Source organism: Gossypium raimondii, chromosome 3 (assembly GCF_025698545.1).
Source record: "Gossypium raimondii isolate GPD5lz chromosome 3, ASM2569854v1, whole genome shotgun sequence".
NCBI lineage: Eukaryota > Viridiplantae > Streptophyta > Magnoliopsida > Malvales > Malvaceae > Gossypium > Gossypium raimondii.
The window spans coordinates 53,594,718-53,710,054 of NC_068567.1; the positions used below are offsets into that span (position 1 = coordinate 53,594,718).

Below are 115,337 nucleotides of genomic sequence, written 5' to 3' on the forward strand. Positions count from 1 at the left end.
TTGAAGCTTGACCCGGCCAAATGTACATTTGGGGCTACCTCAGGAAAACTGCTAGGTTTTATTGTTAGTGAAAGAGGTATCGAGGTTGATCCAGATAAGGTAAAAGCTATACAAGAATTGACTCCCCCGCGTACACAAAAGGAAGTCAGAGGTTTTTTAGGAAGGTTGAATTACATTGCTCGATTCATTGCTCAACTTACCAATCAGTGTGACCCAATTTTTCGACTCCTTCGAAAACGTAATCCGGGAGAATGGAACGAGGAGTGCCAAGTGGCCTTCGACAAGATAAAACAGTATCTATCTAATCCTCATGTGCTAGTACCACCGACCCCTGGAAAACCCTTAATATTGTACCTGACCGTGTTTGAGAACTCAATGGGTTGCGTACTGGGACAACATGATGAGTCGGGGAAAAGAGAGAAGGCAATTTACTACCTCAGCAAGAAGTTCACAGAATATGAGGCAAAATACCCTTCAATTGAGAAGTTTTGTTGTGCATTGATTTGGACGGGCATGTATCATACGACATGGTTAATTTCAAAACTGGATCCAATAAAGTACATGATGGAGTCACCTGCACTCTCAGGAAGAATGGCATGATGGCAGATCTTACTGACTGAGTATGACATCGTGTATGTGAGCCAAAAATTGATAAAGGGAAGAGTAACAGCTGACTTCTTGGCAAGTCGAACAGCGGAAGAATACGAGCCTTTGAGATTTGATTTCCCAGATGAAGGCTTGATGTGCATTTTCGAAGGTAAATCATCAAAAGATCAATCATAAAAGATGAGTTTTGATAGTGCATCGAATGCATTTGGGGCATGGGATCGGAGCAGTCTTAGTGTCACCAGAAGGGGATCATTACCCGCTCACTGCTAGATTGAACTTCTTCTGTACCAATAATATAGCGGAATATGAAGCTTGCATTATGGGGCTTCGTGCAGCTATCGAGAGGAAAATCAAAATCTTAGAAGTGCACGGGGACTCAGCATTAGTCATCTATCAAATCCGTAGAGATTAGGAAGTGAGGGATTCGAAATTAGTCAAATATCGCGATCTCGTTACAGAATTGGTCAAAGAGTTCTATGAAGTGACTTTTAACTACTTTCCACGGGAAGAGAACCAATTGGCTGATGCCCTAGCCACATTGGCTTCGATGTTTAAAGTAAACAGGGAAACTGAGATAATGCCCATCCAAATGAGTATATATGAGACCCCCGCACATTGTTTTAGTATTGAGGAGGAGTCAGATGGACGATCATGGTTCCATGATATCTTGGAGTATATCGAGAATCAAAGATACCCCGAGTAAGCAAATGTGAATGACAAAAGAACAATCAGGAAATTGGCGATTGGATTTGTTCTTGACGGAGATATTCTATACAAAAGAGGAAAAGATCAAGTGCTCCTGAGGTGCGTAGACGCTGTTGAAGCTAGAAAGATACTTGAAGAGGTTCATGAAGGAATTTGTGGAACACATGCCAGTGGTTTCACCATGGCCAGGCAGATTATGTGACTTGGTTATTATTGGCTGACGATGGAAAGGGATTGCATTGGTTACACACGAAAGTGCCACAAATGTCAAATTTATGGCGACAAAATTCATGTAGCTCCATCACCCCTTCATGTCATGACTTCTCCGCGGCATTTTTCTATGTGGGGCATGGATGTTATAGGGCCAATTTCCCCGAAAGCTTCCAATGGACATCAATTCATCTTTGTGGTTATAGACTACTTCACAGAATGGGTAGAAGCCACTTCGTTTGCTAATGTGACAAAGGCTACAGTCTGTAGGTTCTTAAAAAAATAAGATCATATGTCGACATGGTCTGCCTAAAAGAATCATCTCAGATAATGCTTTAAATTTGAACAGCAAGATGATGAAAGAAGTATGTGAGCAATTTCAGATAAAGCATCATAATTCTTCGCCCTATCACCCGAAGATGAACGGAGCAGTAGAAGCGGCTAATAAGAACATTAAGAGGATTCTCGGGAAGATGACTGAGATATATAAAGACTGGCACGAGAAGCTACCATTCGCTTTGTACGCATATCGCACCTCTGTACGGACGTCTACAGGGGCAACTCCTTTTTCTCTGGTCTACGGGATGGAGGCCGTTCTGCCTATCGAAGTAGAGATCCCATCCCTGCGCGTCTTGATGGAGACAAGGTTAGAGGAATCAGAGTGGGTTCGAGCTCGATATGATCAGCTAAACCTTATTGAAGGGAAACGCTTGAAGGCAATTTGTCATGAACAGATGTACCAGAAGAAGAATGACTACGACCCATGATAAAAAGGTGCGGCCAAGAGAATTTCGCGAAGGCGGGCTCATTTTAAGAAAGATCCTCCCGATACAAAAGGACTTTCGAGGAAAATGGTCACCAAATTGAGATGGGCCATACGTTGTAAAAAAGGCATTCTCAGGAGGGGCTGTGATTCTCACTGAGATGGACGGGAAAGAATTACCTAATCCAATGAACTCAGATGTTGTGAAGAAATATTATGCCTAAAAAAAACAAAAACAAAAAAACAAAAAAAACAAAACAAAAAAACAAACAAAAAAAAATCAAGATGAAAACCCGAAAAGGGCGTCTTGATAAACAAAAAAATTTAGGATGAAAACCCAAAAGGGCGTCCTAACAATGTGGCCTCGGACTTAAGGAGCAAGGCGACTTGAACAGAGAGTCGAATGGCGAGGTTACAATATTTGAAGCATTCTCAGAAGCTCAAAATCTTCTACACAAGAAGCCGTGCTCGAAAAGATCCAGGATGAAGAAACGTGGAAAGTTCATACATTGGATATCTAGAGCATTTCTGGCCATTGAATTCGCTTTCTTTTCTTTATGACAATTTATTTGTTAAACTTTCCTTGTCAATTTCCTTCGTTTGTTGCTTTTAAAAAAATGAATGTGAGGTATTTCTTTCATGCCTACTTTGCCTTTTATATGCATATCGTGTTTGATTCATTTAAATGATAAATAGTAAGATGACATACTCTAAACAAAAGGAATGTTGAGCATTACCTGAATGAGAACTGGATAAATACAAGGACCCTAAAGCAAGAAAAAGTTCAACAGGGGGCAAGAGGGTGATATACGAAGAAATGTGGGTTACTCACCAAACTTGAGGATGAGTACAAAACTAGAGAGAAAAGTCAAGAATTGAGGAAATGAATGTGGACTCTCACAAAAATCAAAAGTGGGGCACGTGACAAACAGCCCACGGTGCATTGCATGATCATGTAGACACAAAAGCATTTAGGACAAACATGTGCATATCATAATAACATCATACATGCCATATATAGGTATACCAGTAGGCAAGGAATACTAGGAGAAAACTGCACAGAATCAATGAAGAAGAAGGCTTTTAGTTTTACGGATGTTTTTGAAACCTGTTTCTTTCAAGAAATATTTTTCACTTTGTTTTTTTTAAAATCAACTCATATCTGAGAGATGAGTTGAGCCTCGGGTCACTGTTGAGGTATTTTTAATTTATGTCTTTTTAAAAATCAACTCATAATCTGAGATGAGTTGAGCCTCGAGTCCTGTTGAGGTATTTTTAATTTATGTCTTTTTTCAACTCATAATCTGAGAGGTGAGTTGAGCCTCGGGTCACTGTTGAGGTATTTTAATTTATGTCCTTTTTTAAATCAACTCATAATATAGAGGTGAGTTGAGCCTCAGTCCTGTTGAGGTATTTTTAATTTATGTTTTTTCAACTCATAATCTGAGGTGAGTTGAGCCTCGGTCCTGTTGAGGTATTTTTAATTTATGTCTTTTTTAAAAAATCAACTCATAATCTGAGGTGAGTTGAGCCTCGGGTCCTGTTGAGGTATTTTTAATTTATGTTTTTTAAATCAACTCATAATCTGAGGTGAGTTGAGCCTCGGGTCCTGTTGAGGTATTTTTAATTTATGTCTTTTTTTAAATCAACTCATAATCTGAGAGTGAGTTGAGCCTCGGGTCCTGTTGAGGTATTTTTAATTTATGTCTTTTTAAATCAACTCATATCTGAGAGGTGAGTTGAGCCTCGGGTCCTGTTGAGGTATTTTAATTTCTATTTTTTCAAAAATCAACTTATATTGCGAGAGTGAGTTGAGCCTCGGGTCACTGTTGAGGTATTTTTTTAATTTACATTTTTCATAAAAAAATCAACTCATATTGCGAGAGGTGAGTTGAGCCTCAGACCATGCCGAGGTATTTCTTTTAAATTTCTGTTTTTCAAAAATCAATTCATACTGCGAGGGGTGAGTTGATCCTCGGGTCGTAGGCCGAGGTATTTCTTTTCAATTTATGTTTTTCAAAAATCAACTCATAATACAGAGGTGAGTTGAGTCTCGGGTCATGCCGAGGTATTTCGTTTAAATTTCTGTTGTTCAAAAATCAACTCATATTGCGAGAAGTGAGTTGAACCTCGGGTCACATGCTGAGGTATTTTTCAATTTCTGTTTTTCAAAAAAATCAACTCATATTGCTAGAGGTGAGTTGAGCCTCGGGTCGCATGCCGAGGTATTCTTTTCAATTTCTGTTTTTTCAAAAATCAACTCATATTGCGAGAGGTGAGTTGAGCCTCGAGTCATGTTGAGGTATTTTTTAATTTTTGCTTTTCAAAAATCAACTCATATTGCGAGAGGTGAGTTGAGCCTCGAGTCACGTCGATGTATTTTTCAATTTCTGTTTTCTAAAAATCAACTCATATTGCGAGAGGTGAGTTGAGCCTCGGGTTGCACGCTGAGGTGTTTTAAGTTTCTGTTTTTTCAAAAATCAACTCATGGCTCGAGAGATGAATTCAGCTTCGGGTCGCGCGTCGAGCTATTTTCAATCTCTATTTTTTTTAAAAAAAGGGGTTTTGGACAATCGAACAAAATTCAGTGCTTTTAAGTCTTTGCTCTATCACTGTTTCACAGCGACGAGGAAAGAGGGGCAGCTGTAATCACTGAATTTTGTCCGGTACGTTCTTCGTGTTTTTATTTTATTTTATTTATTTTATCTTATTTTATTTTATATATATTAAAAAAATTATGATTTTTTTGGGCTTGCCTAATGTGGGCCTAATGATTGGGCCCAATGGGTGGGCATGTAGGGTTGGATGATTGGGTTTTAAATAATTTAAGTTTGGACTTGTTTGGGCTTTGGCCCATTGTTTTGTTTTGTTTTTTATATTTTAAAAATATTAATAAAGCAATAATAAATCAGAAAAAATACAAAAATTATAAATTACATTCGGACCCCTAAAATTTCTAAAAATTACATTTTAGCATCATATTTTTCTAAAATTACATTTTTACCCTGAAAACTTTACACCCTTTACAATTTGGTCCTCCTGGACATGTCAAATCTGCCAGTCGGCAGCCAAGCGTGCTCCACCCACCTCTAGCTACTCCAGCAGCCTCCCTAGGCCAATGATGCTCCCTTACCGCCTGAAAACAAAGGAAAGAAGACAAAATTGAAGGATTTAAAAGAAGAAGATGAGAGGAAGAGAGGGGGGTTCGGTTTTGGCAGCAAAGAAAAGAAAAAAATTAAAAAAATAGCAGCAAAAACAGTCAAGAAACAGCAGCCAAAAGCCTCCTCTCGCAACCACCGTCGTCGCACCTTCACCGTGACACCTCCACCACCGTCGCATCTACACAAATAAGGAAAGCAACAAGCAAAATATAAAAACAGCAAGCACAGAAAAAACAGCAACCAAAAAGAAAAGGAAAAGAGAAAAGAAGAGAAGAAGAAAGAATGAGAGAAGAGGAGACGCTGGCGACCATCGCACCGTGTGGAGGAAGTGGCGACGGTGAGGAAGAGCAAGGAGGCTGGGGTTCGGCTTGGAGAAGAAAAAGAAGAAAAAAGAGAAGAAAAGGAAAAAGTGAAAGAAAAAAGAAATAAAATAATAAATTAAAAGGAGTAATCGGGTCGACCCGACCCGGATCCGACCCAAACAGCAGCACCCAGCAGCATCAGTAGTAGCCCACCAGTAGCCCCAAACCCCCAAAAAAAAAGAAAGAAGAAAAAAGCAGAAAAAAGAAGCAGGCCAACTGCCCAGCCCAAGTGCAGCCCAGCAGCAGATCAAGCAGGCCAACCCAGGAGCCAAGCCCAACAGCGCCTAGCAGGCCAACCCAGTCCAGCAGTGCAGCCCCCAGGCCTAGTACAAACAGCCCAGCCCAGTCCAGAAAAAAGGGGAAGAAAAAGAAAAAGAAAAAAAAGAAGAAAAAACAAAAAAAGGCCCGAATTGCGTAGCCCGTTGGATCAAGCTCATAACTTTTGGCTTTTGGTAATCCTTTTACCCTCGTTTTAAATTAATCTGTATATTTAATTATTGTTTCATTTCAATTTAATTAGTATTTTTAAATAGCATATTTAGAAATATTATCACATTTATTTTACTTGCATTTTTAAAATTAAAAAATATTTTAATGCACAAGGCAACGAACCAATTTAATATTAAGTCATCGAATTCATCGCTATGTTGGGTGAATATCGATGGCTCGTGTTAAATACGGGCCGCCCTTTTTAAAAAAAAAATGAAGATATTCAAAAATTCTCATGTTATTAAAAATAGAAAAGGTTTCTCGTGTTTTAATAGAATCACGATTAAATATTAAGTCGAATCGATTTGACACTAAATCGACGATTTCATCGCCATGTCGGGGTGAATATCATCGATTCGTGTTAAATACGGTACGTTTTAAAAAAATCGTGTTTTCAAAAGTTTTCATGTTTCCAAAATTTCTCGTGTCTCAAAAAATAATAATGAAATTTACCGTGTTTCAAAAAATATATTCGTGTTTTTTAAAAATAATTTCCGTATTTTTAAAAATTTCCGTGTTTTAAAAAATCTTCGTGTCTTCAAGAATCCTCGTGTTTCAAAAAATTTCATGTTTTCAAAAATTTCCGTGTTTTTTAAAAATTTCCGTGTTTTCAAAAATTTTCGTATTTTTAAGAATTTTCGTATCTCTAAAATTCTCGTATTTTAAAAATTTTTCGCGTTTTCAAAAAACTAATTGTTTCAAAAATCTTCGTGTTTTTAAAAATTCTCGTATTTTGATCTGATCGCGATTAACTATTAAATTGAACTTCTATTTTTTGAAAATTAGGACAACGCGTGTTTAATGAGATACAAATTTTGGGCGTCGCGAGGGTGCTAATACCTTCCTCGCGCGTAACCGACTCCCGAACCCTAATTTTCTCTGGATTTTAACATAAACCTAAAATTACCTCTTTTTAGAAAAGTTTAAAAATAAATTTTTCTACTAAAAAGAGAATTTTAAATGTGTCCGATCACAGCTAGAAAAAAGATCGGTGGCGACTCCCTTTTCAAATAAAATCGAACTCCGTTTTTATATTTTGAATGATTACTTTGACTAGCACCCGCGCCTCAAATTTTTAGGTCGCTACATTGTATACTGGTGCCGGATAATGACAGCCTAAAATGTGAAAAAAATATTTTTTTACATAAAGGTGGTATCAGCCATTACTAGGCCACAAATTTTTTTTTTAATTTTTTCATATACTGGTGCTGGCCAATGTTAGCCAAAAATGTAAATTTTTTTTACATAAAGGTGGTGCCGGCCATTGGTAGGCTACCTCGAATTTTTTTTTAATTTTTTTGTATACTAACGTTGGCAAATGACAGCCCAAAATGTAATATATATATATATATAAAGGTGGTGGCAACTATTGGCAGTCCATCATTAAAAAAAATTTAAAATTTTTTCGTATACTGGTGTCGACAAATGATAGCTCAAAATGTAAAAAAAAAAATTACATAAAGGTGGTGCAGGCCATTGGCAGGCTACCACCAAAAAAATATTCAAATTTTTCTGTATACTGGGGTTGGCCAATGATAACCCAAAATGTAAAAAAAAAAATTATATAAAGGTGGTGTCGGCCATTGGCAGGCCACCACCAAAAAAAAAATTTCAAATTTTTAGTTTCTTTATTACTACCAATGATGACCAAAATGTAAAATATATATTTTTTTTCCATAAAGGTGGTGTCAGCCATTGTCAAGCCACCAACAAATTTTTTTTTTTAAATTTTTCGTATATTGGTGCCGGCAAATAACAGCCCCAAATGTTTTTTTTTACACAAAGGTAGTGCCGGCCATTGGCAGGCCACCACCAAAAAAAAAAAAAATTTTTTAAATTTTTTCATATACTGGTGCCGGCAAATGACAGCCCAAAATGTAATTTTTTTTACATAAAGGTGATGTCGGCCATTGGCAAAAAAATTATTTTTTCGTATATTGGTGCTGACGAATGACATGACAAAATGTAAACTTTTTTTTTTACATAAAGGTGGTGCCGGCCATTGGCAGGCCACCACCAAAAGAAGAAAATTTTTTAAAATTTTTTCGTATATGGGTGTCGGCTAATGACATCCCAAAATGTAAAAAAAAATTCCATAAAGGTGGTGCTGGCCATTGGCGGGCCACCACCAAATTTTTTTTTAATTTTTTCGTATACTGGTGCCAGCAAATGACAGCCAAAAATGTAAAAAAAAATTTACATAAAGGTGGTGCCGGCTATTTGCAGGCCACCACCAAACAAATTTTTTCTTTTGAATTTTTTCGTATACTGGTGCCAGCAAATGACAGCCCAAAATGTAAAAAAAAATTACATAAAGGTGGTGCCGGCCATTGGCAGGCCACCACCAAAAATATATTTTTTTAAATTGTTTCTTATACTGGTGTTGGCCAATGACAGCCCAAAATGTAAAAAAAAAATTACATAAAGGTCGTGTCGGCCATTGGTAGGCCACCAAAAAAATAATTTTTTTTAAAATTTTTTCGTATACTAGTGCCGGCTAATGACAGCCCAAAATGTAAAATTATTATTTTTACATAAAGTTGGCCGGCCATTGATAGGCCAGTACCCAAAAATTATAAAATATAAAATACTTCAAATACGATTATCACATGAAAAAAATGTACGAATAGAACACAAATTAATTGATCTAATGTTAGCTTAAGTAGGTAAAAAATGTATATCTTATTTATTTTAATTTTAAAAAAAGATATTTAATAGAATTAATTAAGTTGATATTTGTGAAAAATAGTTTATATATATTCTAAAGTTTTGTAAAACAAATACTTAATTAATACACTATTTTGATATTAATTAATGGTGTAATATTCGTATAATAATTACAAATATATGTTTAAAATCATGAATAATATAAATCCTAATCCTCAAGCCCAAAATATATATATGTTGTTAAATAAGGGGGCGGGGAAGAGTCCAAGAATTAGCGAAAGCCCGAAATGTTAGCAAAAAGAAAACACAAAGCCCAAAGAAAAAGAAAATCAAATGGCCCATGCAGGTTTCGAACCTGCGACCTTCGCGTTATTAGCACGACGCTCTAACCAACTGAGCTAATAGGCCTGTTGATATCAACACGTTGTAATTAATATATTTAGCAGTTACAAAACCGTCAAGCAATTTGGATCGGAAATTGTGTATGGACATGGTGTATTTAAATAATGTTTGGATATACATTAATCCAAAGGCTTTATTTAGTAAAGAGAAGTAAATTTTATAGCTTAAATTATTCACATTTGCTTAAAAAGTAGGTTAGAGAAATACATCTTAAAAACAATATCGGTATTTCCTTTTTAGAAAAGTATCCCTATTCTCTATTCTCTTATTCTCCTATTTATCCCTATTTATATTTATATATTTTAAATTTTATAAAAACATTTTTAACATTTATTTTTTTGAATTATAATTTTTTATATTTTTAAGCAATATATTAATATAATATTTTTAAAAATGTGATGCGGCGTGTTCTAACAATGCCACATGAATGATAAACAGTTGGTCAATGATAGCCAACATGGATCAATAGTGGTCAACATTGGTCAATGGTTGGCCAAGGACGACCAACCATAGACAACATCCAGTCAATGGAGAGCCAATGTTTTTATTTTAAATAAATTGAATTGTCACATTATACATTTTAATTGATTGGATGTGTTAACATGATACATTTTGATAAGCAGATAATTGATTTTTTTTAACAATGTTGTAAAAAAAAAGGCTGAACCGAAAAAGAAAAATAATAGCTTAACTAGTAATCTGGAAAAAAGGGTTAAATACCAAAATAAAAAAGCAAACATAGGGCAAAATTTAGCATTAGGGGTGTGCATAATTCGGGTAAAACCGAAAAAATTCGGTTAACCGATCGAATTCGGTTAATCGGTCGGTTAACCGAATTTTTTCGGTCGGAGGTCGGTTAATTTTTTTATGATTTTTCGGTTAACGGTTAATTCGGTTCGAAACCGGTCGGTTAACCGAAAATTTTTGATTAACTGAAAAAATTAATAAATAAAATTATCCAACCCAGCCCAAACTCAATTACCCAACCCAATTACCCAACCCAATAAAACTAAAACTAAAGTTTACCCAATTACCCAATCTAATAAAACTAAAACTAAAACTAAAAGACAACCCAATTTACTAAAGTCTAAAACCCAACTTACTTTAATAATTTATAAATTTTTTAAATTTTAAAAATAAAAAATAAAAAAATTCGGGTAATTCGAGTATTTTTCGGTAATTCGGTTAATTCGGGTAATTCGGGTAATTTAGGTAATTTTTAACCAAAAATAAAAAATACATAATTATTAACCGAAAAAATTTCGATTCGGTTAATTTTTTTTTAAAAAAATCGGTTCGATTAACGGTTAAAATTTTTGGAAAGTCAATTAATTCGGTTATAGTAATTTCGGGTTCGGGTCGATTAACCGAATGAACACCCCTATTTAGCATTAAGCCTCATTTAATGCCTTAAATTCAGTAATCAAGTTGAATTTTCTTTTTGAGAAGATTCAAGTCTATTTTTCGCCGCAAGTTTTCCATCCAAAGAAACTGACTACCTCAGGCTCTCTCATTATCCATATTCACATATAGGGTTGAAGCAAAAGAAAATCTTCTTTTTCTTCCTTTTTGAGTTGTTAAAAAGAATATGGGGAGTATTCCAGATTATGTTTTGAGGTGGAGTGGGCAAAGAAGCCGGTTGTGGGATTTGGCACCGCATCGGAGATAGTTGAAGGATCAGATTTTTTTACTGTCACAAAACAAGCTGTTCTTCAAGCAATCAAACTGGGTTATAGGCACTTCGATACAGCTTCTCTGTATGGGTCAGAGCAGCCTTTGGGTGAAGCAATCGTTGAAGCACTCTCGCTTGGCTTAATCAAATCTCGAAACGAGCTCTTCATCACTTCCAAGCTGTGGTGCACCCAAGCTTATGGAGATCTTGTTCTTCCTGCTCTCAAGACAAGCTTACAGTAAAATCAAATATTTGTTTCCCCTTTTTTGTTTTTTCTATCTTTTGTTGAGCTGAAGACAGGGAATGGTTGTTGAAGTGCAGGAATCTGAAGTTGGACTATCTAGATCTTTATCTCATTCATTGGCCTATATGCTTAAAACAAAGGAAGGAAGGGGTGTCAGGGGGTAAGGAATATGATCTATTCCCTATGGATTTCAGTTCCGTATGGGCCGCCATGGAAGATTGCCAGAGGCTTGGGCTCACCAAATCTATCGGTCTTAGCAATTTTACATGCAAAAAGGTGGCCGATGTTTTGTCAATCGCAAAGATCCCTCCGGTTGTTAATCAAGTAACTCGCTCTTTCTCTCTCTGACACAGTTAGCCTTCAATTTTGTTTGAGTTTTGAAGCATTTGTGGAATTGACCCCTCTGTGGCAACAAAAGAAGCTGAAAGACTTCTGCCATGGAAATGGGATCCTTTTGCAAGCTTACTCTCCATTGGGAGCCGTAGGAACCAAGTGGGGCAGCAATAGAGTTATGGAGTGTGAGGTGCTCAAGGAAATCGCCAAAGTAAAAGGGAAGACCGTGGCTCAGGTGCGTTTTTCATCCAGAAAACAGAAGCAAAACTAGCTTCGTCTTTTTTGTTTTAGGAAATTTAGATGAAAGTTGAGTACTAAAATACTAAACCAAAAACCAGGTATGTCTAAGATGGGCGTATGAGGAAGGGGTGATTCTAATAGTGAAGAGTTTCAACGCAGAGAGAATGAAGCAAAACCTTGAGATAATGGATTGGTCATTGAGTGAGGACGAGCTGAAAATGATCCAACACATCCCACAAAGCCGAGGCATCCAGGCAGAAGCTTTCGTCTCCGAAAACGGTCCTTTCAAGACACTGGAGGAACTTTGGGATGGAGAAATTTGATTTGGTATACAATATTTCCACACAATTGTCTCCACTCTCCTGTCTTCCATTTCCCTGTTAGTTTTACTTTCACCTTCCACTTTCTGTACTCTGATTACTCGGAGTTCTCTTATCTTTTATGAAATCCCAATAGGACCGATCCATATATTTATACAACAGAGGAGTTAATGAATCAGTAAAGAAATCAACTAACAATCAACCTAACAGAATCTTGATTAACACACTAACTGAAGATTTAACAGATTACAAACTCACTTAACTAACCTTAACTGCTAACTAACTAACTACTAATTGAACGACTCAACTTGAACCTTGAAGCTGCAGCACCATACTTCAGTTAGCTGCCTTCATACCTGGCAGTTTTGATGTTGAACATGTTGTTGTTGCTCATATTTGCTAGCAACACCAAGACTAAATTTGAATTTATGGAAAAACGGTGCAGAGGCTTGGTAAGGACATTTGCAATCTGGTCTTGTGCTGGAACATGACCACCCATCAATTTGCCTCTTGCTCTCACTTTCTCTCGAACAAAAAAGGCTTTTTTTTATTTAAATAACTCAAATAATTTAATTAAGTACCAAAATGACCCACCTTTTTAATTAAACACCAAAATGATCTGAAATCTACAATAAAAGTTGGAGCCAAATTATATGGCGCCACCAACTTGCTACGTCAGCAGGGAGCATTAAAAATTTAATTTTTTGGTGGAGCCATGTAAAATGGCACCACCTGTATAAATACTATAAAAATACTACAAGTTCTGAAAAAATGGGGGACTTTAAAACAATTTTTCATTTTCTGGTGGAGCCAACTTAAATGGCCCCACCACACCCTTCTTTTATTTTTATTTTTTTAGTTTTTTATTAACTTTTGTCTTTTTCTTTAAATTTTTTTCTTTTTTTAAGTTTTATATTTTTTCTTATTTTATTTTATTTATTTATTGTTATTAATTTTAAAAATTTGAAATGTATATTTGAAATGTTTTATAATATATATTTTAAAAATTTTAAATATTATTTTAAATTATTTTTAAAATTTTGAATATTATTTTTAAAATATTAAATATATATTTTAATAATATAAAATATTTAAATATTTTAAAGATATGACCTTTCAAATTTATTATTAGTTTTTAATATTTTAAATATTATTTAATTTGTTTTATAATATTTTAAATTATGATTTTTAAATTATTTTAAAGATATTTGGCTTTTTAATAAAATAACCCAAAAATTTAATTATTTATCAAAATTACCCATTTTTTAATTTGGCTCTACCAACTTTTACTGTGTAGATTTCAGGTCACTTTCGTGTTTAATTAAAAATGAGTTATTTTGATAATGAATTAAATTTTTGTGTTATTTTTATAAAAAAGCCAAGATATTCAAACCATTTTTAAATTCTATTTAAAAGTTAAAAATAATATTTTATTTAAAAAGTGAAATTTGAATTAATTAAAATAAGAAATATTTGTTAAAAAAGATTTATTTGTTAAAAATAAATTTATTTAAAAATATATATATTAAAAAGTAAAATTTAAATTAAAAGTTAAAATATATATTATAAGATCACATCATGTCAGTAATGTGACTAGACATGAGATTGATGAGATTAAATATTAAATAAAAAATCAATCTTAAATAAGGGAGGTTTGATCCCCTTTAGAAGAAAGAAAAAGAGAAAAAAAAAGTTAAAGTTAGTTAATTTTTTTATATTTTATAGTTATTGTAATATAATAATTATTTATATTGTATTTATGTGTTTTTTTATATCATGCAGATATCAAAATGTCTTCTGGAGATATAGATCACACTTCATTGAGGATCGACGAAACACTAAAATTCATTATGAATTAAATAAAAAATCGTTTTAGTTTCTCTTTTTTTCTTGCTAAGCACGACTTTGCTCAACGTGTTTTGATTTATGATTGTGATCTCTATTTAGTTATTATTATTCCTTTTAACTACTTTCTTGCATGAAATTAATATGTATGTGTTGGTTATAATTTTTAATTTTAGGACACATTTATAAATTTATATATTAATTTTTAATTTTAGTGCACATTCATAAATTTATCTACTTAATATATATTTTAATAGATAAAGACAAAAAGATTTTCTTAATAGATTTAAAATGTTTAAAACTTAAAGAAATTAAATATATTAAAAATGTTATGTATAGCTAATTTTAATATATTTAATATATTTTAAAAAATTAAATATATTAAAATGTTAAGTATAACCAAAATTAAAATTATAATATATTCAATATATTTTTAAAAATATATTTTAAAATGTTAATATATTTAATAATTTTTTAATAGGAAAAGAGAAAATAATTTTTAATATATTTAAAATTTTAAAAAACGTAAAAAATTAAATATATTAATTTTTAAATATGTTAAAAGAAAATGTTGAGTATAACCAATTTAAAATTTTAATAACTGAATATATTTAAATATATTAAAATTTTGAACATATTAAAAAATTAAGTCTATATATTATATGTAAGATAAAAGTTCTCGTATGTAAGATAAATTTTCGAGTTTGAATATGCCTAGTTTATATTATATGTAAAACTCTATATATTATTATAGATATGAATTCAATATAAAATAAGTTTTTTTTTATTTTTGTATTTACCCATACAACCTATAGTTTTTAGGATATTATTATTATTTTTATGTACTTTTTGTTGTTATATAGTTGCATTTAGATTTAATGCTTAACTATGATTAATATTTTATGACAAATCTTCATTCTATTATTAATATATTATTACTTATTTAATTTAACTTAAATAAAAAATACTTAGATGGCTACATTCGTATAGTATAAGTGTGATGTTTTTGTTTTCTCAACCTTTCAATTTTAGTCTTCAATATATAATTTTATGTTTAAATTATATAGATAATTGATTTATCATATTTTTATAAAAAAAATTACCATACAGGATGGTTATCGGGTTTTGAGGTCGCGGTTTCATTTTCTCAAGTACGATCCGGATGAGCGGATCATGTCATACTTACAGATGGCGGGATTTGGGGACGTCGCATTGATCCGGAGGTTTGACCTGAGGTCGAACTTAATATCGCCTTGGTTAAGCGGTGGTGTACGAAGACCCACACCTTCATTATGCCGTGCAGGGAGTGCACTATCACATTGGAAGACGTCGCTACGCAACTTGGGTTACGAGTTGACGGTGTTGTGGTCATGGGTCGAAGCAATGTGTTGGAACCTTCAGTACTATGCCACAGATTGCTTGGACGGTCCCCTAATGATAGGGAACGTAATTTCACATGCTTGACATTGAAATGGTTAAGAGTAAATTTTAAGGAGTTATCGAGCACTGCCACTGAGTACGAGGTGATGTGTGCTGCGCGAGCCTATATTATGCAGTTGATCGGGGGGTATTTATGCCAAACAACACGTCTAATAGGGTCCACTTAAAGTACTTGCCTCTATTGGAGGATTTTTCTCATGCTGGTAGTTACAGTTGGAGATCGGCAGTGTTGACCGCATTGTACTATGAGCTTTGCCGAGCAACAAAACATGGGGTTAGTAACATGGCTGGTTGTCTGGTTCTGCTGCAGTCTTGGGCTTTATACAGGATGCCGTTTCTAGCTGCTGTTAGGCACCAACCATATTCGTGGCCAGTTATAAATAGGTAAAAACAAAATTATACTTAACATTTAACGGCTCATAAGTGTGGATAATATTTTCCAAAGTTTAACTGCTAACGTGTTTGTTTCAGTTTCAGATGGGTCACGTCTCTGGGAATTGATGCGATCCAAACGTTAATCATTTACCGCCAAATGATAAAGGCGTATGCCGGAGAGAAAGTAATATATATTTATATGGTTTAAGTAACGTTGATTTAACTTATCCACTTGCAGTATGTGATGTGACTTGACTCATTATGTTATATTGTGTAGTTCTTGTGGATGCCGTATTCTGCAATGAACATTGCACCCATTATTCCTCAGTGGGTTCACGCTGAAGCCCATATGTGGTGCATTAACATGTCGGTGCTCAACTTTTCAACCATTGAGTGGTACAACGGTGATCGAGTTATGCGACAATTTGGGTGTAGACAATTTGTGCCGGTCGAGCCAAAACAATTTGATGAAGTCCTCGGTAAGACCATGAAGGGGAAACATACAACAGATTAGAGTGTGGAACATCAATCTTTTGTAGCACTATGGAATGTCCGGTACGACAGGCGGCCTGAGATGCACTCGTGCATGTTTGACTTTAGTCCATCGACTGAATACATGCAGTGGTACATGACTCGATAGGGTGTTTATTTATATGGTGGACAACTTATGATAGTACCGGGTCATGGTTACAGACGTGGAAATCAACCTATGGGGGAGCTAGAGGATCAACATATGGTGGAGCCCAACTCGGAGAACCAACCTTTGAACACATCGAACCAATGGGTTGACGCTTTTTGTGATGAGTCGCAGAGCAGTTCATATCATTCGGACATTGCCGATTCAAATTCATATCACCTAGACATAGGCGGTTCAAGTTCATATCACCCAGACATAGGTTGTTCGAGATCATTTCACCCAGAGCAACCATCGATATCATTTGATATGTTTGGTAATAACATGTACTCCACCCCGCCTCAGGCCACCTTCGATCCAGCTGCCGATCTTCCTGATGTGTACATTACACCTCAACGTCCACCCCGTCAATGAAGGCCTATGAATCACTATACCCCGAACGACGATACCACTCTCAGTTCTTTCCAATTTTAAGTTATGTAAATTTCAAGTGTTATGTAATATTTCTTGTATTAGTTTAGGATTCCACAACTTATATATTAGTCTTTTTTTATATAATTTATAATATCTTTTAAAGTATTTAAAGTTGCAACTGTTAATTTTAAGTAAAAAATTAACACTAAATAATACATACTTTATTTCTAAAAGATCATAAAATGCAAACATCAGGTACAACATTTAATTTCTTTCAGACCGTGAAGATTGACCAGTGTAGACGTTTCCATGGGGACATTTGCTCCAATTGTGGCCAACTGTTCTATATATGGTGCAACATTTTGGATCGACTTGTTCTCTTATATCCATGTCGTTCCGAATCTTCATTGTTGTCGGTCTACCTTTGATTCTTCTATGTAGTGACCGATCTGGTAACATCTCGAACATAGGCGGTTACACTTTCCATGTTGATACATCCCTTAATACGGGGAACTCGTTACCCCAAATACGCAACGTACTTTTAAGTGTGTACATATTGTTGATATATTGTTCGACATTCAAACTATAGGTAGCACACACTGTAACCACATGTGCACACAGATAACGTAGTGTTTGGAACATCCCGCACTCACATCGCCTGTTTCAAAGATCAACTCTGTAAAACCGTGGCAAGATCCCCGACCGACGACCGGTATACTCTGTCACTCGAAAAGTTTCCAAATTTTGGGAATATAGTTCTGCATTCATCGACCTAGCCCTTTGAGCGTTTTCTTTCATGGCATCCCTAATTTTTTCGACGTACACGTGTCCTGCCTCTAACTGTTTTGCTTGTTTCAACCCCATTTTTGGCATTAAGATTGCTAGCCAATAAAATGTGGCTGAAAAAACCGCTGAAATTGGCAAGTGACGCGTACGCCTCAAGACGGAGTTAATGGCCTCAACGAGGTTAGTTGTCATTTGACTATACCAGTACCCCTCGTCAAAATATTGATCCCATTGCCACGGCTCTATGCTACCTAACCACTGTCTGAGAGAAAGATTGGACCCCGCCATATCAGTATCTAACCTCGCCAACTTATGTCTGAAACAGTGTGCTTCCAGCTCGTATCCTACGTATATATTCCAATTTTAAGTTATGCTACTATTCAAATTAGGAAATGGACTCGAAATAATTACAAATATGAATTTAAATACGATATTTTTACCCATGTTCACAATTCGTTTGCGCCAGTCTTTATTCTTGTACTGATTGTGGAAGTTGACAGCGATGTGACGAATACAATAGACGGGCCTCCATGGAACCTCAGATTGTCGAATATCAGCAACAAGACCCTTCGATCTGTCGGAGATAATGCAAATGTTGTCTTGCCTGACAACATGTCTCCGTAAGTTCTGAATGAAATACGCCCACGATTTAGAGTTCTCAGTCTCTACGATGGCAAAAGTGATCGATAGTACATTTTCGTTACCGTCTTGTGCAACCACAATCAGAAGTATTTGCTTGTATTTTCCATAAAGCCATGTTCCATCAACTTGCACTAGTGGTTTGCAGTAGGGAAAGGCTCTAACACATGGATCGAAAGTCCAGAACAGTCGACGAAACATTCTTCTCTCCAGTTCAACTTGTCTATTAGGGCCTCATAAGGCAACGTTGCAAGTCCACGATAGTTCCTGGGATGTACTCCACCATTGCTAAAATCCAACCCTGAAGTTCATTGTATGACTCATCCCAGTCGCTGTACAATTGTTGCATAGCCATTTGTTTCACCAACCACGCTTTCCTATACGAAACTTTGTACTAAAATCGAGCTTGCATGTTTGCAATCAATTTTGACACAGGGATGATTGTGCTATCTTTCACTAGTGGCATGATGCAGTTGCAAATATTTTTGGCATCTAATTTCCGGTGGTCTTGAGACATACGTGCGACACTACATGTATGACGCCCTTCTAATTTTCGTATTTGCCACTGTTGAGTCCTCTGTATAAATGCAGCTCGAACTCGCCAACCACACCCATCGCTGGCTCTCCAACATTCCCCAACATATAATGTCGGTGTAGATTTGACAACCTTGTAATCAATCGACAACTTCATATTGTATTGTTTGATGGTAAACACGCAGTCCGCCTTGTTCTCGAACTGTTGCTCAACGAATAACTCCTCGAACTGTGAAGTTATCGTCAATCTATGAGCAAGTACTATATTGGCGTACTCAAGAAACTCGAATGCATACGCTGCATCTGGATCTACGTTCAACATGTCGCCCCCAGGTTCATTTCGTAAAATAATGCCACGACTTGGGTTACTAAATGAAAGGTCGTGAACATCTTCAACCTCTTCCGGGCCTTCATCATTGATGTCGTCCGGAACCTTATCAACATTGGGGTCATTAAAATCTTCAACGTCTTGATTAGAATCTTCACCATTATTGGTCATTTCTCTGACATTTGCCTATGTGCTTATTATCACCTCTGGATGTATTTGTAAATGGGGACTGGGGGTAGGGTTGTTTTACAAACTCCCACCATAATTAGAATTTTTAGGCATCTGTGATGTCGCTTCACATTCTAATTGGTCTGTCCATCCAACATTAAGATCAAAGTCAAATTCGTGATGTTGACTTATTGAACTAACATTCTCAACAGGCTCTAAGTTTGCTAACTCGGCAAATAATTCAATTGGTTGGAGGTTCTCACTCCCAGTCGGCCACCATATTTCCATCATAGTGCCTAAGTCATCATCATCTAACAGCTACATCTCACAAAATTTGAACGGATCTTTAGAGACTGGAAACTTGAAAAATAAATTGGACATCGCCCTTCTACAACAGATAGCTATTTTCGCACTGATCTTCCTTTTCATTTCTGCTAGCTCCACATTTTTTTTGAATCACAAACCTACTCTTTGCCGACCTTGAAATACACAACCAACATCACTTTCTATAATTTCACCATAAAAAAATAACATACACCAAAAACACCTCATTATTCATCTTGAATAGATTTTTTTAACTCTCCTAGTGAAGACAATAATTTCACCATTATATATATGGTAGAGAACCAAGAGGTGGAGCCATAAAGAATGGCTTCACCAGAAATTGAAAAATTATTTTTAAAGTCCCTCAATTTTTCAGAATTTTTAAATTATGATTTTAATTATTTTAAAGACATTTAAACCTTTTAAAAGATTTTTATAAAAATTTTATTTAAAATTTTAAATGTTTAAATATTATTAAAATATATTTAATATTTAGAAATAATATTTAAAATTAAAAAATAATTTCAAATATATATTTTAAAATTTATAAGAAATAATTTCAAAATATATATTTAAAATTTAAAATATATTTTTAAAATATATTTAAAATTTAAAATTTAGAAAAATTAATTTAAAAATATATTTTTAAAATTTATAAGACATAATTTGAAAAATAATATTTAAAATTTAAAAATAATTTAAAATTAATATTTAAAATTTTAAAAATATATATTATAAAACATTTCAAATATACATTTCAAATTTTTTTAAATTAATAACAATAAATAAATAAAATAAGAAAAATGTAAAACTTAAAAAAAGAAATAAATTTAAAGAAAAAGACAAAATTTAATAAAAAAGTAAAAAATAAAAAATAAAAGAAGGGTGTCAGGTCTGGTCTGGTGGCGCCATTTAAGTTGGCTACACCAGAAAATGGAAAATTGTTTTGAAGTCCCCTATTTTTCCAGAACTTGTAGTATTTCCATGGTATTTATACAGGGACGCTATTTTACATGGCTCTACCAAAAAATTTATTTTTTAATGCTCTCTGCTGACGTGGCAAGTTGGTGGCGCCATATAATTTGGCTCCACCAACTTTTACAGTAGATTTCAGGTCATTTTGGTGTTTAATTAAAAAAGTGGGTCATTTTGGTACTTAATTAAATTATTTGGGTTATTTAAATAAAAAAGCCAACAAAAAACTGGTCCAATTCAACATGTTTGAATTTGGAATGCAGTACAAGGTTGGCTGACACTGCTACTGCTCCTGAATTATCACATCAGATAGTAGCTTGACCATCAATACTAACTTGTAATTCAGCCAACAAGGACTCAAGTCAGATGATTTCAGTTGTAGCATGAGCTAAGCCCCTATACTCAGCTTCTGTAGTGAAACAAGAGATAACTTGCTGCTTCCTTGAACCCCACGACACCAAATTACTTCCTAGAAAGACACAAAAACTTGTTGTGGACCTCCTGTCATCCAGATCAGTTCCCTAACTAGCATCAGAGTATCCCTCTTGAGATAAATGAGAGGTAACCTTGAAGGTGATACCATAACAAGAGCGCCTTGTAGATACCTTAAGATCCTTTTAACTGCCTTAAAATGCTGGTGAAGTGGCTTATGCATAAATTGACACACTTTGTTGACAGCAAAGACAATATTTGGTCGAGTAATAGGTTTTTTTTTATAAAACTAATCCCAAAAATTAATTAATTAATTACCTAAATGACCTATTTTTTTTGATAAAATACGAAAATAACATAAAATCTACAGTAAAAATTATAGGAGCCAAAATATTTGGAGCCACCAACATGCCACATCAACAATTGGTATAAAAAATTATTTTTTAGTGGAGCCATATAGAATGGCGTTTTCTGTATAAATACTAAGAAAATAATACGATTTTTGAAAAAATGGGGGGTTTTAAACAAATTTACATTTTCCTGATAGAGCCAAATAATTTCGTCTCACCTGATTGCAACACCCTTTTCCTTGTTTTTTTTATTTGTTTTTCATTTTTTCCTTTTTCTGATTTTTTTATTTGTTATTTGTTTTTCTTTATTTACTTTTTCAGTTTTTTATTTATTTGCTTGTCCTTTATTTATTTATTTGTTTTTCTTTATTTTTCTTTCTTTCTTTCTTTATTTATTTGTTTATTATTTTTATTTGTTTTATAATATTTTATGTATATTTGTATATTTACTGTAGATTTTAGGTTATTTACATATTTTATAAAAATAGGTCATTTATGTAATTAATTAATTTTTTGGGTTAGTTTTATAAAAAACTTTAAATAATTTATGTAATATGAAATCAAGAAAATTAAAGGGATATTTTTAATATAAATAAAAACGGAGGACCAAAAATAAAAAATGAGAAAAAGGTGAAAGTTGAATTTATTGAAAAAAACAAAAAAGATTTATTTGTTAAAAAACTTTGACTTTTAAAAATATATATATTAAAAATTTAAAATATATATTATAATTGATCACATCGTGTCAATAACGTCACGATGTCAATTAAGTTTATAATGCCTAATAATTGTTAGTTAAAAAAAAAAAAGAAGAGGAGAAGAAGAATGTCCCTATTTAAGAAGGTGGGTTTTTTGTTTCCCTTCAAATATTTTGTAGAAGAAGAGAAAGAAGAAAAGAGGAAAAAAACTAGCAAGGTATTTATAGTTTGTATTTTGTATTTTATATTTTATAGTTATTGAATATAATAATTAACTATATTTAATTTATGTATTTTTTTTAAAATTATGCAGATATTAAAATGTCTTCTGGAGCAAATACGGATCACACTTCATTGAGGATCAACGAAATAGTAAAATTAATTATAAATTAAATAAAAAATTCATTTTACTTTCTCATTTTTTCTTGCTAAGCGCTACTTTACTCAACGTGTTTTGATTGCATGAAATTGATCTCTATTTAGTTGTTATTAACCCATTTTAACTCATTTTTGCATGAAATTGATCTCTACGTTTTAATAATAACTTTTTTAATTTATGACACATTCATAAATTTATATATTAATTTTTTTTAATATGACGACCTTTCTGCTTAATTTTGCATTGTTGCTATGCTTGGTTCCATTTATGGGGTACAAAAAAGATACATCTGTCTTCCACTAATTTGACACCACCTAAATAAAAACTAAAAATCGCATTAACACGAGAAAACTAGGAATATATATTAATTTGGCTTCAACTAATCTATATATCATATTATAAGCGTTCAAATTAGATTTAATCAAGCTCGAAATTATTAAAGTTACGATTAAATTTATCTTTAACGAGTGAATAAAAATAGAACAAATGAAATTTATCTTTAATAAAAAAAACAAAGGATAAATAAATAAAAAGCTGAGAAAGTAAATAAAGAAAAACAAATAAAAACGAAAAGGACAAACAAATAAAAAATATGAAAAAGGTAAAATGAAAAACAAAAAAAAAGGAAAAAGGTGTTGGAATATGCAACAAATAGGGTGTTGAAAAAAGTAATAGAAAAAGGTAAATTTACTTAAAACATCTCATTTTTTCAAAAATCGTAATATTTCTTTAATATTTATACAGGTGGTGCCATCCTACATGGCTCCACCAAAAAATTGAATTTTTTATTTTGATTACTGATGTGGCATATTGGTGGCGCCAAAGTATTGATGGCGCCAAACATTTTGGCTCTATCAACTTTTACTGTAAATTTTAGGTCATTTTCGTATTTTATCAAAAATTAATTAATTATTTAATTTTTTAGAGTTAATTTTATAAAAAACCTACAATGCTCCTGTAGTCAGAATCATTTTCAACAAGATAATATTAATGAATTTCAATAATTTTATTATTAAAAAATACTTGAATTAATCCACAGGTTATGGTTTGTTCATGTTTTGGTCAAATTTGTTACATGTAAACTTTATATTAACTTAAGATTGTGAATATGTAAAATTAAAATTTTTTGTCATTACATTATAAGTATAAATTCAAGTGTATTCATATCTAACGTATATGGCTTAAAATTGTCTTGACATTAAAGTTTCATATCAATGAAAAAACTATATTTTAAAAATATTTATAATAAAAGGAATTAGGGGTATGCGTTGGGCCAATTCTGTCAGCTTAATTTTTATTGCAATAATTGAATAAACTAAATTTTAAATTATAATCGAAAAACCAAATCGAATTTCATTGATTTGATTCAATTTAGTTTTATCGATTTTTTTTTTTTTTTTACCTTTTAGATTTTTTAAAAATAAATTATTTATGTATATACATCAAAGTTAATAAATTATAATTAAATTAATTATAAAATTGGAATTGTAATTATTAATTTGGGGTTGAGTTTTATTTTTATGTTTCAGTTATTTTACATTGTGTTGAGTATATGTAAAAATATTTTTAAATGTTTAAAAGAATCGGTTTTATTCGGTTTAAATTGTTAAAATCGAAACTGAATCAAATTACCCATTTAAATCGAAATAGGTAAAAGAATAAATCGAAAATGAATTTAATAAAAAATTATCTTAATCTTAAATATAAATAAAAGATTAAAGAAGTGATAGTTTTTCCTGGTAATTTTTTTTTTAGTTTCCAAGAAAATAACTTGCCTATCAATTATGAATAAATTATTAAGGAAATCCCTACCTATTAAAAAAAATATAAATTCCAAAACCCTGTGAAAATTGTTGTTAAGATCCACAACCCTTGAGAAAACTAGATTAACGCGAGTGGTAGATCCAAAAATTAGCCAAAAGCTGCGTTTAACATTGACAAAACTAGATAACGCCGCGAAGCACAATATCCGCAGATCGGGGAATGGGGTCAACATCTTTCGGTATTCCAGACCATAGGTTTGGTTCCAATGGCGAGAAAATGCCAATTTTAGGGTTCGGAACGGCAGTCTTGCCACCCGTAGGAGCTGAAGCTACAAAAATGGCAATTCTCCAATCAATCAAACTTGGTTATAGGCATTTTGATACGGCTGCCAAGTACGGGTCAGAGCAGCCATTGGGTGAAGCAATTCAAGAAGCACTTTCGATTGGATTAATCCAATCCCGAGACGAGCTCTTCATCACTACTAAGCTATGGTGCGGCGATGCTCATGGAGACCTTGTTGTCCCTGCCCTCAAGAGAAGCTTACAGTAAAAACAATTACATATGAATGATCAGTCTCATTCTCTTATAATCAATCATGTAAATTTTTCTTGTCTAAGACATTATTGATTGGCTGCAGAAATCTCAAGTTGGAGTACCTGGATCTCTTTCTGATTCACTGGCCTGTCAGCTGTAAACCCGGGACTTATGAATTCCCAATAAAGGAGGAAAACTTCCTTCCTATGGATTTCAATTCTGTATGGGCAGCCATGGAAGAATGTCAGCGGCTTAACCTCACAAAATCCATTGGTGTCAGCAATTTTTCCTGCAAAAAGCTGACTGACATCCTCGCCATAGCAAACATCCCTCCCGCTGTTAACCAGGTAACACTCTCAATTTGGTTTTGGATTTTGGAATAACAATGATAGTGAAGTTGTTATAATGTTTTGAAAGGTGGAAATGAACCCAATGTGGCAACAGAAGAAGCTAAGAGAGTTTTGCCGAGCTAATGGGATCTTTTTGACTGCTTACTCCCCATTGGGAGCCAATGGAACCTTTTGGGGCAGCGATAGAGTGTTGGAGTGTGAGGTGCTTAAAGAAATTGCCAAGGCCAAAGGGAAAACTGCTGCTCAGGTACCTTTTTTCCCCATTTTGTGACACTAGTGTTTTTTTGAGTATGAGGAGTTAAATTAATCTTAAAAACATTCCAAAAACAGGTATCTCTGAGATGGATATATGAACAAGGAGTTGGCGTCATTGTGAAGAGTTTCAACGGTGAGAGAATGAAGCAAAACCTTGGGATATTTGACTGGTCTCTGGATGAGGATGAGTTGAAAAAGATCGATGAGCTCCCACAAAGCAGAGGTGTCACTGGAGTGGCTTATACCTCCAAATATGGACCCTTTAGAACAGTTGAGGATATTTGGGATGGGGAAATGTAATTTGATCATAAATTCTCAGGTAAGAGTTTTTCGGTTCGCCAACAACAATTGTCACCAATGCTCAACAGTCGATTGAATAAGATAGACGCCCTTCTTTTTCTTTTATTTTGACAGTGATTGTGACAAATGCAATGCAGAACTTTAATTAAAGAGCCTAAAACCTTGAAAGTGCATGCATTATAGTTTCTAGACGTTGATGTTTATACGCATAATTGTTGCCATTGTTAAACGGAATTATCGAACACTTGGGTTTAGAACAGTGGTCCACTGAAATAGAGTCCAATCAGAATAAGTAGATGAAACTTAAAAAGGTGGATTTAATCATCATCAATTTTTATTTTTGTACTTTTTATATTTTAAAATTTTAATTTTAAAATAAATAATAATTTTAAAATTTGTCAAGTATATGCCAACTCAACTAAAGGCTTCGTTTATTTCAACTTAAAAATTTTTATGGAAAATATTTTTAGCATTTTTCGATGTTTGTTTCATGTAAAATATTTTTCAGTAAATTTACCCCCTTATTTTGTAAAATGTCTTACCAAATTTTTTTCCATAAAATATTTTCCAAATTGATAAGGTTTTGTTCACTGTAACATTCCTATGCTCAACACGAATATCGGGTCAAAGCACCAGGTTGTTACATTCTCGACTACGTTATTTATCAAATATTTTTTATAAATTTTCATAACTTTTCAATTCAGTCCATTTTTATCATAAAAGTTCAATATTCATTAATTAATCATATTAAATCAATTCTCTTTCTTGTTACACTTTAATCACACAATTTATCTCAATATCGCGTTTCACATATCAAATTTCTATGTATTTCACTTCTATTATTTCATCCACATATTTTCTCAACTTTAACAATTTAGTCCTTGTCATTATAAATTCCATATTTTTCCACAATTTCACTTTTACAATACTACATGCATATTTTATCATCTCATAACATTCATTAAACTTTTATTATTTATTATTCACATATTAAATTGTTCACACTTAACTTTTGTACTTTTTCAATTTAGTCCCTATTGCCATGTAATTTATTTTTCACCATATAAACACTTTAATCAAATAATTCATTATAATATCTTATTTCACATAACAAATTTTCATGCATATCACTTCTCTTGGTTCAATTATAAATTTCACAAATTTTACAATTTAATCCTTAACATCATGAATATTCATTATTTACTATAATTTCACCTTAACATCACTTTGTAATCAATTCACTACTTCATTTAAACTTTTATCATAAATCTCAAATATATGTTTATTTCATTAAAAACAATTTTTATGAAATATTTTCGAATATCTGCCAAACAAAAAAAAAATATTTTACACAATTTCATTTAAACACAAAAAAATATTAATTTTTTAAAAAAAATAAGTCGTTTTCCAAAAATCATTTTCAATGGAATCCAAATTTTTCCTCATAATAATTTTGTACCTGAGGATATCAAAATGATGGAATGACAATCCTACTAGGCTCCTAGGATCGGAATGATGTCGCCCACCCCGCTAAAAGCCAATTAGTGCCCTTAAACGGTGGCTCATGTGAAAATGAGCAAAGCTATTAAAAAACTTGCCCCCTGACGGTTCCGCCTCAGTTGCAGCATTTGCCAGAAACACCAGGAATCCAACATCACATGTCTGTCATCCACAAAAGAATGCCTTTTTATATGTCACATGTTTTACAGCAAGGATAGCAAGTGCTAACCGAACTTGGTGCTCATAGGTATAGCCATGTAATTTCCTTGATTTCTTCCTTCAAAATAAAAACAAATTTTACAAACATAAATGTTACAAAATGCAAGCGACAGCTTATATAGCTCATACAAAATTACAACCAGTAAAACGTTATTTTAACTAAAACACAGTTTGTAATTATCCATTGGTAGTCTTCTCTTCTTCCAAATCTTTGAATTTCTTGAAGGAGTGCATCAAAGGATAAATAAGGTTCACGAGTTCATGCAAATGAAGAAAAACCTAAGAATTTAATTAGTGCCCGGACGAATTTAATACATACAATTTTAACAGTTACCAAAGTTCTATTAACATAAGAAAACCATACATACTATCAAGCATTATTAAACTATCAGAACCATCACAGAGAGATCCTTTACTAAAGCATCAGCAAATGTCAAGATTGAAAAGTAAATTGTACAAGATTACCTTGGTTTATATTCTCCTTTCATGTAAGACCCCTATATCCTCGCATGAAAATAATGAAATCCGCTGAATATGTGTATAATTGAGAGCAAAGCAGTTCACATAGCAAATAGGAAGCAATTGGAATAGCAAGGAAGATGCAGTAGACTGTCTTCCACCACCATTGGCTGCCTGAATGGATTTAACTGAATCTACAGGACATAAGCATCGCATGAATCATTAAATTAAGCAAATAAATCTCCAAAATAAATCTACAGGAGAGAGAAAGTGTGCAAAGAGAATAAACAGCAATGTAAAATTACAGGAAGCCTGGGAGGCTGGTTTGTAACAGCATTTATGCAGCAAGCAGCAAGATTACAAGCTTCTTCACAATAATCAGAAAATACTGCAGGGACATTTATCTCCTTTATTAGCTCCTGAAATGTTCATTACAAAACCAAAATTAAGGGAAAAAATCCCGGAATACTCGAGCAACAGCATAAACATAAAAGCTTTGAGTTTTCCTAGAAACACAAAGCGACACTTGTAGAAAACATTATGAATCATGAAGTGAAAAAAAAAAAAGAATCTAAAGGGCATACTGGAGACATACTATAGTGGGCAACCAACTTGCATAAGCTGCAATGCCAGCATTTGGAGCAATAACTAAGTGTGGGTGGGAATCCTGTTACACAAGAGAAATTCTTAGGAAATTGTAGTAGGCTGAGCCAAGCACACAAGACATCTCCCAAGATGAAAAGCTTTAGAGGGACAAAAAGAAGGTAAAGGAAAAACAGACCTTAGATATATCTAAGAAACGTTCATGATAATATCCTCTATGTAGTTGCAGTGTCACTGCAGAAGATGTATGACCTATACTGCAGCTGGTGTTCTCATTTTTGTATCTGCAATCACAATCTTGCTCAATGCAATGAGCATAGCTGTGTAGATCAATCTTATCACCATCCCTATGCATTAAATGGAAACAGAAAGCTTCAGCAATGCCCAGCACAAGTTAGAATTAAACCACCAATCATTAAAGTTGGGTCATTTAGAAGAACAACATAAGATCAAAGACCAGTTCCTAATACAGACCTTACAAATGCAAAAATCAATCCTAAGGGAAAAGATTTAACAGTTTGAAGGAGGAAAAGAAAAAGCCTATTTATGAAAGGGTATTTAACAGAGCAACCTGACCAGCACCAAAGTCAACAAGACAATTAAGACTAATAAGTGTCATGTCATGAAATGAAATTATATGCAAGTTGACGATTTAAATGATTCCCATCCAAACCAAGTAGTTTGCTTTGCACTTACAGTAAAGAGAAACCAAAAGTACAATTTCTGCAAAAACTAAAGGTAAGACGAACCTATGATGTGGAACTGCAGGTCCAATAAGCTCAATTTGAACAAAAACCCCAGGAAAGAGTGCACGTAATTCTCCAAAGACAGCAAGCTGAAGGAGCTCCTTCTCAGGTCCTTTGAACATACATATAAAATAAACACTTAAATTTAGATAACCATATTAAGACTACATAAAGAAATCACGAAGAAGTTCAGTAAAAATTTTAAAAAATAAAATAAAATTTGTCCATATAAGAAAGACTGATTTACATGAAATAAAAGGCCACACAAGCATGCATAGACATATGTAAAAAAGGAATAGCTTGCTCCCTTTTGAGTCACCATTACTTAATTAAAGTATCTACTCTTTTTGTTTATCAGCTATTAGTTTCCAGTAAGTGGATAGCTGATTGAACACCTAGATGCTAGCACACAAAAATTACAAACAGATAACATTTCAAATTACAACAAATGGGGATTTAAAAGCTAAAGATCATAGTGTACCAAGATAGTGTATGCAAAGTTTACTGATTTCAGAGGTCAAGCTTCCCAATCCAGCAAGTTGTATTGAATGATACACTGTAAGTGGCTGAGACAAAAAAATAATTGAACAGATATATATTTAGTGCTAAAGTCCACAAACTAGTAGACATCCACAAAGTATAGCATTTCCTCGAGTATGCATCTGGATTCAATGACAATGACAATGACAATGATTCTGATTTCTTTTGATTAAGTTTCTAACTCTACTCTTAAAGAAAAATTGTAGTTGGATTTCATTTGAGCAGAAAACAGAACTCAAGGTTTTGGAATTTCAGACTAGGGATGTTTCTTAGCATCGTATCATATATTTCTGGACAGATGAAAGGTAAAGCACCTTAGAATTGAAAGATTATTAACCATAAACTAAAGAAACCAATAAAATATCATCCCCTTTTTCCACCATAGAAGAAAGGAATTGCAGGTAAAAGATGTACCATAAACACCAGTTGATGCTTAGAATGACAAAGTATTAACTCAGAAATGATTCTATGGCATATAATAACATCTCATACCCAGTGGAGCAGCAAAGAAACAGGTGATTGTAATGGTATGCACCTCCATTCATAGTAATCCTTCCAACTGCACAATGCTTTTGCTATTGGAGATGAAGGCCCTGCACTATTACAAGGTTAATTCTAGAAGCATTCATTAGGGCAAACCAGAAGGTTGGAAGTCTAGAAGCAAAAGTGATACCACGACATGGGCACAAGATATTTGAGAGATTCCAGGTATCACTTTCAAGCCTGCAAACAAAGTTGACAGTGACAATAATTTTCATCTGAAATGCCATAAGCAATCAACTAGCTTAATAAAAAACTTCTGCTATTCAATTAACAAACTTACATTTGAATCGCAGCTTAGAGAACTAAATAAATATATAAAGACAAAATACATCCACTTAACACTTTCACAATCAAACTCCTGAATTTGCAAAGGCTTACACTATCATCACTGAAGAGTGAAGAATCAGGAGATTGAAGAAAACCTGGAATTACCAAAGGATGTAACCGATGCACCACAACGGCATTCACAAACCCACAACCCCACTTGATGAATGCCCCTCTTTCTCAAGAAGGAACACCTGCTCTCTTGCTTTTCACTAATCTACCAAAACAAATCAGGCAACCAAGTCAATTAAGTCTGATATAAGCTTAAATGCAATGTTTCATCAAACCCCTTTTTTGCCAGCAAGGTGACAGTTACCTGAACCGTAGATTCTTGGGAAAACGTAAAAGGAAAATCATTCAACAAATCTAAGTTCCTCATTTGCTGCTCTAACCTTTCACACTCTTCTCTATGCACCTTCCAGTGAGAAATCTAGGAGCAATTATATTACAATTAGAAACAAGCTTAAGCAGAGATAACATTGCAGATAACATGTTGAGCTTTATTCATTTGTTTTTTTTTTCTCTTTTACTTAGAAATTAAAGAACCTGATGAGAAGCAGAGCAATAAGAAACGGCTCCACAGCGACCGCAACGCTTTCTAGCGGGGCCTAAGCACCGAGTTCCACTCCCCTTCCCGGCACACTCCATTAATCAGACTTCAGCTGTTTTCTGCCACTTCTCCAATTGGGAAAACTGAAGTTCATCATATTCATATGGGCAACGAATGCCGGTTTGGGCTTCTTGAATGGTGGTCCATTTACAAACTAATGCCGGCCTACTCTACCAACGAGTTTTTGGACTACCACGTATCCTAAAGTTAGAAAGCTGGGTTGGCAAAAGAAAATCGAAACATATCCGAACTGTCCTTTGGACGATTTTTAATTCACAAGTTATCAAAATCAGCACCTTGAAAGGGTTTTGGTCTCAACTCTTTGCACAAAGAATTGGTAAAAACATATGATGTTATATTGAATCGGATTGAATCAACCAATAATCAGTAAGTTAAAGAACAAAACAACATTAAAAATCAGAAAAATCAAAATTTTAACAAGAAAGTCCGAATTTTTTATTAGATTTTAAAGTCTTTTCCTGAAAACCCCAGTTTTATAGTAGTGTTATAACCCAATTTAAATTTAACACCTTTTTACCTAATTTAATTCATTTATGCAATTAGATATATTAAAAGTTACAAACTAAACATTCTAGTATTAGACTCAGAGTTCAAGAGCATTGTCAGGAGATTTAAAATTTTCAATATTTTCTAGCCGGGACTAGTACTTTGTCATGTAAGCTTTCTGGAGTGGAATGTGTCTTGAATATCATTAGAATTGAATAATAATTTTACTTTATGCATATACTTGCAATGATGTGATCAGGCCCCAAGTGTTTGAAGATTAAATTTCGTGATTTCAATGTGTCGACCAAGTGTTGGGAACACAAGCTTCAAACTTAAAAGCAAAGAAACATATTTTTCCCCTAGGTTTAATTATCTTCTTTTCCTCATCATCAACCCCATGTTAAAATACCAGAACAAAATCCCCAAACCAGAAATGGATGGCAGGGATTTGTCCCAGATTATCTCCAGTGGAAATGCACAAACGATTCAGTTTCCAAGTAATTTCCGATTTCAATATACGAGAAATGCCTGTAATATCAAAGGTGTTGTTGGTCCATATTTTTTCAGAAGCAGCTTACAATCAAGTTGCTGAATACAGTGTCTTTATCCCACATCATTGATATATAACGGGATGAGGCAAGAAGCTGCTTATAAAATAAGCGGGTTTGGACTGCAGCAAGCATACCTTTCTCGGCCTTTTGGCTAAGATCAAGTGTAGTATCTGTTCTTATCAGTTTAATATCTGATACGTGGGCCATTGGCCCACATGATATTAAATTTATTTTTTGAGGGGGAGGGTCCACTACGGTAGCTTGCTACTGGGTCTCTCGAGCGTCGCCTTAGCGTTGCACTATAGCTTGGGCCTGGCGCACCCCACCCAAATCGATTTTAAATCTTTTATTTTTTCAGCGGCCTATTCTAATGGAGTTTAAAGTATAAACTTGAAATACATTATTTACTTATTATATCTGACTAAATTATTTAATTTTTACACGATATGATTTTATTTTGAATAAGTTAATTTTTGTCCAATATAATTTCTATTTACTGTAAATATTATATTAGTAAAAATACTGTATAAATGCTACACTCTTGACCATAAAAATTCATAAAATATATATAATAATATAATTTAACTAAACTAGTTTGCTATGCACGGTTTGTCGAAACCATTTTTTTAAAACAAAAATTAGTTGTCGACTTAAAAATGATTGAAGTGTAATTGGATCACCTAAAAACGATTTTGGTCTACGAGTTTTAGAAAAACGGGTTCGGGAGTCAGTTACGTACGAGGAATGATTAGCACTCTCGCAACGCCCAAATTTGGTACCAAATTAATTATTTAATGTCTTAAGATCGAATGATTGAAAATTCGGAAAGAAATTTAAGAATATGATCCTCTTTAAATCACCCAAAAATTTAAGGAAAGGTGTATTTTACATTAATCGGGAAAATGAATTATATCCCGTGAGTTAGGACACAATACCTTTAATCCCGAAACGAGAATAAACACCATAAATTTATTTATTTGAGAGATATTTGATTATCTCGATTTTGGAAAAGAAATCATGTCCCGTAAGTTAGAACACGATCTCTCACTAGTTCACGAGATTGTTTTAAAAAAAATTGTGTTTAAAAAGGTTCATGTATTTGGATTTATCAAGAAAATCGAAACTCCGTAAGTTAGGGTACAACATTTCAAATTTTTGATGTATGTAACATAAAAAAAAAAGGATTTTATGCATCGGGTAAAGATTGTGGTGTGAATTTAAAAGAGCAATGAAATAACACAAAGTGATAATACTGAACAAAATATTAAGATGATAGTTAATAATAAAATAAAATACTATGATGACAATGTCGGTAATCGAATTGCAACAACAAAATAAATAAGATAACGTAAAATGAAATGAAAGTAAGAACTACACAATAAAAATGTAACATGAGGATCTAATGATTTAAAGAAAATTAACAAAATATAAAGACGAGTAAACTACTAACACAAGACACAAATAAAAAACAATCTAAAATTTTAATGAAAGAGATTGATTATATAATAGCAAAGAAATAGTAAATGCAACTAATAGGTAAGAAGTAAATGCATAAAATAATGAAAGACATAATAAAATAAATATATTTAAAATATTTGGACGAATATAAAAATAAAAGAGAAATATAATAAGGCAAAACTTTTTAATTTGATAATGTGATGAAAATAATAAATAAATAAGTAAAAGAGAAATAATAATACTAATACTAATACTAATACTAATACTAATACTAATAATAATAAATAATAATAAACAACTAATTAGTTTAATAATAAAAGTAACAATAGAAAAGGACTAAATTGAAAATAAAACAAAGTTTTAGGGGAGAAATCGGGAATAAAATGAGTAAGGACCCAATAGAACACGTGGAGACAAGGAGGGACCAAATGGGTAATAATTCCCTCCGTCCAAAACGCACAACTTCGAGGGATCAAATTATAAATTAAAATAAATTACAGGGCGAAATTTAAAGAATTAGTGGAACTTAACTGCAAAATAATTTAAAAGCGAAAGGGCTAAAAGCGCAATTTACCCATTAATTAAAAACATTCGGATCCTCCCATCGGGTCGGGTCACTGCGCGGGTCAAGGCCTAAACGACGCCGTTTTGGTGCCTGAGAGGCTTGCCCAAAACGACGTCGTTTTGGGGGCCTATAAAAGTCAAGTTTTAGGAAAAAAAATTCATTTAGCCCTTGGTTTCAGAAAAAAAAAGTTCAGAGCTCTCCTCTTCCCCTTCAAAGGTTTCCAGAATCCGGCCAGCTCCGACGCCGGACCACCGTGGTGGCTGCCGGTCGTCGGCGACGGCGCCGCCATCCGCGGTGGCTGGAAAATTTTAAAAATATTTTTTTTGGTTTTTTTCAACGCACAGCCTTAAAAACACCGATTTTTATTGGAATCGGCACCTCCACTGCAATAAAGGTACGATTTTTACCCTTTGAATTTTCGATTTATTTTTTAAAAAAAGAAAAGAAAAGGGAAAAAAAACAATAAATAGTAAATAAGCCGAAAAAAATAAAATTACCACCTTTGAGAATGCCCGATATTTGAACTGATTTTTTTCCAATCTCTTTTGATTCATTCGTGTGTGTTAAAATACATAAATTCGGGGCCTTTTTATAGCCCTAAATTTCCTATTTTCTCTACTTTTACACTGTTATTGTTGTTGTTGGACTCTCCTAGTCCTTTTACAGGTACGAACATGGCGGCACGTGCGGGGAAGGCGGCGCGCGCAGAGGTTGCCGTTGGGGTGCGACAGCTGAGGCTTGGCTGCTGCCTAGGGTTTTGTTTTTTTTTTTTTTGGTTTTGGGCTAGGGTTAGCTTTTAGGTTGTTGGGCCTGTTTTTGGGTTTGGCAATTTGGGCCTGTTTCATTTATTTTGGTTTTAGTTTAAATTTGGTTTTATTATTTGTATATGGGCTGGGCAAATTTTGGGTTTGTACAGCTGCTCCTCTTTGCTCATTGTCGTGTAACGGGAATGAAGTAAAGACTTTAACAAGGCCAAGTTTGCCCAGTTTTATCGAGTCTTGACTTCTTTTGGTGAATAGCTTCACTCCGACCCACTGTGTCTTTAATGGTATAAGAGTTGCGACTTCGATCCACTCCACTGCCCGGGAAGTAGGATTCGCTGTTGTAGCTTCAATTTGTTCCACTGTAATGCCAAAGAGATAGATTCGTTGCCCACAACTTTAATCTGCTCCACTTCAGCTATTCCAAATCTTAACGCCAGGGAGATAAGCTTCGATGCCCTCAGCTTTTATCTGCTCCACTGCAACGCCAGGGATACAAGATTCGCTATCTTTGGCTTTAACCTATTCCACTGCAACGTCAAGGTGACAAGACTGGTGTCTTCGATCTGCTTCGCTGCCAGTATAGGAAGGCAAGATCTGCTATTTTCAGCCTACTTCACTGCTGCTCAGGGAGACATGGTTTGCAATCTTCAACCTACTTCACTGCTGCTCAGAGAGATATGACTGGTGGCCTAAATTTGCTTCCCTACTACCTTGAGAAGATAAGATTCGTCGTCTTCGATCTGCTCCACTACTGCTTAGGGAGACAAGATCTACAATCTTCAACCTACTCCACTGTTGCTCAGGGAGATAGGACTGGTGGCTTAAATCTACTTCCCTACTTCTTTGGGAAGATAAAAGTCGCCGTCTTCGATTTGCTCCACTACTGCTTAGGGAGACAAGATCTACAATTTTCAACCTACTCCACTGTTGCTCAGGGAGATAGGACTGGTGGCTTAAATCTACTTCCCTACTTCCTTAGGAAGATAAGATTCGCCGTCTTCTTCAATCCACTCCACTACAACTTCAGTGGTATAGGGTTTATGGTTTCACCGATTTGTTTTGGGGAACATAACCTGTATAATCCATTTTATGAACTTAATTATACCTAATGATTAGGATGCCATGATCAAAATGAATCAAATGCTCCTAACTAGACATGTATGAATGATGTTTGCATGAATGTAGAATGTCATTTTTTGAGAATGATCCTTCTTTATCGCTTATGTTGTCATTGCTCGAAGTTTATTAAGGTTCTATCACTGACGTGTTATAACACCTTCTTGCTTGGCCAGCATCTAAAAAAAAACTTAATCAGATTGCCCCACTATAAACTTCAAAGTTCAATCCACTGGGACAAAAAATTTGTACCATCTTTCTCCTGCTGTAACCTAAGGGTAGAAAAATCTGGTTTTTCCTTAATCTTCTCCTATTGCAATTCAAGGATATGGAATGTGAAACCCTTTGGCCCTTTACACCATTCCCAGCGTGTCAAGCCAAATGCCTATACACAAATGAATGATTCTTTTCTCCAAGGAAACCCCTTTTTATTGCTTGGTGATTGAAGCTTTATCACCAACATGACATCTTGTCATTTTGTTCAGTCAATACTTTTGACAACAAAATCTTAAGGGATATCTGAAGGGATAGTCCCAATTTAGACTTTTCCTTCTTAGATATTTCAACCTTTAAACTTGGTGTATTCTAAATAATAATTCTATTTCAGGTTACTGTATTATTTAGAAACTTCTAGAGTAATTTGCAAAACTTCCATTGTGAAAGTTTTATTAGTCTATTAATCATTATTCTAATGCAACATGCTTGCAAAATATTATAACACTGGATAAGAATAAGATAGCTCAAAATGAATAAATTATCGAGAAGTATGTATAAAAAAATAAAAATAAAAGAACTGATTGAGAACAAGTATCTTGAAAAGAATAAAGTATTCCAAGAATAGCAAAGAATAAAGTATTCAAAGGACAACAAGTTCAATATAAATAGTATGAAGACTTGGTGCCCCAGATATCGCAACTTGAGCTTTTCTGTACAGACTTTCTGAAGACATGTGTTTAGGAGATCTACAGTACTCTATCGATGCCCCAAATGTCGCATACCTCATTTCCTGTTAATTCAGGTATAGCAAGATCACCACATGCCCCAATCAAAATTTTGAGTTACTCTGATCACCTCATGTCCCATCTTGATCAAAATCTGAGCCGCCCTTTTCGGGTTTTCAACTCAAATCCCCTTTGGTCTCAAGGCGCCCTTTGCGGGTTTTCCCATTGGCCTCTCATTTTATTTTTTGGACTCAAAGCGCCCTTTGCTGGTTTTCACCTTGATCCCTTCTCTTTTTAGGTAAAGTACCTCTTGATTGCATCTGAGCTTACAGGGTTTGGCAAGTTTTTACCATCCATCTCACTCAAGATTAAAGCTCATCCAGAAAAGGCCTTCTTTACAACATATGAACCTTCCCAATTTGGCATCCATTTTCCTCTAAAATCCTTTTATATAGGAAGGATCTTTTTCAATAGTAGGTCCCCTTCGTGGAATTCTCTTGGACGAACCTTTTTGTTGTAGGCCCATATCATTCGTCTTTGATACATCTGACCGGTTGGGTAGCTTTTAACCTTTTCCCCTCCCTCTATTAAGTTTAATTGATCGTATCGAGACTAGACCCATTCTACCTCGTCCAGCTTTAGCTCAACCAATACCTGGAGAGAAGAGATTTTAACTTCGATGGGTAACACTGGCTCCATACCATAAACCAAGGAGAAAGGCGTTGCCCCAGTGGAAGTTCTGATTGATGTTCGATAAGCAAGGAGGCAAATGGTAATTTCTCATGTCAGTCCTTGTAAGTCTAAACCATTTTCCCTATAATTTTTTTAATATTTTTGTTGGCCGCCTCAATTGCACCATTCATTTTTGAGCGATACGGTGACGAATTATGGTGTCTGATCTTAAATTGACTGCAGACCTCCGCTATTGAGCTGTTGTTCAAATTCAACGCATTATCAGATATGATTCTCTCGGGCATTCCATATTGACATATGATCTCCTTTTTCAAGAACTTGCTGACTGTTGACTTTGTGATTTAGTACACGAAACAGCTTCTACCCATTTAGTGAAGTAATCGATAACCACAAAGATGAAACGATGCCCATTAGAAACCTTCGGCGATATTGGCCCAATGACATCCATACCCCACATGGAGAAAGGCCATGGAGAAGTCATAACATGAAGAGGCGAAGGAGGCGTATGCACTTTATCACCATAAATTTGGCATTTATGGCACTTCTTAGCATAATTGATGCAATCTCCTTCCATAGTGGACTAGTAGTACTTGAATCTCATAATCTGTTTAGCCATTGTGAAACCTCTGGCATGCGTTCCGTAAATACCCTCATGGACCTCCTTCAAGATTTTTTTAGGCTCCACAACGTCCACACATCTTAATAGTACCTGATCCTTCCCTCTTTTATATAAAATCTCCCCATCTAAGACATAATCAATGGCTAGTCTTCTCAGAGTCCTCTTATCATTCTCAGCTGCCGAGTCAGGATACTCACGATTCTTCACATATCGTAATATATCTTGATACCAAGGGCTGTCATCCTTTTATCCTTCTTCGATATTGCAACAATGAGCTGGGGTCTCATAGATGCTTATCCGGATAGGCTTCACGTCCTTATGTCTGTTCACTTTAATCATGGAGGCTAGAGTGGCTAACGCGTCAGCCATCTGGTTTTCATTTCATGGGAGATAGCCGAACATAATGTCATCAAACTCTTCAATCAATTCGAGAACCAGCTTTCGATAACTGATTAATTTAAGATCTCTCGTTTCCTATTCACCTTTGAGTTGGTATATCACCAATGCAGAATCCCTATATACCTCTAGTACTTTGATTTCACGCTCTATAGCTGCACGAATGCCCATAATGCATGCTTCATATTCTCACATGTTGTTTGTGCAATCAAAATCCAATTTGTAAGTAAAAGGATAATGATCCCCGTCCGGGGATACTAAGACTGCTCTAATTCTATTGCCCACAACATTCGAGGCTCCATCAAAGTTTAGCTTCCAAATGTGACCCACTTGGGAATTTTCTTCAGTGACTGCCACATACATCAAGTCCTCGTTCGGGAAATCAAAATTTAAGGGCTCGTAATCCTCCAAGGCTATACTAGCTAGAAATTCAGCTATTGCACTCCCTTTCACGGCCTTCTGACTCACATAGATTATGTCAAATTCAGAAAGTAAAATCTGTCATCTGGCCATCCTCCTATTCAAAGCAGTCGCCTCCATCATATATTTTAAAGGGTCTAATTGTGAAATTAGCCAAGTCGTATGGTACAAAATGTACTGCCTCAGTCTCCGAGCCATCTAGATTAAAGCACAACACAATTTCTCAACAGGCGAATGTCTCATTTCACAATCAGTGAATTTTTTACTGAGATAGTATATCACCATTTATTTCTTTCTTATCTCATCATGTTGGCCTAGCACACATCCCATGGAATTGTTAAACACCATTAAATACAGTATCAGTGGCCTATCGGGGCTAGGTGGTGACAGAACTGATGTGTTGGGATAGTACTGTTTTACCTTGTCAAAAGCTTCTTGGCATTCCTCATCCCATTCACCTGGATTATGTTTCTTCAAAAGAGGGAATATGGGGTCACATTTCTCAGTTAGTTGTGAAATGAACCGAGCAATGTAATTCAATCTCCCTAAGAAACTTTGAACTACCTTCTGAGTACGTGAGGGAGGTAAATCTCGTATCGCCTTGACCTTATCTAGGTCGATCTCGATTCCTTTTTCATTGACTATAAAACCCAACAGTTTTTTTGACCTAGCTCCGAAAATGCATTTCATTAGGTTAAGCTTGAGCTGGAACTTTCTCAGTCTTAAAAACAGCTTTATTAGTACCCGCACGTGTTTTTCTTCCGTCCTGGATTTTGTAATCATATCGTCAACGTAAAACTTGATTTTTTTGTGTATCATGTCATGGAACAAGGCTACCATGACTTTTTGATATGTTGCCCCAGCATTCTTTAAACCAAACGGCATCACCTTATAGCAAAACGTTCTCCACAATGTGATGAATGTGGTCTTTCCCATATCTTTGGGATGCATCTTTATCTGATTGTATCTAGAAAAGCCGTCCATAAAGGAAAATAGAGAGTAGTCTGCTGTATTATCCACTAGAGTGTCAACATGAGGCAATGGGAAATTATCTTTTGGGCTGGCCTTATTCAGGTCCCTGTAATCCACGCACATTCGTACTTTCCCATCTTTTTTAGGGACTGGAACAATATTGGCTACCCATTCGGAGTACTTGATCGTCTGTAAGAACCTAGCATCAAATTGCTTTTTGACTTTCTCATTTATTTTTAGCACAATATCCTTTAGAGTTTCTGCTGTACTGGCTTGCAACCCTCTCTTATAAGAAGGCGATGCACTACGATGTCAGTGCTTAATCTCGGCATATCTCGGTATGATCATGCGAAGACATCTTTGAATTCTTGGAGTAACTCAATGAGGTCTCGCCTCGTTTCTGTTGTAATGTCAGTTCCAATATTCACTTCTTTTCCCTCTTCCAAGCTCACAATTTTTATTGACTCCCTGTGAGGTACGATTTGTCTCTCTTCCTGTTCTACCATCCTCAACAAGTCCGGAGATAAACCACAGTCTACGTCATCTTCAAAGTCATGCGATCTCTCTAAATACATGTCTAGTTCAAAAGAAAATTCTGAGTTTGCAGCAACGTCACTAATGTCATTGATATCTGGGGACCTATGATGGGTACCAAAGAATATACAAAGAATATATGAATTTATGAATAATCATTTGTACAATATGGTTATAAATGTAGTGAAAGAATGATTTGGAAGACAATCTCAAACAAATGAAAGAATAAAAGAATACTTGCTTAAAGTGAATGCAAAAATGTATTTTATTAGAATAATAACGTTCAGACATAAGCGTATTTCACAAAGGAATTCCTATCATTTTAGGCTAAAAACAACAAGAATGTTCTGAACATTACTCTGAATAAGCTCTAAAGACTATAGAGATTTCTTCCATGGTCCAATTATTTAGCTAGCTCCTAGGTTCGTAAGGGCGAATTTCTAACAAGTTCCTTCTTTCAGCCGTGTCTATGGCATTGATATGAAAGCCTCCCAACATCTCTTCAATACTTTCTCTCATTGGCGTCATTCGCTTGGAATGGATAATCCCACCTGACACAAAAATTTCGGATACGTGAAGGAATATCATCGGTTCCCACTTGATTTCCTCCCCACTTATGCGTGCCCTTCTTCTTTCTTGCCTTTTCTATATCTACTTCCTTCTTTGTCTTGTATTTGGCTTGTACCCTAAGCCAAAATGGTCATACTTGTCCTTCAACATTGGAACCTCAACTCTTCCCTGAAGATGTCTCCCCAGTCCTTTTTCCAGGCGGGCTCCTCTTCCTACCATCAACTGTAGACCCATTCTTGTAGCCTTGGACATTTTTGGCACCGACATTCTGCTCCCCTCGGTAATAAATGTGGCATTCACAAACTCTAAAGATTGGAAAGAATATTCGTCTGCCTCATTATTTATCTTCAAGTACGGTGCATCACTGGTTATGGCCGCAATAATATCCTCTTCGGTATTTATCATCACCAATCGACCCTCTGATATCAACTTCAACTTTTAATGTAGTAACGAAGGTATAGTCCCTACCGAATGTATCCATGGCCTTCATAACAAATAATTGTAGGAAGGTTTGATGTCCATCACAAGGAAGTCTACCTCATAGACAGTTGGACCAATTAATAAGATTATTTCAAATCTCCCCATAACCTTCCTCTCAGTGCCATCAAATGCCCTCAATATATTCTGGCACAACTTCATATACGAGCTATCCACTAACAACTTGTTAAGTGTGAACAAGGGTAGTAATGTGCAAAGCTTTAGTAGACCCCATACCTCCAGATGGTATTTCATCGTCATTGAAGAAGATAAAGTTATCGGCACTTATATTGCTAACCAACCGATCTAATTTGTTGACAGAGATATCATTGGCCACATATGTTTCATTCAACACTTTCATTAATGCACTTCGATGTACTTCCGAAGTCAAGAGCAAAGCTAGTACAGATATGTGAGCTGGTTGTTTATGAAACTGTTCTACCACACCGTATTCACTATACTTCAAGAACTTAATGAATTTTTTGGCCTCTTCCTCCCCTATTAGCTTATTGATGGGCTCGACTGCCTCCTCATTCCTTTGTTCTGTCATTTCCTGTCTGTCATAACATCTCTCACTATGTGTACAAGAATTTATACCCTGATTTTATTTTAAAGCACCGACTAAAGTCTCCCTTCCCGAGATGGTTACATTTCACTCATAGTTCCACGGGACCTTCTTGCTGTCCTTGTAAGAAAAGGCTGCAGGTTTTCGAATTGTGATTTTCGGTCCTACTAGTACCCCAGCGTCATTATTTTTTGGTCTTGAAACGATAACCACAGGATGATTCACCATCGAAACCTTTATTGTAGACTCGGACGCCTATATACTTCCCTCATCGATTTTTTCATAGAATTCCACTTCCTTGTCATCCATCTTGCCTTGAACTAGGACTTTAAACTCTTTACAGTCTTGGATTTTGTGCCCCTCTTTATGGTGGAACTCACAGTAATTGCTCGTCTCTTCATATCTTTCCCCTAAATCTGGAACAATTAACCCCATTTTGATCATCTCCTTTTAGACCCTTCTCAGGGGAGTTTTTATTTTTGCAACGTCTGCCTTGATTCTTCTTTCCATAGCCTCAATCATCATGTTTATTCCATTAACAGCATGATTGTGTAGTGAATTCTCTGTACTGGATAAATCGTCAAATTTGACAATACCCAAATTGATAAACTTTTCAACCAATTTTTTAAAAGCGGTGCAATTTTCTATAGAATTCCCCGTAATTCCAGCATGATAATCGTACTGTGCGTTTGCATCATACCATTTAGGGTACGGAGGCTGGAAAGGCTTTAAATAGAAAGGAGAAACGACGTGTGTATCGAACAAACTTTGATATAGCTCCTTATACGACATTGAAATTGGTGTGAACTGGAGCCTCTCATTGTTTTGTCTTGTACTCGATTCCTACCTTGATAAGCCTTGCTGATTGGCAACCCCCTTTCCTGGTTGATTTACCGTGATCGACTTCGAGTAACCTTTGTTGTATATACTCGTATTGTTCACCTCGTTTTCTTTTTCTTTTGAGGCTGACCTTTTGTTACTTTCTCCGGCATCTATCTTTCCACATCTTATGGCGTTCCCAATTATCTCGCCATTCATGACTATATTTGAAAAACTCTTTGTGGCACTCCCTAGCATGTGTGTGATGAATGGGGCTTTTAATGTGTTGATAAAGAGCATCGTGGTTTCATTTTCTAAGAATGGTGGCTGCACTTGGATGGCAACCTCATTCCATCTCTGTGCATATTGCCTAAAACTCTCACTAGGCTTTTTCTCCATGTTTTGTAAAGTAATTCTATCCGGAGTCATATCCGTGACATGACTATATTGCTTCATGAATGCTTGTGCTAGGTCCCTTCACGAACTAATCCTAGTACAACTGAATTGGTTGTACCACTTGGATGCTGCCCCCACCAAGCTGTCCTGGAAGCAGTGTATTATTAGCTGGTCATTGTTAACATATCCAGCCATTCGTCTGCAAAACATGGTGATGTGAGCTTCAGGGCAACTGGTCCCATTGTACTTTTCAAATTCTTGCATTTTGAACTTGTACGGAAGAACTAAATCTGGAACCAAGCTCAGATCGTTAGTGTCAATTCCCTGATGACTATCAACACTTTCCATTGCTTTGAATTTTTCCTCCAGCCATCTACACCTGTCCTCTAGCTATTTTGGCAATTTCGCCTTAGCTTTTTCCTTTTCTGCCACCTCATCAAAATCGAGGATCACTGGGTTAGCTGGGTTATTTCCTGGATTTGAACTTGATCCAGTTTGAAAGTTTACTGGCATCGAAGTATCAGCCTGAGGCCTAATTGTGACGGATGGTCTCCGCGGGTACATCTCATCTTGGACCTGTACCTTAGGTGGAGTAAAACCTGGAGATATAGTGGCTCATCATTATCCTCACTGGGGTTGGTCATGGGGCATTTCCCTTTATCTATTCCCCCAGTCAATAATTGGGTCAACTGGGTCATCATGCTTTTTTGGGATTCTAGCATTTTGTCCATCATTTCTTGTTGGATCTTAGCTATCTGCTCTTGCATTTGCGCTTGTAGCTGGTCTTGCATCTCCCTTTGCAATTGTTTGAGTTTTTCTAATCTTTGGTCCATGTCTTTTGTCTTAGCTCGGGTACCATAACGATGTTTGGTTGGTAAGTTTTTTGCCGGTTGCCAGATAAATTGAAATGATTTTAACTAATTAGGGCCTTTTGGTGGACTTTAATGCATATAATGTAATGTAATGCAAATGCATGAAGTGAACGCAAAAATGCGTCAATTTAAATTCAATTCCATTTAGAAAACTTTACCAGAAAATAAAAAATTCTTTCCATAAAACAAATTACATTTATGGCTTAGCCCTAACACTCAAGGCTTTAATTTTCCTAAGCAACGAAGCTAACTCCTGCCCCCGGTCTGATTCCAGCTCGTACTTTACACTTAGTATATTAGCTTGTACTGCCAAAGTCTGTAAGCAATCTGTTACCTCTCGAATCTGAGTCACAGCCTCTCCCATAATGTGATCTATGTTTCTGACTTGGTTCTGACAACAAATGAGCTTTTCTTTTTGACTCTCTTCACTGGTTTTAAGGAATTCAATTCGCATTTCACAGCTTTGTAATGCCATTTCTAATTCTTCCACTATTCTTTTCATTTGCTCAATCTTGTCTAAACTCGCTCTTAGCTCCATTATAGAATTACGGTTTCGATACTGATAAAGAGTTTTCTCAAGTTCAGCCACTCTAGCTTTTAGCTTACCCTTTTCATTTCGGCTTTCTAACAAACTCTTCTCTAGGGTCTCATTTTGCGTCTGGGCCTCCTGGAACTTCCTTTCCCATCTATCGGCCTTTATCTTTTCCTCTTGAATTTCCTGACACCACTGCTCTGAAGTTTTCCCCAACCCGGCAACTTTCATCGAATAACGCGACCTCTTATATTTTGTTTTCAAACTATCCGAATCTCCCTCAGCCTTATTCTTCCATTTTCTTAATTTCTCGGTTTCTAGTTTCGGAACATCCATGTCAAGTCTCAAATTCATCTTCTCTTTCTCCATTTGTTCTATCTTCTTTTCTAACTCTACATTCCTTCTTTTAAAAGCATGTTTTATAATTTCTAACTCAGAGGGGACAACTTACGGATGTTTCCGTGTCGACTGACTGTCTCCCTGACTTGGCTCAGAGATGTTATCATTAATCCTTCTACCCCACCACTCGATATATTCAGGGGTCGTTATCGGACCTACTACCAATCTCTTCATCCGTCGAGTCTGATTCCAGGCATTGGACATATCTCAAATCTTCTTTTTATAACCATCGCCTTAATATGAAAATTCACACTAAGCTAGTCCTTGAGTTACAGGTACGAACTGCCTTGACCTATACTGTCTTAGCACTAGCAACGGTGCATAGCCAACAGCTCTCCAAATCCCAAGTAGGGGGACCCAATCAAAATTACCACATCTATATAAGATCTCATCTGGAAGCATCCAATGAGCTTTCCATTCGATATCCTCTTCTCGAAGATTCCGAAGAATTTCCCTCCATTTTTCCTTCGAGATATCATCCCACCTCGGTATAGCAACCATCTGCTTCAAAGGTGAATAATTTTTGGAGAAACTTGATAAGAAACCTTATCAACTTTTCAAAAGTGACAGTGGAACCATGCAAAAAGGAGCTACGCACATCCGATGAATCTACCTTCACCTGCTCTCCGGCATTCATTCAGCGATCTCAAGGTTTTCACCAAAATTTTCGGGGCTGGTGTAACCCTTTTATCAAGTCGGTCAAAAAGATCAGTGACTGATTCATCAACGTGTCCTAAGGCTTTGGAAAGTACAACTAAACCGTAAACACTCAAGGCAAAGACATCAACTTTCTTCTTCGCATCTAGGTGTGCTAGAATTAGATCCCTCAAATTTTTCCAAGGAATACATTTGCTATCACCCTTCTGCTTAATCCGCGCTACAATCCATTACTCGCTCATCCCAGTGATATTTATCAATTTCTTCAAAAAGGTTGGAACATTGACAGCTATCGAGTAAACTCTATCTGCTTCAATCTTCGAGCAACGAAGTAAAGCCATGTACTCCTCCACTGTAGGTACCAGATCACCTCCCCAAAAGTGAAACATCTGTAAGCAGAATTCCAAAACTGGGCGAGGGCACGAAACAAGTGTTTATCCACCTTTATGTCAAGCAGATAAGGCAAATCTCCATAGCTAGAGTAAAAAAACTGCTTCACCTCAACATTCCACTGATCCTAGATTTTCTTTAATTCCTGCAGACTATTTTGGGTTACACTAATACGAGTGAAGTCCCACAACTCTGATATATATCCTTCGGCCAAACTATCACCTTTTTCCCGCTGTGTTGCCTCAGACCAGGTTTGGACAGCCGCATTATCCTCCACTTTGTCAAGAAATCCATTTTCCATGATAAGCTCTCTATCTAGTAATCGAATATGAACCGACGCATTTTAGGATGAAATGCTATGTAGTCAAAATGCCATGCAGTCAGAGCAAAACACACACAAGTTAGTATCATGTATAAAAACAGAATTCAACACAAACAGGAAATAATGAAGTACCTATTCAGGAATCTACTAGGGTTTGGTATAGTTCTACCTATTCAGGAATCAGCAGATTCCTCGATCCTCACCCACTATAGGCTCATATGGACCGAGTTCAGTGCAGGGGAATACATTTCCCTATGGTTGCACGGAGATGAAAATCTCACGAAGACATAGGTACGTATGTATTCCGAAAGCGGTCCACTATCCTGCACGGAGGTGAAAACCTCACGAAGGACTAGTTTCTCGCTCTCACTTAGAGGTAAAATTGTCCAAATCATGTAATGCAATGCAAATACACTAACAGACTTAAACCAAGCAAGCATGCCATGATGAAAACCAATGAATGCGAAGGAAAAATCGTAATTTAAAACAAAATTTGATATTTCGACCATAAGACCAAAATTAATCAATTTATGGCTCGACTCTCTAACAGGTCCTCAGTGGAGTCGCCAAGCTGTCGAAACCGTTTTTTTAAAACAAAAATTAGTTGTCGACTTAAAAATGAAAATTGGAGTCGCCACCAATCTTTTATTGAAGTGTGATTGGATCACCTAAAAACGATTTTGGTCTACGAGTTTTAGAAAAACGAGTTCGGGAGTCAGTTATGTACGAGGAAGGATTAGCACCCTCGTAACGCCCAAAGTTGGTACCAAATTAATTATTTAATGTCTTAAGGTCGAATGATTGAAAATTCGGAAAGAAATTTAAGAATATGATCCTCTTTAAATCACCCAAAAATTTAAGGAAAGGTGTATTTTACATTAATCGAGAAAAGGAATTATATCCCGTGAGTTAGGACACAATACCTTTAATCCCGAAACGAGAATAAACACCATAAATTTATTTATTTGAAAGATATTTGTTTATCTCGATTTTGGAAAAGAAATCATGTCCCGTAAGTTAGAACACGATCTTTCACTAATTCACGGGATCGTTTTAAAAAAATTTATGTTTAAAAAGGTTCATGTATTTGGATTTATTAAGAAAATCGAAACTCCGTAAGTTAGGGTACAACCTTCAAATTTTTGAAGTATGTAACATAAAAAAAAGGATTTTATGCATCGGGTAAAGATTGTGGTGTGAATTTAAAAGAGCAATGAAATAACACAAAGTGATAATACTGAACAAAATATTAAGATGATAGGTAATAATAAAATAAATATTAAGATAAATAATGATAACAAAAACTTAAAATAAGTAAATAATAAAATAAATATATTTAAAATATTTGGATGAATATAAAAATAAAAAGAGAAATATAATAAGGAAAAACTTTTTAATTTAATAATGTGATGAAAATAATAAATAAATAAATAAAAGAGAAATAATAATAATAATAATAATAATAATAATAAACAACTAATTAGTTTAATAATAATAAAAGTAACAAGAGAAAAGGACTAAATGGAAAATAAAACAAAGTTTTAGTGGAGAAATCGGGAATAAAATGAGTAAGGACCTAATAGAACACGCGGAGACAAGGAGGGGCCAAATGGGTAATAATTCCCTCCCTCCAAAACGCACAGCTTCGAGGGACCAAATTATAAATTGAAATAAATTACAGGGCGAAATTTAAAGAATAAATGGAACTTAACTACAAAGTAATTTAAAAGAGAAAGGGCTAAAAGCGCAATTTGCCCATTAATCAAAAACATGCGGATCCTCCCCTAGGGTCGGGTCACTGCGCGGGTCAAGGCCTAAACTGCGTCGCTTTGGTGCCTGAGAGGCTTGCCCAAAACGACGTCGTTTTGGGGGCTTATAAAAGTCAAGTTTTAGACAAAAAAAATTTATTTAGCCATTGGTTTCAGAAAAAAAAAAGTTGAGAGCTCTCCCCTTCCCCTTCAAAGGTTTCCAGAATCCGGCCAGCTCCGACATCGAACCACTGCAGCGGCCGTCAATCGCCGGCGGCGGTGTCGCCGTCTGCGGTGACTGGAAAATTTTAAAAATATTTTTTTTTGGTTTTTTTCAACTCCCGACCTTAAAAAATAACGATTTTCATCGGAATTAGCACCTCCTCCGTAATAAAGGTACGATTTTTACCCTTTGTATTTTCGATTTATTTTTTTAAAAAAAAAAGAAAAGGGAAAAAGAAAAAACAATAAATAGTAAATAAGCCAAAAAAAATAACCACCTTTGAGAATGCCCGATATTTGAACTGATTTCTTTCCAATCTCTTTTGATTCATTCGTGTGTGTTAAAATACATAAATTCGGGGCCTTTTTATATCCTAAAATTTCCTATTTTCTCTACTTTTACACTGTTTGTATTGTTGTTGGACTCTCCTAGTCCTTTTACAGGTACGAACGTGGCGGCACGTGCGGGGAAGGCGGCGCGCGTGGAGGTTGCCGTTGGGATGCGGCGGTTGAGGCTTGGCTGCTACCTAGGGTTTTGTTTTTCTTTTGTTTTGGACTAGGGTTAGCTTTTAGGTTGTTGGGCCTTTTTTTGGGTTTGGCAATTTAGGCCTGCTTCATTTATTTTGGTTTAGTTTAAATTTGATTTTATTATTTGTATATGGGCTAGGCAAATTTTGGGTTTGTACACGATTAATCACGGTTATAAATTAAATCATATTAAATAAAAACAGTCTAATTTAAATTATAATAAAAGTACAATTAAGGAGCTGAATATTTAATTAAAATAATTGAATACATAGATTTAATTAAAAAATATTTTTAACAATATTTGTTTGCATTTATAAGTACCATTTCCACGGCATCTGAAAGTTTCTGGAAACTCAACCAAAATAAAAATTAAAGTCCCCCTTCCTTTAATTTAATTTTTTTCCAACTAGGCTTTGAAGCACTTGCACGGATAACTTTTCTTTTTAAACTATACCGAAAACATATTAAAAAAAATTTTACAGGGATGAAGCATATCCATTGAGTACTTCGATGGTTGTATGATCATTAGATGTGAATAAAGATCAATTTCGTCCTTGCGAGAATGATGAAGAGTTTCTTGGTCCTGAAGTATTGTATCTTGCAAATAACACAAGACGTGATATAACTTTCGATATAAACTTGTTAGCAAGATTTGGTTCTTCTCCAACACATTAACATTGGAATTGAATTAAACATGTATTTAGATATCTAAGAGGGACCATTAATATGAGATTATTTTATTTAAATGATTCAAAATCCTTATTAGTCGGCTATGCTGATACTGGTTACTTTAATAAAGAGGTCACCTTTTTAATAAAAATATAATAATGTTATTATTAAAACTTTTCAATTTGGCACTGTTAGCTAAATGGCGGAGGTACCTCACCTAGTTTGAATCTTTTTCGTGCATGATATTCAAAAGTTAAATACTTCCCAACTAGCGGTTTTCTTGGTGCAACGGAGGGTGTTTCTCCCTCTTTTATTTGGAAGAGTGTTCATATGTCTAAAGTTAGGGGTAGACAAAGCTAGATTCGATTCAAAAAAATTAAAAAAAAATTTGAATCTTGAATTAATTGAATCGAGTTATTTGAATTATCGAGTCAACTTGAATAAGTAAATCGAGTTCGTGTCAAGTTGAATTTTGCAATTCGAATAATTCAAATAATTCAAATAATTCAAATAATAGATTGGTGTAAATACCTCTTTGGTCCCTGTCAATTTTGAAAATGAGCAAATTGGTTTCTTTCAACAAAATAAAAAAATTCAAAAATTTATAAAAATTTCATATTTTATATATTTTTTAAAATTCTAAAGAATATATAAAGAAAGTTAAAAATTTTAAAATATTCTAAAATAATAATTTTGGAGACCTAAATAAGTTAATTAATGATTCAACTTTATCATACTAACACATCTTTTTTTTTCTTTTTTTTGCTTTGAAAAAGTTTTCAAATATATATGGTTTCAAATTTTGTGCTTTAACATAGAATTAGATATATTGTAACAAGATTTTAATTTGAAATGTTTAAATTTTTAATTTAACTCGAACAATTTCACTTGATTCAAAAAAAATTCAAATCGAGTTAGAATGATAAAATAAGACTCGTCAACTTGATTAACTCGAAATTTTTTCACTTAATTCGATCAAACTCTCACCCCTAACTAAAGCAATGCTACTTGAAGGTACTATATGGCGAATAGGAAAAGGTAACATGGTTAGTGTTTTCAATGATCCGTGGATTAATGATGATGATAAATTTTTTTGTTGACACTATTCCTCTAGGTAGGTGTGCCCATATGCGAATATGTAATTTATGTAACACCCCATACCTGGCCTAGACGTTAAGACCAAGTTTGGAGAGCTACATCAAATCATTTCAGAAAAATCTAAATTTAACCATAGAAAATTTAACAGTCAAACAATTTCACTCGATTCGAAAAATTTCAAATCGAGTTAGGATGATAAAATAGGACTCGTCAGCTTGATTAACTCGAATTTTTTTCACTTGATTCGATCAAACGGACACCCCTAGCTAAAGCAATGCTCCTAGATGGCGAATAGGAAAATGTAACATGGTTAGTGTTTTTAATGATCCGTGGATTAATGATGATGATAATTTTTTTTGTTCATACTGTTCCTCTGGATAGGTGTGCCCATATGCAAGTATGTGATTTAATTCATCTTAATGGAGGCTCATGGGATAGGCATATGGTGGAAGGATTTGTAACAACTTATTTTTCAGTGGTGTCGAAAATGGCGATTTTGGAACCCCATTTCCGATGATAGAACCCATAAATATCATTGTTTAATATCTATGAGTCTAATTTACTAGTATATTGAGTTCTAGACTAGTAATTTTATTAAATTGATAGTTAATTATGATACAATGACTAAATCGTAAAAGTGTTAAAAATTCATCGCTATAGATTTTTAATTAGCTAAAGGACCAATTAAGCAATTGGACCAATTTCTATTAGTGAATAGTGGAAGATGGCATCTTCCACTTATATTTGCTTAATGATGATTAATTAAGTATAAAAGACAAACTAAAAAGAAAATCAAAACATTTTTCTCATCTTCATCTTCTTCACCGTACAAACAAGGGAGAAAAGGGTTTTAAAGCTTCCAACTTTAATCCTTACACTGGTAAGTAATTTCAAGTTTGCTTCTTGTAATTTTTATATTTTGCAAACCTGTAAAGTTTCTAAAAGTTACCATTGATGAATACTTGATGAAATTGGTGTTAATTTGTTAGATTTTAAGCTTAGATACGAAAAAAAGACTAGTTCGTAAAGTTTAATTGCTAGTTTTTGAACATAGGGACTAAAGTGCATAAATTTCAAAATTAATGTTAAATTTTTGTAATTATAGATGATAGAGGGTTATAGAAGGACATAATTGCGATCGGTTTCAAAATTGATGCTCAAATTTGAAAGTTATGGTAATTTTGGTCTTAGGGAATAAATTGAATAAAATACGAAACTTTAGGGAACTTTCAAAAAATAATATTGAACTATCATATGCGTGTAATAGGATGTTATAAGGTATTTCGAATTGATAAATTAAAATTAATTATTGTATAGATCGAGATTTGAATAAAACGAAGGAAAATCGAGGAAAAGGCAAAATTATGGATTAGTCCTCGATGTCTTGTTTGTTGTTGTTTTTGTCAGGTAAGTTCATATGGTATGGCTATATGTAATTGAAATATATACTTGCATTATGAATTTGTGTTGTGTGAATGTAATTTTTATTGTTTACGATTTGGTACAAAAAGGTGTGATATGAATTAAATTGTAAAGAAATGATTATATGTGCTAAATGTGCTCGAATGAAGGTATTAAATGATAAGATACGATTGACATGCAAATAGAGTTAATTGTGTGCTGGTACGAAATATATGTGACAGTACGAAGTATGTGATTGTAACGAGTTTACTATTGATTATATCAAAATCCAACATTTGTTGTAAATTACCGAGTTTTATATGTCTCTACAGAGGTTATGGTGTGGTGGAGGGACGTGTTATTACACGATTATATGATTGCCTATGGGTTTTGCACTTCGGTGCCCTGGTGTGGTGTAATTACTTGCGTATCCCAATCAATTCATTAGAGTTCATCAGGCTAAATGATTATTGAATGAAATAAGTTGAAATGAAATGATATGAACTTGATATGCAAATGGCTAAATGTTGTATTGATAATGAGATTGGTATTGAAATGTTGTTTATAGGTGACTTGAAATTTCATAAGTTTGAATTACTATATAAGATGGTTATATGTTAACTCGCCTTGTTGACATGTGCTTTGCTATGTCTAGGCAAACTTGCCAAGTTGAATTGCTTATTGTAGTAAATTGTAAAATAAGGTAAGATATTGTTTTATGCCTATGAACTTACTAAGCATTCGAAATGCTTACCTAGTTGCTTTCCCTTTTCCTATAGATTGTTGGGTTGCAGAACGTGTCGATCGAATCTCCCTGAAGCTCACACTATCCTACTATCAACTCAATAGACTTTTGATCGTTTTAAAATCTAGTTTTGTGGCATGTATATAGGTGTTATTATATATACGTTAACCTTGGAAATAATAGTTTGGTTTGAATCTTGGTTAACGATTGATTTTGAGAAAGTTCATATCTATATATGTGTATGTTAGGCATTATGTTAAACTATAAATATGGCATATGATTGAAATTTTTGAAAGTGAAATGGTATGGTTAAGATGATGGTATTGAATGGATTTACATGTTTGAATAGTTTGTGATTCCATAAGTTGAAATGATATGTTTAAGTACCTAATTGATGTATAATAGTTTGGTTGATTGAGAAATTATTGAAATAAGATGTTTAGATATGGTTTTTGCATGGTTTTATGCAAGTATAAGTGTGCAATTAAGCACCATTTGGGTAAGTTGATAAGTTGGCATGCAATATGTACCAAAATGCATATTTTTGACATTTTTGGCTCAGAGGTATCGATACCCTAGAAATGGGTATTAGTACATTGGTGATTTTTCTTAAATTTTCAAACATCGAACCTAAAAATGGTATTGATAAAGAGATAAGGTATCGATACTTTGACAAGGTTATCAGTACTTTATGTCTGGTATCGATACATTAGTTTTAATTCAAATTATTTTGAAACATTGAAAGCCAAAATGGTATCGGTTCCTTTATGGGGTATCGGTACTTATTCTGAAAACTTTGAAAATATTGCAATTTGATCATTATTCATGCTCAGATCTATAAAGGAGCTTTTGTAAGCTCGATTTAAGCTCAGATTTAATTGTATATCTTAATGTGATTGTGTTTAAGATGTGTTGGAATGTTTGAATGATTTATTTAGAATATATTTGACGGTAGTTGCTCCGGCAACGGTTGTAGCATCTCATAACTCGAACCCGACGATCGAGTCGAGTAAGGGAATTACAGGTTTGCTAGTACCGTATGATACTGAGCGGGTTTTGTATATGTCATTAAGTTGGTATTCTATGGAGGATATTTATACATGTCATTTTGGTTATAATGGTTTCTATTGTGTCAAGTTTGTCTATCATGTGGCTCTTGCTTATTTCTCAACATTATTGATTTTCATGTCAATAACCCTTGGCAAGCTTTTAGCTCAAGGGGCTAAAATTGATCCTCTTTGCCTAAGATGTCATCAAGTCAATGAGGATTTAGAACATATTCTTTTTCATTATCCTTTCACAATTGTTGTGTGGCATGCTAGGACTCATACTAGGGGTGAGCAAACTCGATTCGATTCAAAAAATCAAAATCAAAATTCAAGTTAATTGAATCGAGTTATTCGAATTATTCAAGTTATTTGAGTCAACTCGAATAAGTAATTCGAGTTTTTAGTTCGAGTCAAGTTGAAATGTACAATTCAAATAACAGATTGGTGTAAAGACCATTTTGGTCCCTGTCAATTTTGAAAATGAGCAAATTGGTCTCTCACATCAAAAAGTACAAAATAATTTCAAAATAATTTTTTAAAATTCAAAATAATTTTTATATTATTAAATATTTATAAAAATTCCAAAATTTATATTTTTTTGAAAAATTTTAATTTTTTAAAAATTCTAAAGAATATATAAAGAAAGTTAAATATTTAAAATTTTCTAAAATAATAATTTTTGGGACCTAAATAAGTTAATTAATGGTTCAAAAGTGTCTTATTTTTATAATTATTTTGCTTGAGTTTTAAAATATATATGGTTTCAAATTTATGTGCTCTAACATGTAATTAGTTATACTATAATAAGATTGTAATTTGACATGTTTAATTTTTTAAGTTAACTCGAACAATTTCACTCAATTCAACTTGACTCGATTCGAAAAAAATTCAAATTGAGTTAGCATGATAAAATAGGACTCGTGAACTTGATTAACTCATGATTTTTTCACTTGATTCAACTAAATTCGATCAAACGCTCACCCTTACTCATACTAGTTGATGTTTCAATTGAGGATTTTATCATTCGAATTTTGGCTGAAAAATAAGAGGAAAAAAGGGGGTGTGTGTCGGGGATGATTTGGGGTATTTGGTATAGTAGGAATGAGGTGGTGTCGAAGAAAATGATTATGATGACAAACCAACTTGTGCAGTATGTTGACAAATTTTTATAGTGTTGGACGGGGGCACAGTTGGTTCATTCTTCTCAATTGGTTATGCGCGATATGATTGAGGGTGGGGATATTTGTTGCCGCAAGCCACGATTGGGGAAGTTAAAATGTAATGTTGATGGAGCCACTTTCATGGATAATGGGTGCATGAGATGGGCAGTGGTTCTACGAAATGACGAAGGTGATTTTGTTCGACGCATCTCGGGTTTTATGTAGAGCACTCTTGATCCTTTTTTGTCAGAAATTTTGGTTGTTCGAGAGGCTCTCTCCTAGCTCATGTCCTTGCATGTAGACAATGTTGTAATGGAGACTGATAGTCAACGTCTCTGGCAAGCCTTTCATCATGACTATGAGGATGCCTCAGACACAAGTTTAGTTCTTAAGGACTATGTTAGTATTGCCTCTGCTTTTCAATCCTCTTCATTGTGTTGGATTCGTAAGGATGCTAATAAGGCTACTCATGTTTTGGTAAGAGGAGCTTTATTGAGAGTGAACTACATGAATTGTATTATTTATCCTTTTATTGCTCGTATTATAAATGCTAAGAAATTGTCCAACTTGAATGTTAAGGAGGGGAGCTAGATTTGGATGTATTGAGTAAGCATGATAGCTTGGCATTAGATGCTCTCATTGTTATATCCTTGTCCCCTTTGATCGATTTTTCTAGAATGTGTTCTCTTAAATAAAAAAAAAATGCACAGTAAAAATACATGCAAATTAATTTGAACGGCAGTATTATTATTTGATGCACGTAATTGATTGCACCTTTATATATATATATGGCCAAAGCACCTGAATAAATTTGCACGGCAATATTTTTGTTTTAATATTTTATTAATAACAAGGAATATATGTTTAGTTGAACATATTTATGTTGTTGTGGTTTTGTAATATATTTACATATATTTGTTAAACATGTTAAAGTTATGATGTCTATAAGAAGGAATATTGGGATATAAAAAATGAAATTTATAAGATTAAAATCATAATTTATTAATAGTAGTGGATTCTTTTATTCTTTTACTTAATTTTTGAAAATAATATGATTTTATTATAAAATATAAATTTAATAGATAATTAAAATTTAAAAAGTAAATAGAAGAAAATATAGTTGTGTTACTTGCCTCAATGTATCTTGTTATATTATATATATAATATGAGTTAGTATTTGATATATAAGTAATGTATTTTTTTATTAAAAATTATCATGTGTCTCTTGTTTTTAAATAGTTTACTATACTCTTATAGGACACTTGTCAACCCCTCGCTATGGAGTCTAAAACTCCACCGGTAGTATACCAAATATTATTCCATATGATATAATTATATAAATTTATTGTTTATAAAATTTTAAAACTAAATTAATGTATTTTTTAACACTTTAGTCAATGAAAACAACACTTCAAACATAGAGTAATTGAATTTAAACTTTTAACATTTTATTTAAATTCATTTAACAAGAGTGTTTTAACAAAATCAACTTTCTATTTATTAGTGTGATAAATTTCCTTAGCAAATGAATTTGTTTAGTCAAATATTTTAATAAAATAAACATTTTATTTTATAAATTTGATAAATCTTATAAATGATAAAAATATATTATTCAATGTCAATTTAATAATATGGTGAATAGTAAAAGGTATTTTTTTGTTGATTCAAATATCTCTCAAAACTCATATTTTTACTTATACGGGTGTCTGAAGTCATATGCATTGAATAATATATTTTAGTTCATATAATTGATGTAAAATAATATATTACAAAATAATAAAAATAATAAAATTATATAATTTTTAATTATCAAATCATAATTATAAGATTTGTATATATTAAAAAAGAATATGAATAGACTCTAAATTAATAGTCTTCACTAATTCATAAATAATGTGAAATTACTATATTTCAAGAATTTTGTACATAAAATATATGATTTAGTATTATATTTACAATATCTCTATATATAAGTATATATTAGCATGAGTTTAGAAAAAGTTTAAAATAACGAGAATATTCTTTATTTTCCATCATATTACTAGATCGACATTTAACAATAAAAAAAAGTTGAAGTAAAATAGAATTTGTGATAATTATACATTTAAAAATAATTATAATGTAATCAAAGTTGTAGATTTATTAGTTAAAAAGTTGTACTAATTTTAAAAATAATTATACATTTAAAAATAAAGTTGTTACTTGAATAGAACTCTAAGCATAAATTATAGGAAAAACGTTGTGATAATTATAACTATAATTTATATTACAATTATTAGTTAAAACTTTTATTTAAGAAAGAGCTTGTGCTAATTTTATTGACGTGAAATTGAATTATTATTTGAATAGAAATCTAATTATCTTAATTATCACTTAATTAATATTAAAGTTAATTATAAACAAAAAAAGTTAATTATGTTAGTTAGTGATTGTTTTGAATTATGTTGCTTTGCATTAATTACATAAAGTAAAATTATACTGTATGTTGAATATGTTAAAATGCTTTAAGTATGATTCAAATTTTTTATTATACTATTTGAATTGATAAGTTAATATATTTTAATTACCTTCAATAATCAAATTAAGAAATATTATTTTATATTTATTACTACAACTAAAAATATAATATTTAAAATTTGATTAAATATTAAATGTGTAAAATCACATGCAACAAATGTGACATTAAAAGTTAGTATATATAAAAGCACGAGTTTGAAGATGCTAGGATCTAGTGCCCTAAGTGTAATTTATTCGTTATTTATACTTGTAAATTTTCAAACATATTGATTTAAATAAAATTCCATTATTCATATTAATATAATTTGTATATGTCCTCAACGATTGTTGCACTCAAAAAAAATGTAAGCAAATATTGACTCATTAATTACCTAATGTTTAGCTAATGCTAAGTTGTAGTACGTAATCGGACTTGTAACACCCCAAACTCGGCCTAAAAGTTATGATCGGATATTGAGGAATTACATTAACTTATTTAAAAGCTTTTGTTTTAACCAAACTCAATGCATGCTTCGAAAGTATAAAATTTGGCAAAACTCTCATAGATGTTTAAAAAAAACCAAAGTCCGAAAATATTTATTTAAAACTCAGAATTCGAATTCAAAGTCGCGTGGTTTGAAAGTACTAAAACAAACGTTCATTAAAAGCCACATATTTATTTACAGAAAACACTAAAGTGATTACTTAACCTTTACAGCGGAACTTTCCAGAGTTTTAATTTTGAAAATCAAATTTTCAATTTGTTAAATCATAAGATTTTGTAGTTCAACACTAAAATACCAAAAACCAAAAAACAAAGCCCAAAAATAAATTATAGTCCCAAAAAAGTTACTAACGTAAATCACCATATTTAATTAGTCGAGAAAACAATTCGAGCTCTCGCACGCTATTTGGTTCTAAGTCTGACATTCACCTAAAACATATTAAATAACAGAGTGTGCTAGAAGCTCAGTGTGTGACTTAGCCCACATATAGAATTTCTTATTATAACAAGCACAATTGCAAATATCAAAACAAAGTTTTACTTATAATGTTCACATATGCAAATAACACATCAGAATGTCACATGTCTACAAGTATATATCAGATCGGAATGTCATAGTTTTAAAACATATATAAAATCAAATGTCAAATCAAATTAGAACAAATCCTACTCCCATCTGCTACACACCATCTCTAACAAACCAATCACACAAATTAGGACTACATGAGTCCATCCATCCAATCACATTGTTAAGTGGTGGTTTGCCACTATTAAATAGGCATCTGTGATGCCAGACATATAATTTGAGGTTGAACTACCAAATTTGCAGTGATACTACCAGAAGCACTTCCTTCATCATATCCAAAACCCACCCCAAATGCATATGCATAAACATGCTAACATACAATCATAACGAATCAGATATATGACATGCTTATGTAAATGTCACTAACATTGATTGTAACATCCGAAAAACTGAGTTAGAAGAAATTGAGTTTTGAAACCAAGAGTGGCCATCCCTCAATTTTGAGTTTAGATTTTGGAAATTTATGACAAGTAAATTGATCTGGTTTAATGGTTAAGCGTTTGGGGTATATGTGTGAGGTTTTGGGTTCGAATCCTGTTTCTGGAAATTTTGTTATTTTGCTTAAACCCTTACCTTTGAACGTTGGGTTTATAAGTTAAATTTTGTTAATTGATGTCAAGAATGAGCCTGGTGGTTCAATGGATAAGCTTTTGTATACTCCTTGGTCTTGTGTTCGAATCCCAACGAAAATAATAGGAAATATTTTATTTTGAATTTCGTTGTATAGTAGTTAGTTTCAGTTGGCTACTTAAAACCTTCCAAAAACCTTCGGCGGGTTTTTCTTTTCATTTTTGGTCTTTTTTTTTTCTGCTATGTTTCTTCTGCAAATCGTTCTCGATATTTAGTTTTTCGTTTTAGTTTCTTCCTTTCAAAGGGACTTTTTCTTATGTTACGTTACGTTACGCTGATTCTGTACGGGATCTGACTTATCTTTCTAGTTCAATTCGTTGGTCGGTAAGTTCGATTTAAAGTTTTGGTGTCAAAATTTCTTCGACGTAACTTCGATTTTGGAATGTTAGTTTTTAGCAATTTGACTGCGAGTTAACTGTTTGTTGGACAATTGTTTGACGTTTAGGGACGGGAATTCATCCTTGTTGCTCCTGCATCAATTCTATATCAGGTGGGTGCCAAAACCCCTCTTTTTATGCGTTTTTCTTTGTCAAAATTGGAAACTGCCGATGGTACACGGGTGGCCACGCTGGCATGTGTGTTGGCAGTGTGACGGGCCATGTAACTCCCTAACTTCAAATTTATGGACACAGGCAAACCACATGGGCGTGTTCCTAGGCCGTGTAAGCCACACGGGCAAGGACATGGGCGTGTGTCCCAGCCGTGTAACTCACTGTTTATTATTTAGAATCACACAATCAAGAATATGGGCTTATGCCCAAGCCTTGTGAGCCACACGGTCAAGGACATAGGCGTGTGTCTCGACTGTGTAACTCACTATTTATGGTTTAGAATCACACAAGCAGGGGACATGGGCGTGTGCCCAGGCCGTGTGCCTTACTGTTTATGATTTAGAACCACACGGGCATACGACACAGGCGTGTAATCTGCACATATGTTTGTTATGTTTGAACCTAAGTGAATTGAATCTGTCAGAACGTAATATGCTACTGTCTGATGTGTGTGAATTATCCAGGTACGATGTGTATTTGTTAAGTTTGTTGGTACAGCTCTACATTATTCTATTTATAGAGAATATGCGATATTTGAATATGCTAGATCGATTGTTACTAATTCTGTTTTATAACCGTGATAACCATGCACGTGACTTCATGACAAATCTGATATGATTTATTATGGTTCGAAAAGTCTATTTTATAAAACATGACTCTCATGTTTACTGGTTCGATTATTGAAAGATAGCATGTTTTACATGCTCATTACTCTGATTTTGAATATGCATGCCATGACACAATGCATGGGACTTGGGTTGATGTTAAAGAATGAGGATTTGTACTAGTAGTTAATGATCTGCGTATTCAGTGGCTTGACCATATATATTTGATTGGCTGTTTAATTGCATATTGATAAGTCATCATTGTCCGGCAACCTGGGATGACTTTATTGGTGTGTTTTTGATGGATGAGTTCGGGGGAGAACTCTATTTTGGTGTGAAACAGAGTTTCGAAAGATTGTTTCTGATAAATCTACATTTTGATTTGTTTGAAAAATATTGTATCTGCATAAACATACATGCTTTGTTCTGTTCCGCTCTGCTCCATTCTGTTATATTATGTTCTGCTCTGCTCTGTACCATTCGGCTTTGTTTTGCTCTATTCTGTTTTGCTTGTTTTTGTTGTAATGTTCTTTTCATTATAAATGTCTTCTTCATATTTGAAAATATTAATAAATTTAACAATTAAGTTTTAATTCAATAATAAAATTAAAATCTTGAAAAGATTGAAGTTTTAGGTTGAAGTATCACATTATATATTAGTTATTTACACATTAATATCTATTGACACCAATATTTCTCAATTTCACACTTGCAAATGCTTTGTTTTGAATCATAAACTACTGTGTAAGTTATTGGGAAATCAATCATCGTTAATATAAACAAATAGCAATGTGTGATGGCCATACCTTTTTTCTGAAAACCATGTGCCATCCTTCACACACAAAACATTATTAGCTAATGTAGTTAATTAATAAATATATGAAAAGAACAAACACTACAAAAACAAGAAGAACAAGACAATGGTAAATACTATTTTTTTCCAAGTTAAATAATGTTCAAATCCCATAAATTTCAGTTATATTCATCGCAACAAACTAGATAAGCTTTAGCTGTAGTCAATTTTTTTCATATTCATATTTTAGTGAGTCTATCAGAATTCAGATACCTTTATTTATATTTATGTAAAAGGTCATGTATACATAAATAATTCATTACTCAAACTTCATGTGTTGATCTGATGATTAGAATGTTCATTGTTCCAAGTGTAGCTTGGGTTTAAGTTACAATAATTGCGTTACTATTAGAGTTTTACCTTCCCCTCATAATTCAAGAAAAAAAAACTCATTATTAACCCAAGCAATCTTAGATATAATACAATTTCAACAATTTTGGTAAGATTCCCTTCCTCTAAAAGGAGCTTCTTAATCCCCAAAATAATACATTAATCTTCAACTTCCTTTTTAAATATATTTTATGTTAGACATTTAGTACACTCAGCAAGGATGACCGTCCATTATATTTAGTGGCCATTAGCAGTCAACTTACCAAATATATCCCCTAATCAACGACCTCAATTAGACTAAAGTTATATCCCGTAAAACTCGACAACCTTCCTCCTAATTAAAACAAAATCGTCCCCTATCTATTTAATTTTTTTTCTTCTAAAAATTAGCATACAAAAATTGCCTACTTAAAATTACATGCAATGACATTCATAATATTGCAACACACTTGCAGTTTTGTAAGAAATAGAAATATAATTAATTTGAAGAATTGAGTTTAGTGATTACGCTAAAATTTATTAGAAATATGCAAATAAGATAGTAGTTTAGTGAGGGAAGATGACGAGAAAAACGCATTTATCTCTTGTCATTTTTTGTCGGTTTATTTCGTTTCTCACTTGTCTAAAAGAAATTTGTTGCCAAAAGAGTAAAAAGCAAGGAAATTTGATTGAAGCGTGTGTGGTCCGTGAGATTTCAATTTTGGAAAATGGGAATACGACGGTCCATGAAAATAATTGTAAAACTTCTTTCTTTTCGGCTATACTTTTAACACTCAAGTTCTAACTACTTCCGTATCATTATTATAAATACAAATAATTCTTTAACATAACTTTTTCTTTACAATTTTCTCAATTTAAGTATGTGTAAATAATGATCCAAGACTTTCTTCATATAAGGAAAATTTAGAGAGTTCAACTATAATTAACCTTAATCACTTTAATATTAAATCTTATTAAATTAATAGAATATTTATCTACAAGATAAATATTAAATCGAATTTAATATTAAGATAATCATTTTAATACCAAATTAATAAAATATTATTAAGATAAGTATATTAAATTTATTAAAATATTATTATTTTTGGAATACTTAACCTGAAATCAAATTCTCTGGTAGAGTCCCAATAGGAGTGTAATTCTTCCACTGCTCAGCCACCGAAGAACCACTACCGCCAACCACTTGTTGGTCACCAGAATGTCGTTGTCGCAGCTGCTGGCACTAAGATGGTTTGGTTTTTTGTCAGTCCAGTCCAGTCATCGATTGGACCGTCGACCCGGTTTCACATACCAAGCTCAGTTCGACCAGTTTTGGGGTCTTGGTCTTAGTTTTGGGCTTTCGGGCCCAATTTACAATCTTTGGTCCAACTTTCAAGTTCAATTACCCATTGAGTCAATTGTCTGACTTGAAAATTAATTTTCAAAAATATCATATTAATTTTAATTAATTTGATTAATTTAATTTTACTTGATCAGAATTAATTTTCTCAAAAATCACTTAGATTTTCTAAATTAATTTTTCAAGAAAATTCGTTAATCAAATTTTCTAGTTAAACAATTCTTATGACCGCCCAATTTAATTCCACATAAAATAAATGGACTCAATTAAATTCTTTCCAAAGTCGCAGAATTTACTTCAAATTCAAATGCAGTCTGATCAAACTTTTGTTAAGCTAGTGGAGAACAATCGGACATATACAATTAAGCTCTAGTAATTGCAATTATGTCAATAAGCATCCTTCTAATAATTTGCAATTACTTAATCATGGAGTCAGTCCACAATAAGTAGTTTAATTGAATACTTCTTGTTGTATACTCTTTATGAAAACAATTCATCCAACTGTTTTGTCCAATGACCTCGTCATGTGTGTGTTACCCTCATATGATACCTTGATTCTTTTAAGTTAAATCCGTTCACTCAATACAATCTTGTTTTATCTCATTGTCACCATTGTGTCTTCTTAATGATTAATACGATCATTGTCAACAAATGACTGTTATAAATTGCTCATTCGAGAACAAGCAACCCGTTGCCACGTTCCATATTTATCAATCTACATAATGCCAATGAAAGATATCATTAACTCTTTAATTGAGCTATGGATTTCATCATTGCTAGTAAAGTCATGCCATACACAAGTCATGTACCCAACATACTAGCTATTGACTCGATCATCTTTAGAGCATAAGCCTCCACTTATATCAAAGTACATGAGTTACATACGCATGGTTAGTGACTAACTCAGGATTTAGGTAAATCACACCATTAATGTCACAAGTGAATTAATTTATAAACGAATTCAAAATTAATTCATCTTAGGTCCAGTCCAATGTATCATTCAGTCAATAAATACATCTATGTCTCTACCCGTGGAGTCAACTGTTCTGATAGCCAAGACTAGCCATCTCATCAATTGGAACTGTAGACAATATAATAATCCTTCTCAGTATTTGAGTCAAATGCTCACTTTGATTCTTTTACGGAATTATGGAGTTGTTTAGATTATCTACTAAAGTAAGTTATCTTTCTGGCAATGTAAACATTCTTACAATGCCACTTATCATCAATTTGAACTTAGACAATCAATTAACTAATATTTGTTTTTCACAATTTCGCTATGCGTGCAAAATATGAAAGACAAAAATACAAGACATAATAGTGAAATGTGAAATTTATTTATTCATTGTTCAAATACATAGAAAACTATTACATATTTGCTACAATATGGGCACATTTCCCAACAGGTGGTCATGTGACCTTATCTTAAGGAATGATTTTGCCCCGATTCACTTGTAAAAGAACACACACCTGGATGAGCCACCAGTGTTGCAGGTTAATACGCTACTAGATGGTTGTGAATACACAACATAAATGTAGATGAGAGCTATCAGATGGTTGTGAATACACAAGATAAATGTAGATGAGAGCTACCAGAAAGTATGTGGATAAACCACCAAAGTTGCAGATTATTAATTTACTAGAACTTCTTCCTATTCAAAGCGTCTCACCCCATTCAATGCAATATGACATACTTATAACAAATCAAAATGGGAGTGAATAATATGCTTATAATAGATCGATATGGCAACGACAACATGCCCCTAACTAAATATTATAGCAGCATATGACCTACTCACATGGTTTTGGTTTAATGGTATCACAAGGCATGTTGCAAGTACATTCACAAATTAAGATACAATAGATTTATATATTGTTCATATATCATGCATATAATAATAATTTAATCAATCAGATCATGGTTCTAGCATTAATCATATAATCAGGGACTCAATTGAATAAACAAAGCACTAAAAAAGTTCGGGAACCATTCAAGGACTAAATTGCATAAATACATAAAATTATAGGAAAAACTATAAAATCTAAAAAATAGGGAACATGCGGCAGTGTGATCAAACTGTGTAGGAAGCCTCGGACCGTGTGGCTAGGTTGTGTAACAGACTGAGGCCATATGAAAATTGCAAAATTAAGCTACAGGGGAGACAATATCGTGTGGCAGGTCATATGAAGGGTCTTAGGTCATGTGAGAATAGAATTTCTTAGGGTTTCAGGGGAACATGGCCATGTGAAAGGCTGTGTAGTCCACACGGGTGGCCCACATGCTTGTGTGGCCCTATCCCGAGGCACGATTTTGCCCTGATTCACTTGTAAAATAACACACACTTGTCTCCGGGATCTCGAACGTTGTTCCACGCACTTAGATCTGGTTTTAGGTACCTAAATCGAGTCTGATTCTTGGCAATAATTATGAACGTTTGTATTGGTGACTATGAATTTGATCAGGAAACGAGTTGGAATGGAGAATAGTCTTTGATTCGGGATTAAAAATAAATTTTAACAGTGATGATAAAAATATTTTGCAAAGAAAAATAAAGGCTAAATACTTAGGGTTTTCAAATTTTAAGTGGATGGATAGCAAATTTACCCCTTTTATCGAGAATAAAAAGGAAATGGGAGAGAATGGAATGACTTGAACTTGGTATTACAAGGAAGTAAGTAGAATGCTTAACCATTAGGCTACTACCCACACTTGTTAAGTTTTCACTCTAAATTGTATATATTCTAATGTGGTTTTCATCCTAGGTTGCTGAAAATAAAAAGGAAAGAAAATGGAAGGGGTGGATAGAACCTAGGATCTTTAGGGAGTGCACTAACTAAATAAACATCAAAACTAAGTCATTTCTTGGTTATTTATTTCATCCAACCCAATATATTTTGGGGTGTTACGAATATGTAATTAAAGGTATGTTAGTAATGTAAGAAATGATAAAATGATAATTTAGTGATTAGTGAATTTTATGAAACTAAGGATTAAATTATAAAGAGTGAAAAATTATTTATTTGTCATTAAATTATAATAGAATAGATGTAGTAGCATAGTGAAATTGTTGTAGAGATGACTAAATTGAATAGTTTAAAATTTGATATGTGAATAAAAGTTTAAATAAAATGTTAAGTGTTAGTAAATAAAGTGAAAAGTGATATTGAAATGTTTTATTAGTGAAATGATTTTCATGAATCTAAGGACTAAATTGTAAAATGTTCAAAACATACTATGTGAGTTAAAATAGTGGAATAAAATATTTAAATGAAGTGTTGTATGAAAGTATAGTGCTTAATGAAAGTAAATTGAAATAATGTAAACTATTGTGAATATGTGACATGTTTGTGTTACGTGAATTTATGAAATGAAAGTATATTGTATGCGTTTATATGATTCAAAGAGATTGTGCAAAATGACAATTCTGTGTTTCAGTGAATTACATGCAAACTAAAAAATGTGTTTTAAAGTGATATATGTGATATGTCAAGTATGTTTTATGAAAGTGAATATGTGGAAGTGTGAAATGATCATATTATGTATATGCTTATGCGATTTAAAATGAACGAATAAAGTGTTATGTGAATAAATGCCTTAGTGAGCTCAAAGGATATATGATATGTGATAATGAAATGATTTTTGGAGTTGAGAGGAGTTGAGGGGTTCGGATGGAAACCGGCCTGGTGTTGCTCGAGGGGGGTTGAAGGGGATTAGGAGAAGAGAAATGGGTTATGTAATATGTTTAATGGAGTTTTGTATATTTTCTGGAGTTTTGTTATTAGAGTTCCGTTATAGGCCAGTAGTTTTATTTTGGCTTGGAGGTCTAGAGTATATCGAAATACCATATGTTAAAATTGATTGAAACTCCTCTGAGACTCACTAAAGACTACAAAAATGATATGTGAAACTAAAGGTGCATGTATATGTGTAATAATATGTGAAAATAAAGATAAAAGTGAACATGTGAATTAAGTGTTAAAAGATATATGTAGATTAAGTGTTTATGTTATGTTTGTGAAATGAGAGAAAGATTTTGATATGTGAATGTGAGAGTTAATTAGTGATAATATATGTTGGAGTTAAGACTATAAGTTATATATTTAATTTAAATGATTTTATGTTTTGGAAAAAAAGTTTAAGTATATTAGTCAAAAAACTATGTGAATAAATGTTATTAAAAAATATTTAAATTGTATTTATATATATATAAATGGTAAGATAGGATTCAATTGAGTACTTATTAAACTATTCACATAGCTTAACACGTTTCTTTTAAACGCGTGGGTGATAGATAAGTTTTGAAAAGAATCAAAGATTGCTACTTCAGTTCAAATATATCACTCCTCAAGCTTCAAGTTCAAGCCTTTTGGTATATATATTTTGGACTTTAGTTTGGCATGTACTTAGGCTTATGAGTAAAAAAATGTGACTTATGTATGAATAATAATGTTTTGTGTTTAAGTTACCTCGATTATAATGAAACAAGAATATATGTAAGTGGTGAGTTGGATCAAGTGAGAGGTGTTACAGTTACTCTCGATTCCCATTAACCTAGGCAAAACTTATTAAGTTTTGCTTACATAAGAGTTATAATCTATTCACTTTTTTTATAAAGTAAAGCTAAAAGTCAACATATGATGATAGTTCCATAAGTAATTTGACTTGATCCGCAAGAAACCAATCTTTAAGCCTTCAATTTTAACTCAATTGGTCTTCATGTTTGAGGCTTTACTCGTCCAATATCATCAAAAACAAATACATCATTGTTTTTGTTTTAAAATTTGTCTACTCTTCAAAAGGATAAGTATGACGATGAAATGGTGTCTGAAGTTGTAACCACTATTTTAGCCACAGAAACAACCACAAAATGAACATTGGTATCAAATTAATTAATAACTTAAATAGTATAGATGAATAGATTTTATATATAATACCTATGAATAAGAAATGTATACATATGTTTTAAGTCCCCACTTCTGCTTTTTATAATTCTATAATAGAAGCTTAAACTTCGTTTGGTTTTAGGAAACATGTGTCATTTGAAAATGTAAAACATCGAAAAAAATATGTTCGATAAGATGAAAATAAAACATATGAACATCAAAATATAAGTTGCTTTCATTGAAAATGTTTTGCAAAATTGAAAGGTTGAAAATAACAGATTTAAACTTAAAAAATTAACTTTAGTTTAAATTTATATAAACACAAAAATATTTTTTAACAATTTTAAATATTAAATTTGCGACCTTAAGTTCAAATCCATATAATTTTAATATTTTATTTTATTTTATTTCTCATGTTTCTGTTATATAAAAATAGATGTCAAACATATTTTCATGTTTTCATTATTGAAAACAAAATTTATTTCTATTTATCAAACACATTTAATATAAAATTAAAATTGTTTTTTAAATGAAAATAAAAATATTTTCATAAATTAAATGGAACCTTAATAAACAATACTTAAATTAAAAATAAAATGTACTTTTATTAAATAAAATAAACATAAAAAGCATTATACATTTTAACTTTGACTAAAAATATCAATTGTGACATTTTAATTGGGATATTAGGAGTATTATATTCTGACAAGATGCAATTAGAATTTTTCATAAGTGAGGTTGGGTTACTCTATGGTACTGATATAATCTATACTTGTCCAAATCTGATTTAATTCAGAATATGGGTGTTAAATTTTGTCCAAATCCATCCCTATTTGTAAATTTTAAACCCATTCATATTTTAAACATAATAATCTAGATTTTTTTTTGTAAGACCAAGGCATACTTTATATTTGTTTTACGATCCATAAATATTAATCCTTTTAAGGTTTATGGTCGCTCCTCCTAACAAAGTCATCTATAGGGTTCAAACGTGAGTTTTCTTCCTGTCCTTAGAAGTACAATATACCTTAACACTGCACCCAACACTTGTTGGTAAATATAAATAATTTACCATAATTTTTACTGTATACATTATAATATTATAGATTATTATAGATTAATTTTTCTATGATATAAATTACATAATATATAATATAAAATAGCTAACAACCAAAAAAAAAAAGTAAGTGGTTAAACTTTTGTGTTCGCATCTTAAGCTTAGTCTTGTTGTCAACATCTCTTTCCTTCTATTGTAATGTAAGCTTGGATTGTAAAATTGCTTATCAATAAAATGATGGTTTAAATATGTTAAAGGTTTTCGTACTCTTTCAAAATTTAAAATTTAGTTCTTATATTTTTGTCTTTTACCCTCATTATTTATAGTTTTGTGTCAATTTGGTCCTTACTCTTTAAAAATAGATAAACAATTACAAAAATTGTTTTGCAAGTTAATTGTGTTCTTTTGTATTTTCAAAAAAAAAATTAAAAATATGAAAATTTAAAATTCTTTAAAATTAAAATAAATTTAAATTTAAATAATTTAAAAATATATGAAAAATTCAAAAAAGTGTTATACTTAGACCCATCTATGGTTTGTGCCAAGTCTGGGTCTAAATTTTTTTTCAAGTCCAGGCCCGCCCAAAAAGCCCATTTTCATCGTTCAAAATTAATAAAATATAAAATATTTTTTTATATTAATATTTTTAATTTATTTTATTTTTTAAAATATTTTTTATTATTTAAATTGGGTTCAGGTCAACCTGACCCAGTTAGGGACATAAAAGACATTGTCCAAGCCCAACCCCAAGTTAGGTCGGGCCGAGCGAGTTAGTTGACCCATGGACAGTCTATGAAGTTTGACCATTATTATATAAACTAAGTAAAGTAAAGTAAAGGGATCATAAATGAAATTGAACCATTATAATATAATGAAGAAAATGCAGGACACATATATAATTTATAGACATGGATAAATTTCAAATTGAAGGCTATTTTGTTAAAATGAAAAAAGGAGCACGGTGTCCACGTGTCATTAGGAGGTTCCTTTTATATATCAGCAGAAAGCCAGCGGGGCTTGCAGGACTTGAAGTCCGTTGATGGATGAAGGAGTGTGAGAAAAATAACTACCATTTCTGGTTTTTCTGGATTTATAAATGCAAATTTACAAAATTCAGTAATGTTGAAGGACAAGTCAACATTGAATTCATGATATGTATGAGAAGATTAAAAGTCAAAAGAAGCCACAACTTGAGTATTCAAATTTTGGCATAAAAGGAAGAAAGAAAGAAAAGATATGAGATGACTTCTTCAGACAATTGAGGCATCAGCCCGCACAAACCTACCCAATGCAATTTAGGTACTTGCATTTGTATTCACAAAAGAACAGAAGGAAAAGAGAGATATGAGTGAATAATAAGACCGCGTCTGCAATCTGCCAACCACTACGATTCCATAAAGATGAAGTCAAATGAGATTACATAATTGGGTGAGCCACTCCCCCATTATCATTTTCTATTCTGCAATTTGACTTTCCTATTTCTATATTAATCATGCTCTTTTTTACCTTTCAATTTCCAATTTACAATCATTACCAGATTGTTAAATCTTGGAATCCTCTTCCTTCACTTCAATTTCCAATTAACTGTCTTCTTTTTTATTTTCACATCTATATTTTACTCATTCAATTGTTCTGAAAGGGTAAACAATCACTTTCCTTTTCATTAATTATGCTTTTTAGATATAAAATTAAAATCTTAAATTAGGGTAAATAGTCACTCTATTTTCTAATACAAATGATGACATTTTAAAATAGAAAATCTTGCAGATATTATTTAAAAAGAAAGGAAAAATTATAATTTGAAATCTAATATTTAACATTTGAATAACCTTATTTCAGTATACTTGTAAAGATTTGATCAATTCAAAATGTTTTAGCATTTATTTGATCATTTTGAAAATTTTGATTCTCATATGAGTAATTCTCAAAACATTTGGACCCAATTTGAGTATATTTAATGAGAGAATATATGTTCGAATCTTGGAGAAAACATTGTTGAGAAAGATAACCATAAACTCCGAACATAAATTGTAAAACTAAAATGAATGATAATAAACAAATGTTGAGTTTTTTTTTTTTAAATCAAAACCGCCCAAGCCTAGTTTTGTAAAATTGAAAATAGAATTAGGGTTAGTTTAGCATAACTTTTGAAAAATGCTGTGGAAAAATGCTTTTGAAAAGTCCGGTTTAAGATTTAAAAAGTGTTACTGAGAAATAAAATGTTCATTTTAGACATTGTATTATAAATTAACCAATATGCATTTAAATAATGTTCAAATCAGTTAATATTATGATACTTTAGCATGAATATAAAAATAATTTATTATAACTTGTTGTTAATATTTTAATATATGAAATATAAATTTTAAATATTTTAAGTAATTAATATTAATTATTTATAAAATTTAATTAGAATATATAAATCATATTTTAAATATTAACACATTTGTATTATTTTAAAAAATAATATTGCGGAACAATGAGTTTCTTCTTTTTTTGTAGCGAAAAAAAAAAGAAGGGAAAAATAATTAAACACTCAAAAATACTTTTAGGGGAAGAGAAGCTAAAAGTTTTAATTTTTTCGTGTGGCGAAAAGTAATTTTGAAAAGTAAAAAATTCGAGATATGCTTTTCCACGTCATTGCTAAACATAGATTTAATCGATAATAAATTTAATGAAGTTTGGATTTGAGTAAGATCCTATACAACATAAGTTGGAAAATATTTGAAATTTAGAAATAATTGAAAAACAAATAGGAAATTGAAAGAAAAAGAAAATATAAGTGCGGGCGGCCAGTGAGGGACCGAATGGAAACCGAGTAACTACTCTTCTGAAAGTGTCAACGCCTAGTTTACCAAATCCAAAAAAGCAAAAACTAAAGAAAAACCAATGGAATAAAATATTTCATTTCATTTCTCCAAATTAACCACATCGATACATTTATTCTCTTCTCATCCTTTTCCTCCACCATCCCAACTCTTTCATGGCTGTCATGTTTCGGACATTGATTTCTCTCAACCTGTTGGTTGTGTTTTTCATCTCTGTCTTACCTTTCTCTTCTTCCCAATCTTCTCCTCAAAATATTGAAGTTTTCTTCCCTACTCAAACTCCACCGCCTACCCCTCAACCCATCTCACCGCCACCCCCACTAAGACCACCAGAGTCACCACCGCCACTCCCACCACCATCATCATCTTCATCTTCTGGGGATGACGACAATAGTACTATTGCAAAGGCAGTGGCTGCGACAGCCGGAAGCACTATTTTTATTGCCGCAGTATTCTTCTTTTGCATCAGAAGATATGTTCTTGCTCAGCGCAAAAGCGAGAGAGTTGGGGATAGTTCCCAAGGAGGTCAGCCGAGGGTTCCACCAGATGAGTTCGCTAGAGTTAATGGCAACATAAAGGGTTTAATTGTAGATGAAAACGGTTTGGATGTTCTTTATTGGAGACAGCTTCAGAACGGAGATAACAAAATTGAGTTCCGCCAAGAGGTTCTGCATGTTCCAAAGGATGAAGAAGAAGGTGGCGGTGGAATGGTTAGAAAAGGAAGTCGAAGCAAGAAGGTAGAGCCTGCCAATGAAATTCCTTTGCTTCGTGGGAAATCTTCGACATCCCACGTTCCACCTCCTGATGATGATGATTCAAGTGAAAATATGGGTCCTTTAACTCCTCCACCTTCCTCTCATGGGATTGTGTTAAAAGCTGTCGAGAAAATGGAAGCTCCGCTTCAATCAAAATTTGTGCCTCCACCACCTCCATTACCGATTCAAAGCAATAAAAGTCCAGTGACACCTCAGCCTCCACCTCCACCGCCTCCACCTTATAGAACTCCACCGCCACCGGTTCCAGCGAAAGGCCCTGCCCCACCACCACCGCCACCTTTTAATAGAGTGGGTGGTTCAACTACGTCCTCTAAACCTCCGCCAGCAGCCAGAGATAAGTCCAGTACGGGTAAACCAGGGGAGTCTTCTGGAGATGGTGAGAATAATCAGGTGAAATTGAAGCCATTGCACTGGGATAAGGTGAACAAGAAAAATGCTGATCATTCCATGGTGTGGGACAAAATCAATGGCGGGTCTTTTAAGTAAGTTTTCAGTTTCATTATTTCTCGAACACTTAAGCCAACTTTGTTCTTTTCTGAACAAAAAGCAATGTTTTTTTTTTTTAAATACTGATTATGTCTCTCTTTTTTCAATTGATTCTTCAGGTTCGATGATGATCTTATGGAAGCTTTATTTGGATATGTAGCAACAAAGAGGAAATCCCCTACTGGTGATAGTAGCTCAAAGAACACACAGAGTGTTAACAATGGCTCACCATCACAAATCATGGTTCTGGACGCTCGAAAATCACAGAACATAGCAATTGTGCTCAAATCTCTAGCTCTCTCTCGTAGAGAACTCCTTGATGCCCTCAATGAAGGCCAAGGTCTTGAAGCAGATACTCTTGAAAAGCTCTTGAGAATTGCCCCCACTGAAGAAGAACAGTCCCAAATCCTTGATTTTGATGGTGATCCAACAAGACTTGCTGATGCTGATTCCTTTTTGTTTCACATTTTAAAAGCTCTTCCCTCAGCCTTCACGCGCCTTAATGCCATGCAGTTTAGATCAAACTATGACTTGGAAATTCTCCACATGAAGGAGTCTTTACAAGCTCTAGAATTAGGGTGCAAGGAGCTTCGTTCTCAACGACTGTTTATGAAACTCCTCGAAGCAATACTCAAGGCCGGCAATCGCATGAATGCCGGAACTGCCAGAGGCAATGCTCAAGCCTTTAACCTTACGTCACTGCTTAAGCTCTCAGACGTTAAAAGCACCGATGGAAAGACTACTCTACTTCACTTTGTGGTGGAAGAAGTAGTCCGGTCTGAGGGAAAGAAATGCTTTATCAGCAGAAGTCATAGCCTGACCCGCAGCAGCAGCCGAAGCAGCAGTAGCATCTCTGGCAATTCGACATCAAAAGAGGATAGAGAGAAGGAATATGTAACGCTGGGATTACCAGTGGTAGGAGGCCTCAGTGCTGAGTTCACCAACGTGAAGAAAGCAGCCGCCATAGATTTCAAAATATTTTCAGGCACTTGCTCGGTTCTTGCTGCTCGTGTAGCAGAAATCAAGCAGCTTGTATTGCAATGTATGGCTGATGGAAAAGGGGGATTCGTGCAAGAAATGAAAGGGTTTATCGAAGATGCCGAAGAGGAACTGAAGGTTATAAGAGAAGAGCAAAAAAGAGTGATGGATGTTGTAAAAAGAACAACAGAGTATTATCAAGCAGGGGCTTCTAAGGATCCTTTCCAAGTATTCGTTATAGTTAAGGACTTCCTAGCCATGGTCGACCAAGTCTGCGTCGAAATAGCTAGGAACCAACAAAGGAGGAAGTCATCAACTGCAAATTATGGATCACAATCACCAAATTTACAAGAATCAAGAACCAAGATGAGGTTCCCGGTTTTGCCAGCAAATTTCATGGCAGACAAGTCCAGGAGCAATTCTAGCAATTCGGACGCAGATTCATGAACATGAGCAGATATTCATCGGAAAGGCAATGTACATAGACATCATACGAAAGATGTAGATTTGGAACAAGTATAGAAAATTTGTTTTTTTGAATTCTTCCATTTGTTTTGTACTAACTTTTGATCAAGTGGTAAATAATATTGGAATCCGATTTTTCTGATTTGAGCTTGTTCCATTGAGTGAGCACTGGAAAAGATCATGCATTGCTGAAAGTGATATTAGATTATGCATTCTGTCAGGAAATGGTTTATGATAGGTTTAAGCAATGGATTATAGATAAATCTAATATATGCACATTGAGACTCAGTGCAGCAGAAGAACACTGATTTTGATAGGGAAAATTCTACCATTAACCAAAGTTTCACAAAAAATTAGTGCCAACATTCACAGTTTCTTCTTCGTGACTACCAAGAAAAGGAAAAGAAAAAATGTTACATCATCATTTGAATGGGTATCTGTTGATGATTGTAATGGAAAATGAAAATAATAATAACAATGACCGAGTATTCCATTGCACATTGCTTATAAGTATAGGTTTGAGACTCTGTTGCATTGTGTCTTGCAAGTAGACACGCAATAACAGCCATCACACCTTTTTGCTTGTGAGTTGGGCAGTTTTACCCCCTCATACAAGAACAAGCAATTAGAAAGGGTAGCTATTGTCCTGTATGACAAGTTGTCGTTCTCAAATAAGAAGAATGTGTCTTCCTTAAATGAAAGCACCAGGAAATGTTTCTGAACGAAGGCCATTATTTTGTTAGTACAAAGGAGTCCCCAGCTTGGGATAGGGGAAAGAGTTGTAAATGATTGGATTCAAACCTCTAAACATGTTGAACATCACCTCTTAAGAATGATTGCATGAACCAATTAAGCTGAACACCAGTTTCGAATCTAGGTGATTATGCCTATCTAAAATACATACGTACATATTATAACTTGCCCTTGCAGTCTTCTCAAACAGGACACCTTAACCGTCATAACCCAAAGTTTCAAGCAATATGCCATATTTATTAAATCCAAACCAAACTACCCTAATTATAATAACGAAATGAATCCAATGAAAAGTAAAAAATTTTAGGCAAGAAAATGAGAAGTTGAACTAACTATGACTTACTATGCAATTTCTGAAGTGTTATTTAATCGATCCAAGTGCCAAACTTTGATGTTCGGTAATGAAAATAGACAGCGATGGTGCCAACCCACCACTTTAATTTTTCACTTAATCATTTCATTTTAATCATTCCTTTGGGAGTTTGGTGCGTGTCAAAAAACATTATATGACATCATCTCATCATGACTAATCTCTATATCTCATGTCTATATTTCAGTGGAAGAATATCAAAGGAATACATTGCCATTTGTGTCACTTATTAGTTCCCAGATTGGTTGCTAAATGCTAAATCTCCCATCAATTATCAAATGATAGCGAGTTCTAGTTTTTTTCGTTCTTTCTTTCTTCTTTCCACATCGTGAAAGAAGGGTGGTTGTGTGTGTCACAACCATGGTACTGTCATGATAGCTACAAGGTAACGTAACTTTGATCTAAAAATGACACGCGTTGAATTTTTGCCAACAGCCTAAAGCTAGACGATGGTGGTCAGCAGTAGGCAGGGAATACTCAAAGAAACAAAAATGGCTGGTATTTGGTGATGGTACACCATTGACTCGGTGTTGCGTTGCCCTTAAGATGCTGCAGTTGCCACTGTCCATAACAGAAACTATAGGAAAGTCAACTCCTTAGAATATGAACACTTGACCAAATTAGCGTTTCTGTCATGCCCGAAAACTCAAGCTGATGATCTGGTTTTGTGTTTGACCTGGCAGTCTCTCCTGCCACGGTCTATATTTTAATACTATGACCATGATTTCAGTACTTCTCTACGGTAGTTGAGCAGGATCTGATTTCAGTAAGGCTGTCAAATTATATGTACCTTGCTCATAAAAAAAGAATCCATGAATTCATCTTCAGATTGTTCAACCGACTGTTTCAGATGATTGCATGTTCCTGGGTCGTTTATGGAAGTTGGAACCTGAAACAAGCTCGAGTTAATCTCAGCTGTTAAACAAGACTGTAAGTTTTATTGGCTGAGATGTTCGTTTAACAAAATCATAGCAATCGATCTCAAACCCTGAGAAGTACAGTTTGAAGGCTGGGAACTTGAAATTGATTCAAACTCAATTGTCGAGCAGGATTCGGTACATAAACACGCATTCCGTGGTGTTCTTTTTATCCACATTTATACATACTACAACTCGCTTTTCTACTACTATATGACAACGGAAGTAACAGTTCACTGAAACCGGAAAAGCCTCAAACTGTTCTATATCTCCTACACGAACGTAGCAACTTGATGACAAGATTGACGTATTCAGATAAACGGCATGTGACTCATCAAGGACAGATGCTATATGGGGTAACTGATAAAGCCAGTAATATCATGGCATGTGTCCTCAATGAAAAACATGCCTTCAGAATTCAGATAGACCTTTTCTTTTTGCCCAGCAATGTAGTTAGCCTCCAAAGCTGGTGTACTTCTTATGCTTCCGTCTTTTCCTACTGTTTTTCATTTTTTAAAAATTCTTGATATGTCCTCCCACTAGTTGTAGATGAAGCCCAATTCATTTACCCGAGGAAGCCAGGTTGCCAATGGATGTCACTCTTGGAACCTATCTGTGAAATTACAGATAAGAAACAGTAATGTTAAGATTGAGGGACCCTTAGTTACAACAAATTTTGCATGATGATTTGATGGATTAAATTACTCAAGGATATATCACATAAAATGACTGCAATACTTTAAAAGAAAGTTCCAGTACGACTTACAATGATTTAAAATTGGTATGATGAGGTTAAGACTTAAGAGCAAGAGCTAATCAATCGTGTTCATTTTATCCTACAATACACATGATGGTGCACACCACCTGACTGACATCAAGCCTAAAACAGCAGAGCAATAAAACGACAAGCATCACTACTTCTACCAGAACTGACTATGACTTGTCACCAGTAGTTCCTCAACTTGAAAGTAAAGTATACTATTGAAATCACAATTTGTTATTTGGATCAGGCCTGCACTTTACTTTAACTGCAGTGCTTAATGTGGAAAGGCTTTTAATTTCAATTCTTTTACGGGTTGTCTAGAGAGAGGACATTAAAAAGGCTCCATAATCATGCTATTGAATCTACTTTGTAGGTGCTAAAGCACATTAAACAGGCCATTCGTTTGAGGCTGGCTGGTTTGCACCATATAGCTGCTGATTTTCTCAAAAGGTGCTTATGTAATAATTGATGTTTGAATGACTCATATTAGCTTAAAGGTATCGTCTACTTTGATGGCAGTACACTTGTAGCAGTTCAACTGCTTTTCTTCGTATGACAAAACTGCTAAAATCCAAAAAGAAATAAATAATTGAAGAGCAAAATTGTGAAAATTTTGGCATTGACAAAATAATTGTTGACCAAATAGAAAGGAAAATTTATGGTGCTCAATACATATGCCTAAGCAGGTGATGGAAAAAGTATGCTTTAAGATGACTGGCATCGAAAGTTTCATTTTGTATCACAGAAGGAAATACCTTATCGAGAGGACTTTTTGATGTTCTCTGTCCATGATAAAAACCAGGCAGTGGTGTAGCTTTAAAATTAAGGCTCTGCCTTAATTTTTTGATCTCTGCATCTCTGTTATCCTGTATCAATCACATAGTCTTCAGCAATGCCCATTGTCTGAATTAGGCAATCATATGCCAAAATTTTCTTTTTCTTACAATCCAACAACCAAACAGCCACTTTAATATCTCTATCTTATGTCATGTTTGATTCATTACAATACTTCATGAGCATGTGCAGCTGTATCAAGTGGATGGAAAGACATTGTCAACAAAGAAAATTAATGGTACCTTTGATTTTGTCTGGAGATTTTTCCTTTCGCCTTCCCTTCCATTGGATTTTCCTTCCAGTTTCTTGGAGAGCTGAAATAAAGGATATGAGATGCTTAGATTATAAGTAAAGACAAACACTGTACATCAATGGCAAAACAAATTGAGCACGTGTTACGAAAGGGAAGAGCAAGGAGGACTCTTCATTGTGTACCTCCTTTCTTCTCTCAGGTCTTTCATCAGTTTTCAAGCCAGAATAAGATGGAGCAGCCTTAGCATTCTTTTTCTCCATACTACTAACTTTAGAAGACCTGCATTAATGCAAAAACGAAGAATTTTCAAGATGATGGATGCTTTAGCCAAGGGCATAACTTCTGCTTATAATTATTTGAAGTAATATCTTAAGGATTATTTGGAGCTCCTCTGAAAGAAACTGAGAAACTGATAGTATGAATTTAAGGCCATGAAGAAGCTAATTGTGCTTGAAGTAAATGAGTTTTCTAACAGGAATGTTCCTTTGAAATGGTATGGTCTTATTGGCTAAATATCAGTGACCCAACAATTAAAAACTTTTTGATGTTCAATCCCCACTTCCTTTTTTTTGTTGACCCCCACAACTCCTTTTTCCTTTTTGCCTTTTTTACTTTCAGCCTTATAAAAGAAAGAAAAAAGGATTGACAGAAATGACAAAAAGCTTGATAATGATATGATAATGTGTACTTCAGCTGGAGAAAAGAAAAGGAAACAGAAATAGAAGAAAACGAATGAGTGAACCCATTAAACATAACTATAAGTATCATTTCAGAAGTTAAAAAATGAAAATGACAATTAAATAGTACGTTAGCCAACTCTTATATATATAGACGATATATATAACAAGTAATTGTACCATTTTTATGGCTAATATTATGCAAATCCACCAATGCAGGCATGTAGGCATTTGTCATCTCAAATCTTTCAACTTAGAACTTAGAAGCTTACCCTCCGTTCTCCTTTTGCGGAGTCATCAAAGTGGAAAGCCTTGATTCTCTCCCCTTTGTAGGCACCTGCAAGAAAAATTGAAACAAAAGATCCATGAATGTGAATTATGTAGTAATAGAGATGTCAGGTAGACCTTAAGAATTAAAAATTCAAAGATAATAACATAGTACCGGCTTTGCTGCTGGAGATTGTTCCTGACTGGAAGGTTTCAATTGATTGTAATTACTCTGAAATGTTTTAAATGCTCGCTTGACGATGTCCTTATCTCCCATTTTCTCCATAATTAAAGATTTCCTTGTTGCAGTAAGGGGAGATGGGCCAGAACTCGAGGGACCTAAACTAATGGACATGTGCAAGGATCTAGGAGCCAATTTCTTGCTTTGCTCCACAGATGGATTCTTGGTCTTGGGTGAAGAATAAGATAATGTAGTTCCAGTTTTTGAACGTGTTCTCGAAGCAGATGATGTAGTAGGTGTTAGTGTTTGATTTGATGTTCTAGATGTAGAAACTTGTGGTGTTTTAGTCACAGGGGAGGCAGGTTTCTTCTTTATCCTCGAATCATTCCTCTCCTTATTCACCGCCGTGATCTAGACAATCAAAATGAAAGAAACAAGTATCACATGTCAGCAGCTAATTCACTTGAGTCGAGCTTTTAGAACATACAAATCAGTTCAAAAAACATGATAATGATGATGATGAACTAACCTTATGAGATTTTGCAGATTGACCCAATTTTAAGTTTTTATCTTTGATCTTTGGAGTGTTTTCTATGACATTCTCTGATCTCTGTGATAACTCCTTCACATCTTGAGACCCCTTTGAAAGAGTTTCCATTTCTTCTTCTGCAGCAGTTTCTTCTGGTTTGTTTAACCCAGGACTTTCCACTATGCTACCCATTATTTCCTGTTTCTCTTCACTTTGTACTGTGCTATCTATTTTCTGTTTCAATTCCTCAACCCATGAATTTTGACATGGTGTTGCAATTTGAGGCTCCTCCTCATTCACCAAGTTAGTTTCTTGCTTATACCCTTCATCAGAGCATTGATGAACCAGATCTCCAGCATTGTGATAGTGGGATGAAGTTTCCATAGGCTTGTCTTGAGCCAGTAGCTCAGCTTTTCTAGCAGCAATCTTCTTGTAATGTTCTTCAAAGAAAGCCTTTTTCTGAGCAACTGATCCAGGAGTTGCACACTTCTCAACCTCTTCCAAGTACTTGTTTGGGGAGAAAGTTGACCATTTCTCCCATGAAAGTGAATCATTCTCAAATCTACCAAACGAGACTGACACTTCAAGCTCTGGATTTGAAGAAACCATTCCCTTGATCTATTTACATCACATTTAAAACCAACAAAAGTTGTAATCATATTCTCAAGCTACAAACAGAATGACAACTCATATCTACACCCAGAAACAAAAAAGAAAGGGGGGGTTGAAATTCAATCAATAATCAACAACAAATAGAATTAAATTCAAGAAACAATAATAGAAGGTGCATTAAAAAAAGCAAAGGGACCAACTTTATACCAGATCAAAAGGACAAAGTGTGTACCTTAACTTCTTCACTTGAAGCCTCAACTGTTATGGATTCACCCATTAAATTCTCAAAGAAAAACCAAGAAACAAACTTGAATTCACCACAAAGCTAACACATCAAGAGTGGCAGCTGGCATGGGCAGACCCTCATTTGTTCATTTCCATTGGATCACACACTGAAAGGACCCAAAGAAGAAGAAATCCAAGATAAAGACAAAAGAAGCCTCGAATAAAATGAATATGAGAAAGTATGAAGAAAAGAATAATGGAAGGCATGTGCACTTGTCTGTATAATTTAAGCTATCATTCACACTCCTCCTATTATCAGATTCACCTTTTCAATGGAAAACTTTGTCTGTTTCTTGTACTTGTGGAAAGTCCCAAATTTAAAAAAAGAAAACTCAATCATGAAACCAAAAAAACAAACAAAACCCAAAGAAACAAGTGGGTAATAAAAAAAACTAATCCATTTCCATTCTCAAAGATCATTTACCTTTGCAACTTTTTAATACCATATTAACATGATATGATTACTACAGTTTTTAAGTAACATGAGATATGACAGTTTGGCTAAAAGGTTAGCTGGGATAATAATTATGGCTTAAACAGAAATGTTGGGCACATTGAGTAAAAAGAAAGGGGGAGAGAAATAACAACAAAATCTGGCCAAAATTTCAACGACAGTTCTGCAAACAATGAAAAGGAGAAATCAGTCAAAATCTGATGAGATGAGAGGAGGGATGGAAAATGAAAAACACAAGAGATGGGTTAAAGAAAAAAGGGTCCACATTGGAAAGTAGTGAAGTAAAGACTAATAAAGAGATAAGGGAGAAGGAAACCAACAACTTGCTTTTGCTGAATTAAATATCGCAACTCACAAGTCTGCCTTGAACGACAGTTGTGGTTGTGGTGGTGGATTGTGGACCCTTAGATTCTTCAGTTTTCTTCAACTATGACGATATATTGCCATTGCTCCTCTGCCACATTATTCATAAATTGACAGATTTTTTTTTTTTAAAATAAGATACTTAAATATTTTTCTTTATTCCCAAAACACAATACGTCTTTTATCTTACAATACAGACAATGCAGAACAATAATGGTGGTGTTGTTACACTAAGTATTACAATATCTTTGAGTAATAATGCAAGTGGTGCGTTCAAATTCATAATTTTAACGTTACAAGGACTCTGAACTCCAGCATTTTACTTATCCATTAAGACTGTTCACTACATCCGTGCTAGGACGCGTGTGTTTTTTTTACAATAATATCTTTATAATTTTTAAAAGATTAAATGAAAATTTTATCATTTTAGAGAAGATCGAGTCAATTACCGCTAATGAATTTGTCTTTTAAGCTCTTAATATTTATAACTTTATAATTATTTCTGATATAAAAATTGAGATGTAATTGATGATTGTAGTTTATCTATAATATAATACTTTTGTTAGTAAATTCTTTCTCTAGGCGATACCTAATAGGCAAAAATACACTCACTAAATTACATGATTATGAAATTTATTCTTTTGCTGTTGTTTTTCAATGTTACACGAAGGGTACATCCCATTTCACAGGTCTTTACTCCTGCTTTTATCTAATTAATTAACCAAAATATGCATTTAAACCCTACACTAGTCAAGGATCTTTAAATGCATGCTATACTTTTGTTTCATAAAATAAAGCATTGTTTTCCTATGTCACTATTTAATACTCATATTAGCGTTTGAGATCACCCCAGAATTGTTTTCTTTCTTTTGCTTTTTTTGCCCATTCAACTCCAAACTATTCCAAGGTTTTATATCCTAGTTCGCGTTAGGACATGTAGCAAGTTAAGAAGACGTTTGAATAGTATGTCTATCACCTATAAGTTGGGAGGTTATTTATGAGTTCACCCTTCTGAGACGACTCCTCTGTGCAACGAATGGCTTAATCTTTATTGAGAACATGAAGTTGATAGTCACCAGATATCATATGGGCTTAATTGTTTTATCCCATCAGAGCCAGAATCCTTATCTCATCGAAAACATCCCCTCACGCATTTTGTAATGATGGCTAGATGGCAAGTCCAACACGTTAATATCATCTTACACGAGACCCTGCCTATAAATACCTTCACAAACAATGAAAAGAGGTTCGACTAAAAAAGAATACTAAGTCTACACTCTTTCAATCGTTAGCATTCACGTATTAAAATAAAAATGTATGAAAGATAACAAAATGAAGTTTTGGTTGAATGGTAAATTTAAGGTTTTGCTAATTTAATTGATGGGGGTTCAAATTCTACCATGCATATGCATATTTTATTGGTTTTTGCTAAAATAAAAAGACTAAAATTTCGTCAAACAATATAACTTATTTAAATTACGAAATTTTCCTAACCAAATTGGTGTTTGGTTGGCTCATGACACTAACTCAATTAGGGATTTAAATAACATATAATAAATAATAAAACTTATAGTTTGAAACTAATTAACAATAACACATGAAATATGTACAATATTAAAATGAAAAGAAATATATTAAATTGAGAGTAAAATGAAATTTAAACACGTTAATATATCATATTAAGAATTCTAAATACGGTACAATTGTTTATAATGGTGTTATGATCGATCCTGAGTTAGTTGAATTGACTTGTGACACTAGCTCAATCAAAAACATTATCAAGATACTAAAAATCTTATCACATGCCTATGTATATGGAAACCAATATTTAGAACACGTATGTGTGTTTAAAAATAGCAATATATATTATTGATGGAAGTAATAAAGTGTGCAAAATGTAATTAAAATATATAAAAAAAATTAAAAAAAAGTTTTGGTTGAGTGGTAAATTTAAATTTTTACTAATTGGACTAATATGTAGTTTGCCCCTGAACTTGTCCAGATGTACTGACCACCTCCGAACGTGCGAACGTTTAGCGTAAAAATCGTGCAAATAAAAATATATAAAATCAATGTGGTATCTTCAAGCGAACATGTCAAATTTTAATATAGTTTTGTGTTACAACGGAACACAGGGTAGTATTCCGAGGATCGCACCCAAGGAAGGTTGAATTAAATCTAAATATATTATCTACACTAGCAAGTTTAAACAATAATCACCAAAAATCATATTACGATAATTAAAATTAAGGATTAAGATTGTAAAATAAAAATTAACTATTAAAAATAAAATATAAATACAATAAAATATGAAAATGAAATACAAATATAATATAAATATATAAACACACCAAAATTAACTTAGCCCAAGTTACATAAAATATTCAATATTAAATTACAATGAAAAAAATATGTAACATATAAATTTATAAAAAATATTTAAGAATCAAATGAAGTTGTGGTTAAAATAATAATAAAAACATTGAAAATTAGGATGTTTTAGTTTGAATCTTATCAAACATATTTTTTAGATTTCACATTATTTTATAAAAAGAAATGTTTTCAATAATTACTTAATTAAATTGAGATTCAGATAACCCCAATTTAGTAAACCCTTTAATATAACATTAGATTTTGTTGCAAACACAAGATGAGTGAAACAAAACATAATATTATAATTAAATTTATAAAAATAATAATTGGGTTATAGGTGAAATAAACATTTTTAGACTTTGTTCTATTATTAGAGATTGTATTTTAGTTGTTTTATTTAAATATTTTATACAAAAATAGTAAAAGATGATAATATAATTATATTAACTTTAAATTTTTTATTAAAATAGGGCTTTTAAGTATTTTTTTAATTGAGTTTATGTCAATTTGACTTATGATAATAAAATGCTTTGGTTAAAATATATTCTTCATATATTTGAAATTTAATCCGTCAATCTCTTTTCTTATTGGATTTAAAAAGTCGAACCAATTGATAATACTATTAAAATTATTTTGTTAAATTCAGCGGGGTAACATTATACTCACTTGATAGTTATGAATGAAAGAAAAATGAAATAGATCTGTCATTTCTTGAAATCTCTCTTTTGATTCAAAATCGTGGTGTAACATGTATCCTCCTGTTCTGGTCATGGAATAGATTAAATAAATCAAAAAATGAATTTTTGTTCAAGAATGAAATCTTATTGGAACCGCCCAGTTCATCCTTCAGAACCATATCACATCCCGGATCGGATAAAATAGGATGAATTGAGACGGTATTTTGTAAATACGTAATTATCTTGAATATATTAACTATTTCTTTATTTTCCGATCGCTTGGAAAGGACAAAAGAAACATCTTGTTCTTTCTTCAACAATTTCTGATCTCTAGTGGACCTCTCAGTAGGGTTCGAACCCAGATGAAGTTCTGACCATATATTAGAGGAAAAAGAACGAATGGATCTTGTAGGGTTCCCAAAAAATTCTTCGATTTCTTCCGAAAGCAGATGATTATTTATCCGTTTCTCATGTTCAGTAAATAGCTGAGACATTGAGGAATATCCAGAAAGGCACTTAGAGAATCGGTCTGATTCTATCTCCGTTTGTTCCGTTTGAAGAAAGGAAGGATCCTTTGGGATCGAGTTGTAATAAACTTAAATTTAATGAAAGAATTTTAATAATATTAACAATTAAATGCTATAAACTTAAATAGAGTAAAATTACTTGCTGTATGTTTTAACCAAACATTTTGTATACGTATAGATATACAAATACGAGACATGCACAAATTGGCGCTGTTGTCTTTTTCCAGTCAATTTTGAAGACATGTATAATCCTTGTCCCTAGGGGAACTTAAGTTCAACTCCTCTCTAACTTGCCTTCATTCTTCCTCCTGTAATGCCTCTTAAGCTACTCAATCTCCACTACTCCAGAAATGGAAATAAAAACTTCCACTTCCACAGTCAACATCACTGTCTGAATTCCACTATATTTATACCCTCTACCTTCTTACTGAAATTCCATCAACAAAAAAACCTTATAACAAGGTTTAAGTCAACATGAAAATGTGTCGTTTATTTCTTCAACTATTCCTTGGTTTAATTCTCCTACCGGGCCTTGCTAAACCAGACCCTGACCCACTTCAAGATTACTGCATTGCAGACACTAAATCCCCTTTGTACCTCAATGGTGCACCCTGTCTTAACCCAACTCTGGCTCTTTCCTCCCACTTCACCACCTCGGCTCTAGCCAAACCCGGTGACACCAAGGCTAACCAATTCGGCTTCAGTGTCACCCTAACCACCCTTGCAAATTTGCCTGGAATTAACACCATGGGCCTCACCATGGCCCGTGTCGACATAGCAGCTAACGGCCTTGTTCCGCCCCATTCCCACCCTCGGGCCTCCGAAGTCACCATTTGTCTTCAGGGTGTTATCCTTGTGGGCTTTGTGGATACCTCTAACCGCTTATTCACTCAAAAACTTGAGCCCGGTGACGCCTTCGTTTTCCCCAGAGGACTCATCCATTTTCTGTACAACATGGAGCCAAAGAAGCCTGCTTTGGCTATCTCTGGGCTCAGCAGCCAAAACCCAGGCGCACAAATAGCTTCAAGGGCCGCTTTCGTGTCCAATCCACCCATTCCCGAAGTTGTTTTGGAAAAGGCATTTCAAATCAGCCCAGAGGACGTTGCCAAGATACGCAAAAACCTTGGCGGCTGACCTATGTGATTGTGTGTTTTTCATTTCTTTTTCTTTTTTTGAAATGGGATCGTTGCATATTATTATTTGATTCTTGCCTTCGAACATGATGTAGGAAAAAAATGGTAGTTCAAGTCTTTATTCACATAAAATAGACCTTCCAACGGTCGTATAATTGTGTATTATTATTAACATTATTAGTTTATTTTTAAAATAAAATAATCAAGCAGGTGTGAATTATTTGTTAATTATGGTTGCTTGCAAAGGGAGTTTAACAAATAATTTAAGTTTGAATGGAAACAAAAGAATTCAAGCAGCCTAAATGTTGCGTGTTCAAATCTTCTGGAAAGAAGCAATCCGGTGTACAAATATGGTAAAACTGTAGTAAAACCCAATCCGTTATTTCCAGATTTGATTCTTTGAATTGTGAAGTGTTAGGTGTGAAGAAGCATGTGATGAAATGGCAATTCACAATTGGATTGGAAACTATGAAAATCAACCAAAACACTCATGTTAGGCTTTATGGGAAAATGTTATTAAAAGGAAAACCAAATATGACGTTAGCTAAAACGGATTGATTGGACATTGACAAATTCCACAAAAATGAAACTACTAGAACAGTCTTATATAAAAAGAGTGCGTCCCAACAACGTCCCGTGAACAGGACATTTCACTAATGCACAAAAATGTTGCAGTCTTCTGGTATCTTCTCAGCGTTTTCTTAAATTCAACTTCAATCTTATCTTGCCTTAGAATCATCGTTAAACACATCGATATGATTAAATTAAACCAACCACACTAATTCCCATTTCATTTTCTGAAAGAGAACCCACCAAAAAAAATGTAGAGCACAAGGGAAATGGAAAATGAATCAATGAACAACTCAACGTTATTCCTCTCTCCATAATTACATACAAAGGAATCAACCCAACCAAAAATTGTTCCACCCTTATCTGATGAATGAAACGAATTGATATTTGGTACTCATATGCAGAGCACAAATTAATAACCCAAAAAATATATATTCAGTTCGTATACAGCTGAGCTTTTCTATCAAAAGAATCAGTCATCATTTCTGTAACAATGTAAAATTTTAAAACAAAGAAAAAATGATAATCATGACAAATAACTGGAAAATCCCAAGAAAATTGAAGAAGGAAAAGAAGACCGATCTTTGATTGAACTGCCCTTGTAAAGATCGTAGGGTTTCCAAAGATGATCAAGCGGACAAGGGTTTCTGGCATCGAGTCGAACCCAGGGTTTCCCTTTCCCACTCCAATGCAACAAACTCACCGGACCCGTATGCAACGAACGACATGAACCTCTTACATTGTCCCCACCAAGTCCATGTTGGTTCCATTTATGATCAATCGCTTCCACATTCCCAGCAAATACTAGCAGAAACGGAGGCAACGAACCCAATTCGTAAATCCTTCGTTTCCTCTGTATTTCCATCCAATTCTCGATTCTTTTCCTGTAATTCCCTTCTCTCCACCGAACCAAATCCATCACCATAACCCCCGTGTTGAAATAGCACGGCCTCCTCGAATGGAAAACCCGGGAAAGAACTGGGTCGGACCAGAACCCGTCCGTGAAATACTTGGTGAAGTTGGCGTGGCAGTATTCGGGCGCGCCGATGACGCGTGAGTTTGTGAGGGCTGTGTTCCAGAGTTTGTGAATGTCGTCGACCACGACCAAGTCCGAGTCGAGATAAATGACTCGGTCAACGCAGAGATCTAGGATGTCTCCGAGGTAATTTCGAGCGTAGTTGAGTGGGTTTTCCAGGGCTTGCCGGATTGAAGACGAGATTAAGTTAATTACCGCGTCTTCCCGGAATATGTAGATTTTGAAGTTGAGCGAAGGAAACGTGGATCGTACGAGTTTGCTCAACACTCTTGGACTCGCCGGGTCGAACTCGGCCGCAATGAAGTGGAAGAAGACGTTTTCCGGACACGAAGCGTGCCGGAGGACGGAGTGGACGGCGGCGATCGAGCCACGCAAGTATTCCGAGTCTAACGTCATCGCCACGTGGACTAAATCCGGGTCGCACGACGAAACAACTTCTTTATTGACAGAAACCGGACATTCCACTCCGTTTCGATAATCCGGTGCCTCCGAGAATCCGAACCCGGGCCCGGACCCATCTCCACCGATAGTCCGAATCCCAACAGAAAACGTCACCGTTAGAAAGAAACGAAGAAGGAAAACGGCGGCCGCAGCATGGAAAATGGAACGCATTATCGTTAAAAAGAAAAACAGAACAAGAAAAAGACAGAGTCCTGTTCTGTTATAAGTTTATTAGATGATTGGTGAAAGGGATATGCTCGTAAAGATAACGCGGAGCTTTCAAGAGTGTGGGTTTCACAAGAAAGCGAAACGCGGTTTATTGATGAAAAAGGAAAGAGGCCAAAAAATGAGAGTGGGGGGGTTCGCCGGCTCTTCCCTGTTTTTTTCCTTATGGGAAAAACAGATGAACAGAGAGGGTGGGAGCTTTGAGTTGTCCTTTAAATGACGAGAATAACTGTTGATTTAAGGAGGGAGTTAATTGAATCTGATCATGGGAGATTTGTTTTTTATTTTTGAATTATAGTTTTATTTTATGAATTTAGATTTAAAAAAATAAAATTGTAGAAATTTCAAACAAAGTACAAATATTCTAGATTTTAACTTGATTCTTGCATTATGAATTTAACAAATTTCAAACCTTAAGAGGTTTGATTAAATATAAGGAAGAATAGAGTAGAAATACAACATCCTTTAAAATATTACAAACAAAATATTATTTTTCTCTTTTAATCCAAAACATCCCTTTTATCTTCATAATTTAGTTTTGTTCCATTTTTGTCCATTTTACTTTAATTGATCCCACTTTAAATTTCACATTCTCACTTTTCCATCATTATGTTACAACTCCACTTTAAATTCTTCATTTTCCTAATTGGTGACATAACGATTCTCATTTGGTACATTTGCAATATTTTTTTAATTTTATATTTTGGTAAATTAATTTGTTTTGTCACCAAACTATTCGATTATTCTTTTTATCACCAGCAATTACATAACTAACCAAAACGTGTCATAGTAGCTTTTAAAATTTCCCTAATAACAACATCAATCCTCATACATTTATACATTGTGTCAATTTAGTCTCCATTCAAAAAATTGAACCCTTAATGTTTATACACTGTGTAATTTGATCCTTTTATAGTTTTACTTTTCTATGTGACTCTTTTTACATTCCTCTTGTTTGATTCAATGAAAAAATGAACAACAAGAAATAAAATGACCCAAATTTTGAAAAGCAGTCAATTTAATTTCTTTAAAATAAAAAAATACCTGCTTTGTTAATTCAATCCAATTGTAAGTCTAACACATTAAAAAATTGTTTTTTTTTTGAGCTTTGATTTGCTTCGTCAATGGCGGCCAAATCAAGCCACCAAAAAATGAATTAATTATTGTTAAGAGATATCAAGTTCTTAGTCATTTGAAGTATAAGGAAAGTAATATATTTGAGGATTGTCTTATTTAATAATAAACAAAATTTAAAAATATATATTCTTGCTTTTATCTCTAATTTACACATTGTGTATTAAATTATATATTCATGTAAAAAATTAGGTAATGTATAAATATTGAGGGCTCAAATTTTAAAATTTAAGACTAAATTGACACAATGTATAAGCATTGAGGGCTAAATTTTTTATTGTGTTAATTTTAAAAGTTGCAATGTTATCTTTCCATTAACCATTTAACAACAGGTGGCTAAGAAAGAGAACATTGAAAAGTTGGGTGATTTTATAACTTTTCATAGTTGAGTGACCAAAAAAAGAAACTTAGTGATAGTTGAGTGGCTACTAGTATAGTTTCCCCTTATTTTTTTGAGCTAAAATTGATCATTGACCTTTTAAAAAAAAATCAAGTCGTTTTTCTTTAACGGAAATGCTAACTAAAACATTAAAATGTTTCGTGATATTAGCATGACAATCCACGTGTTAGTCCATATGTACTTCACACTAACGTGACAATAGTTGTCGTATATGTCAGGTTAACAAATAATTTATAATTATAAAATATGAAGAAAAAAAACATGAAGTACACATGAATTGCCTTACAGACTCCTACCATGTTTAAAAATTTAACGTTTTAGTTAATATTTCTATTAAAAACATCAAATAGACTCTTTTAAAAATTGATGATTAAATTCAACTATTTTTAAAAGATTAAGAACTAAATTAACTAACAAAAAAAGAAAAAGAAAAAGAAAAGGTGAAATAGATAAAATAAAAATAATATTATATATTAAAATTGTCAAATTTTTATACTTAATTTTCTTTTAACCATCTTCTTAAGTTGTGGAGTGTAATATGAATCAAATAGTTTTTTAATTCATATTATAATTAAATAAAATAATATTTAATTATAAGTAATTGAGTTAGGAGGTGATTAGTTGGTGCAAGTCAACTCTCGCCTCAAATAAATTTTTATTGCATTTCATAATAGAATTATCCTTATTTAGCATATTATTGTAATGTTAAGTTGTTATGTTTGAATCTCGACATTACTTTCGAATAACTCGCATTAGACTCAACTCAGACTTCTTCAACCAATTTTTTACTAATTCCCATACTTAACCCAAATGCCCTTTCTCTCTAAACTTAATTTAAATTACATTCCAGTCACTTAATTTTCAAAAATTACATAACAATCCCAACATTATTGAATTGTTGCATTCTTTTCACTTATCCTTTAACTACCATTAAGAAAATAACATAACACGTTAATTTAATCCTTCAACTGTAACTAAAATATCAATTTGATTTTTTTTTAAAAATTTCTTAACAGTAATTCTAAAAAAATTTACAAACAAATAAATAAATTAAAAAATATTGAATGAAGTAAACTCCATAAATCTTAACCCATTCCTTTAGCCTTTTTAAGCTTGTAAACAAAGAGTGGTCCTCCTTATTTTTCACCTTTTGGATAAAATCTCTCAGCATTCTCAACAAGCTCTCCATTCTTGCAGATCTTTGGAACATATTGTTGAAAATGAATTTGAGCCTTGAGTTTGGGTAAGATTGCTGATCAAATGGATCACTTTTGGGGGCATTATTTGTTTCCTTTTATCTCAAAGGCCTTGATTTTGCTTTTAGTTAGAAAAAGAAGTAAAAATGATTGCTTTTGGTTCTGTTAATTATTTGTGTCCCAGGATGAATCCACTGAAAATATAGGAATAACAACGGGTTTGCTTCAAATTTCCTTCTTTTGCTTAGGTAAAAGAGATATAAATTTAATAAAAGAGGAGCAGGCACGCTTTTTTTTTTAATTTTGAAAATTGTTTTATAATATATTTATTTGTTTGTTAAGATTTTCTGAATTATTGCTAAGAAAAATTTTAAAAATTAAAATGATATTTTAGTTATAGTTCAAGGACCAAATTAGTAATTAACTATTTAAATTAATGTGTGATGTCACAGGTGATAAAAATATAACAATTCACGTTAAGTGATTATTATATAATTTTTGAAAGTTGAGTGTTAAAATAAAATTTAGAAATAATTAGTGTAATTTATCCAAGAATTAACATGTTATAGATGAGCTCATAAGTGTTATGTTATATGCAAAATCATACAAACATATATATAATACAAAAGTTCATGAAAATTATTACGTTAAACTGTGATTTCAGGAAAATGTTAGCAAATTCTCTTATATATATATATAAATAAAAAAACACAATTTTATCTAAAATAATCCTTATCAACAATCTATAGAAAATTCCTGTGTGGAGATGAAGAGAGCTTAAATTTAATCTTTAAACATCCCTACTTCTATCCCAATTATTAGCCAAACAAATCAAATAATCCTCTATGAATATTGATGATACCATTTTGTTAAGCATTATCTTAATTAAACATTATTTTATATTTCTAGAGTTAACCTAAATTATGGTTAAACATGATAAAACGTATTCGCATCATTCTTATCAAATACATATCAAATCTAATATATTTAAAAGTTTTAAATTATATTTTTCTATACAACATTAAGAGTAGGGATGGAGGTAACACGGTTCAAATCAATGCCTAACAAGTGTTTTACAAAATTTTAACCATTGCTCCTTTTAAGGCAAAACAATTTTAAATCAAAATTTTAAAACTAAACTTAAAAATAATTTCTAAAAAACCAATTTAATTTAATTTTTAATGTAATGCATTTTTTAATAAAATTTTGCATCAATTTTTAACAATTAAGTATAATATATTTAAATTAATACACAATCAATTCATGCATTGTACGAATAAGAAAACTAGTTATGTATATATCTTAGTATATCTATACTACTAAATATTTGATTGAGTTGGTGACACGGGTTACTCAATTGTGTGATGACAAAATACCCTTATCATGCAAAGCAAAACATATTATTATGAATGTGTTTTGTCATTCTATATCACTCAAGATTTAAACCCAAACCTCTATAGTTTTAACATTTATACTTTACCGTCTCGAATTTTTATAAATACACTTATCACGTAATTTTATTTTTACCATATTATGAATATATCATAATCTAGAATATATATATTTATTTGGAATAAATTATAATATAATTTTACAATCCTAAATTATAAATCAATAAAGAAGAGCTAGTAACATAAATAAAACAATACAAGGGTACAGAGGCGGATCCTCATCGGGGCCTAGGGACCTTGGCCCCTCAAAGTTTTAAAAATTTTAGTTATGTCCTTAAAATTTTTTGAAAACTTTAATTAGGTCTTTCAAATTTTTTTGAAAAATTTTAAAAATTTCAATTAGATTCTTCATTTTTTTATTATAAATTTTTATAAAATCTCTAAAAGAGATTATAATTTTAATTAAATCTACCAAAATTTTGAAAAATCTCACTAAAACTTTCAAAGTTTTTAAAAGTTTAATTAAACTCCAAAAATTTAATGTCGGGGTTATAAATATGATTAACATCCATAAAAATGGATATTTTGAATATTGATATAAAAAGGAAGGAACAAATATAGTAATGTTGTAATCTGAAATACAAAAATAGTAAAGTTGGCGAGTCCCGTTGGATTAGCATATTAATTATGGTTTAATTATGGCATAATCTAAGTGGTTGAGTTTCCCCGAGGTGCCAGCCTGAGCATGGGCCTGCCACTAATAGCCTGACAGCTACGCACCCAAAGCATTCCAGCTGGTTTATGCCTAATTTCATTCATCGTGGCTGGCATTCCCCCATGTGATCACGTGCTCCCTTCCTCTTTTGTTTTTTTTGTATCATTATTAAATAAAGCCTTCTTTCTTGTCTTCTCATTGGACTACAACCATGCAATTTGGGTTTTTATTTTGGAGATTTAATTAAGGCTTTTTCACTTTCCAAAAATGTGATCTGCTTGCAATACATGTGCTGCAAATTTTCATCTAAGTTGGACTCATTATTTAAGCAATTTCAACTATATAAAATAATATTAAAATATTTACTTCTTTCTTCATCATTGCCACTGCTTTTATTAGCTGTTAAAACTTTTATTTTTCTATTTTAGAGATTTTTAATTTAATTTTTCAGATGAGAGGTTTTTTTTAATATAAAAAAATCAGTTGATGAGTTAATTCGTTTGTGCAGCGCGCCTTCGGACACGTTGTAAGGTATTTTAGACGAGAATCGACGAACAATCGAAGAAGGACTAAAATAGACTCGATATCGGGACAACACACCAATTTTTGGCAATAGACATGACGACGACGTTGTGACGAAGAGAGTCGGCACGTCACGACAATTCCTGATGTTTTGCAGCCACGTTTTGTACAGCTCAACAGGACTACTTCTCCTTGTTGGATTTTGACATGCCTATCAGCAATAATTTTTTTCTTTTTGAAGGTGACAAGATGTAGTCGCATATGAGTTTTAGTGAGAGTTTCGTGGTAACTATGGACAGAATTTTGTTCTCGAGTTAGGGCTTTGTTTTCGAGGTTTTGGGTAATGTACATTTAGGTTAATTTTCTCCATATTGTACTCTCGTTTTTTTTACTCATTTAGTGAAAAGCTGAAACTTTTTTTGCTTGTGATTTTTATTCTCTTCGGAGGAATTTTTGTGTGTAAATATTTGTGTTTATTCTTTTCCACCTTTACCATCTTGTTATTTATACGGGTTGATCCCTAACATGGTGTAATAAGGTGGAAACTAGACCTTTTTAGGTTTTAAGTTTAATTCTTACCATGGTGATGAAGTTAATAGTATTTATAATAATTGATTTAAAAATAGAGTTCTTTCCTTAAAAAAATAAAAATTCTCACAATGCATGGATTTGAAATTAAAACATTGTTGTTTTTAATTCCATTTTTTATCAAATACATGCAAAACTTGTTGACTTAATGTACCATTTGGCATTTAAGTTTAGTTTTAAGGTTGAATTTGATACTTTGAGTTTGTGTTGTCTCAATTTGGTACAACGATATTATATGATACAATGAATATTTGACATGTATGCTTTAATAAAAAAATTAAGTACTTAATTGGGATAAAAAATTTTAAGTATTAAATCAGATAAAAATTTCTCAAGTATCAACTTGAGAAATTTCAGTACCAACATGAGCATTGAAACTAAACTCAAATACTAAATTGAACATTAAAACCAAACTTAAGTACCAAAGAGTATATTAACCCAAAGCCGAATGTGTTAGTTTACAATTTGTGAAATTAAATCCCAACTTTTAATGTATTATTTATGATAGTAATATTGTATTAATGAATAATAATCTTAAAACCTTATCCAAACAAAGGAGCATGAAAATGTAATCTCCAAATAGGGATGGTTGGATATTTTGGAATTTTCCAATTCTTTGTTTTTTATATTAATTTTCTTTTCGGATTTTTAGATTTATTTTGATAAAAATAAATTTTATTTTATGGTTCAAAAATTTGACAAAGTTTAAAAATCTTTTTCATAAATATTTCAAAAAAGTTTTCATAAATATTTTAAAAGAAAAGTTTTCAAGTAAATAAAAAATAACTAATAGAACTCAGTTTGGTTTTAAGTATCTATACTTTTTTAACTTGCATTTCACAAACCATCAGAACACCTCGGTTCGAGTCAATTTTCAAGTTTTCTTGCCCTAACCCTTTTCCAAATTCGACTTGATTTTTATATTTCTTGTTTAGATTCTATTCGAATTCAATTTATGTAAAATTCTAATACTAGAATCCGACCCAAAAAAAATTAAACAATTTGATTTGCTCCAAAATTTATTATATTATTTTATTTTTACAAGATTAAATGAAATACATATTATAAAATTTCATAAAAATATAAAATATAAAAAATAGTTAAAATGTTATAAAGTCTTATATAAATTTTAATTAAAATATATAAAATAGTTATGAAATTAAAAGAAAAAAAACATTGATAACTTTGTCAGAAAGGGACGATAAATTTAAACTCAGACCCCGAATTTTTTATTTGGCAATCCATTTCACCCCAAACTCGACATTGAAAAATAAATGACACTTTCAAGTCGGATTGGGTTAAAAATTAGTTGAGTTGGAGTTGATTTGGCTCCCTATGGAAAGAGAAGGGAAGAATAATCAATGGTTGAGTGGGGATGAAGAGTGAGATTTCTTGATGAAGGGTCAAAGAAGCCAATGTCCTTAGAAATCAGAATCTTATCCAACTTTAGTTATGTGCGTAGGCTTAAATTTGTCTTAAAAGCTTCCTTTTTTTTCACAAGTCACAAAATGAAGTATAAATTAGTCATTCCACCACAAAGACCCAACATTGAAGTCTTTGGCATGGAAACAAGATAAAACATTTTTACTTGAATTTTCAAGGCATAGTCCAATTGTATAACATAAATCTATATTTCGATACTATAATTATTTTGGAGGTAATAAGCCTGGACCTTTAAAAGGGTTGATTTAGATACTTTCTAAGTTTTTTTTTTTAATTATTTTGTGATATATGGTTATATAAATATTTACATGTTAACAGTTTGTATTGTGCAGATCTTAACACATTCATATTGTTTTCATTACATGTAATGTTTTAATTATTTTTTCAATTCATGTTGTGTTCTAAATTCTCTTATATTTTTTCATAATAAATTAATTTAGAGAATAATTTAACTATACCCGGAGCAAATTATAATTAGAGTAAAATCAAAGGATAAATAATGGGGTTTGGTTGGTCGGTGCACATTTGTTTATCAAAGAGAATCTGAGCAGCCCAGGCAAGTTGTAAATAAAAAAAGGGAGGGGTTTATTTGATCAAAAAGACCTCGTGAACCAAGCAATTAAAAGTTGCAACCTCCAACAACAATTTTAATTATCTACTTGCTCAAATCTAACACTAAATCACGGCGATTTCAATTAAAAGTTAGCAAATAAACAATGGGGATTTTGCAGGGTCTGTGAGAGAGCAATGTAAATCTGATGCCTGACCTCACCTGTTGAATAATGTAACAGAGAGCAATGGAGACAAACTTATTATTCTACTTAAAAGTTAATTGCACGTGTGGGTCTGGTCTGGTCTGGTCAGGTAAAAAAAACCAAGTGTTTGGTAGCTGATTATTATAAAGAAGGTTAATAAGGGATTAATTAATGTGTGGTGTATTAATAAATTATTGGAAGATGGGGAGGTTGGGAAAGTAGGTGTACTCGTATATTATGTTGCATAGGATACCCTGAGTTTGTCTTTATGGTAGAAACCAAGCGAAGCCAGAAGTGAGAAGAGTTGCAGTGATAAAGTAAAAATTATTCAATTTTGGGGGAGTGAATAATGCTCAAGGGAGGAGGTGATGGCATATCAAATGCAGAAAGTGGCTGACTTCAATACTACCGACACAGTGGGTAAGAAAATGGTGTGGCCCGAGGCTCTGCCTTGGTTGGCTAGTGGTTCAATGTGTGGGGGCATCCCCTACCATATGATTCTCCTGCTCCGCTCCCACCACTTGGTCTTTGGGGGATGGAAGACACGAGAGTGAAAGACCAAAGACTTTTGATTCGTGAGTCTTATGAATAATAAAAAAGTTGATAAAGAATAAACGGATAATTTTGTTTAGCATTTTTCAAATTTCAGCTAGCCCGTGAACGCGGGCGACTTCCTTTCTACTTCTGCCGTTTCATGGTTTTCACATGGTTTCTTCACGGTATGTGTTGGATCGAAGGATATAAAGTTTGCCTTCAAATTTCAAATGTAAATGCTTCTTACGTGGGATAATGCAGCAGTGATGAGGACTAAGATAGGGCCACCAAACTTCAGTGCTGCCCAGCAATGCTTTGATGATCATCCCTAACTAAGTTAGCAATGGTGGAAATGGATAATAAAAAAGGCACACATCAATCCATTAATCAATCACCAGATGGGTCATATCCTCCGCAGTGTGGTCCAAAGCAGGTGGCAGGCAAAACTAGGAGGAACCCAACCCGAGACATTTCAGCCTAAGTTATCAACAAAAATATATAGAATGAACACTCAACCGCCATTTGGATCGATAAATGCTAGCATTTAAGCTCCTCTGCATTTCAAGAAATGAATATCCAGGTATTGCTGTGAGCAAAACACCAAACAATTTAATCATAGGAGTGTAAAACCATGGGCGGGTTAACCCACAATTTAAATGGAGCAATTCTGCCCGTAATTTTTAGGGAAAATAATAAGTATTCCGTACAAATACAAGTGCTAAGTCATATTTGTAACTTGGAAGAGCTGGTTACCCTCTTTTGGTTCTTTATTCTTCTTTCTTCCAAGGTTGAGGGTGGTAAAACTAAAGAAAAGAATGAAGACGTTCCAACAAAGTCCCAATTTATGGAAGTATAGCTCTTACTTCTTTCCTATCTGCTCCAAATGACTGCAGTTAAAAGAATAAATAAAATCCTGTTAGAATCGTCACAAAACGGAAAGAACAGTTGCCATAGTTCTAACTGTACGAGGGAACATCCAATTACTTATGTATAAACAGAATATGCATTGGGTTTGTCAATGTCATTTAGTCCAGTGAAGTTTTCTCATCTATAGGTACTATTAATAGATGTCCTAAAGTCAATCAGCTTGGCTAAGCATATTCAATAAATACAAACCTATCACTTTTACTTTTATCTTCATGTTAGTGACATACATGACTGACAATCATGTATTAATAATGTAAGATCAAGCCATGAAACACAATAGCCTTGAAATCTCTTTTCAAAACCACAAATCCAGTTTTGAATTCAACTGCCGATATGAACTTGTTCAGGCAATGCTTTGTGCAGCCAGAAAGTATGTTTTACTTTTAGCACTCCAAGAATAGATGTAATATGCCCCTTCCTTGGCGCTTTCCTTCTTTTTGGAATAGTAGACGGCTTCCCTACAAGTGCTTTTTGATACTGGCGTAGCCTCTCTCGAGGTTTTAGTTCATTTCCATAGGTTGCATCCCTAGTCGGTCTTGCAGAAGGGGAGTTTCCATCCAGCTTGTATACGAGTGCTAAAGGCATCTAGTTCCTGTGGTAAACCCATGTCGCTCCAGTCTTACGCCGAAAAAAAGTCTTAAGGCAAGCAAGAAAGGAAAGCCAATCTCTTTACCTTTTAGGAGATCAAGCGGGCAAGGGCAAGCTAGCATATTCCAATAAATTACCCGCCCTATTTCCTCCTGTACATTCACTACTATGATTTTGATGGTAGACCTGATTAATGGAATGCGTTTTAATCAAGTTAAAACTCCCCTAAGTGGACGGACAAGGTAGTCCATGAATGATGTGAGTTTTAACCAGCTTAAAACTCTTCATCACTCGACTCACCTCATCATCCAGAGTATTAATTCGAACACTAAGTAGGATTGCCACATTCAATGCCTTGAGCAATAGAGCATTTTACTCTTAGGATGTGTTTGATAAATCATTGAAAATGAAAATTTCAACATTTAATTTTTTAATTATTTTCAACAAAAAAGTGTGAAATATGATAAGTAGATAGTACTTATCACTTAATATGAAAAATATCAAGTTGATTTTGTTTTTCAAAATTTTATTTTTAAAATAAAATATTTCTTCATTTTATTAAAATATTTTTCATCTTTTAACTTTTATCCAAAACTATTCGAAATAAAATAAATAATACAATATCAGTAAGATTAAAATTATGAAATAATAAATTTTCAAAAATCATGATTTATTCAGTATTTCATTTTGACTAATTCAGTGCTTATAAAATTTAGTACTAAAAATTTAGTACTTAATTTTTCAGCATCCAGCTGAGTCGGACATAATCTCCTGAAGATCTAGTTGCACTCAACCAACTCAGACTTCGAACATATTCAAAGCAAGTTTGAGAACAAAAATATTTGTCAAAACTCACACACACACCATGATAGCCAACCTCTTTCATGATTTCTCAATTTCTTTGAGAACACTCCCCAAAAAGTTTTCAAGTGAGTCACATTAAAAGAAATAAGAGAGTTTTCCTTAGCCTTTTGAATTTGATTCCATCCATTACAAAGGCTCCACCAATTGTTTGTGTGGACCATTACAGGCAACACGCTTGGTATGCTCATAAGCTTGGAGAAAACTCAAGATGACTAATGTCTGCCAGGATTCATGCAGGGATTGGTATGCTTAAGATTACAATATCTTAAGTAGGTTGGGACTTGGGACATTGTTTTCACATGATTGAAAATTTTGTATGATGATGGCCACACATATATCTCAACCTAAAGTAAGAAGATTTAAGCAATTCCTATGTATTTACCTTTAACTACTATTTAACGGAAGCTCATCTACATTAGATAAATTATTGTTGATGGCCACACATATATATCTCAAGCTAAAGTAAGAAGATTTAAGCAATTCCTATGTATTGACCTTTAACTAGTATTTAATGTAAGCTCATCTACATTAGATAAATTATTGTTTATAATATTTTGATATTTGAACATGAGGCCAAAACCCAATTCCCTTTCAGACACAAGTACACAAAGAACATTAATACCTTGATTAAGCAACAAAAGTATCTTAATTTTTAAGTCATGGTTCCTACCTATGATATTCAACTTTATTGTCAAAGCACCAAGGATCATTGATGGATAGCTAAACAAACTTAATCATAGAAGTCAAAACTGAAAGGGATCAACATAACATTTTTCCCACCGACATAGAAGCCTACTAGCTTTCATCAGGTAATTTCTTGCCCATTTTTCAAGGACAACTTGGTAAGAATGAAGAATGGGCTAACAAATAGATTAGTTTGGATTAACAAAATTTTCAAAATAGATACCTGATGAGGTGTTTTAGCAAATCTCTACGTTTGAAGGATAACAATCTTATCCGATAGCAATGTTACTTGATGGTGACATTTAACAAATAGGACAAGTAAGGTACATTTGCAAAGAAGGTGACAAACAAAGAACATGCATTAGGTAAATATTTCATACCTCAACACCCAAACCTTTTGCGTACACATTTGTGAAGAGCTCAGAAGATTCAGGCAGTGGATTTTCCTGGAATCAAAAAAAGAGAGGAACAAAACCCAATGTTGTAAACGTTCTTTCCATATATGCTGACAACTAGACAAAATTTCTAAATAATAATATAATTAAAAAATAAATACAGATAAACTTCAATACAATCATTTAAAATGAGAATCACAAAATTAAAATGAAGTCAGCAAAAAATGTACTACCTTAGCTTGAGCAATTGCGTCATCTACCTCTTTTCTTATTTCCTTCTCAATGTCCTGACAATTTTTTCCAAATACTTTCATATATCTATCACCATAAATAAGTCTAACGATATTTCCATGCTGATAGCTTCATAAATGAACTTAGTTAAAAGTACCTTCAACTCTTTCTCAGTAGCTAGGTCATGAGACAATATCAGCTTCCTAATTCTTTCAACCGGATCACGCTCCTAGAAACATCACATCTAGAAGTCAGTTTTGGATTAACTTGATCAAAATACAACATGAAATATCTAACATCTAACAAATGAATCCCTGAAAAGGCAACGTGATTGAAAATCAACCTGTCTAACACCAGTAATCTCATCACGGGTTCGATAGGTGCTTCCAGGATCAGACATGGAATGACCATGATACCTATAAGTGTCCATTTCAAGAATCTGCATATAGGCACAACAAACTAACATAATTTATTATGCAATAAAATATAGAAAATGGTATGAGGTTTCGCAAAGGCAATAGCACCATATAAATATTTCTCATCAACTAATTAGATAAATTGCAAATCTAAATCCTTCCATCAATCCCAACCCAATTATCATGACTTATAAAGACCACGAAATTAGGATTCATATATAATTAGGCACTTGTAGAATGAAGTTTCCACAACTTTAAACTCATGTCATAATATATGTCATTATAATATATATTATGATGATGATTATGATGACATATAAGACACAAAAACACAGGCATATAAAATTGTGTCTTCACTCAAGCAAGCATTTATTTTTGTACCTCGCAGTTGAAGCAATACAAGGATTCTCGCACATAGACTGCACTTTCGCTTTATATGTGGCAATGAAAAGTGAAAAAGAATACAGCTTTAGCCTCATATTACTATTATCTAGGCCATTAGATTGTCACTGTAAACATCTTTTCATCAAATATAAGCATAAAAGCAAACTTATCAGCTACCCAGTAATTACCATATATCCTTAGGGCATGATCAGCACAACTATCAATACCAAGCAACTGATATTGGAGATTCACAAATCCCTTAAAGCTTTTGTAACATAAATAGATGCTCATCGTTTCTATAAAAGTTAGGAAGTTATGATTACCCTGGCTGGACTACAAATTTTCAGAAGATTTCTGAAGCATCTTTAAAGCCATGAAAATTTCTCTACTTTTCTTTTGTGTGGGTTTTTTTTGGGGAGGGGGAGGGGTGTTGGAGAGAGAGGGGAAGGGATAAATTTCTCAAGCAAATGGTTCCAATGTTATTCTGGAAAAGCTCTATCCTTAACAATGCATCTGAAGCAGTATTCCTCTAGAACCAGATATAATCAAAATGAGGGTAAAAAGTAGATGATTCTTCGAAATTTCAAGGCCACAGTTGAGATCAGTAAGTTAAAGGAGCTTTAGAATTTTCCTCTAAGCCTATATAGGTGGGATTTGTACACTGCTAAAATAGAAAGCTTATACTTTTGTACGTCTAAAGATAAAAATTTAAGTGGATAATATGCTTTTAGGTTGGAGAGCCTAGCTCCATATAAAATTCAAGACTCAAAGCTTTACTGAGCTTCATTTTTATGCTTGAGCTCTGCTCACAAAAGTTACCTGAGCAGCTAGAGGTCAGCTTGATAGCCTCAACTAGGCTTAGTGATTTTCCTCGCTTCAAACAACAATACTTAGAACTTCAGCTAATATATGAATCCAAGATTTTCAAAATTAAAATCTGAAACTATGAACCTAAGTAAAGCTATGAAAAGACAGCTCACAACACAAAAGATAATAAAAGAATTATTAATATAATACAGAAAAAAAGGAATTCAACAATGGCCTAAAATGAATAATTCCCCAAAGATCCACATCAACTAATAATGCAGCAGCAACAATATAAATAAATATATAATCAATTAATTTAAGCTAACAGTAAAATTATATAGCACATAATGGATGAAAGAATAAATCAAAATGAAAGTTAAAAATGAAAAATAGAGCTGTATTTATGCAACTTGAATTGCATTAATATCACAATGCAGCAATAGATTCAAGAAAGTGAATGATTTCATAGCCATATATTCAAGAAAGGAAAAGATTACATAGGAAACAAAATTGTCATACTTTGGATTTGAGAAGAAAGGTCTTATATGTGCCCAACTGCAAGGTAAAGGGCTTGAATCCCACGTAGGAAAGCAAGGGGTTTCTTTGTGGGGCTTATATGGATCTAGGCTTTCCAACCTCAACAGCTAGCTTTCGAGGTGTGGTTCTCCAAAGGTCCATATCAATGCCGGCCATCATGCCTCTTAGTTGCAATCATGTAGGACAAGTGGTGATGTCAGTATTGCTATGTTTGCACGAGACTAGATAGTTTAAAGCCATACGGCATAATGTGTGTGGTGATGACGGTATTTTAGTGCTCGCCGAAAGCTAGAAAAAAAAACTAGCACAAAGCCAACCCATGGCTCAAATTGTGACGTTGATATTGCAATGTTCACTCAAAGCTAGATTAAGCTAAAGCAAAGCTAACCCCCACGGGCACTGGGATTATGAAGCATGGTGAACTGATATGCATCCAATTGCAAGGTAAGGGACTTGGATCCCACATAGGAAAGTATGAGATTTCCTTGAGGGGTTTTTATGGACCTAGACTCTCTAACGGTCTAACCTCAACAGCTAGCTTTTAGGGGTTTATATGAACCTTTGAAGAACCACACCCCAAAAGCTAACTAATGAGGTTGGAGAGCCTAGGTCCATATAAACCTCATAAGGAAATCCCATAATTTCCCAAGTGGGTTCCAAGTCTCATTCCTTGCAATTGGGCACATATGCAATTAAGAAAGATCCATAGGAGAACTCAATTTTGGAGTTTGAAAGAGGCAATAAATGCAGAGAATAATCATTAGAATTGTATTTTTTTGAAAGATTGTCTCTTTTACTTGGAGAGTTGGGCTTTATGTGTATAGGTTGTAACATTGTAAATACCAAAACTTAACTAAGTATTTTTGTTATTTACTTAGATATATATATATATATATATATATATATTAAAGAAATGAAAGGCTCGAGTAAGTTTACAATATTCTCAATCAGGTACTAAATGGCTTAAACTAGGCTTGACAATAAATGAATAAAATTATGCACAAAGTCAAGTCAATAGCCAACTCGCTTACACCTCTAATGTAAAGCCAAAAAGTTTTAACAGCTACAAAATAAAAAATATTCCAACTTCCTAATACAACTTATCAGCTTCAAAAGAGACTTCAGGTAATGATTCGACCATTGAGAGAAATGAAATAACAAATAATATATCACCTAATCCACTTTTCAAATCTCACCAAGTATATTCTAATAAGTAGCCAAAAATGATCATATTCTTCAATAGTTCAATTGCCATTTCATCTAATATTTCACCAAGTCACTTATTTAAATATCTAAATAACTAAACAAATAGAAAGTTGCTTGTTTCACTTTACCTTATGCTATCCAAATTACTACATATGTATATACACAAACACACACATATAAGCGTCATCTCCTCATCAGCTCCCCTCTAAAGAATCCATACATGCTAATATTGTTAAAATGGGGCAGAATCAAACTGCTAGAAAAACAGCAGCAAAACACTCAGGCCCATCCCAAAGGTAACAAGTGTTTTGCATAGTCTAGTCCATTATATGCAAATCTCTTGTATTTTAGTACTCCTGCAATCTAGTCTCAAGGAGTGACCTTCCAATCTTAAGGCTTTGGATGCAATACAACCCTTTTTATTGCATAATATATCAAGATAAAATATCACACTACAAAATTTATAGATCTATGTCTTCAGTACCACAAGCATAAAACAGTTTGAAACAAGCACAATATTCCAACAAAGTGTTGTATCCTGTCGCTTGCAGCTCAAATGTTGTAAATCAAATATTGATTAATCAGAAAAAGTTCAAAATGAAGCATGTATCTCTCAGTCATAGTGTAGAAGAGAAACAATATCATATTCTATGAGTCTACTAACTGTAGAGGTGACTAGTAGAATTAGCTTACAAGGTTAAGCATGTAATTATGGAGTTTGTTCAAGCATGATCAATCATGTAGCAGGGGATTTGATTCTCTAACAGCTTTAGGCATAAGGAAGATAATACAATTTACACAAACACTAAAATGAGTGATGAAGAAAGCCAAAGTTTTCTCAAGTTGATGTGGTAGATTCACACCTTTAAATAAGGAAGTATTCGTATGTGGAAAATGGCCAGAAAATGAGCACAATAAAATATTATTAAAAAGAAAAAAAAATGAAAAATAGGTAATAGCAGGATGAATAAACTTACAATTGGTCCATTCTTCAAAGCATGTTCTTTGGCAAACGTGCAAGCTTGCTTCACAGCAAAAGCATCCATTCCATCCACCTAGAAGATATGAAACACATAACAAATGAATTGAAGTTAAAAAGTACATCAATGTCTACAGTATGGAGAAAAGGAATTTAAGCATGCATTATCCTAAGACAAGTTTTGTCAAAAAAAAAAAATTACGCTTCTTAAGCCGAACAGAAAGGTTGTTGCTTTAAAGTTCTGCTAGAAGGCATTCTTTTTGCATCAATGCCTTACATCTTAGAAGAAAACAAACTTAAATATTAAGAACCGATAGTATAAGCAGGAAAAATCCCTTCAGATTCTGCTTTTCTGAAACTTCATTCAAACGTTTAGTTTCTAATATAAAAAGATAAGAGAACAAAACAACAATATAAAACCTGCAGAAGAAGCATCTCACATGGCCCAAAATCACAACTATCACAGTTTTTTACCATCCACTGTCACTCTTACGACATCTACTGGTCATAGTCACTTCGACATCACATACATCTAAATCCTCATTTACTTAATAATCATAATAACAATACTAAAGAACCAACAAATTATAACCACTATTTATCTCTCAGCCAACCAAGTCTCACCTTCAAACCAGGAGCATAATCCCCACGTTTGTAGTAAGCAGGACTCTTTGCGGCTCTCCACTCAGCCGTCCCCATACCATCTGTTACATCAAATAAATAAAGTCCACAAAAATTTAATAGACCAATAAAATTTCATTCCAATTCAAATTGCTCACAATGATTATTCTCGCAGACCAAAATTGCAGGCAGATCCCAAAGTGCAGAGATGTTCAAAGCCTCAAACAACTGCCCTTGATTAGCAGCCCCATCACCATATAAAGCAAAGGTGACCGCTTCATCTTTAGAATACTTTTGGGCAAACGCCAAGCCACATCCTAAAGGAACCTGGGCTCCGACAATCCCGTGACCGCCATAGAAATTTGAATCCTTCTTGTAAAAATGCATCGAACCTCCTTTGCCCCTAGAACATCCAGCCTGGCGTCCCATCAGCTCGGCGAAAACTTCCAGCAGGGTCCCACCGCGAGAGACGAACGTGCAGTGGTCACGATAGGCGGTTATGATACAGTCCTTTTTAGTTATGGCAGCTTCCATGCCGACGGCGACAGCTTCTTGACCGTCGTACAAGTGGCAGAAACCGCGGATGAGCTTGGCCTTGTAGAGTGAATCGGCAGCGATCTCCATCCGACGCATCAGCGCCATGTCCCGGAAGAAGGTGAAGAGCTCCTTGGCATTGGTCTGGACGGAGCGTGAGGGGGTGTCGCACTGGTGAGAGGTGAAAGGAACGGAGGTCTCCACAGTTATGGGAGTGGTGTCGGTGGAGATCGGGCGGCGGAGGGAGATGGCAGAGCAGAGGGGTTTCAGAAGATCAGCGGAGCGTGAAGAAGAAGAGGCGAGCCGCGATAGAGCCATGCCCACCGTCGTATTAAGAGATGGCGGTTGATCGGATCTAAAGAGAGAGCGAAGGAAAAGGAAAGCGAATAAGAGAGTCTAGTATGTTTGGTTGAGAGGAATTAAATATTGAGTGTTGTAGGGGGAGATTTTAATCCTAATATAATAATCCTTAAATATATCTAATCAATCAATTGGGTCGCTTTTAATGTATGGAATAGATTGGCCAGCAAAAGGAAAAACCATACATACCTTAGATGATGTTGACTTGTTGTTGCAATTTGTTTCGGTAAAGGAATTGGTGCGGCACTGCACACGGGGTTGGTGGCTTGGCGGCCTGCTCAATTCTTTATTCTCGTTACCTAACACTCTAATAGATTGCCTATTTTATTATTCGCTGCCTAAATTAGACCACACACTCCCATAGCAACATATATTTCTTGATTCTAACTCAACAATTAATACTAGTTTTTATACATAATTGGAATTAATGACTAATTAATTATTTAAACTCAATCAATTTAAGGAATAACAATTAATACTAGTTTTTATACATAATTGGAATTAATGACTAATTAATTATTTATTGTTACGAATCTCTTACTTAATGGATATCTATCATGATCAAGATAAAGTTTTGATGTACTTTAAATTATAATAGTTATTAGAATTAGATTTCTACTTCTTTTATACTTTTTATGCCTATAAATAGAGACTCTGATGAAACATTGTAATCACCTCTTTGATTAATAAAGTACATTATCTATTGCTTTCAAATTTTCTTTATTCTCTCCATCTTTCTTTATTTTATAACACGTTATCAGCACGATGATTCTCTATTTTTTCAAAATATTTCAAAGTCGTCCCACAAATCAAATTTATTTTCACCTTAAACTTCCACCCTCACAACCTCATCTTCAGGATGTTGAAAGATTCAATCTCAGAATAGATGCTTGTGATAATAGTCAAGGTGATAACGATGATGTTAAAGATCTTTAGATATATTTTACTATATTTTATTTATTATATCATGTTTATTATAATTGGAGAATAATCATGACAACATGAAGGAATAAATTTTGATTTAAAATATACGCATGTTTGCGATGGTGATTATGGAATAAAAAAATCAATAGAGGCTACCTTACCAGATTTGTTACATTCTCTGAAGTGAATGCAAACATAAAGAACATAAAAAATATAATTATGGACCACTAAAAGTGGGAACATAGTAATAAATAAGAGAACAATAAGAGTTCTCAAGATAACTCTTCAAAGGGTAAAGAATTTATGTTATCAATGTAATGTGAAATATTATTGGTCACATATGTGACGTATGCCCAAATATTTTGTTTCATTAATATTCTTTGAGGAAGGATATGAAAATGTAGTAGTGAATTCTATCATTACGGATAGAAAATATTTGTATTATTTGATATTGAAACAAACAAATATTATTCTAATATTTGATAGTACAAAATTAGTTGAAAGCTCCGGAAGAGCTAATATATCAATATTTAAAAGCACAAAATTTGTGATGGTTAATGCATTACTTTTAAAAGATATTTGTAATGAATCTCATATTGAGATTGTGAATGAGGAAAATATTATATTTCATATAAATAAAAAAGGATTGAGTTATTAATTTATATTTATTTTATAATATTTGTGATCTTCTTTTATCATCATCCCCATTAAAGGGTTGAAAGCAAAATATTTGATGTGAAAGATTTACTTATGACTAATATAATATTATAATTCTATCTAAAACTTATTATGGTTGAATGCACCTAAAGTTACAAGATTTTTAAAAACTGTGAGTATAACTCTACAGTATTCATAATATGTTCTCAATTAAAATTACGTGGTAAAATATTACTGATGAGAACTTGCAAGAGAGAAAACTTATGTAGGAAAAGTCATTGGTTATGTACTTGTTGTGCACCTGGAAAATAAGATCTACTCTCAAAGTTTGATATTAATAGATTTTTGGGCATTTGAAGATTTTGGCATATTCCCTGAAGTGAATACTGCATATAATTATTTGGAAATTATATTTATTGACTTAGTGGCATTATAGACTTCACATTGATTTAGACATTTCCAATAGTAAATGTCACAATAGTACTTATATGTGGATACATATTAAAAGGAATGGTAATAAAATTATCAATTAGTTACAATTCAGTACAATTGAAACACATGTTAAAGTAAACCAGAAGTTTACTAATACAAATGCATTTACTACTTGGCGTGACCAGTTATACCATCCTGGATCATACATGATGCGAAAATTAATTGAGAATTCATATGGACATTCATTAAAGAACCAGAAGATTATTTAATTTAAATAATTCTCATTTGTTATTTGTTCTCAATGAAAATTGATTATTAGAAACTCACTAGCTAAAATTGAGATTTAATGTCTTGCATTTCTGAAATGAATATGGGTCCATTCATCCACATGTGGATGGTTTTGATATTATATGATTTTGGTAAATGCATCTACAAAATAATCACATGCGTTATCAACTCACAACCTGTCGTTTGCGAGATTGCTTGTTTAAATGATTAATTTTAGATTATGCAATTAAAACAATTCATCTTGCTAATGTTGGTAAGTTTACATCCCAAGTTTTCAATGATTATTGCATGCCAATTAGGATAAAAGTTGAACATCCTGTAGCTTATGTTCACACACAAAATGATTTAGCTGAATTGTTTATCAAATGCCTCCAACTAATAGCTAAATCATTACTTATGAAAACAAAAACTTTCTATTTTAGCATAAGATTGTATTGATTTACATGTTATACGCATCAAACCAATAAATTATAAATATTCCCCATTACAATTGATTTTTGGTCAAGAGCCAAATATTTCCCATCTTACAATTTTTGGATGTGCGATATATGTTCCAACTGCTCCACCACAACACACAAAGATGGGTCATAATAAGAGATTGAGAATGTATATTTATATGAGTCTCCTTATAATATTTTTGAACTATTAATTAGATATTTAGTTATGACATGAGTTGTTAGTTTTCCTAACATTAGGGGGAAAGAATAAAAAACTGGATTAATAAAATAATTGAAATGAATTATCAATGTCTAAGATCCTTATACAAAGCAATGTGAACCAGAAGTTCAACAGATAATTCATTTTACAAATCAACTGCCAAATTTATTAAATCTCACATACCAGCTAAAAATGCTCTGATACAAATTGATGCCCTAATAGGGCAAAGTGTTAGTGCAAAAGAAAGTAAACCATGCCTGAAGTGTGGAAGACCGGTCAGCTCCAAAGATAAAAATCCTCGTAAGAAAAAGGAGCAAACATTCAAGATGGTCATATAGTGGATGCGAGGGTTCCTGAAGAGACCCATGACATAACTAATTATAAAACTCAAGAAGAGATTCAGGTACCTAAAATTGAAAATGAAAATGATGAAAATAAAGATATCTCGATAAGTTATGTCAATACGAGAAAAAGATAGAACCAAAAAAAATGTAGTTATCGACAACAATTTTGCTTATAATGTTGCTATTGAAATAACAAAAGAAAATGAGGATCCTGAGCCTAAATCTACTAAGGATTGTAAAAATAGAAAAGATTGGCCAAAATAAAAAGATGCAATTCAAGCAGAATTGAATTCACTGTCTAAACGTGAAGTTTTTGGACCTGTAGTCCAAACACCTAAAGGTGTAAAGCTGGTAGGATATAAATGGGTGTTTGTGCGAAACAAATGAAATTGATGAAGTCGTAAGTTATAAAGCTCAACTTGTAGTACAAGAATTTTCGCAAAAGCCTGACATTGATTATGAAAAGACATATTCTCCTTTGGTGGATGTAATCAGGTTTAGATATCTTATTAGTCTGGCAGTACGCAAAAAACTTGACATGTATCTAATGGATGTTGTTACATCCTATTTATATCGTACACTTGATAGTGAAATTTATATGAAAATCCCTAAAGGATTTAAAACCCCAAAAGGATATAGAGTTTCTTGAGAAAATTACTCGATCGGATTAAAGAAAAGTTTATATAGATTAAAACAATCTGGATGTATGTGGTACAACCGTCTTAGTGAATGCTTGTTAAAAGAAGGTTACAAAAAACGATCTAATTTGTCCATGTGTCTTTATTAAAAGGTTTAGATATGATTTTGTGATAATTGTTATTTATGTTAATGATCTAAATATTATTGGAACTACTGAAGAGCTTTAAAATACAATAAATTGTTTAAAGAAATAATTTGAGATGAAAGATCTTGGAAAAACAAAGTTTTATATTGGCTTACAAATCAAGTATCTAAAAGATGAAATTCATTTTCATTAATCAACTTGTTTGGAAAAGATATTATAGAAATTTTACATGGATAAAGCAACCAATTAAGTACTCTGATGGTTGTGCGATCGTTAGATGTGAATAAAGATCAATTTTGTCCTTGTAAGAATGATAAAGAATTTCTTGGTCCTAAAGTACCATATCTAAGTGTCATATGGGCATTAATGTATCTTGCAAATAACATAAGACCTGATATAACTTTTGTTGTAAACTTGTTAGCAAGATTTAGTTCTTCTCCAACATGTAGACATTGGAATGGAATTAAACATATATTTAGATATTTCAGAGGGACCATTGATATGATGTTATTTTATTCAAATGATTCAAAATCTCTATTAGTTGGCTATGTTGATGTTGGATACTTATCAGATCCACATAAAGGTCAGTCTCAAACAAGATATTTATTTACATGTGGGGGTACTACCATATCATGGTGTTCGACAAAGAAAATATTAATTGCTGCTTCTTCAAATCATACAGAAATAATTGCAATGCATAAGGCAAGTCGAGCGTGTATTTGGCTAAGGTTATTGACATAACATATCCAGAAGATATGTAATTTGTCTTTATAGGAAAAGATGTCAACTATCTTATATGAAGATAATGCAACATATATAGCTCAATTAAAGGGTGGTTACATCAAAGGTGATAGAACGAAACATATTTCACCAAAATTATTCTTCACCCATGATCTTGAGAAAAGATGTGATATAAATATTCAACAAATTTGTTCTAGTGATAATTTAGCACATCTTTTTACTAAGGCATTGTCAACTTTAACATTTGAAGGACTACCACACAAGATTGGAATGCGTCAACTCAAAGATGTAATGTAATGTTGCCATTAGGGGGAGTCTAAAACAAGTTGTACTCTTTTCCTTTAACCAAGGTTTTGTCCAATTGGGTTTTCCTGGTAAAGGTTTTTAATGAGGCAGCTTGTAATAGAAAATTGTGTACTTGTTTTCCTTCATTAGGTTTTTATCCCACAGGGTTTTTCCTAATAAGGTTTTAATGAGGCATATTATCTACTAATGGACATCCAAGGGGAAGTGTTATGAATATCTTATTAAGTGGATGTCCATCATGATCAAGATAAAGTTTTGATGTACTTTAAATTTTAATAGTTATTAGAATTAGATCTCTACTTCTTTTATACTTCTTATGCCTATAAATAGAGACTCTGATGAAGCATTGTAATCATCCATTTGATTAATAAAGTACATTCTCTATTCCTTTCTTATTTTCTTTGTTCTTTATTCTCTCCATCTTTCTTTATTTTATAACAATTATATAATTATTAATGAAAAGTGAAACAATTCAAATGCCTAGAATAGTCAAAAATTGAATGAGACAAAGACCAAGATATGTTAAGTAGCAGTGGCGAATTCGAGGGGCTAGCAGGGGCTCATCCCCCTAAAATGGAAATTTTCTATTTAGGCTCCTTAAAATTTTAAATTTGTAATGGTAAAATTACACTTTGGCCCCCTAAAAATGATAAACTTTGACTTAAGCTTTAAAAATTATAAAGATATAGGCTATTGAAATGATAAAATTACATTTTTACTGTCGTGAAAATATAAATTTAATTTCGGCCCCCTAAAAAATTTTCTAGCTTCACCCCTGTTAAGCAATAAAGTGAAGATAAAGATAGAATGAAGGGAATGAGTATGAAGGTTGGGAGGAGATTGTAATTTTGTAGAGAGAGTTCAGAGAATGAGAGGGAGAGAGCCTACGTGAGCTATTTGCATGATCTTTTTTATAGTTGAGGACAAACTTAGCTATGTGTCCTAAGATTGTTGACATGAAAGTTTGATTTGATACCATTGGTAGTGGCAGTGATGTGACGTCTTAGAATAAAAAATGTTAGGGTGACTAACAATCAATTACTTCGAATCTCCACGTGACCCTCACATAGTCTTAGAGGTTCGTCAAGTTGGGGTTCGCGAACTAGCCGAGGTTCGCATGTGTTCAGCTTTCTATGGATACATGGTCAAGTTTGCAAGGTACATTGTAAGGCCTGTAAAAGCCTATTACACAAGGTATAACAATTGCCCCCGAGGTGAGTAAAGATTATAAAGTGACCTTCACGAGCCTGTTAGGAAGTTTATGTTAAAGTGTCATATATTGGATAAGTTTCATATATTGTATAAGTGTCTTTCTCTTGTATATGAGTAATTTAATTTCAAATTTTGAATTTTAAATAACCAAAATTATTAATTTCATTAAATTTATTGCGGGGTAAATTATTGTTATGTGCACATTTATATATATTTAATGATAAAATTTGCGGAGCCTACAGATTTTTACGGCATGTTTATTGGGTTTCCTATAAAATCATCATTATTTTAATATTAAAATACATGTGTTGTGCTTCAATTGGAGCAACTTTATTCTTAAGGATAATCGTGCACGCATAGGCGCATGATACCTTAGTAAGTTTCGAAGCAGCTGCAATTTGCATATTCTATTTTCTAGTCTTTTTTCCCTAGTGGCACTATTATTGGTAGGTTTCCATTACCCTTCTTTTCTCTATAATATTTTTAGTTTCACTTTACTCTTGTTGAAATATGGCTTTGAGACTAATCAGTGTTCCAATCGAGAGTGAAGAGTTTGTGTGTTCTACATTGTTAGATGAAATGTGCAACCTGTTAGCATGTAGAGGGATTACTTGTTTCAACAATTTTAAATACAAATTTGAGATTCTGACAGGAATGCATCGACTGAGTGAGATGAAAAACCATATTGTTGCATTTGTATGTATTTGAAGCAAGTTTTCATTTCCCTTTGCACCTTTTTTTTTTGTCAAAATGTTGAATTCCTATGAAATAGCTTCTGGACGGTTGATGGGTTCTTTTTTGTGGATCTTGATAGCATATTTTTTGGATTGTTAGTTACACGGAGAAGTTTCCTTTGTAAATGTATTTAGAAGGATATATATAGTAACCCTTACTAGTGAAACAAATAAAAAAGGATTTTTAATGTTTACTACTCAAAGGGGAAAGAAAATCATTGTTGACAATACCATCTGCAACTTGCATTTGATGAAGGAGTACTTGGGATTTTCCTTTCCTTTTAGCTTTGGTGAAACTCTCACACGCGGAAATCTTAAAGGTTTGGTATAATGGAAATTCTGAGTATTTAATTAGAAATTTTTTTGTTTAAGCTGGTTGAATCTTACGGACTGACTGGTAAATAGTTAGAATTCAAGTTTAGTCTCGTTACATTAGAACTAGGAGTTTTCTTTTAGTGGGAAACATTATGATTAAGGGTATTAATAGTACTGACCGACTTGGGATTGAGGGAAACGGTAGTGGAAAGATTATATAATGAAAGGATTCTTTCATTTTGATATTCATTTTCTTTCTTCCATCTTCTTCTCTAGTTCATTCTATAAGAAAAGAAATTAAGAAGTGGTCTACATGAAGGGAAGAATCTAGAGTGTTAGCATAAATATTTGAGAATCTAAGGAAGAATATTCTTATACGAATCTGTATGTATGACAGTCTGCTAAACTTGTTCTCTAAGCTTCATGACAAAGTTATATATGGAATTTCTTCATGCGAAAGTCCGTGTATGAATCTGCATCTATATGTAAATATTCGTCTATGAATCGCATGTATGAGTCTGTCATATATGAGTTCGCACCAATGAATCTTAAATATGAATCCATTTGTATGACAGTGTAACACCCCTAACCCGTATCCGTCGTCGGATTAGGGTCACGAGGCATTATCGAACAAAACATAGTTCATATATAAAAAGTACATAACCAATTAATTCAAACTTGCATTATTAATCATATTACAAATACGACCCATGCTTCAAATTC

At 33.3% G+C, this 115,337-nt stretch overlaps 8 protein-coding genes, 1 long non-coding RNA gene, 2 other non-coding genes and 1 pseudogene across 18 annotated transcripts; 5 read left to right on the forward strand and 7 right to left on the reverse strand.

Moving 5' to 3' along the window:
• Positions 1–5,205: 5,205 nt before the first annotated feature.
• LOC105796210 (uncharacterized) lies at positions 5,206–6,061 on the reverse strand. Its single transcript, XR_001134382.2, has 2 exons — positions 5,765–6,061; positions 5,206–5,626 (listed from the first exon to the last, which is right to left on the reverse strand). It is a non-coding gene; the product is annotated as an uncharacterized LOC105796210 (long non-coding RNA).
• A 3,239-nt stretch (positions 6,062–9,300) lies between these two features.
• On the reverse strand, positions 9,301–9,374 carry TRNAI-AAU (transfer RNA isoleucine (anticodon AAU)). The gene has a single exon. It is a non-coding gene; the product is annotated as a tRNA-Ile (tRNA).
• A 1,428-nt stretch (positions 9,375–10,802) lies between these two features.
• LOC105794704 (non-functional NADPH-dependent codeinone reductase 2-like) lies at positions 10,803–12,336 on the forward strand (annotated as a pseudogene).
• A 5,212-nt stretch (positions 12,337–17,548) lies between these two features.
• On the reverse strand, positions 17,549–18,511 carry LOC128039980 (uncharacterized). The gene is made up of 2 exons (XM_052628934.1): positions 18,112–18,511; positions 17,549–18,015 (listed from the first exon to the last, which is right to left on the reverse strand). Exons 1-2 carry the CDS (start codon positions 18,509–18,511, stop codon positions 17,549–17,551), a joined length of 867 nt encoding a protein of 288 aa, XP_052484894.1.
• A 5,844-nt stretch (positions 18,512–24,355) lies between these two features.
• LOC105794703 (non-functional NADPH-dependent codeinone reductase 2) lies at positions 24,356–25,806 on the forward strand. Of its 2 annotated transcripts, none has more exons than XM_052628530.1 (4): positions 24,356–24,807; positions 24,900–25,143; positions 25,241–25,393; positions 25,477–25,806. In XM_052628530.1, the coding sequence occupies exons 1-4, from the start codon at positions 24,482–24,484 to the stop codon at positions 25,699–25,701; spliced, it is 948 nt and encodes a 315-aa protein (XP_052484490.1). In that variant the 5' UTR covers positions 24,356–24,481; the 3' UTR covers positions 25,702–25,806. The 2 variants fall into 2 exon arrangements, with proteins under 2 accessions (XP_052484490.1, XP_012479449.1); XM_012623995.2 differs by having other exon boundaries at positions 24,359–24,807; positions 25,214–25,393.
• Positions 25,807–26,927: 1,121 nt separating this feature from the next.
• LOC105794705 (uncharacterized) lies at positions 26,928–31,471 on the reverse strand. Of its 5 annotated transcripts, none has more exons than XR_001134103.2 (12): positions 31,182–31,470; positions 30,952–31,065; positions 30,734–30,852; positions 30,442–30,491; positions 30,261–30,361; positions 29,710–29,794; positions 29,232–29,340; positions 28,661–28,829; positions 28,475–28,546; positions 28,185–28,298; positions 27,886–28,073; positions 26,928–27,363 (listed from the first exon to the last, which is right to left on the reverse strand). XR_001134103.2 is itself a non-coding variant. In XM_012623996.2 (11 exons), exons 1-11 carry the CDS (start codon positions 31,281–31,283, stop codon positions 27,981–27,983), a joined length of 1,128 nt encoding a protein of 375 aa, XP_012479450.1. In that variant the 5' UTR covers positions 31,284–31,471; the 3' UTR covers positions 27,885–27,980. The 5 variants fall into 5 exon arrangements, 1 of the variants encoding a protein (XP_012479450.1); XR_001134102.2 differs by having other exon boundaries at positions 26,928–27,478; positions 31,182–31,468; XR_001134100.2 differs by lacking the exon at positions 26,928–27,363 and adding an exon at positions 27,485–27,699 and having other exon boundaries at positions 31,182–31,471.
• Positions 31,472–32,433: 962 nt separating this feature from the next.
• LOC128040043 (U2 spliceosomal RNA) lies at positions 32,434–32,629 on the forward strand. Its single transcript, XR_008194703.1, has one exon. It is a non-coding gene; the product is annotated as a U2 spliceosomal RNA (small nuclear RNA).
• A 39,459-nt stretch (positions 32,630–72,088) lies between these two features.
• Positions 72,089–74,911, forward strand: LOC105794707 (formin-like protein 4). The gene is made up of 2 exons (XM_012623997.2): positions 72,089–73,322; positions 73,446–74,911. Exons 1-2 carry the CDS (start codon positions 72,220–72,222, stop codon positions 74,749–74,751), a joined length of 2,409 nt encoding a protein of 802 aa, XP_012479451.1. The 5' UTR covers positions 72,089–72,219; the 3' UTR covers positions 74,752–74,911.
• A 1,977-nt stretch (positions 74,912–76,888) lies between these two features.
• On the reverse strand, positions 76,889–81,912 carry LOC105794708 (protein WVD2-like 7). Of its 3 annotated transcripts, none has more exons than XM_012624002.2 (9): positions 81,635–81,912; positions 81,158–81,317; positions 80,314–80,931; positions 79,779–80,195; positions 79,609–79,673; positions 78,842–78,938; positions 78,649–78,720; positions 78,328–78,438; positions 76,889–77,422 (listed from the first exon to the last, which is right to left on the reverse strand). In XM_012624002.2, the coding sequence occupies exons 2-9, from the start codon at positions 81,200–81,202 to the stop codon at positions 77,375–77,377; spliced, it is 1,473 nt and encodes a 490-aa protein (XP_012479456.1). In that variant the 5' UTR covers positions 81,203–81,317; positions 81,635–81,912; the 3' UTR covers positions 76,889–77,374. The 3 variants fall into 3 exon arrangements, with proteins under 3 accessions (XP_012479456.1, XP_012479453.1, XP_012479458.1); XM_012623999.2 differs by lacking the exon at positions 81,635–81,912 and adding an exon at positions 81,476–81,628; XM_012624004.2 differs by lacking the exon at positions 81,635–81,912 and having other exon boundaries at positions 80,314–81,006; positions 81,158–81,622.
• A 4,114-nt stretch (positions 81,913–86,026) lies between these two features.
• Positions 86,027–86,965, forward strand: LOC105794711 (germin-like protein subfamily 1 member 1). Its single transcript, XM_012624008.2, has one exon. The coding sequence runs from the start codon at positions 86,079–86,081 to the stop codon at positions 86,736–86,738; it is 660 nt and encodes a 219-aa protein (XP_012479462.1). The 5' UTR covers positions 86,027–86,078; the 3' UTR covers positions 86,739–86,965.
• A 612-nt stretch (positions 86,966–87,577) lies between these two features.
• Positions 87,578–89,151, reverse strand: LOC105794710 (probable galacturonosyltransferase-like 9). Its single transcript, XM_012624007.2, has one exon. It carries the CDS (start codon positions 88,953–88,955, stop codon positions 87,834–87,836), a length of 1,122 nt encoding a protein of 373 aa, XP_012479461.1. The 5' UTR covers positions 88,956–89,151; the 3' UTR covers positions 87,578–87,833.
• Positions 89,152–98,208: 9,057 nt separating this feature from the next.
• On the reverse strand, positions 98,209–107,306 carry LOC105794709 (pyruvate dehydrogenase E1 component subunit alpha-1, mitochondrial). The gene is made up of 8 exons (XM_012624005.2): positions 106,485–107,306; positions 106,330–106,409; positions 105,704–105,781; positions 101,720–101,815; positions 101,534–101,605; positions 101,379–101,432; positions 101,131–101,196; positions 98,209–98,574 (listed from the first exon to the last, which is right to left on the reverse strand). Exons 1-8 carry the CDS (start codon positions 107,176–107,178, stop codon positions 98,530–98,532), a joined length of 1,185 nt encoding a protein of 394 aa, XP_012479459.1. The 5' UTR covers positions 107,179–107,306; the 3' UTR covers positions 98,209–98,529.
• Positions 107,307–115,337: the final 8,031 nt, after the last annotated feature.

Bases quoted from the DNA above. Each gene is read 5' to 3' on its own strand.
- LOC128039980 (XM_052628934.1), bottom strand. From the start codon at position 18,511: ATGTTTCGTCGACTGTTCTGGACTTTCGATCCATGTGTTAGAGCCTTT. The intron at 18,016-18,111 runs GTAAAAATATCG...ATATATACGTAG, and splicing joins CAAACGAATTGTGAACATGG to GATACGAGCTGGAAGCACAC.
- LOC105794703 (XM_012623995.2), top strand. From the start codon at position 24,482: ATGGGGTCAACATCTTTCGGTATTCCAGACCATAGGTTTGGTTCCAAT. The intron at 24,808-24,899 runs GTAAAAACAATT...GATTGGCTGCAG, and splicing joins GCCCTCAAGAGAAGCTTACA to AAATCTCAAGTTGGAGTACC. The intron at 25,144-25,213 runs GTAACACTCTCA...ATGTTTTGAAAG, and splicing joins TCCCTCCCGCTGTTAACCAG to GTGGAAATGAACCCAATGTG.
- LOC105794705 (XM_012623996.2), bottom strand. From the start codon at position 31,283: ATGGAGTGTGCCGGGAAGGGGAGTGGAACTCGGTGCTTAGGCCCCGCT. The intron at 28,299-28,474 runs GTATGTCTCCAG...TGAACATTTCAG, and splicing joins CAAGTTGGTTGCCCACTATA to GAGCTAATAAAGGAGATAAA. The intron at 28,074-28,184 runs GTAATTTTACAT...TATGTCCTGTAG, and splicing joins ACCAGCCTCCCAGGCTTCCT to ATTCAGTTAAATCCATTCAG.
- LOC105794707 (XM_012623997.2), top strand. From the start codon at position 72,220: ATGGCTGTCATGTTTCGGACATTGATTTCTCTCAACCTGTTGGTTGTG. The intron at 73,323-73,445 runs GTAAGTTTTCAG...TTGATTCTTCAG, and splicing joins ATCAATGGCGGGTCTTTTAA to GTTCGATGATGATCTTATGG.
- LOC105794708 (XM_012624002.2), bottom strand. From the start codon at position 81,202: ATGGGTGAATCCATAACAGTTGAGGCTTCAAGTGAAGAAGTTAAG. The intron at 80,196-80,313 runs GTTAGTTCATCA...TTGATTGTCTAG, and splicing joins AATCTGCAAAATCTCATAAG to ATCACGGCGGTGAATAAGGA. The intron at 78,439-78,648 runs GTACCATTAATT...TGATTGATACAG, and splicing joins ATCTCCAGACAAAATCAAAG to GATAACAGAGATGCAGAGAT.
- LOC105794711 (XM_012624008.2), top strand. From the start codon at position 86,079: ATGAAAATGTGTCGTTTATTTCTTCAACTATTCCTTGGTTTAATTCTC.
- LOC105794710 (XM_012624007.2), bottom strand. From the start codon at position 88,955: ATGCGTTCCATTTTCCATGCTGCGGCCGCCGTTTTCCTTCTTCGTTTC.
- LOC105794709 (XM_012624005.2), bottom strand. From the start codon at position 107,178: ATGGCTCTATCGCGGCTCGCCTCTTCTTCTTCACGCTCCGCTGATCTT. The intron at 101,197-101,378 runs GTAGTACATTTT...TTTTGATTCCAG, and splicing joins ACGCAATTGCTCAAGCTAAG to GAAAATCCACTGCCTGAATC. The intron at 98,575-101,130 runs GTATGAAATATT...TTTTAACTGCAG, and splicing joins CAAAAGGTTTGGGTGTTGAG to TCATTTGGAGCAGATAGGAA.